Source organism: Meleagris gallopavo, chromosome 3 (assembly GCF_905368555.1).
Source record: "Meleagris gallopavo chromosome 3, MGAL_WU_HG_1.1, whole genome shotgun sequence".
Classification (NCBI taxonomy): Eukaryota; Metazoa; Chordata; class Aves; order Galliformes; family Phasianidae; genus Meleagris; species Meleagris gallopavo.
The window spans coordinates 52,081,480-52,225,658 of record NC_139406.1 but is presented as its reverse complement, the minus strand read 5'-3'; the positions used below and the strand labels follow the sequence as shown (position 1 = coordinate 52,225,658).

The window sequence follows — 144,179 nt, the reverse complement described above, 5'->3', positions numbered from 1 at the left end:
TTTAACAAACAGCTATATTTCAGGTGTGTTGCAATTGAATATGGGAAGAACAATTCAGAACATGTAAGAAAGGAAAGAAAGGGAATGGAATTACCACAGAAAAATTCTTACTGGATAATTTTTGAAAAATCTAAACTAAATTATTTCAGGAGTACATTTTCCCTAATAATATTCACCTTTTCATTAACTTTCTTGAACTCGACTTTTGAACTACTTTAGAAATGTGTGTCAGCTGTTTTTGATTGAATTTATTATTAACAGCTGGCAGCCTTGGATTTAGGAATCCAACTGTGATACGTAAAAATGATATTTCAGGTTTTTCTTTTAACCAAATCCATAATTCGCAGAGTCTTAAATGATTCAATTCCTCTTTTTTTTTTTTTCTTTCTTTATTTCTATTTTTTCTTTTTTTTTTTCCTTTTTTTCCAACTGCTGGGAAACAAACAGCCCAGGCATCAGCAATTTGCAGACAGTATCCAGATTTTTAGCTTCCTTATCTTCTGTCACAGGGAGTGAGACTTCAAACCTGAATTCAGATTAGCCTCTGAATGAGAAACCGAAGCCAAGTAATGCTGAAATAGGCAGAAGTGGAGGTATCAGTAATCTCTGTAACATCTCCTACTATGCCCTCATATGGTTAAAACCACATACAGCCTTGGGATGTTTGGTCAAAAATCATAAGTAGGCACAACAAAAGTGTGGTCACTTCTGTAACGGTGCAGAAAAGATCCCAACTTCTACAAAGCTCATGCTGGTCTGTGAAGCAGTCATAGGAGATTTCCCCACCCCTTCTCTTGAACCTGCTCCTTAAATCCCATGAGCCTCCCTTGAGGCTCTGTTTGTTCATATATGTATTGTATTTCATCTACTGCATATCTCTGTGATCCTCTCTTTAGCACAAGGGCTCAGACTTTTGCTGTATGTCTCTTTTTGCACGTGACAGATGCACTGTGAATTAAAAATTGCAAGAAACATACTGAACAAAACCAAAACCTTGTGAAAGCCATTAAAGCACTGGAGTGGTTTATTAGACACTGACTCCATACCCCAAATGCAATTTTAATGAGAAAGCTTAACCATCATGCTGCAACTGGATTCTTATATTCTAAAATTACCACTTTTAGAAAGTCTAGAGAAAACAAATGGGAAAGAGAAATTCTCCTTTAGTTGAAATCCAAGCTTTGGGGAAATCTTTATGAGGAAAGGCCGTCTGACGGCACTACCCACCTGGAAGGGGTGCGAGGGAAAGCCAAGGTCAGATACTTAGCAAACAGCTTTGAGACATGAGCCATTGTGAAGGGCACACTAAACAGAATGATTCCACTCCTTTGGATGCCATGTACATTGTGAAATTTACTTGGGAATTATGAGAGTTTAATTTTATAAAATCACTTGGTGTAAAAAATTTTCATCTTAAACATATGATGCCTATTTTGTCTCACATATGTGGCAATTTCTTTTAAAGAAAAATGAAAATGTGGAAGTGGAGTTATAACAGCTTCTTTAATTTTTTTCTGTATTCTAAATTATGCTTATTCACCCATACATTCCCTCTCTGAGTATTCATTTAGAAGGAAGGTTTTGCAATAGTCACATTTAATTTATCAGGGTGCAATAATTTGTGTTTCCCAATCATCTTGCAGACTTTGGTTCATTATACTATTGTTTCACATGAGTAAGTTAGCAAAGTTTGGATTGATTGACTCTAATTAACTAAAACTGGTTCCAGGCTGTGCATCTATTGTCATGGTAGCTACCCACAAAGCCCCAAACTGTTCAGTAATGGCAATATAACATACTATCGATATGAAAACTTCAGCAAATGTTTAACATTGGGCTTGTCAGAAAATGAAGAAAAGCAGTAGTGGAGGAGGGAGAAAGGGACATTAGGACAAGCATGTCTCGGAAGGCGCTGGGGAAATGCAGCCTTCCAGAGCTGCTTGTGCCCTGATCTTTCCACTTACTGTCGCCAAGACAAAGATGTGCACTCTGTCCTGTGAGGGAAAATTTCATATATTTTGTTGTCTAAAAAAAGCACTGGAAATGTACCCAGAAATCTAGGTTAAGACATGACCTTCTGGAATAATGTATGGAGCTTCTCCCACTGTATATATAAATTTAATAGATATATTATTTAAAAATTACTTCCTCCTGTTTTTGTGAAGCTCACTTGCATGAAGTCCAAATCTATTCTCTTTATTGCCATGAAGAGAATCCAAACATGAATAAAAGCATCCCCATATACATGGCATTGCAGAAACAGCTGCACTGAAAGCCAGGAACAACAAGCAAATCTTCTATCTCCTTTTTTGCTCTTTAGTGTTCTAATTCTGAAATAAAGCAAAGCCACGAGGATCTCAGAGGACAAGCTTTTTGCTGCACTGTAGCATGTCCAGAATGTGAAAGCCTGAAAGTGTAAGTCTTTATACCATAATACATGTACTCTGTAGAGATGCATGACCTAAATTCTCAGCCTCTGTGTACCTGTGAACATTTACAGTACTCTCCTAATGGCAATGCCAGTGTCAAGCACATGGGCTGGGAAAGGCCAGGACTGCTTTCCTTTGCTTGTCCAACTCATGTGACTGCTGCCATTTCCAGTGCCTGGCTCAGGAGATATTTGCATGACCTGTCAGTATCCTACACCCATTCACCCAGGGGCCAATTCCCTAGGATGACACTTAGTCCTTCTTGTGCTCCATGGGTCTGTCTCCGCTATCTTTAATGAACATGATTAAGATCACAATTCAAATACAGTCATGGCATTCATGTCAGAGCTCTACTCTTCAATATGTAGCAGTCTCTCTTTTTCATATACTTTATGTCCAAACTTCACACTATTTGCAGTGTCAGCACCTGATTGCAGCCAGTTGACCACGTCACCTGGCTGCCCTGGGGCTGTGCAGGAGGATCACCCCATCTTCTCTGACCCCACGAATGGCTCTGCCTCAGCTGGGGCTGTGGTGGCCAGGCATTGCAGCATGGGTAGACTCGCTGCCTTGCATTTTCTGCCTTTATTCATGAGAACTCTTTCTGGGTTTTCCAAAGTGGCATGCCTCATCATGGGCTGTTTCCAAGGAGATCTTTGTAGTTTCATGTTTTCCCCAGGCTGGACAGAGGGATTGAGAGCAGGGCTCACAGGTAGGAGCCACAGGGGCACTCTGGTCCCGCCGGGTGTGTGCGTGCAGTTCCCATCAACTTCAGTGCAATTTACATCCCTGGGAGTGATGGAATTGGGTCCCGGAGCCTGGTGCCAGCCCTGCTCTGACTCGCTGTGCGCCTCTGGGCAAGTCATTTCACACCAGGCTGTGATACCTCTCATTGAACTACACATTACGCCAAAAAGGGTCTTGTGGAAATCAATGGAGCTACTTGTGGAGCACTTGCACTTAGTAAGTGTGTCACAATCTGGCCTTCGCTTAAGTTTCCCCTTTTATAGGAAATTAGAGGCTCATTTTCAAGGTTGTGGGGCTTAATTAGTTTATGTTTGCAAAACACTTCTTATTGCTGTTGAAAGGGAATAACCATTATTATGATGATGATGCGTTCAGTGTATGGCAAGGTCTTGGGTCTGTTTAGGCTTTGCTTCATTTATTCCATAGAAAAAAAAAGTCCTTCCTTTGCAATCATTTGAAAACCTATTTCCACGAATGGTGCACTCATTCTTCTGACAGAAGTATGAGGGGAAAAAAGGAAGCAAACTCTTCTCGGGCAAAGAGCCCACAGTTACCATGCAATAGCTATGGCAGGACAGCGGGGCCTGACCAAACACAGCTACCTGTGACGTGAGCATGGTGTGGATCAACTGTAGGGTAATACACCCCCAAACACAAATGCCATTCTCTTTCCCAGACTCAAGATGTGTTCTTTAACCCTAACGTGTATCGTATCCTTAAAACTCAGCTTTAGGAAACAGGTTTGGTTTTTTTTTTTTCATCAGCTGTAATCAGTCTCTTGAATTCCGCTTTTTGTTGGGGTTTTTTGTTTTTTTAATCCAAGTATGGTTCTCATGGTGTAGTAAATGACATTAGGCTTTTGTAAATTCTCGCAGAATATAACAGATCATTGGTTTTATAACACAGTCACTGCTTTTGCATTCTGATGAGATTATTAGTAGCAGCCTGGAATACAACATCCCTGCATACTGTTAGTTAAAAAAATAAAAGTTTACTAAATGGTCTCTTGTCAACTGTATCTGAAAATCATTATATTTTCTCTGCTTTCCTTTATATTGAGAGGTTCTTCAGTGAGCTGGAGGGTTACGTTGGTCTGAAGTTACAGAATTATTACAGAAATGCTGCTTATTTCTCTCTACCACCGTTAGTTTTTCTACAGAAAACCCATTTTTTAAGTATTTATATATTGATTTTAAAAAATTGTTTCCATTCTCAAGACATGCAGCATGACATCTCAGCTCAGCAAATATATTTTTCCTTTCCTATTTTATCTTAAATTACTTCAGACTTTTTTTAATCTCATGTCAAAGCACATACAAATCAAGCGGTTTTCTGTTCTTTTCACACATCTGTCTTATGGACCCAATGCAGTTTCCCTTGCCAGTGAAGATGTGAACCATGGGATCTTTCCAAGCCAAATTCCTCTCTCCACCCTGTACTGCAGCTCCCACTGTACATCCCAATGCGCAGGGCTGCTGACCCACCCACCGTCTGACCAGGGCCATGCACCAGGCTCTCCTCACAAGGCAGAAGGGAGGGGAGAATTTTTAGCTTTAAGATAGTTTTAAGGACTAAAAATGCTGGAATTAAAAGCTGGCTACTAGCATGCAGCATTTTCTCTGCTTCCCTACTCTTATTAACATACATCTGTGTTAGCGCCATGACAGTCCACTCTACAGATTGATACAATACCAAATAAAGAGCCTGCACTGTGCACCTTAACGACTCTACAGGAACCATTACATCTGATCTAGTCAATATTATACATTTTTTAAAAATGTATAAATGCATATTTAAATGAGAGATCTGATCTGCTCCAGCAATTCTGGTCTATCAGAAACATAATATGCATTTAAAAAAAACTGCTGGCATACATTTTACATTTTTACCTGGAAAGCAGAACACTAGGTCACATACCAACATTTTCTGTTCTCTGCATGCCCATGACGTGTTTGTTTGAAAACAAAGTGAAAATTTGAGCGAAAATGGATGAAGTGCTCACTGTCTTGTCTCACTATGGCATGGTTTCAAACTAAAAGAGGGGAGATTTAGACTGGATATAGAGAAAAAGTTTTTTTACAATAAGACTGGCAAGACACAGGCACAGGCTGCCCAGAGAGGTGGTGGATGTCTCATCCTTGGAGACACTCAAAGTCAGGCTGGATGGGGCTCTGAGCAACCTGATGTGGCTGTAGGTGTCCCTGTTTGTCGCAGGACAGCTGGACCATGTGACCTTTAAAGTTCCCTTTCAACTCAAATGATTCTATGACATCACCAGCTTCCCTGTCACCCTGAAGTCCAAACCAGTGCCCCCAGCTTTGCATATCCCACCTGCAGGTTTTGCTCCATGTCTTCAGCATAGTGAATGGGTATGTTTGCTTCAGGTATAGCTGGGAGGAATGATCCACTTGCATCTTAGCAGAGCATGGTGGGGCCTCTGCTGGTTTACAGCCCTGCTCACAGTCCAGCCACCAGCTGCACATACCCACCCACATGCTAAAGAAGTGCTGAGGGAGTAAGATACCACCTATGCCCATGGGTTACCACAGCTTTGCTGGTAGGGGATGAGAGAGAGAGAGGAATTCAAATGTAAAATATTGGGGGATGTATTTCTCTTTTGAATAAGATCATTCCCTGCAGTTTTCTCAACATGGGGCAGATTGGAGTGGGAGCAGCTCCTTGAGGCAGAGAGAAGGGTTGTGGGGAAATATCACCTACAACACAGGCTACAGTTACATTTTGAAAGTATGTGACCAGATGTATTACAAATCTTCCTCTGGACTTTCCCTTAATGCAGTCATTCCTGGAGGCAGGTGACAGTGTGAGCATCTTGGGTTTTCAAACAAAAGCAGGTTTCTGTTGTGCAGCTTTGTGGTTTGGAAACGTGTAACTTACAGGCTCTAGTCTTACATTATGAGGACTCAGATATACTTAGTTTTGTCTGTATGGCTCTTCTATCAGGCAACATGAAGAGGTGTGCATCTTAATGGGTGCGTAGAGGACACACGTACTGTCAGCAAGGCAGACTGGTTGGTATAAGGCATGCCACATCAGCCCTTCAAACACATAGGAAGGCATATTTCAGAGCAGCCCAGGTGGAAATTGCAGCTGCAGCTGTAGGTAAAAGTGCATTTCAGAGGAGTAAAGACCATGGAGGATTTAGATCTGTGCTTCCTTTATCTTCCTAGGTGAGAGGAGCTGAATGTTAGTGCTACTGGGAAACATTCTCCTCTAACACTGTAATAAATAGGCTACAAATGCAAGAGTTGAGTATTTGCTCAGTGCTGTGTAAGACAAAAGTCCTTCACTGACAGAATCAATTTGGGGGCAGCTTCTAGCTTAAAACAGTGAGCAACGCAGGATGGCACAGAAGAAAACTGTTCCAAAAGCAGTCCCAGGTCTTAAAGCTATCTCCCGTTCTCCTATCAGAAGAGTAATTCAATGTGCAAATATTATTAAAGAAGAAATGTATGAAATAATGAAGAATCATTTCTGTCAAATGGATATAAGATGCTAATTGGTGATGTGCTGAATCCCAGAGATGCTTGACATTCAAAAAGTGAGTGAAGTACGGCAGAGCATTTGTATAGGCCATCTGGAGATGTACACCATCCTCTACAGTTGATGAGAAAGTGGCATTAAACTGAAATTTTTGATTCCAAGATCTAAATATGCATAACTACAGGCTTCAAATTTCATAGATTGCTGGGAAGATCGCAGATAAGCAGCAATCTGGCACATCTCCGACTAGAGGGAGATGTATGCCACCAAGAGAAATGCCTTGCACTCCATTCCCTACAAAATTATTAATGAAGAACTTCCATAAACTTCAGTAAAAACTTCAAAACTCATATTCCCATTTATTTGTACAGTTTTAGCTTCTGGAGTACTCTGACTGTGATATCTCCGTGCAGACTGGGATATCCACATTTCATATCAGCAAACTCTGGTACTGCTACAGAGAGAACAACATGCAAAGCCTGGCCAGAAATGCCATACAAAACTGCCTGATGATGCTGCCCATTCTGGCACGATGCTAGGATTTCTCTGGTAAGAGAATAAAAATGTTGTGAAAGCAGGTACTAGCAGTAGCTGTTCAACACTCTAAGTTTCTAGTAATTCATAATTTATGCCTCTGAACATTTTGCTCTTTGTAAAACATGCCCTGATGAAGAACTTACACGTTTTAAACCTTAGAAAGTCCCAGATGGTAGTTTCAGACATTACATCACAGCTGTACGCATTGCTACTTTCTTCATCAATTCTTTGCAGGTCTGAAGGCCTCACAGGCTACCACGGCATGTCCTGAGCCCACTGTATCAAATGCTGTACAAGCATAAGTGAATCCCAGCCCACACGGCCTACAGACTGAATGTAGCAGAAATGCTAAGTCACAGCTTGACATAGTAATTGAACACCCATTGGGTAGGCAGGACCCACTCATGGGAGCTCAGGTGCATTCAATGTGCCTGAGCAACTGGAAGGGGTAGAGACAGGATTTAGCCCTTCCCAGACCTTATTTATTTGTTGGTAATGGAGGCAAGAGTATCTTGCTGGAGATTCCTGCCTACTTGAGATCTTCTAAAGGTAAGCAAATTTACTTTGTTTCTGCAATTGTTGCTGCTGCATTTGGTCTTGTCCTCATTTGCTGCAGCCTAGGACTTTGCTAACCAGCAATTATTGTTGTGCTTTCCATCGCATTATAGCGTTAACGCTGAAGAACAGAGGGGAAACATCTGGCTGGAGGGTCACTGGGAAGGAGATGGAGGTGGGAAGCAAGGCAGAGATCAGCAGTTGGTGCCATCCAGAGTAAAAAGTTAAAGAAAGCAAAGAAGTGATCTTCCTGTTGTTGTTAAAAGCCTTTTCCTAAGCTTAAAGAACAGCAACAGAGAAAGTAAGGATGTGTTTGCTTTGGTGTAGCAGCTGGGAGTTGTTGACTCTTCCCTCACCCTTCTCATCATCAGTGCTAAAAGCATGAGGGATGCTGCAGGTTGGTTAGGAAGACAGAAATTCTGATGAATTGTGTAGATAGAGGTTTAGGTATGATTCTGGAAGATCCACAAAGAGCAAAGTCACAGCTGAACAAAGGCCTTAGTGACAAACAGAATGATGATGGTGTAGATTAAAACAAAGGAAGCAGGGAAAGATTTGAAGAGGAAAATTAAGATACACCTTGTGACTTACAGTCACTCAACTCAAGCTCCAATTCCAGTTTGTGTAAATTCAAACTGGGAATATCCCATATAATTGAATTTTCTTCCTACCACCCTGGACATAGAATCATAGAATTGCTCAGGTTGGAAAAGACCTTTAAGGTAGTCAAAGTCCAACTGCAACCTAACCATACTATACTAACAACCCTCTGCTAAATTATGTCCCTGAGAACCACATCCAAATGGTTTTTAAACACATCCATGGATGGTGACTCAACCACTTCCCTGGGGAGCCTATTCCAGTGCTTAACAACCCTTTCTGTAAAGAAGTGTTTCCTGAAATCCATCCTAAACTTCCCCTGGTGTAACTCAAGGCAAATGTCTCTAATTTGGTCTGCTTGCACATCATGTTGGACATGAGTTAAGGGTGATGGTGGGCTGACTGCTGGATTAGACAGGGTTTGAGGTCTTATCCAGCCTCTATGATTACTGGTTTAGGCATCTTATTCTTGAACTGACAGCTAAATGTCATTAAAGAGATATCAGATAAAGTGAAGAATAGGGCATAAAGATCTATTCAGAGCTAGAAACCAAAAACAGCCAGGAGAATTGAACTAGATATTAAGTGAAGGACATTGTCTTGTGCTTTCAAACCAAGTTTATGGGAATGCAGTTGTGTGCTTTGCTTGCTTCAATCTAATCTGTGCAGTTTGGGGGTCTGCTCCTAAATGGATCCAAGGTTAATTAATGTGAAACTGTGCACTGGAAGTAAGGCCACCACACTAATAATTCACCAGCATGCCAGGTGAAAGAGCTGCAGGGATCACCTTGTCTGTTCCTCTGCCAGAAGTCAGAGGAGTGAAACTAGAAGGAGAAAAAAAAAAAAATAAAATAAAAGGAAAATATTCCCGACCTCCTCTTAAATGTCTTCATTGATGGCAACTCCAGAACTTTCTTGAACAAATTGTGACAATGCTCACTGCTCCTGTTTTCAGAAGGCTTTCCCAGTATCTGAATGTAGTTTTCATTAATGCCTATTGAATTTATCACTTGCTATTCAACCAATTAGACTATATTCTTTAAAGTTAAGTTTTGATCATTTGTTGTTAACGCAGATTCCAATGGATTTATAGAGTTGTCAAACACAGTTTTTTTGTGATCAGCTTTCAATTGGGTAATTAATCATTGCGTTTGTTTCCTGTTACTGTGATTCTATTTTGCATGTGTATACATGATTGATTTTTAGGCATGCAAATGGTCTTATTAGAGGCAATGACATTAGTGGATTTATAGCTGAGCACATGCTTACAGGTTTGGAGAATCAAGATAATGGCAGTAATTGTGGTGCTGTATAAAAATCCTCTCATCTCAGCCCTGGACTTTTGCTATACCTGATCATAGGTAGTTCATCAAACTAGGAATACTGGGAAGTCATTAATGACATCCAATAATCTCAAAAATCAACTTTACACAGATAAAGGATTATGGCACTGTCACAGCCAAGGATTGCTTCAACAGGCTGGATTGCCATTTCCAGGGTAGTATTTGTAACTATAACTTGCCAAGTATTTGCACCCTTGCGATAACATTCATTAAGACCATCAACCAGTGATTTTCAGCATCCCTCCATAGTAATTGCAAGGTGGAGTTCATGATTTTGGAATATAAACGTGCTGTTAAAGGATTGACTTCTCTAAGACACAACTTAAGAGATGACCTCAAATCAATTATTAGAAGTGGTTGACTTCAGGTTGTATTTTTGAAATATGAATAGCGTTGCTCATATCCATGGGTATTTATTAAAAAGTAGGCTATTTAGGAAAGTTTTTGAGAGACATTATTAAAGGAAAAACCACAAACGTTTTAAGTTGATTTGAATAAAGAATACAATTCAATGTTAAATATACAGTCTGAACAGTCCATTCATAGTGCTTTGTTAAAACCTAATAGTAGATTCTGAATTTCCAGAGAATCCTGAATTCTTAATGCTGGTAAAATTTGTCCACCTAATTTTTAGCAGATATTGAAATGCTTACAAGCTTAGATGAGATGCAGATCCCTTGTTGCCAGCACGAGAATGTCAGAGTTAGACTCTACTGAGAAGTAAAGAAACCCTAGAGAACAGAAGGGATGTGCCTTAGAGCAACTGTGGCTATCACTAGATAGGCTCAGTGACTCTCAGGAAGTGCGTACCCAAGTTTGTGTGGGAAAATTACTAAAAAAGTCAAAAAACAGTGAGTCTAAAGGCAGTGTTATTCAGGGCTTGGGATCCAACTGACAGGCTCAACACATTAGAGGTATCTGTGAATATGTGGAAGGGAAGCTGTGAACATTCATGTGTCTGCTATTTTTTTGCTTCTCCTCTTTCAAAAACACACTGAATCCATATCCATAAAGAAGGACAACACTATGTAGGTAGTAAGAAGCCCAGCCTCTCCTATCCCCCCAACCCCAGTGAAATGTTTGGGAGGGCAGCTCACCTGGTCCGTGTTGCTTTCTCCACATTAAGGAGAGACAGCTGCAAAAGCATTTGGATGTGGTGCTCAGGGACATGATTTAGCAGAGGGTTGTTAGAGTTAGGGTAGTATGGTTATGTTGGGGTGGACTCTATGATCTTTAAGGTCTTCTCCAACCTGAGCAATTCTATGATTCTGTGAAGGGCAAGTACTGCCCTATGCACCCCAATCTCGGCTACCTGCCACCATGCAAGAGAGAACATCCACTTTCCTGAGCTCCAGGATGTGTCTCCATTGGGGAACTGAGATGTTTATGTCTGTGCTTGCAATGAGCTTCAGAGAGTACATTAACAGCCTAGGGTGTGCTCTCGCTGCCATGTCCCAGGCATTATTTTATGCCACTAAAGCACCCTGCTCCTCTCCTTGCAGATCCAAGGCATTCCCATCAGGCAAAAATGCTGCATTCCTGTGCAGTGAATGGGGTGAAGAATATACATTTGAAGCTAAAAAAAATTATCAGAACTGGCTGCTGCCCCCCTTTTCTGGTAGCATTGGTGGTGGCAGCAGACACACTGAAATTGGTGTAACAGAGCTTGGGCTGAGCTCTTTGTTTTCCTGACAATTAGCCTGGAAACCATCCTATCACCTGCTGATCTTCTGCTCCCCTTATTAACTTACTACAGGATAAAGGTGAGGAGAACAAAGATCAAATTACTGCTTACTTGCATCTCTCCCCTGCTACCGCCCCTCGGGAGCCTGGGGCTTTCCTTTTTCAGGCAGAGATTGGCTGCTGGAAGGCAGAGGGGCAAATACTGTGCTGCCAAGTTGATCTGCCTGTGTAAAATACCACTATCATGTGTTGGTTTTTTTTTTTTTGTGTGTGTGTGTAATACTCTTATTCTGCCATGTATGTCTTCACTCTCATTAAGTCTCATCTTTACCTGAGCACTGCAACTTCTCAGGTTTGTCTCTAGGCTTAGCATGGGTTCTTCCTCTTCAGGAGGCTAAAAGAGGAAAACAACCCTCTTTGAGCTGGGAAGAACCCATGTCACTCTCTCAGAATGCTAAGGTGCTGGTGGAAATGGGGTCTGCTGACATTTCTGTGATCCATTCCCCATGAGCAGAGAGGCACACTGCTAGAATCCCTGTGGGAGTTGCAGCTCATGGGCACATGTGCAGCCATGGGCAGCACAGGGCACGTCTTGTCAGGGTAGCCTTGGCTGGTGCTGGAGGTCTCACAGCTCATCAACTGCTCTGCTTCCCCACCAGAATGTCTGCACTAAGACCCACAGGAGACTTGCAGCCCCAAGCTCCATCAGCCACGTGTCTTCTTAATATTCCCTTTGGCTAGGGCAGGGGAATGGTACTAAAGCCGGCCTTTGAAATCATTGCTGGCTTCCCATGGCCAGGACTTTGTTACGTGTCTGTCTGGCACTTTGCAGCTTACTGTCTCCACAGGCAGAATTTGAGTCTGACTGTAAAAGAGAAAAAGCAGTAATGACCCCCTCAGCAATATGCTCTCAGTTTTCCAAAGGCTGTGCCTCACTAGCATTGCCTCTTTGAGGAAAGGGGGGCAAAGGGGCCTACAAGAGGAGAGGAATTCAATGGAGATAGGAAACTGGCATCCTGTTAGAAAAAACAACTTGGAAAAACTATGTAAGTGTGAAGGTGTGAATGCAAAAGGACTAGTAACAGAGAAGTTAGACCTGTACATTGACTTAAGCAATAGGCAGTATATTAAATTACAAAGCAGCAGTACAAAATACTGCCTGATGTGATCTCTATTCATAGGTAACTTTGGAGAAGGCTCTCTTGGAGATTTCTGTCAACTTTTCTTCTCTTGTAGACACTCTTTCTGACTCTTACACTTTTTTCTTTTTTCTTGGCTATAGCAGCACAGTGTCCCTATGAGGTACAGAACCAAGCAGCCTACAGGATTAGAAATCTGAGCTCACTAATGAATGTATAAGTTTTCTAGTGAGTTGCTCAGGGTTGCCCATTCCATTTGGATATTTTGGTTAAAGAGGACAAAATCTTAGCAATTCAGTAAATACCATGTTATTACAAAGAGTGGTGAGGCACTGGCAAGGCTGCCCAGGAAGTTGGTGAAGTCACCATCCTGGAGGAGTTCAAGAAAATAGTGGATGTCGCATGGTTTGTGGATATGATAGTGGTGAGTTGATGGTTGGAGTAGGTGATCTTAGTGGCTTTTTCCATCCTTAACAATTCTGATTCTATCCCTCATACTGCCAGCCTGCCTACAGGACCCCTGTAGTGCATCCTAAGTTATTAGTGCTCCCAGAAGTGCACATGGAGGAGGTGTTAGGAGCACTATTAATGACTTCTGGGTTAGGACATGACTGTGAAGATATTAATGCACCTACTTCACTTGATGTTACAAAAAAAAGTAGCATCATAGCCAGGGTGAGGTAATTACATATGGATTTCCTAATGCTACTCATGGAAAATCTGATGCAGTGATGCCCTTTTCTACAAAGCATTTACATCTCTCTGTATTATATCAGAAACATGCAGAATGAATGCTGTTCAGTTCAATAGGTTAGCTCTTCAGTTCTTCAGAATTTAAGTAATTTTCTAGTAAATCTCATCTGTTATTCAGAGAAATTTCTACTGAATCCCATTGGTTCCGTGCCTGTAATCTACTCTGATCTCTACTGCTCACAGTGAGTCTGCGTGGTCTAAAGGGTTGAGTGTGAAGAGCCAGAAATTAGACATTTTTACAGGAGGAAAAGTACATAAGTAGGATGTCCTTTCCAGATGCTGAGTTGGGGAATTTTATTTTGCTTAGCTAAATTCCCCTTGAAGTTTCTGGTAGGTGCAACACTTTTCTTTATGTTCTGCTATAAACTTGTCTTCTGCTGTTCACTGCTGAATACTTACCTTGAGCTGTAGGCTGCATTTCAATGGCCAGTAGAGTCATATTTGTTTCTGTTTCTATCTGTTTGTAAATGCTCCAAAGGCCTTCTCCATAAAAGGTGCTGTATAAAATGCAAAATGTATTTATGTATTTTGTGCACCCTCACTTGCAGGGGGATCTCTGTATGTAGTTCTCATTGTAGTCCATTGACCTTCAAATCATCTCACCCCAGGCTATAAATTTGAAAAACATATTTCAGATTTCATGTGGTACATAGTGCCTCTAAAACCTACCTTATTCCTCACTTTTCACCTTTTTGAGACAGTTATTTGTGGTTTGTGAATCACAGCTGGATTTCTAGCCAATCCACACTGAACATGTACCAGAATTATTCAGATGAGGAGCAGAGGGTAATGTTGGAGTTACATGAATAACTAGGGCGTGACTTCCTTTAGTTGTACACTGCACCATTATACACATACATGGAATGCATATATGAAGAATGCTCTGAAATTAATGCCTTCTATTTTATTATGTTGATTCATGGTGTCAGTGGCAGATGGTGGTGGTATGGCACTTGAGGTTGAATCTTCTCACCAATATTCCAGTACTCTTCCAGTAAAACAACTGCTGTCCAAATGTGCAGTGAGTTAGTGTGTTACACAAGTGCTCATCATCCTTTAAATACATCAGCTGTTTCATATACTGATGAAAGCATTAACTCTAGTCTGCCTATTCCCTGCAACAGTCACCATGAAAATGAGAGAGAGATCATCAAACTGGAGCAAGTTCAGCCAAAGCCAACAGAATGGTCGGGGTTGGAGTAGTTGTCCTCTGAAAAGATGCTTTGGGACCACAGTTTGCTTGGCCTGGGCATGAGACAGATTCAGGGGACACCAGTGGCCCTCCAGTACCTATGGGGAAGTTACCAAGAAATCAGAGATGGGTTATTTATAACAGCACATGTTGAGAAGGCTACTGACAACGGGCATAAGTCAAAACCGAGCATCTTCATTCTGGATATAAGGACAAAAATTTCTTTGGGCATAGAGTGAGAGAATGGTGCAGCTGCCCATAGAAACTGTGGAGTTACCATTCTTGAAGGTTTGTAGACCAGAAAAATCTCAACTTAACCTGTTTGGGGAAGAAGACTGGACTAGAAACATATTGAGATCCTTTCTGATTTATCCTGTGATCTGGAGGGCTGTGCAGAAAACCTTTTCCTCCTAGAAGCGGTGATACAGCTCTGTTAGTAATTGTGGCTAAACAGACACATTGTATTTATAAAAACTCTTGTCCAAGGTCAGAATAATTTTCTTTCTACAACACCTTCTTGTGACTTCAGCAAACTTTCTAAGGAGAGTTCTCCTATGGGATGAAATGGAAACTGTAAGGAAATTGGTTTGCATAGGAAGAGGGGGGCAGTTTGAAGAAAATCAAGCATCAGATGCTCAGCAGGTACTAATTGGGTGGTTAGTTGTGAAGAAACTGCTTCCCCCAGGTGCTGGGATAACACAGCACAGAAATGACTTGAAATATAGATGTGACCCAATACCTCCCTTCTAATTCAATCTTTTTCCAGACCATCGTTGGAATTTACACAACGTTTTATTGACTACGGTATCAGAAGCTATCAATTTGCTGCAGCCTCATAAAAATAAAATAGTGATACAGAAGAGAAACTGCTGTGTCAGACACACTTCAGCTATTCCCAGCTTTTCTCAACCCCTTCCACCCTTTTCTCATAAACATCACTATTCTTTTTGCCTCTTGCTTCTCCTAATCGTTTAAACTGGGAAACAAAATATATAGCTCAGAAGCTGCTAATACAGGACCCAGAAATGTGCCAAATATTTGACCCCTGAAATATTTGTTTGTATCAATAAATCGGAAAGAACAAAGCAAGCAAGCAGCATCAAAGCAGGTGTCTGCAGGGAAGAGAGATGAAAGCAAGACAATATATTTAAAATGGTGCAAGAGCACTGAATCATACCATGACCACTGTGGTAATTATCAATTTTAATGCATATCAGTGCAAACAACTGTGCAAAATTCATGTGAATGTTGGAATGTAAGTAATACACTTCAATTAAAAAATTACAAGGTTGGTTCTTGGGTTTGTTTGTGTTGGGTTTTTGTTTTTGTTTTTTGTTTTTGGAAGGCTGAGTATATTTTGGTCATCTTGCTTACCTTTTCTGACATAAAGCCTCCCAAGGAACAGTAACAGGGGTATAGAGTAACTGTTTACCTCTTGGTTGAATTACACATGTATTGAAAATACTTTGAGGCAGGTTCAGTAGTGTATAGGAATGATACCTTCCTTTTGGCCCTGGAAATCATAGGTCTTCTGCAAACAATACTCTGTATATTGTACTTTATGCATGATCACCTGTCAAAGTACCCAGCAAAACATAAAATAGTTTGGTTTGGAGGGAACTATGATACTTCTGTTGTGACCAGGAAAAGTCGATCTGCAAGCAGGACAGTAGCAGGATCTGCAGGCATTCAGACAAAGCTATGGCCCTGAGTGACTTGAAGCCATGAAGAACCATGATGTAGCATTTTCAATAAATAGACAAAAATATTTAGGAAAAAACATGATATCAGAACATAAAGGTGTGATCTTGCCCCTCAGGGGAGAAGTCCTGGAGCGTGGATCCTCTGTAACTTCATCACCCAGGCATGGGCTTGCAAACTTTGCCAGGAAGTTGAAAGCATTTTAGTGCATGCTTTTGCTGATGAGAGTTGTTCCCTTAAGTATGCACCCAAAGAGATAAACTTTATGCTGTATGCTAACTTTATGATGTGATAAAAGTTTGTGTTTGAGGTACTTTACTGATTATCTATTAGGTGGAAGAAAAAGAATAAAACAACCAATTAAACAGTAGCTCTCATATCTGTATCTTAGCTAACCTGGTAATTGAAAAATGGCCCCCATTTTTCCCTCCCCCACCCACCACCCACTTCTTTGTAGCATTTCAAGAACTCTGTCCAGGAATATCACTATATGGAAAAAAAAAAACAAAAAACAAAAGAAAAAAACCATCATCTCAAAATTATTAAAATCTCTGTGGGAATTCATGATTAATTTTAAGGCCTGGCAGATTAAAATACATTATTATGTACACTCTAGTGCATCCTTTCAGATATTTTCAGAATCTGATTTTGCTCTCTTGATACACACCAATGATTCTACATGTATCTAGTAGATTGCAAGGAATAGATTAGCATTAAAGAGGCAGCATTGTGTTGTTAGGTTGTTATGTGTAACTTGTGCTCATACATTAAGAAAAATGTAGCTGGCATTCCCTTGGACATGACCAGACCCCTTAAAAAAAGAGAGCATTATTAATAGTTGGTTGTAATGCATTTGTAGAGCGCTTCTGAAATTTTGACCTTTAGTGCATTAACTAGCTGTTTTTATCCAGCTCCCAGGCAGAGTAAGATCTACAGTAGCTTGCCTAGGAAATAGAAATAATGGGCATATTAGTGGGACTTGTTAAGCCTTCCTCTCCTGAGGAAGAAGTGTCTCTTCTACCCTTTATTGCTGGACATAGTTTTGCAATGGCTCTGTTGTGCTAATCAGTAGCATTAACAGCATTCTACATCAAGAAGGTAGGAAAAACACTTTTATTCGGGACAGACTGACCTAACTGATGATTACTGAAAAGCTATCCATTCACAGTTCAACTCTGTAAATGTTAAGGCTCTAGCTACAGTCCCATCATTTGATTCCTCCTGTATTTCTAACTAGAGGATGGGGGACCCATCTACCATCAGTTTTCCATCCTGCACAAACTTCTTATCCCACAGTCTGGCAAGGTAAGTAAATAGACCTCCATAGATGTTTCGGTTTTTTTTTTTTTTTTTTTTTTGCTTGTTTTGTTTTTTTTTAATTAAGCTGTATTTTCTAACATATTTCTGACGCTCTTTTGTGGTCCACGTACAGCTTGATATCAACCTGTCTGAGCCATGGGCACAAAAACAGGGCATGAAATTCTGACGACACTGACAAAACCAAACCTCTCTGTTACTGCACAGCCTCCTGTTCATACACTCAGCAGACCACAGCAGATGTCAGGTCACACTGGAGCTCATGCTCTGCTGACCATTTTTTTAAGTGCCTATTTTATAAAGGAGACATCCTCTCCTTTTCAAGTATTTTTCACCCAAACACTGCACGAACTGAAACTGTGCTATTGTCCTCGTAATCAGACCCTTCTGTTGCAGAGATCTCTCCAGCTCATTATTTAACATGGCCCCAAATGTCACGTTATGTCATCTGCAAACTTTATCATAATTATTTTATGTTTTCTTCCATGTCACTGATAATGTTAAATGATATACAGCCAAGAACCAATCCCTGCAGAACTCTATCAGCAACAAACACAGACAGTGGCAATTGGTATTTATAATTACATTTTGAGGCATATCATTTAAACAGTTTTAATGTATTTGACTTGTGCCACATTGGTTTTATATTGTTCTATTATATTAACTAAAGTGCTTTGAAGTGCCATACCAAATACTTTACAAAAAAACAGAGTACTACATCAATATTATTATCAACCAAACCAATAAATTCATTAAAATGCTAGAAAGTTAGTATTGCAAGATGTATTTTCTGTAAAAATTATGTTAAATGTCACTAATAACGCTATATTCTCTATTAAACCCATGATCCTATTTCAAAACTCTCGTCTGACATCAGAACTGAGAGCAAATGGGATCATCACATTTATTTATTTTTTTTAATACTGGCCTTTCTGTTCTACTCTGCAACATCTGGACTGTTAAAAAATATACTGAAAGGTGATCCCAGTAATCTAACAGGTCATTGGATAGCTCTAATAGAATGTGTATATGATGTAATAGTCTTCAGTATCTAACCTTAGCAATGGCTGCCTACATGCTGTTGGAGAGTTGTGGGAAATATCTCATCAGCAATTTCATATCATCTGGAGGTAACACATTTCTTCTCCATGCATAAGAGACGGATTTAGAATCATAGGATCATCGAATTGCTCAGGCTGGAAAAGACCTTAAAGATCATCAGGTCCAACCACAACCTAACCATACAACCTTAACTCTAACAACTACATCATTTCTTGAATGCTTCCAAGTTTTTGTCATATATTTTCATTCTACTTTATCCATTTTTTTCCTTAAAAACATAATTCAGTCAGACCCCCTTTCAAAGCCTAAAAATAACTTTTTAAAAAAAAATTATTCCTTAAATCTCCTACTGTACATTTCCTCTTCATGTCCACTAGCTTTATAATTCAGTTTTCTGTATTTTCTTGCTTTTAAAGTTTGTTGCTATTGGCATCCCATTCATTTAACTATCTTTTTCCTTTGGTATTTATAACTATTTCTATTTTTATGCTTTCTTAGTTCGTGCAGTCTTTCTTCTGGGTTTATGTGAATTTAATAGCATAACTATTTCTCAAACAGTTTACAGGTATCATTCATATTTTTCTGCTTGCATTACGTGACTCAGATATTTAAGGTTGTGTAAAATAGACTCCTTCTAAAGCACCAGATGTATGTATTGAGAGTTCAGGCTGTGTTCTGTTTTCACATCATAACATATACAGCTAATTTAGAGTCTTGAATGGCTGTCAGGCTTTATTTCAGGCATAATTTTCTCTTTTCTGTTAGATGAGCTCCTGCATAACTTTTTCAGTGTTGAATATGTGTAGGTTTTGTATTTTTTCACTGGAACTTATGAAATCATCATACACACACTTTAAAGAAAACTCAAGAACCTTTTATATCTGCCAGTCAGAGATTTCCTGCTCACATCAATCAGATTGAAACCTGCTTCCCTAACACAGCTGTTTTCCCCTTACATCAAACTGGATATGCTGTTTTCCTCTGTGACTTGTTAGACCAGAGATGTGAATTGTTACTTCATCTTGTTCCTTATCTGCTATATCTTTGGTAATCAGCATTAGTTATCACCTCTTTCAGAGCTGCCAGTTACCTGGAAGCAAGTGCTGGCATAAGTGACATAGACTGCTTTTATTTCTATTCTTTAGCTCATCTGGCTATTCTTTACAAAAAAAAAAAAAAAAAAAAAAAAAAAAGCCAGACATGACATCCAGTCTACTTCGTAATAACCACTATATAAAATAAAAGAGCTATGTGATTTTGAGAGATGACTGTTGCTATTGATTCACAGAATTTTCTCTACAGCTTTACTACTTATGGATTCAAGACATTCCCAAACCAAAGGGGACTGTGCAGTTTGTGTTTTGGTCTCAGTGCACAAAGATCTAAGCAGTAACAACGTGAAAGACAATAGAGATTCATGTTAAGTGAGAGTAAATCATATCATGTTTCCAAAACCATATCCCTCTGTGAGTACTTCAGCTCCTGGCATCTGATTGCAGCATGAAGTATCTGCCCTCTCAGGCACTGTACATCCCGTTCCCACTGTAATTCATTAAAATCTCTAAAGTGAAAACTCTTGGGCTGGATTTCATTACCCCGTCTCTCCATTTTAGACGTCCTCAGCCATATGAACTCTACCTTCATTGCCTACCCATGAACCCAAACTAGAAACCCAAACAGGAGTCTGTTGTTAAGGTGGCTATTTTACTTCCTGTGTTTCAGTGCATCTGTTTCTACGAAGCAGAAATGGGGATAACAACGAGTGTAGGGAGACATCCCCGACAAGTGTTCAGTCATCTGAAGGGGTCAGCGTTATAAAAGTGTGACTATGAGACATGACCTCACAGCTCCAACAATATCATCTGATAAATATATGATTTCATCACCTGCTCTGAAAACTAGGAGAGCCAATAGCACTTAGTACCTTGCAGGAGCTTACTTATTGTTGCCCATTGTATTTACGTATATATATATATATATACGCATATACATATATATATTTCTTTTTTTCCTTCCATTGCCTATGGTTTAAATCATGTCTGTATCTTAACCATTGTAGCTCTGAAGAAAATCTCTCCCTCCTCTGCCTTTTCAGTTGCCTGAATCTTGGAGTTCACTTAGGTAGCTCTGAAATTTCGGAAGATCCTCACATCTAAGCAAATACAAGGGGCAGAGCAGCTTATCTCTTTTTTCCCCCCTCACATATCAAGTTGACTGTACAAGCAAAAGGAAATAGTCTACAGCTCTTCAATAAGCACAATAATTTCTGTATTCCTGAACAGGAGTTGAAAAGGGTAGTCTGTAAGGCATCAAGTTTTGGATTAGAAAAATTCATGACACCTTGCTCACTAAGCAGACCTGAGACTTGCATCCTTACTGTAGTCATTAAATGAAAGACTGAACAGCAGGTAGATGTGCTGATACAGTATCCTGAGCCCATCTCTTCACCAGCAACCACAGGAGAACTAAAGAGCCAGGGAAAAGGCTGAAATGGTAGGGCAGTGATACAAGGTTAGTTTAGGCACAAGTAGGAAAATGGAATAAAATCAATGAGGAGATGTAGTGGTTACTTCTTTGGGATTTGTCTAAAGGTTTGATTTTCAGCTATATTGCAAATTGTAAAACTGCTGGTGTTTTTTTTCTGCTCATGGCTATGTGTGCCGGAAGTGGGTCAGACACGTTAGGAGTACGTGCAAGATTTTAAAATGGACAACAGAATGTAATCAGTAATGAAATGGAAACAAATCTTTGTAAGAGAATCACATGAAGATCTGCCAGTAATGCTTACAATGTCTTTGAAATATATATATAGACATAGATAGAATGTGGCATTTGTTCTTGATATATTTCAAGGAATATTTTTTTATTTTCTTTCAAAAGCAAAACCAGAAATCATATGTTTTTATATGGAGAATCCAAAGAGTATGCAGTCTGGATTCTTTCCTCCACAATTAAAACGGCTGAGATTTTTTTCTTTGTAGGAGAACACTAACAAAAATACTGCATCATCTCTGTGCTGTTTGTTTAGGACTCTCTCAGTTCAAATGGAGCTCCTCTTCCTGACAAAGCTATGAGATATCATCTTCTCCACCAACTTGTCCATGTCATGGTGAGAGGTACCATTGTTTTATACTATTGCTTTGCACACAAACTGAAACTCAGTTTCATCTTCCAGATGAGAAGAAAAAAGTTTAAAAATACAGCATCAGCAGTGACTCAATAGGTACATTTAGTGTTTAGCATTTTAAATATCTCCACAAGGAGTTTCATCCTGGGTTCTCATCTAAAAGTGACCCAAATGGCCTAGAGAGGTGGGATTTGGTATGGAGGAGGTCAGGGGGTGGAAGTTATAGTACTTGTGTCAGGAGGTGATCAGAAAGCTGATGCTGTGCACTTTCCTGCTCCTCAGTGAACTGATTCACTTTGAATGGTTCATTTATTTATGTGACCATCTAGGGGGAAAAAAGCCTTTAATTGCAGGCTCCATAATGTGTTCTTCACATTAAATTCCAAAGTGCTGATTTCAGTTGATTCTGTTTAGAGGTCCATATAGTTTCGGTGGTGAGCTATTCTTATGCTTTCGTTCTTCTGATGTTGGTGGTATTATATTTTTTATAACAACACAAACCACACGTAACTAAATCCTGTTAACCCCTTTGTATAGAAAAGAAATAAGCTATAAAATTAAAAAACTAACATAGATTTGCCCCAGGTATACTGTGATATATTTATTTATTTATTTATTTATTTATTTATTTATTTGTGAATAAGAAGTGAACTCTTTATTATCAAGTAGAGATCACCTTCTTAAGCCCTAGTGCTCATGGAGGAAGATCCATATTTAGGCAAGGAAATATATTTCCTCCTTTTTTCACAAGCACAGCTTGGGCACAGTGCAAAAGCCTTGATTCTCAGAGGAATTCTGAGTTCATTGCTTTGAGATTTCCTCCAATGAGAGCTTGAATATCCAGGAGCCATGCAGCGATGTTTTCTCATCCCTCTTGTCATCTTCTAGCAAATTGTTCATCAGCTCTCCAAAGAAACTGCATTTCCACGTGCTCCTGCAGCTGTTCTTACAATAACCAGAAATGCTTGTGCAAAAAGGCCATCCAAATGTCTGCTTTCTTTCACTGAAGCCAAATATGAATTTCCAGAATGAAGAGAGACCTCCATGAGGAATAACCAGCCAAGATCAGTCCTTTCCCAATGTTAGATGTTAGTTCTTCAGAAACAAAAACCCACAAGGGATTGTTTTGACACAAGACTGTTTACTGATAAGCAGACTCACCCACAAGTCTTTTATAAAAACCCAAATGTTGTATATGACATGGGACTCACTCTTAAATTGCGAATTACATTTAACCCTCTTCCCAAAGTTCTAAACTCAAGGACGAGAAACAGTAAAGTGATTTTGCTGTTCAGCTCAAGATTTTAAAAACATAATAACTGTACTTTTTAGATAGTCAGGACTTAGTGAACCATTGAAAGTGACCCAGTTCATTGAGCAGAGCTGAACAGATGGAATTCCAGCCCCGCCATGCTTGAGCGACTGTCTGAACAATACAAAATCTTCTTTCAAAACCCTCTCCACCAAGCTTCCTGTCTCCTACACATAACATTTTGGGATGTTCTGATCACTTTTCAGTTCATTTCACCACGTCTCGGGTAGAGCAGTCGACAGACTCTTAGCATTGAGCTATTTTGGGAGTTTTTTCATTAGGGCTTTTAATACTGTTCCTGTTCTGTTCCAGATTTTAAAATAAAATCCTGTAGAATGTTCTCTGTTCACTGGAAAAAGTCTCACCATGCTCTAGCCCCAAAAATACGAGTTATTTTCCTTTCTTCTTTCAACTTGCCTGCTACGAAACAGTGACAAAACATATTCGATGTATTTGCCATTTTCAGCAAGCCCTCTCCTTTTCACAGGCTAAACAAATGACAAACTTCCCCTCATGTTTTTGTTAACCTTTTAATTGGCTTTTTGTCTATTATATTAATCAGTTTCTACAAGATTGTTTCTACTTAGGGAAATAACAAAGAAAAAAAATGTCATTTCTAATCTAAAATATTTCATTAAAATATCTGCAGGTATATTCCTCATATTTTAAACAATATTCTTACATGTTTACCAAAATTTGTGAGCAGCTTGGATTGCCCCATAAAACATATGTTCACTGAATTTAATATTTGACCCCATCTCATGTTGTTTTCATTAAAATTTTAATAAATGTTTCTAGAGTTGGAGCAGAGTGTGATGCTTTTTTAAAATGAAGTGATTTTTAAATAAGTTCAATGTTTGCTGAAAAAGTAACTGTTAAGGAGAAACTCAGTCTTTTCATTTTAGAAGGGGTTGAAATTTTAAAAGACTTTTTTTATTTGCTTTAAAAATTTTATTTCATAAATGTAAGATTACAAGAAAAAAATGGAAAAGAATTTTAAAAGGAAATTAAAGAGGTGCAAATAAAGATATTTGGGGTTTATTGTAATTGTTGCTAATAAATTGGAAGCAAGTTTTTCTATTTCATCGGGGAGAAAATAATTTTTCTCATAGTCCTAATTTAGAAACCTGAAACAAAGGTTAAAATGGAAATATGCCTTATACTGTTCCTCTTCTTCTGTGAATGTATAGCAGAAGACCTCTCAGCAGTCAGGGTGATCTGGATCCTCAGATGATACCCACCACTTTAAAGCTGAAAACACAGACATGCTGAGCCTAGGAATAGTTGTTCACACACATGTAGAGAGCAAATAAATTGCCTTATAATTACAGTGCAAGTGAGAGTCAAATTACATTTCTACAATCTTTTATGAGAAATCATAGAAAAGGTCAAAAAAGTTACATTAAGATTCAAACAACTTCGTTGGTTTCCCTATCAAAACGTGCTTTCAGAAAGATAGTTTATCAGAGTTCTCACTCTTCCCTGATAAATTTCCCCATCAAACAATACAAAAGCAGTGGCAGCTTATCAAAAGACTGCAGCCAAAGAAAATCAAAACTTGCTTTGGTCTTAAGCAGCTCAACTGAATTATCATGGCGCTTATATTGCCTTCCTTGACTGCCCATTGAATGGTCATCATGGGATCTCACCCCAGCTCTGCATGGCCTGCCCAGCTCCCTCACTTGACAGTGTTCTCAGATCAGCATCTCCAAGAGACATGGCCACCCCACAGCTGCTAAGCAGAAACCACCAGCACTGGCTGTGGGCTGGCTGCCACAGTGGGAAGATGAGGGGGAAATATGTGGAAGGTATGGATAAATGTGGGTGGAAAGCTGCCATAACATCCTATGAAATCAGAGCAAAGAAGACAAATGGAAAACTTTGTGTAAGGTATTGATTTAATAAGAGAGAGCTAAGCGTGGCAGATAGAGACCTCCTCTGCAAATGCTCCTAACAGCAAACAGTGCAGTGCTCTGGTGTCCATAGGCTGACAAGAATTGAGCTTGGATGAGGCAAGCTTCAAGCTAAGTGCAGGAAGTTGTGCATTGAAAATCTGCAAGGCTTTAATCCTCCTGCATGCCTGAATAGCTTAGAAAACTGGCTCTATTTTAGATTCATTTTTAAATGCCCTTAGCAATCTCTTCAATTCTCTTCGTTAGAAAAGCCTTGCTGTTTGTATCTTTGATAGTAAACTGGGAGTAATTGATTAGATATGATTTCGTAGGAGAAGGATCCTGCATACTCGTACACCAGAGGGTGTTTATGAATAAACAGATTGCTGGTGCCATACAGCTTGGACATACCAGAACTATTAGCTGTGGCACAGACAGAGAAACACTCACACAGCTGTGCAAAGCAAAGGTCTTCTGAAATAATCTGAAATAGTGAGGTAACTGAATCCCAAAAAAGGGAGCAAAGACCAGACAGGTCCAGAACAGGATTGGGTGGCTGGTTAGGAGAATGCAGATCATGTGGTATAGGAGACTAGAAGGTATTCATCTCTGTAAAAACCAAAGCCTCCCTGTATCCACTGTGGAAAAAAAAAAAAAAAAAAAAGATAAACACTGGGATAGAGAAAAGCTGTTTAGCCTAAAGGACAGTATTCAGAAGCACACATGGGTATAGGCTGGTCAGGAGCATTCCTGGCCAACTGGAAGGTCATTCTGACCCACTGGATAAAGGCCACTGCCTTTGTGCTGGAGCAAGCAAGGCCACGCAGAGCTCCATGAGTTTGTCTGGCACAGCTTCACACAAGGAGAGACTGCCTGACCCAGGAGGCCTTCCACCCCAGTCCCTGAATAAAGATGTGTACAGCTGTAGCTGGCATTTGGCATTTCTCCCAGTGGAGAAGTCTAGAAGAAAGACAAAATCTTCTCTCTCTTCCACATTGGCTGGGTGGCTCAGCAGAGGCGATGCAGACCAGGTTTTGATTCTATCCCTGCTATATCCTTGCAGAAGACAAAGGGCTTCTCACCTGCATTGTACTTACTGTTTTTTTATTAGAACAGGTCTCTGAAGTCTGTCAATATGGTAATGAGAGATAGTTTAGATACCTGTAACCTAATTAACCCCAGTACCAATAACAGTTGCTAACAACCATGACTAAGTCCTTGACATATGAGTAAGCTCCTAGCCTCCTGAAAAGGTTTTAATCAGCTTGTGTGAGCATCTCCTTGTCCTGCTCCACATTCTGTGTGCAGGGCGAGGTCACAGCCAACTCTGCTGCATGCAGGTGGCTGCAGCCACATCTGTGCTGCACCATTCACACAACCCGGCCAGCAGCCCCTCCTCAAACAAGCACTTGGTGCTGAGTCAGGAGCACATCTGCCCTTTTTGGGTATTGGTAGGGATACCTACCTCCTGTCTGAACCAAGAAGGGAAATGAAATGTAATGAGCTTATTGACTGTTAAAGCTGGTAACTCATAGGAGAGGAATGCTCCTCTGGTGGCTGTCAGCTCAGACTGCAAACACAGAAGGATGCTCAGGTGGCTGGGTGAGACTTGCATTCACTCCTTGAACCCACCAAGTGCTCCTGTGTGGGGCACTCAGATTTGCAAGCACCAGGGGAGTAACACCACAGCCCGGTGGTAGGTAAGGATCACATTGGTTTGTAACACACACAGCTCTGAGGCAAAGTTGAGAGTGATGTGCCCAGCTGGGATACCCAGAGGCTGGGCTGCTTGACTGCACCCTTGGTGCTTTGTTTTCTCTCCTATCTGAACCAGGATGCTTGATAACAGACTGTCCTCGCTGCAGTGGGACCCTGTGGTCCGGAAGGTGAGGTATCACCTCCGTTATGCTTTACCCGTCAGACAGAAGGAAGGGATGCATTGCAGACCATCCCCATCCAGAGTTCCTACCCACTTTCTTGAGGCGATAACCTTTGCCAAGCCTCTGTCCAAGCCACAGTGGTATCCATTTAACTGATGGAGAGAAGCAAAAAGCAGTTTGCTTGGTCAAGGACAAGGAGAAACCATCCCCAGTATATAAATGCTGGCATGAACCTAGTAAGTGTTATAATTAGGTGGCATTAATTAATGCCGGAAAATACTGTCATGTCTTATAGCAAGCCTTTGGGTAAAAGACAGGAGCAGAATACCTATCCTTAAAAAATTCCATGTCTATTTTCTTGTTTTACTAGTAGGGATTTTTAATCAGTTGAATGAACTTGTATGTACTAGTTAACTTTGCTGGAGTTTAGTGGTTGTATTTAAAGCAGATTTTATCCTAGAATGATATTAATTTGATAGGATCCCTGATCTGTAAAACCATTGGTTATCTTGGTCTCTCCTGATAAGAAAAAAAAGTGCCGAGGGTTTCCAGTTGGTGAGCACATTTGGGCAGAATCTTTCACACGTCACAAATTGCAGATGGGAGGCAGTGATCTCGAACATGCAGTCACATTGCGTGACCATCTGACACCTTCCATTTAGAAAAATAATACTTTCCTCACAGCATACGCTCCCTGCTGCAACCAGCACCAAAAATTATGCCTGGGAGAGCTGTTCCTCCTAGACTAAGGTCTTAAATATTTCTTAGGCTGCTTTTAAAAGATTCATGCAGCAGCACCACCTCACTCACATCCTGCTAAACCACAGAAAATACTGAAATTCTTCCCCAGACGGTGTTAATCACAAAATAGCTGAAAAGAACAAAAGGGGGAAAAAGACAGCAGGAAAATTATATACTCACACTGGCGAGGTGAACAATGGAAGGCTCCTGTTGTATGTGTAATTCAAACATGCCCATGTAAAACACCGCATGGAGATATTTCCTACTGCTACCAGTTCCTCAGCTGCAGAAAATCCCACAGTTGTGGGGAAGTTCAGCTCTCAGGCACCCTGCTTTGTGCATAATTCCTTTTGACAATGTTGTGTATTGACACTCATTCATTTGAAATAGTAATGACCATTTCAGGGTGTCCTTTGCTATATATTGAGGTGTCAGTAGTGATAAAAAAATATTTAATGTGCAAGGACATAGCCATGTGAATTCAAAGGCTGACATCCCGTGTTAGCTTATTGTGTCCTGCTAGTTACCATGTTCCAGGAAATACAGAGAATAAAAATAAACCTACGTGCATTCTTTCTACCCAAAATACAAGACTATCGTGGATGACATTTTTTAACCCGTGAAATTATCAGCAGCAGGCTGATGTGACCCAAAGCAGGAGGCAGCTCCTGCCGTCCTATCTGACCTTACCAAGTATAGCCGTCTTAAAGACCGGTCCATGTTTTCCCATTCACCTGCCAAGGAGTGTCCCAGCAGCCAGACCAGCCCAGCGCTTCATTGTTGCAGTGCACCATCCTCCCCACCCACAGCCTCACCGCTGCGGGTCTGCCAAGTGCAGCACCCTGCACACCCCAGCAGGGTTCAGCCTGCACCCAGCACCCTGGCATACCCCACCATCCCTGAGAGTTTTTTAGTGACAGTATTGTTCCACTGTAACTTTCTGCCTGCCAGGGCTGACCTGAGCCCACTGAGCAGTGTTACAAATGCCTATCATCCACAGATAGCAATTAGTGTTTGTGACTCTGGGCCAAGCTTGAACTCATGAAACAGAAGAAAAAAAGTTCCATCTTCTTCTCTGTTCTCTGGCACAGCCTTTCAACACCCCAGCTCCTGGACTGGCTGCCACCCTCTTTGAAAGCCAAACTGTGTAAAGACTCCATGCTGCTTCCACAAGACACACACAATATCTGGGCACCATGTTACCCCTTCCCTTACCCCAGCTGAGCTCATGGGATGGCAGATGAGAAAGTCTAGTCCTCTCTAGTGGGAGAGCCGTGTGCTGCACCTCTAGTGTTTTGCTGTGCAGGTGGGACATCTGCTGTGAAGGTGGGACAGGTAAAGCTGCGCACAGTGTGCAGATGGGACATATGGACCAGAACCCATGGTCTATAGAAGTCCCTTACATCAGGCAAGGACAACAGAGAAGCACTGGTTCAGAGCAGAGAGCCAAATTTGAAGTGGGGGAGCTGTGCAGGTGCATAACGACTCCTCCATTCCTTGCCAAGGATGTTCACACCACTGGTGAGGTTACTGCCAGAGTATCTCTGTGCTTATTCTGTGTTACTGGCTGCCTCCTAGCCTGACTATTATCTCCCCCACTAACTTGCATGTTCACCGCACTGATTAATCCATCCTTCTCACAGAGCAGGGGATGCAATTTTAGGATGCTGTGGGACTGACCAAAAGGTCTATAAGACAATATTTTTCCCTTGGGGCCGAAAGTGTCAGATGTAATGTATCTCACTCTTGGGACATCTTAATCAAACATTCAATGGTTTGTTTTCAGAGTTTGCGGGTACCTATTGAGATCACCTCAGCCCACGACTGCTGCCTAGTGAGGATTACAAGCCTCAGGTTCAGATCCTAAAAGCGAAAGAGATCAAGAATTCTCCCAGTGATTCTAATGTTTGTCAGAGGAAAAGAAGACCTTATGTCTTCTCAGAATGAGCCTTTCCCAGCCTCATGGCTGATGTCTTCCTTTGCAGGAAGGCTCCGTCTGAACCCTCTTTGTAGGTCAGGGCAGCCTATATTACTCTGGGGCAGGAGGATACCTGAAAACCAGACTTAGCCCTCTTGAACCCTGCATTTTTGACCCATTCCCTTAAAAGCTGTGACTTGCTGCCTGTATCTCATCCTTGTGTCTGCCAGGCGTCATTGCTGTGTCTGGATCAGCAAGACAGAGCCAACTGGTGAACTTGTCTCATTATCTCCTTGCCGAAAACTTACAAACCGTTACTTATTCTTGGATACTTGTAGTATTTATGTTTTTCCTACCCAGAAGATTAGCTCAGGCATAGCAGAGCTCAGAATACAAACCCATCTCTTGGCATTATCTTAACCTGGGCTGGCTGTCATTTTACAGTAGTTGCACAAAAAGAGTAACTAGCAACAACACTTACAAATCACAGATTATATTGTATTGGTTTAGCTCATATTGTTTGCCTTAAATTTATATTGTGCTTTAAATGCTAGCCATTAAAATTATTAGGGCAAGGTTTGCCCTCAGTTTACAGTCTCTCTCCCCAACAGCTCATAAGAGAAGCAGTGGTCCTGGTCTCTCTTTATTTTGTGCTGTAGAAGTCACAGAGAGTATCCAGAGAGTCATAACACAGCCTGGAGCTATTTCACTTTTTCACTTCCAGATGACATTTGTGATTGGAAATCCAGGTACAGAACTAGGGAATGGGCTTTAGAAAGCGCCATTTCATTTGCTCCACCTTCTCACCCCCTCAATCCCCATCCCAAATCCGTGGCATATCTCTGGGTATAGTGATGCAAAAGGGAACAGGGATTAAAAAGACCCAACTTGCCTTTGGCAATAGATTCTTTGGGGTGGCTATCTCAGCCTAAGGAGGACCTTTCCTTTTCTAGGAGACCTCTTCATTAATGTATTCTTTTTGACTGTCATTATTCTCTCTCATGTCTTGCTTTGCATTTTTCTAGACTGTCCTCACATTTCCTGTAAAACATAGTTTTTAAATAGCTTCAGTCATGCATACAGAACTTTCTGTGGATGTTCTTAATCTGTGGAAACAAGATTTGTGGCATAGAAACTAAGACAGTTTTAAGCACCGAGACATGAGTGACACTTCTTCAGGGCCCTTAAAACAATGAATATGATCTTATTTTGACTTGTGACAAATCCTAGTGATGAAATGTGAGCAGAGTTTGCTCAGAAGTCTACCTAATATGGGCAGTGCAAAATTAACCTTTTCCAGCCCCACTGCCAGAACAGAACACAGCTGCTTGGTCCTTTTGTAAGGATCAAACAGGCAGTAGAATCTTAAAAAAAAGCATGATTTATTTGAGAGTTGTACGAGGCAAAGTTCTTTGTACATGTCTGATGAGAGCAATTGCAATTTGTCCAGAATTCCTCAGTGGAAGTTTGAACTAAAATCACAGCTATTTTATAGGCTCAACTACAGCATTACATGTGACCCCAGATATTAATAATAGAATCACAGAATGGCTTGGGTTGGAAGGGACCTGAAAACCCACCCCGCTCCAACTTCCTGCCATGGGCAGGGCTGCCACCCATCAAACCAGGCTGCTCAGGGCTCCATCCATCCTGGCCTTGAGTGCCTCCAGGGATGGGGCACCCACAGCTTCTAGATGTGTGAGACACAATTGGGCAAAGTTTCCTCTGGAAACTTGAAATGTATCTCATGAAGTAGTTCCCCAGGTGTTCATTAGCAGTGCACAGGGTGATCCAAGGCCATAATAGGAAAAAAATTCTTTATTCAGAGGGTGGTGAGGCTTCGAGAAGCTTTGGTTGCCCCATCCCTGGAGGTGCTCAAGGCCAGGTTGGATGGAGCCCTGGGCAACTGAGCTGGTGGGTGGCAGCGCTGCCCATAGCAGGGGGTGGAACTGGGTGGGCTTTGAGGTCCCTTCCAACTAAGCCAGTCTGTGATTCTGTGATTCTGTGCACAGCAAGACACAATTCATCTCAAAGAGCAGTCAGTGGAAGAGAAGACAATACTCCCCTTCTGCTACAGTGTCAGCTTATGTTGAATATTAAACCTGCGATGTATGTTATATCACAGTGATGACAAAAAAGTCCATGAAAGAATAAGAGTCTGCAAGAGCAAGGAGTGGATTGCCAGAGATGCATGGGCTGATGGGTGGTGAGATGGCACAGACACGAGTGGTAGAAAAACATAAGTATGTCCTTTGGGAAGAATACAGCAAAAAGGACTATGGGAAAATGGGATTTGGAGATTCAGTTGAAAGAGAACCATGGAGGATTCTAAATGAGGAGGGCTGATGGTGCGCCTGCAGGAGGCAAAGCAGTAGGTGGCAGGGTGATGGTCCTACCTGAGGTTAAGGTAAAGAGGCAAGTGAGAGAGGGAGAAGGCAGAATGTTGTGTGGAAATGCAGATGGGAACTTTTTATTACTGCAACAGCAGAAATGGCGTATTAAGGAAAGAACTGGATTTTAGGAGTATCCGAAAGGGGAAGGAGTAGAACTGGTGCTTGCATGGGTCTGGGGGAGCAGAGAGAAGATACCACATGCTTCTGCATCAGCCCAGAGATTCCAAAGATTATCTCTCTGTTGTTTCGTGCCCTTTGCAGGGGATGGAGATGGAGCTCTGACAGTAGCTTTGACTGGAAACTCTGCTGGAAAATCACTGAGCTGCTCCCATACTGCAGCAGGAGCAGCTTGCGAAGTGTGTCACCCCGAGGTCAGGCAGCAACAGGAGAAGGGGACGCCTTGCACAGAAGAGGAGAACTTCAGGACGCAGGAAGCCTTCTGCAAAGCTGATGTTTTATTGTTCCTAACTAAATTAGTTATAAAGCTGAATTGTAGGAATAGGCAGCATTGAGCTTATTTAGCAACACCATATATGTGCTTGTAGGTTTTGTTCCTTTTTTATAGGCTCTGTCTGGGGCAATGAGGAGTGCTAGCTGTGCACAGGAAGCTGTGGTGTTCACTGCACTGGTAAGGGAAAGAAGCATTAATCAGGAAAAAACTGCTTAGAAATTCAGTTATTATTCTGGCTTGTTCAGAGACTTCATTACAGCATCACCTTCTTTCTTCTTCCAGATGTGCTGAGCAACTTCTGTTCCTATGGAATTTTAGAGCAGGTTCAGGCATCTAGCTGCTTTGAATATCATGCAGTATCACACTCCTTGTGTGTGCCCTGTCCATCAGTGCAATACAAACACAACTACCCTATGCCTTTTGGCCGAAATGCCTGCTGAATTAAACACAACCATTAAAAGTTGTTTAGATATAGGCTGTGTCTCAGCCCATGCACTAGCAAAATGCAGATATTTGCAAGTAGGATAAGGCATAAAGCTTCATAAATGATGCAAGACAGAATAAAAACTCAAAAAAGTATTGAAAAGAAAAATAGTAGCAGGAGAGCTGTCAAAGAAAGTTAGTAAGAAAAGCAGAATGAGTATATTGGAAAAAAGATTGCCTTAAAGGGAACAGAGGTCAGAAAAGGGGCAATATGGTACTGAAGGTGTCTGCCTAAATGTCTCCCATACCCCTCTTACTCTCTGAACGGTGATGTGGGGTTGAATCATGTGGCTGGCAGGAAGGACAGGAGCAGCAGATCCCAGCATTGCCTGTCAGCTCTTGCACCAGTAGTGCTTCCAACCGGGTTGGGGTCAGGCGATAACTGTCTTATGGGTTTGTTTCATTCTATGGTTCTGTATATCAAAAATGTGCAACCAATACATCCAGCAGTCTTTGTACTCTATGACATCATGGGAAAAAAAATGTTATAAAAATTTTATTAAAAAAATGTTATACTAGGCACAGAAGACATTTGGATGTTTCCTGCCACCACCTTCCCTCTTTCTGGGCTTTGCTTTAGGTTTCAAATGTCCTTTACATAGAGAAAAACCATAGTCCTGTTCCTGAGGCTTTTGAGCATCCAGACCTCTCTCTCCTTGCATTTTGGCCACTGGTTGTTCTCCTCCTTGATCATGTTGTAAGGTAAGACAAGGCTGTGACCCAGATTCCTGTCTCTTGGGTGCCGTGGCTCAGCTGCATATGCTAGTGTTGCTTGGGGTTTCACTGTTTCCACCCTTCCTACTGTTCTTGTAAATTTGATTTCCCACTGCAACACATAAAGAGCAACAATACGTGCTCCAAGGCATCATCTCTCACCTCTTTCTCTTCATTCATGAGCAAACGCCCCTTTTAACAGCACCTTGCTCATATTCCTTTGGCTTCTGCTCCTTTTCATATCATTTAATAATTTCACTGTGTTTTTTTGTAATTCTTTCTGTTAGATTTTAGATAAACCACAGAACACTAAGCAGAGCTGCAGCTGCTTTCCAGTAAAAGCGATGGGTCAAATGAAGAAGAAAACATCTCTGCATGGTGGGCCTATAAAATGTGCATTTCAGGGGCAGTACAGGAATCTGTGGTACACACTTCTGGCTAACAGCTGGTTGCCATGTCCTACAAATGCTTTTCCTGCTGCAAGCACATTGGAAGTTGTTTTAAGGCCAGTGTTGACTAAAAAGGGTTGTCCTGACAGGCAACTGAAGGACCACAGGGCCATTCAATAGCATAACAATATTCTGTGTGCAGAATAATTTCTGGAGAAGGGGCCTATTCTATTCCAGGTATTCCCTGGAGTTTCATAGTGCTCTGTAAGAAATAATAGTACATTATATATCACAGAATCACAGAACTATGGAATGGTTTGGGTTGGAAAGGACCTTAAAGACCATCCACTTCCAACCCCCTGCTCTAGGCATGGTTGCCACCCACTAGATGGTTTATCTTACATTATTCACCAGTTTCTTAGAGGGCCATTTTGTAAGATAGGCTTGAGGAAGGTTCAGAGTCTGCCTCTGTCCCTCTCTACATGTTTCCTTGGAAGCAAGTAGCTGGAATCACACCCCTTGCATCTTTTTGCTGTTTTCTTCCTTACAGCACAAGAGAGGCTTCTGAATGTGTGCATCTCGACTACACTAATACTTCTGAAAGACTTTAATGTTCCTGCCGAACACCTTCTCAGCATGAAATCCTTCATACAACCCAACAATACTTTGCAAATATTTTTATTGAGATTCCAGTGGCCATAGCACTAGGGGCATTCAGAAGGATGCTACTTCCTGTGCTGCAGTGATGGGAGGACTGGGCTCAGCCCCAGGCATGCTCCACAGTCCTGTGCCCTGCCAGGCTTTCTTCTGCTGCTCTCCTTGGAACTGCCCTTTGTCTGCAAGTTGAAAGAAAACTGAGGCCATATTGCGGGGCCAGAAGCAGGAAAATACAGTGTGAGAAGCACTTGTCACCATGAATAAACAATGAAATGCATTTCTTTTTAAGTTGCTAATTCCACTTGGCATTTCTGAATTCAGCACTGCAAACATCCATCTTGTTAAGAAGTGATGTCATTTGCTACACTAGTAGCATTAGAAGAGCCTGCAAACATGTTCTCAACCTGTTTTAATAATGATTTAACAACCAGGAAAGTAGTCAATATTTTAGGGAGAAGTTTTCCACCGTGCCTCTACCAGACTCCATCTGTGCCCATGCAGAGCTGTGTCAGTGGATATGCAGGTGAAACTACCTGAGTGCATGTGTCAAACATGTGCATATGAAATATTACACTGGCAACACTTAATGTTCTGAACTGAATTAAAAATCCCTTATCTTTCTCCAGTCTCTGATAAAATCAATGCTACCTATCTCTCCAGTGAATCTATAAAATAAACCTTCATATCTGTTTTCTATTACATATTTTTGTATTTAAAAGCAACAAAAAAATGGGAAGATTTTGATAAAACACAACGTGTAACACGATGAACCTGAATGTCATTTACCAATGGAACAGGATGAGATTTGCATTACACTCCCTGGTCACAAAATGAGATTATGGTATTCAAAACTGCTTGGATAATTGTTGTGCAGACATTTTTTTTTTAAGTGGCTAAGTCTAAACTAAGGCAAGGCAAGGCAAGGCAAGGCAAGGCAAGGCAAGGGAAGGGAAGGGAAGGGAAGGAAGGGAAGGGAAGGGAAGGGAAGGGAAGGGAAGGGAAGGGAAGGGAAGGGAAGGGAAGGGAAGGGAAGGGAAGGGAAGGGAAGGGAAGGGAAGGGAAGGGAAGGGAAGGGAAGGGAAGGGAAGGGAAGGGAAGGGAAGGGAAGGGAAGAAGATCTCGGGTTTCTTCCTTTTGAATGCTGATTCATCACAGATCTATGTCACTGAAAGTGTAAGCTTTTGAAATGACTTTGGGTTTTCTGTTTGGTTGGTTTCGTCCTGTTCAGCTAATTGTTCTTATTGTTCTCCTATGCAAAAGAAATATTTTTACAAGGCTTTTTAATCATAGGCAATGTTCTTGAAAATGTCACAGGTAACTATGGAATCTATGTCCTCCTTTTTGGGGAGAAATAGAGTAATATTCTCTGAAGTATAATTAGATCATTTGTCTTAAATTGACCTCTTTGTTGTATTATTATTATTTTTTTTTAAATGAATAGGTGCTCTGAAATTTCCAAATCTGAGTCACCTGATTTCACTACTCCTCTCAGAAATCTTGGTTCTGTAGGAAAATTCTATGTACATGTTCATTTCCCTACAGCTATTTTTAATATATCACCTGGCTTAGGATTGGGAATGCTCGTGTTATTATTGACAGTAAGCCTTACTGACATTAACAGTCATATAATGATATTTTATATTTGTTCTCTTTTAAGAAGTTTTAATTAAACAGATTATTTTCAATAAAGGACATCCAAAGGGCGATATTATGAGGGCCTTGTTCTGTGTATGTTCAATTCATTGTTGTTCGATGCAACTTCCATGAGTTACATTTCCACTTTGAAGTTAACAGGAGTCTCTGCCTATACCACTGGAACATTTGGTCCAAGACTGTGGGCACCATGATATAGACGTGGATGAATTACTTTTCCATCTATTTTCTAACAGAAAATTTGGCTGTGATATTTAAAATGACAAGTTTTCTTTTTTTTTTTTTTTCTTTTTTCTTTTAGAGAACACGTGATAACCGCAGTTTAGAAACATGCTTAGCTCACCTGGATCTTACTCAGTGCCTGTTATTAGTGGCAAGGCAATTGCACTTCACCAGATAGAGACTGCCTTGAACTACAGGCATAACTTGATGTTGCATACAATAAAGTGTAAAAAGACCAAAACAACCTTCTGATTCTCTTCTTCTTCAGACCGTGGTTTGGAGGTTGACCAGTTGTTGTAAAATGCAAATGCTAAAGCGAAGATCTCATGGAAAGGCTGCTGGAGTACAGACCTTAGGATATTGGGAAGGAAGCTTGCTACCTTGAGGGCTGCTCTCTGGCCTCGAGCTTCTGGGCGCATGCCCTGCACAGGCAGTATGTGCCCCTCAGTCACTGTGAAGTGGCTGGCTTTGTGAGGAAGTTCAATGGAAGGATAAGTCCTAAAAAACTAAATATTTCCTCATTCCTCTAGTCTATAGCCTGAATTCAGGCTATCACAGATTTCATCTCAAACAGGAACTATATGGAGAAAATCTCCTCTTTTCAAACTGTTCTCCAGCTTTCCTTTCACGGGATGACAGCTGTGACCCTATTAATCTCTCGAGATACCAGGGAACTTGTGTGCCTGCATACATGTGCACATGTGTGAGCAGTGTTGTGAAACAGTCTATACTTCCATCTCTACTATAAAGCACCAGCCTAGTATTTCTAACTCAACTTAAATCTGAGAATCTGTGAAGTAAAGAAAATGTTTTCTTGAGTGTGGTGCAAAGAGAACATTTTGGAAAGTACTTTAGTAGAGCTTTAGGTAGGATGTCAGAGGTATAAAGACAAATGTTTCATTCATTCTTCTGAGCCTGAGTTGTACTGTTGCAAAGAAATGCATTCTAAACCTGAAGCAAGCAGTGACACTTGCTCCTGGCAGACAGGCTGGTGCAGCTGCTAGGAGGTATAGATGGCCTCTGTGCCAGTCTGTCCTACTGCCCTTGGATGAGCAGCCAAGCTGAGGGCCCAGTTCACACTTGGATGGAAGATTACTTGGGAATCCATGTTGTATTGTGATGCTGAGGAAGCTCCAACTTACTCCAGATGGGAGAAGGATGCCAGGTGTTGGGTGTTGTCTTGGTGGGCTATGTAAACCATGCACAAAAAGGAAAGACCAGATCTTGGCTTTCCACACTGGGCTGGAGGGGCTGTCCAGCCAGCTTAACACTGATGTATGATGTGCCAGTCAGCTGGCAATGGTAAAGTCTTATTTGTCTCCCAAGAGCCCTGGAAGAAATTATACTGGAAAGGATCTGACCAAAACCTTCTGCCAGAGCATGTTTCCATGGGAATATATTACTTTCATGAGTTGGCATCCTCCCGTGAAATATAGCCCTGTGGTCTTTACCAGTTTTCCTGCTTTAGTTTCTGAATGTGTGAACTCACAGCCTCCCAAAGTTATCCATTTCCCTATGTTTCCTCAGTCCAGCAGGTGAAACACCTGCAAAGCACTTAGCCAAACAAGGACTTTCAAAAGGTTTATCTTCTGCAAGAAAAAAATTCCACACTCCCATTTGGAATTTTTCATTTTTATTTGAAATAAGAAGTACTTTGAATACATAAGCATTCCTGCATCACTCTATTACCAAGTTGGAGGAAAATAATTATATTTTTGGTGTCTCTATTTTTATAGTCTCTATCATGCATATGTCCTGAAAAAGAGGAGCATCACATCACACAGATCTAGGGATTCACTGAACAGCAAAGAATGCTATGGAGAAAAATATACAAAAATAAGACATTTATAACAGGCTGTAAGATTTAGGATGTGCTCCTTGTGGTCTGATTTTGTTTAATGTGTGCTGGGCCTCTGTAAGCCTGAGAAGTACAGGAGCAGTTACAAACAGCTTAACAATTACAGGATGGTACATCACATCACATGTTCTTGGTCATTGACCCAGCCCAACTCTTGACCTGTTCTATGACTGTAAGCAAATTCTTTTAGTGTTGCAGACCAACCCTGCTGTCTGCATCCAGGCAAAACAGTCACTGCAATAAAATTCTGTCCTGCTGTATATTTTATGACTAACCACAATAATGTTATTCCCTTCCTCTTGCCTACAGCAAGATCTTCTTGTACCATAGCTCCCTGAGGGACAGGGCTAAATGTGGTACGATTTGGCAACAGGCTGTGATCAAAATCAGATGAGAACATCAGTATACAGCAGTAGTGACCCACTTTCACTCTTTACTTCCTCTTCTCATCCATGGTTCTCAAAAATCACTTGCCTCTAGCATTGTCACTGTTTTAACTCCCAGCCTAGAAGATCTGCTGTGCCAGAGCACCCCATGACTCAGAGAGATCCAAAAAGCCTGAGCTTAGCAGCATGCCTACTGAACTGAGACAAATAAGATGAGCAGGTCAGTCTGACGAGCTAATCAGAACTCTCCTCTAGGAAAGATTATGCTTTCAGGACATACTCCACATATTGCAGAAAGCATGTGGAATAGAGCCAAGGCAGAGATACCAACTCCAGCATAACCCACGTTCTCTCAGACTTGTATATCCTCAAGGACAGTTTGTCCTTTGACCTAACATCAAGAGCCCTTAAAAAGTACAAGATCTCTACTCTTCCCTTCCTTCTTAGCAGAGATGTTTCTTATCTAATCACTTTCTCTATTTAATTTTGTCCAAAAAATGGGGATTTTATAGCCTCTGAAAAATTGTCTCCAAGTGCCCAAGACAGAATAGGTATAAGAGTCTATGAGATTCCTCACATCTCCTCCGTGTGAATCCTCATTGCCTGCATTTGTGACCATTGGAAGGCTTCTTAGTCATGGCAATAGGTTTGACAGTTATGTCTCTTCTCTACTTTAGGCAGGGACAGCCCATTTTGTGGCAGAACAGCTGTAGATGGTATCTACCACTTTAGCTTCACAAATGTGTCTTCAAATTCTAGTCCAGAAATATTACAGCTAAATGTCCTCAAGCCTTAAATGCATGGCTCTTCTACATTTTTAGACATCCTACAGCATTTTTCTCCATCTTAAATGCATAACAAAAGATCTCTGTTGAAGAAGTAGGTAAGATACACATGTTTTCTGAACTGAGTTCCTCTTATCTACACAGCCATATCAACACAGTATTTTCCTCTTCCGTCTTGGTCAAGTATCAGAAATACAGCATATTAGCTGAATGGCACCCTGGTAGCGGCCCTCCGTTCAGACATGGCAGTGGTCATATCCATTCCATACACGATTCAGTCTTCAGTGGCTTCAGAAGAATGGCAGATAGCTAATGAACAGCAGCCGCCTCTGCCACAGCGTGTGCTGATCCACAGCTCTAGCTACAGCCAGCACATTCATGAACCCCTTTAAAAAGCAAAAATCTTACAGCTCTTCTAAGAAAAACCATAGTACAAACTCCGAAGGTTGCAATTTTGCTTTGAGGCACAAGTGAAACAGCTTTTTTCATTTCATCATTCTTTGTAATTTTTGCATTGAAGAGGAGTAGTAAGACTTTGCAGATCAATACATACATGTTAAGGGAAGACCTGTAAGAAGAACAATGCAGTTCTTATCTGCAATATGCTGTTCTAATAAGAATTACCCACCACTGTTCTTCACTACTTGTAGCACCAAATTCACGTGCAGGTTTAACACCGAAACTAAATAAGCAGTGACTTACTCTGTGTGCGTGTGCCTGTGTGTAGAATGGCAGATACTGGGGCAGATCGTCAGCTGGTGTAACTCAGCCTAGGTCCATTGACTTTAATGGAAACGTGCCAACTTACCCCAGCTGAGAATCTGATTATTGTTTTGCAAGTTCTTGCATTAAAGATAAGCATTCGCATTCTGCTCTGTTACACTGGTGTAAGTGGGAGTAACTTTGCTGGAGTCTCTGGAGTCCTGCTTCATTTACATTACCAGAAGAGCAGAATTTAGTTCAAAATCTTAATGCCAGTAAAGCAGTTTTTACCTCCACGGTGTTTCACATCTTTCCTTTTCTTTAAAACAAATTAAGAAATAAATAATGGAAAGAGGGAAAACGAAGGAATATCAGGCTGTCATGGAAATTCGCAACTAAATCTTTTTTTTTTCTCTGACTCTCATTTGCAAGCTTTGTGCAAATAGTTTATTTGATTTGACACCTACTGCACAAAAGGCTTCCCCTTCTGTTCTATCAAGGCTAGTATCAAGAAAAGAGAGAGAAAAAATTGCACAGCTGTTAATATAGAGAACCCAAAAATATACAAAGACGTACCAGAGGGAATAGTCATCAACATAAAGTGAACAAGCACCCAGACTATTGATTACATGCTGCTCACAGAACACCAGGCATTTCTGCCAACTTCTTTCCACTCTTACACTGAGCTGCAGACAGCATGTTGTACTTTGCATCATCAGTTTTGATGAATAATGCACTGATAAACACTGCAGCCAATATTCTGGAGGAGCTGAGAAGCCAGATGTCATCTGGACCTCCAATAGTTTTAACCCTGGGTCTCTGACAGACACAGAAATAAATACGAGACATGCGCCGCAGAATGGGCGATTCCTAAATGTGAGGCTAGGTACAATATTAAGCTGGCAGGAACGTAGAAAATTGATGGGCATTGTAATTCTTTCACAAAATACTTCCACAGGTGCTGAGAAAGTGAGAAAGCTCCTGCTTCATCTGCTTCCTGGAAAGAACTTCCAAGTGCAATGTCCAATTTGTGGTGCCTAGACAAAAGAAACAAGGTTACTTTCATCAACTCAGTCCTCAGTGCCAACAAGGCACTGCTAGAATCCATTTTTGGGGTGAGGGGAAGACTCAAAGGACTCACCACCTTGCAGAGTGAGGACCACATTTGGAAGAGTGGATACATCTACAGCCATGATTTCAATGCTACGTGTCTTAGAGATACAGCAGATCTTTTCTTTTCATGGGCAGAAATGTATGGCTATGTTTCTCAATCTTTAAATACCATTTGGTGTTTATCTTGTGTGTTTCCTCATCAGTGAGGCCTGGCTGTTACAAAAGCAATCTGTTGGCCCCCTGGCTCTACCCTGGTTCTGAGGTAGTACACAGGGGACCTCAGGTTCTGGGAGGGTTTCAAAAGTGAGTCTTATTAGCACCAGCTGCCCTTTAAAATCTCATCCAATTTACCAATATCATCAATGAAATTACGCAATTTGTGAAGGAAGCTATTCTATCCACCCTGGTAATGTGAGGTCTCAGCGTGCTATGTAAGAGCAAAATTTACTCTTTTAATGAATGAGAGAAAAGGCTCTTCCTTCCCCAAAATTATACTGTAAAGGGCTCATTGCTAACTTGAAATCCTGTTTAAGGAAAATCTGCTTATATAAAAAGTCAAATTAGGCTCTCAAAGGCTCAGCGTATGCCTAAGCAACGGAAGAGCAGTTTCTCTCTGCTGGCAGTGCAACATTGCTAGGGTCAGGAAGCCCCCTCATGGTTTGCTCACCAGGAGGAGGGATGTATTATTTGAAGCATCCTAAATGTTCTGCTTTATTTTACTGCCAGAACTTCCCAAGAAAAAACTACATGTAGAAAAGAATATATATGACTTAAATATCGAGGAGAATGTTTTCCCTCTATTTACTTTCTCCACTTTCTTTTGCACCTGAGTAATCATTCTTGGCATAGCTAGCAAATGTTCTAAGACATGCCCCTCTCCTGCTTTGAGGGTAAATCCAAAAATAGGTAACACACTCCTTATACATGCTATTTCTTTTCCATTCAGCTTGTCAAATATCTGACAAACGTGAAGCATGAATAAGGACCTCTTAAAGGTATGAAACAGTCCAAGAAGAAAGCTGGGAAGTGCTTAAAACAAAGAAATAGATTGGGAAATGCTTACATAGACAAGGGGTAAGCGGTAAAAAGGCAGATGCAGTGACTACAGTGGAATTTCAATTATACTGACATTGATGGGCATAGCAGTAGTGGAGTCATTAAGGATGGATGCGCGTTTCTAAGTGTGATACCAAACTGTTTTTTCGGTTTGAGGAGCAATCAACAAGACCAGGGGCTATTTTGGACTAAGTCCAAGGAAATGAAACTAGGTGAAATGAATAACATAGAAGATAATAAACCCTTAGGGCCAGGTTATAACATCATCAAATTGGAAACACTTCTGAAAATATTTGTGAATGGTTATAAAAGTACAGTAATTTTCAGGACAGAATGAGTTGAAGAAAGTTGATTGGAATCAACTGTTTGTGGACAATAATGGAAAAGCATGCAGTACTTAAGAAATGGAGAGACTGCTATTTCTGTTCAGTTTATTAGAATCGAAGTCAAAATGATAGCAAAAACAAGCTAATGTGGCCTCAAAAAATGTAATAAAGGTATCAAATGCTTTCCTTATTTAAAAGGCCAGGCATCCTTGAAAAATGGGAAGGTTTGGCAGTTTGAAAACGAATGAGAAAAACATTGTGAGAATACCAACAATGAATAATATCCATTAAATATTTCAATCAAGACTGAAGCCAAGTTGCTCAAGTGTATGCATGCAATGTAAATGGTAAAAAAGAAGAATAAAAAAAAGAAAGAAGATAATGAAACACGGAGCACTTGTTCATATCTATTTCCACACATCAAAGGACAAGTGCTCAGACTACAATTCCTGCAGCTTCAATGGAGGGACAATACAGTGTGGTTCTCTTCAAGGAGTGGGCCATTGATGGAGTTGATGGCTGATGGAGACCTGCATAACAACTCTTGTACAGTGAGAATCTGATCCCACTGTTGTGATGTTGAAAACCACTTAGAAGTGGCCTTGTAAGAGCGCGGGGTCTACACTGGCAACGTGCTGGTTATTATCACCTGCCATGACAACCTGGGAGATGAAAGTGAAATCGTACTTACTGATCCATACAAAAGAATCCAATGGCAAAATCAAGTGATCAGAGAGGTGGATCAAGCACATCCATTTTAATTCCCAAAAAAGAACCTCCTACACACATAGCTGAGGTCTCTGCCTCACCTGGGATGGCCACAGCCTCCAAGTGAGAGGGGCTCTGGAGGACTTGCTTCTGCCAGCAAGCTACCACAGTATCTTGTGTTTTACCTGCATTTTCAGCTGGCACTTCTGGGCAAAATCTTGATATCTTCTCCTGAATGCAAATTAGTGACACCAGAAAGGGTAAGAGTCACCTGGCAGAATCCTACCCTGGGAAGGAAACCAGACATTACTTAGTAAGAGACTCTTCAGGGAGGTGGACAGGCAGCAGGATCTCGAGAAAGCAAGAGGCAGTGCGGTGGGGAAGGAGAATGTGCTGAAGAAGTTCTTTGCCTCATCTTGGGAAGAAGCAGAATGTCCTTGGTGAGCGTGCTGCAGTCAGCAGCGAGCCTGGCCAGCACAGACGGGGCTGGCCACACCTGGCTGAGCAGCAGTTCATCCTCCCGTAGGGACATGTTGTTCATCTGGCAGCATCTCCTGCTGCTGCACTGAGCCCGTTATGGAGACTGCTGCTTTCCCCAGGGAAGTAGGTGACAGAGCCTTCCTCCTTTCCTGCCCACAGCCCCATGCTTCTCAGCCTTGAACACCAGACAGATATGCCACAACATCACCAACAGAGCCAGCCTCCAGACTTCTCCAGACTCCACGAAGGCTGGAATTATTCATTTCCTGTCAACCTTGTAAAGTGGAGAGTTCAAGATCATATATCAAATTTCAAAGCAAGCCTTCTGCTTAACAACTCCAGGAAAACTCTTCCAATTTTTCAACATGTATAAGCTAAAGATTAAATGGTGAATCTTCCTCTGAAGATTCACAGCCTCAGAACCTGGAAAGGGACCAATTTAAATGATTTTTTTCCTTCAGCTACAAATGTTCATTTCACCATTTTCACCAGATACCTTCTGAACACAAGACTGTTGAAAGCAGAGTAAGCATTTTTTGGGAAACACACCAGATCTAACATGGGTGAACCTCTCCCTAAAATGATGAAACTACATGCATATGAGTCTTGAAGACAGCTGATTTCTGGTTTTCATGGTCTGAAGAACTGCCAGTGGTTGAATTTCACAGTAAGCCCTGTACTCAGATTTCTACAGTGAGGGCCAAAGGCAAAAACAGACTGTGGAGGATCAGGGCTGGTTTCTGGACCATGCTGTCATGGTTCTGTGGGAAGTAGAAACAATATTATATTCAACAGTTTTATGCAGGAGTAAGCATGGAATACGTCAGAGAAAGTAGGCAGTTAACCCATGGACTGGCAGAAATTGCAGTTTTGGCTTCAAAGATAAAAACGGAAGGCAGTTGATTTTTTTCCATTTATATGTCGTAGAAATGAACGCAGTTCAAATTAAGCTTAATAAGTGATTCAAATTGTAGATGCAGGCCTTGCACTTATAGGCTGAGGTCCAAACATGAGCAGGATCAATCCTTCGCATGCCACCCTTCACTCATCAGTGAGATTGTTTGGAAGTAGAGGATGGTCCTGAGTGGAACTGAAGTTTACTGTATGAATCCTCTCCCCTCAGGCACTTTGGCACCTACCAAGCACTAAGCATCCCCCAGCTGTCCCCACAGTCTGCCTTTCCCATGCCTGCTGCATCACTGGTTCACATGGCCCTCTGGAGCTCACAGACACCCTACTAGCTTGCACTGCAAGCTGGTCTGGGGAAGATGGTTCATACTGTGCTTGCAAAAATCACAAAACTCCATAGAAATTTCAGCCCTGAAATAGTGGCCCAATTTTCCATGAGTTCATAAAAATTTAGCATGGAGTGTAGAAGATCACACATACCCGTGCAGAATTACTTGTCACTTAGGTAGAGATGCTCCGGAAAGTTCAGAGTGATGGAGTCAAAACCATCTGTTTGTAGAGAAAATGCATACTTCTTGTTTTATAAAGTGAAATTTGTAGAAAATGAGACTGCTTGTGATCCATAAAACCCTGGGAAGCTCAGATCAGGGTGTCCCTCCTTTTGTCTAAGCACTCATAGTAAGTGAGGAACAAAGAAAGGATTGCAGGATTGTAGAAAACAGAGTAAATTTTTTTTGCAAATCCTACTGCACAGTCTGTCTGGGAGGAGGAGAGAGCCCCAGCCTTTGTGATGGGAAAACTTGCCACATATTTGCCCTGGGTAATGAGCTCAGAGGAGGAGATTTGCAAGAAGACTTTGCATTGTTCGTGGAGGCTCTCGAGCAGAGGGAGGGTGGAATTCCATCTGTTCACTCCAGCGCGGTTCAGTGAGCTGCTTCACTTTTAATGGTTCACTAGGCTGTGACACTTAGCAGAAATTACGGTAAATGTTTTTTAAAACCTTTACATTATCATTTAAGAAGGCGCATGACAAGATCACTGAAAAGCTAACCCTTTGATCTCTGTCTCTTGTGAGGTTTTTTGTCTGATAATGGAGACAATGTAGCATGTGCCATTGAGGTTGGGTAATGTCTTGGTGTGCTTATGTTCATTTCACCGCCCATCTTCATGACACTCTCCATCATGTTTTTCACACAATCACACACATAGAAGATAGATTTTTACTCATAAAATGTATAGTCACCTTAGCATTTTCCATACTGCTCTTCACGTGCTAGGAGTGCTGAGATAGGAAGCACCCTATGTTACTGTTCAGGTGGAATTCCACTTTGCCTGCTTGAGTGACTCTTTGAACAATGTAAATCATTAAGTCTTTGCAGTGGTGCAGGAAGGTGGCGGGGGAAGGGAGTTCTCTGAGTGATGCTTGTTCAATGCAGTTTCACAGGAAGTACGTTTATTTTCCATAAACCTTTCAAAAAGAACAAATGGTTCACAACAAAATCAGTGTAACTTGAAAGACACGAATGGGAAGTCACAGTAACTCTTATGCACCTTGGGGTTCAATCAACATTTAAGACATTTTTTTCTCCTTACATTTTGTCCTTAACATCACTGTTTTCAACAGTTTGTAGTATAAATCTGTCTTTGCCATCTGGAAGAAAGTGTATGGAATGTCTGCAAAATTTCTAGAAAAACCATTCAGATGTCTTCACTGTTGTAGGAACTGGCCGTATAAGTAGCAAGAGAAAATCTTTATCTTTTTGCACAGAAGAAGGGAAATAAATATGTGTGAAATCAGAACCCCCACACATCCATGACTTGCAAAGCTCTCTGTCATTTTTTTCCTAATCTAGGAATGGTTAATGGATTTTTGAGATAGATCACCCCTTCTTCAACTGCACTGAACAAGTAGTATATCTCACAAAGAGGCAACCTGAAAAACAAACGGAGGCTGTGGATTCCAGCCATTCTCACCTTCTCCAGCATTCAAGAGTTAATTACTAAAGCCTATCATTTTCTATGATTAAATGATTCTATGATTTTAGCCATAATAAATGAGGACTCTGAAGTAAAACATAGTTAAGCGAGCCCATAGAATTCTTGCTATAGTGCCATTGAGTTGGCCCTTTCACTGAAAAGTATCTGTTTTCCTCCTACAATATGGAATCTACCAGAGGAGCAGAAGGATGCTGAGACAGTTTAGGAGAAGGCTGACAACTACTCAATGAGAAGAGCCAGAGAGGTCATTGGAGAGGGAGAAGAAAAAGTAAGGGCTGCAGCTGAATTCCAACCAGAATAACACAATACTTTGAATAAGTCAGTAGTAATGAAGGGGAAAAAACTAGAAGTGCTGGTTGGGATTTCAGCTGTGAGCAGCTTCATATGGTCCCCTCTAGCAGACAAATAGGATAAAGCATTTCTGGCCATGAGAATTTGCGTGACACCTAAACAAGAATAAATAAACTTAGGAAATGCAAAAAGCTAAATACTAGCACCAAAGACATGCTTTGCCTTGCTCCTTGCATCATCTCCATGCTGTTCCTCTGCCAGTGCTCACAGCTCACCTGCGCAGATGGTGAGGCAAGAGAAGCCCTCACACCGCAGCACTCACACTGGCGCCTCATGTCAAGCAGAAGAGGCAGTGAGAGCCCTGCTCACCCTCCTCAGTTCTGCTAAAATGTAAGTCCAAATATTTCCTCTCAAACAATGCCCAAATCCCTCTTATGGATTTTCAAAAGCTCATTTGAATGCCAGTATCACAGCACTGGTGTAGTGGCCAGTGAATGCTTTATGTTGTAGGAACGTGCTACCACACTGCCTAAAAATTCTTCCTGCAGGAATATCTGTATTTCATGGAGCTGGAAAAGCACAGCCAATATCAAGCAAATAAATCTATTTGCATGTGGACTTTGACTGGTATCAAACTGGCTCATTTATTGCCACAACTCTTTGCTGGGAGATTTTTGTTCTGCTGTAGAGCTGCTAAATTCCCCCTGAGTACTATTAGTGTTGCTGCTTTTTATGTCTCTCTCCATGACACTACTCAATGCAAGTTATAATTAACTCAGAGGAAGTAGAAGGGGATGGTCTCTGACTCTACAGGGGGAGATGGGTACAGAACAGAAAAAATAACCTTCAGGCCTTTTATTTTCTCCTTACCATTCAAACTTTGGGTGTTTTCAGACTTCATCTCTCTTCTCAGAGGCAGCCCAAAGCTTGTTTTCAGCCACAAACAATGGCATCAAGACAAATTTTGGAGGCCAAAGGGGCACAGGTGACTTAACTTGTGAAACCTTGTACTGGCTTTTGCACAAGACTGGTTTTAAGCCTTGGAGAACTGCAGAAGCCATCCCTGACTGATATCCCAATACCAAGGGTGACAGTGTGTATTTCAGCAACACTGGACAATCTAGAGAACAGTGTATTGTTTAACTATTAAAGATTTAAATGTCAAATGCAGGAGCTGCCCTGGTTTCCATAGATTCCCACATTTGTTCATGTAGATACAAGCTGGAGGGCAATTATGGGGCTGAGGCATGCAAAAACAAGCTGCGAGAGGACAACAGAGCATTTCTGAAAGTACATGAAGTGAAGTAGGATACTGGTGAGGCTTCTTGCAAATTTTTGAAGTACTGACTGGTACAGAGTAAAAAGGTAGCATAACCAGCAAACTAACGATCACATGGCACATGCTTTGGATACAGAAATTACTTCTCTAGCAGCAAATAGTGTATGTTAATAAGATCTTATCATCATCTAGCAGGGTTCTTGGAAGTTGACAAGAAAAAGATAGAAAACTGGGAAGCTTACTTGGACATCTCCCCTGCAGATACATAGAACCATAAGTAACTTTATGCAACTGATTGAACCTACAGAGTTCAGCAGGACCACTCATATGCACACATTAGTCACATGGGTTTCCACAATGTCAGCTCACAGCCTAAACAGTTTTTGTTTTTAACTATTAAAAAAGTGAATTTCTGAACCAAGAAGCATTTGAATAGCTAGTATGCTATTTTGATCTACATTCTAATTTGAAAACTCATTATTATTTACATGCTAAACATAAATGGTGCATTTGGAGTTGTTATGGTCCATCATGTAAATCCGTATTTAAGCATTACAAAAAAGAGGATTTGTGACTCAGTAGATCATATTAGCTTTAAAGCAGCTATTCCTGTTGATCAAATCTATTTTCTTACTGCCCAACGTGCATCAAATTCATGTGATAAAACGTCCTTATGACATATTTACTGCTGTGTTAAATGATATGGTCATTTTTAATTTCTTTGTATTTTTTCTATAATATTCTGTGCAGCTTGGCATTCTCGAAGGAGAGTAGCAGTCTTAGCCAAGGTGGACCTACTTCGATCTCAGCCGGGTGACAGGTGGTGATGAACTTCCACAAGTTTAAGAAGGATTCCCAAAAGTATTTTCCCATCACACTTCCTCATCCTAGCCTGGTAGCGTTTACAGTTGATCTCCTCACCCAGTGGACTTTTTTCAAAACTGATTGAGTAGAAGAGAGTTGGGTGATCTCTTGTCCCCATTGCCCCATTGACCACTGTGGCACTGAGTTCTCCAGTGGATGTTGACTCTCCAGCAACTCAGCTCAGATAAGTACCAGCTCTGCTCTGCCATCATGACATGCAGTTAGAGGCAGACTCATTTTTCCTTCTCTTCCTCAGGTTGACAGTTCCACACAGACAGATGAAAGTATCTCCTAAATGCCATAAAGACCTTCTGTTGTGTGCTGAGCAGTACATGTTTTTCTTGCTTCATAATGGATGAAAATGACCACTTCTATTCTCCTTCCTGCAACTTCACCAGTGTGTACTCGGAAAGGGCTGGAAATGTCAACTAGAAAGATGAGCCTTAGAGTTTTGTCACAAGCAGGAACTTTTCCTTCTTGTCTCCACTCCAACTGCAATCAAAAGATATCTGCAATTGTCACAACCTTATTTAGGTGGCACAAAGTTTTTAGGGACTGCTAGCAACCTACACGTTTCAGGCCACCTCTAACTGCCACCATCCTGTATATATCTCTAGGTATATTCAGCAGGGAGAGAGAGGCAGATTTTTGTCCTCCTGCAGCAGCAGCAGCACTTTGTATTCTTTCTGTTCTCTACACTTAGATCATATTTCTAAGGCTTCATTTGCAGAAAAAGGGGAAACATACTTTTGTCCAGATCATCAAAGATTTCTGGAAACTGATCTATTTAAGAAAGCTGACGTTTTGTTATTATTGGTGGAGGTCAGCCTCTTTTCCTGGGTAACTAGTGATAGTGGCAATAGAGCTACTGGCCTTAAGCTGTGTCAGAGGAGGTTCAGGTTGGATATTAGGAAAAAATTATTCTCAGAAAGAGTTGTAAGGCATTGGAATAGGCTGCCTAGGGAGGTGGTGGAGCCACTGTCTCCAGAGGTGTTAAAAAACTTGGAGAAGTGGCACTGAGAGACATGGTTAGTGGATGTGGTGGGGATGGGCTGATGGTTGGACTTAGTGAACTTTGTGGTCTTTTCCAAACTTAATGATTCTATGATTCTAAGATAAAACTGAGGTTATCTTTGAAAGCCCTCATGGTTGTTGCTATTGGACCAACCTGGTGAAAGACACCCACAAATCCTGTTTCTCTCTTTGGTGAGGACACCCAACAGCAGGGTCCCACCTGCAGTGCAGCTGCACTTCATCGACCTACTTGGTGAAATCTGTTGCAGAGTAAAAGTAGAGGATGAGTCAGAGACCTAAAGAGTAAGAAAAAAGTAAGGCAAGTGACAATGTAAAATAAGGGCAACATTCTAGCTAACAGATGTTCTGTACTCCTGCAACTTGTTACCTATGGTTAAATGCTTGAATGGATGCTTTTAGTTTAACAAAGAAAACAGATGCAAAATTTGTTAGGAGTGAGTGTCAGGGCACAGCAAACAATCTGCACATCTCCCATGATTGTGTTTTTCAGTCCAGGGTAGGAAACCTATTGTTCAAATTGTTCCCAGATCATATCCCACTGGCCCTGATTACCTTGATGTTGGAGAAACATCTCGAGGGACATAAATTGCCTAGAAACATTTGAAACAGCTGCCAGGAACTGTGATTCTATGTTATTACAAAAGCAATCTCCCTTTCCAGGAATTTAATTTGCAAAAAATAAAAGAATTTATTAGAAATAGAAAGAAAGGTTTTGAAATAAGATCAATTCCCAGAATCCAGGTGCACTGTGCTGGTCGTGCCTTTCTGACACAATTACCCCTTATGACCTCAAATGGGAATAAATGTGACTGCCACAAGATGGTACCTGCTTGTGAAAAATAAATTTCTCCCTTGAATTTAGGCAGGCTCGAGTCAATACCTCTTGCAGAAGAAATCTCTCCTTTAAGCTCAGTATATTTTCTGGAACAATGGATATTGAAATGTGTCTGTTAATATAATCGCTTGACATCTACCGTTTTGTATATTCTGTGTTCCAGTGAAACCTTCTCTGTATGGCTAATGAAATAATTTTTTTTATGTTCTCAATAATCATTATTCTCTTTAATGAAAAGTTAGGGCAGATCTTTCAGCCCTTACTTGTGGGAATAATTTCTACTCTCACATTACTTTCTTGAGTAAGTTAAGCCGAGTTGAGTGAATTAAAGTTTTGCAGGGATGGATTGTTCATAACTTAAGTGCTAATTGACATCTATTTCAGAACATGACATTCCAGAATAAACCTTACTTTAAAACATTAATGCAATTATGGTTTTTATAACAATTAGTATAATTATATTTTGGGTAATAAGTCATTGTAGTGGAATGTAACTTAATGTTTCCTGACTGCTGCCTTCAAAAATTCCCTGTCCTGAGTCACATAAAGCATCTCCCACAAACACTGTAAAATAAAGGAACAGGAGGCATCATGCTTCTACCTTTTAATTTTGAGGCAAGATAAGTTGTCGTGCTTGGAAATTTTAGAGTCCTTGTATCACACATGAAACAAATTGTCTCATTTCAATGACTTTGCATCAGAAAAAGTGTCAGGTCCAGATACAGAAGTCAGACTAATAAGTGATTAATAGCTAAAGTGAGCCTCTGGTGCTTTATTTCCCATCCCCTACTCTGTCTCCTCTTTAACACTCAGGTAACTGTCAGAAATGGACCTGGCTGTTATAGATGACAAGGGGTAAATGCCTTCGTGTTGTCCTCCAAAGGTTAAGGTTTACCAACCTCAGTTGGAAGCCACAATCTCCAATAACCATTAATCCACTAAACTCCAGTGCGAGTGAACATATTTATGGCTGCAGTCACTAAAGGGTGAAATAAAGATTAGTTTTTAGTTAGGAACGCAAAGCTTTTCAGATCAATACAGACCCACTGCTGAAATCAATCTAAAGTTTGGAATTTTTAAGTAAAGATTTACAGGGCTTCCTTGTACAGTTAATTTTCCATAGGGGGAATAGTCTCAGCAATGTTACATAGTAATCAAATTGAGTAAACACCGTCAGTTCGTAAACTGACCTCAGTTATGCACATAGCAAATGAGTGTACAGCAATAAAAATACCCATAATGTGGACAGTAAATTTGCCAATAAACAGGTAAAGCCAAAAAGCACATATAGATTAACACAATAAAATATTAGTAGCTACATTTGCCTATTTGAAAACATAAATAATCAATAGACATTAATAATGAAGTTGCTCGTGCGTTTCTTTATTACTGTGCATATTAAGTGTTTCAATTATTTCTACTTAGTTTGATAGATAAATGTATATGCACATTTTATGCCTTGAAAAGAATATAGGATTACTCTTCAAAACAAAAGCTACTGTTCAGATGAACGAACAAGTGGACTGGAAATTCTCTGCTTGTTATACCCTTCTGCTGTTCATGTTTGATGCATGTATACAATTTATTATGCAATTTCTTGAGATTTGACAAAGTAATTGTCTGGCAAACCATAGCTTTAATGATGGCTTTTCAGCTTCATACAGAAGGTCTGAAGGTAGTGTAGGGAAATGACTTAATAGATCAGTGTCTATAAATACCGTTAATGTGTATTATATATATATGTGCTACGGTAACCCAAGTTATTTTCTGAGTTACCGCACAATATGTTGTGAGATTCCATGTGGTAAATTTGTTTTTTGTCATCAGAGCCACTGCATGAAATCTTATATGTTGGGCTGTAACTTCCAAAATAACTCGGGTCACTGCTGTTGCTTTAGTCCCGATATCTGTCACTGGCTTTTCCTGACAGTGGACCAAGGGCTGTGAAGGAGTCCAGATGTTATAGTATCACCATGGAAGCTGAAAAAAGCCAGAATTTCCACTGTTAATCCCGTTTTAAAGGGCTTGTCGCTTGGCAGTTAAAAGCAGTTCAGGTCTGAAACCAAAGTCAAGGTGCAATACATAAATTTCCTTCTGATCATATTCGTTTTAAATCATCACCGCTATTCTTGAGATAAGGAGAATAGAAATCCTAAAGTTTTATTATTTTGAACACTTTCACAGCCTTTTGTAACTAAAATACATCTAATTTAAAAAAAAAGAAAGAAAGAAAGAAAGAAATTTCTTAGCAGAGGGATGTTCTTCATTTTGCCTATCTCCCTGTTTTATCATCAGTAAATGACTACTGGCCAGATTCATGGCTTATGGGAGTGAGTGCTGAGTCCACTAGGACCATCCCCTTATATCAGCAATGAACCTTTTCCTGCTGATGAGTGCTACATGAATGAAGTTAAAATGGAATCTCTTTCTCATTTCTCTTCAGGATCACTTCTCAGCCCGAGGATATCCGGGATGTTTATTTATACCTCAGTGTAAATGAATAGGAAGCACTGGGCAGACAGGGAGATGTTATCTCATGAGCAATAGGTACCTGAAAATCACCCAGGCAACTTGAGCCAAAGAAAAAAAATGAGATGAAGTTCTAGTGACTGGGCTCTGACATCAAGCAGCACTTTATTTCACTTTCATTTTTCAGAATTAATGATATCTACCCTAATGCCTACATTTTTACCTCTCATACACAGCTCATGAATTAGTTTGATTGTTGATAACGGGAAAGACTAAAGCTTCCTCTTAATTCTCCAGCAGAACAGAAACAGAGCTCATATCGACTTCATCACATTCTCCATTTGTCATCATGGAAATATCTGAAAAGGTGAGAGAGAACAACTTCTAGCTGTGAGCGGCTGGTATTTCCTTTGCGCCAAAGCAGACCACAGATGATCTGCTTGTATTCCAAGGCATTGTCACTCACGCCAAATGGAGGGATGTTTCTATTATGTGAGATAGATGCTGGACTGACGCAGCTGGCTGGTGACATGCAGGGCTGTGCCAGCCATTCTGTGATGACTTCTTTTGGGTTTCTACTGCCTGGGCCAGATGAGAACCAGGAGGCCAGGCACAACTGCCCACTGTTCTGAGAAGCAGAGAAACTCTCCACCAAAGGAGAGGGATTATTTTTCTGCTCTCATTTTCTCGACAGGTAGAGTATCTGCTACAAAAGTTATATCTTGCCTGATGAGAAAACAGTTCTACACCGACCTTGGATTGCTGTTTCACAGTGGAGAGGAGAAAGAGATCCCTGTGTACCTGGTAGCTGGTTGGGGTAGGCCTGAGCTGCTGCTGGAGTTCACCCAAACCACAGTGCCTAACTAAAGAGGTTCAGCTCCAGTTAGGGGAAGAACATTTGACCTTCACTGGCCATATGAAGTTAAAGATTACCTGGTTTTAATCTCATGTAGTCCTGACTCCAGGTTTTGCTTTGCTTTTTCTCTCAGCAAACTAACTAACTTGAGCAAGCAGTTTCTGACTCTAAAAACACATTTCGGAGTACAGAAGAGGAGTAGAGGGAGAAAACAATATTGACTGTTTCACAATGGTGAATAGCTCTGGTTACTGAGAAAGAGATGATACATCACCTCCATGGAGAGATCTCCTTCTTATGCTGCAGTATAAGACCATTCCATTTAGGCAGAGCCCTGTGGGGTAAAGCAAGGGGAGATTGTAAACCTTAAGTTGCATTTCCTTTGGTTTTTTTTTTTTTTTTTTTTTTGCTTTTTTTTTATGCTTTTATTTATTTTGCTTCTAAAAATCTTGCCAATGAAGAAATATCTTGGTAGTCAAAGTCAAAGCTGCATTTTATTTTAAATCATTACTTCCTCACCACCTTTGTCTATGCCACATCCTAGGAGGATTCAGTCTTGGGCATTGGAAGAGAAGCACTGTGGGAACGATTTCCATCCACAGAGCACTTAGTAGTGGTGGTGAACAAAAGTCTTTGTCAGCAGACTTTCTTGAAAGAGAATTAAAAATTCTTTGCAACTCTTCTCTCCCTTAAAAATGGCTACTGCTCCTCTGGGGCTTGTGAGAGCCACGTCAAACCTATGGATTATGAATTAGATCAGTACAAAAACAAGCTCTAAACCTAGGCACTGCAATCCAGCCGACTTCTGTGACTCTGAAGCTTGCCTTTTCTCACTGTTTCCCAAAAATGCTGCCCCATGAAACCAGCATCTGGGAAGAAAAAATGTCCCACCTCCTTACAAAGCCTGGCCATGACTTTGGAGCAGTCATGGTACCAGTGGCCTCTGGTACCAGCGCATCCTCTTCCCTGTTTGCAGTGAGTCCTGCATGCGTCAGGCTGGGAAATAAGCATCCCCTTTCAAGAGAGCACTTAAGTATATGCTTTGACAAATGCTTAAATGCTTTCCTGAACAGAAATGGACTTAAGCACAAGAGAATATGCTTTAATTTGGACCGTGGTGCAGACACAATCACTAATGCTCATATTATGTGCCTGAATATCAAGTCCCAGAGCGTAAGCTCTTCCGAGTGATGGTTAGAGGGTTCCTACTTGTAGCATGGTTCTGTATAGAAGGATTTGCTTAATCCACCTTGCTTTTAGATTGCAATTTCCCCAAGCTTAGCTGCTTCTTTTAACAGTTGTGAGTTCTGCCTCCCCAAAGTTATTTTAATAACTCTTTCAGAGGCAATACCTTATAGTCTGATTTTTCAGGAGCTACCGGTTTGCTACAAACTTTGTTCATGTCTTTTCAATTGCACAGCATTGCGCTGAATGGCTTTTTGTGTGTGTGTGTGTGTGTGTGTGTGTGTGTGTGGGATTTACTCTGTCACCTATCTGGGGGCGGGGGTAGGAAGAAGAGAATGCTTTGTCCTTCAGTGTTCTTATGATCACTCCTGCTCATCTCCCACTTCTTCCCCAGAACTTTGGACAAGCAGGGCAAAAGCCTGAGTACCTACTGGTGTTATGACAATGCTACAGACAAAATTCTCCGCATACATTCAGACATGGAAACAATACTTCAGGACATGGTTGCATGCATAAATATAAACAGTCAACATCCCTGGAGGAATCTCAAAGCACTGGACAAGCATCGATTAACCAGGGCACAACACAGGTGATCAGAATGCCAGTGACACCTCTGGGGCCAGTTGTGCCAGCCTTCAGAGTCACACAGCCGCTGCAGCCACTGGCATAACGGGTGGAATGGGAAACGCTCCACAGCCCCAGCTGGGGTTGGAGCTGGGCAGATGAGCTCAGTAGGGCAGGCAGACTGCAAGCTGGGGGAGCCTTGGACTGCACTAATGAAAATCCTTATTAGCATTTATTAACTGAAGCACAGAGATACTAAAGGAAGCACCTGGGTCAGGGTTGTTACATGTATATTACCAGACCCAGGATAGCTTCTGATTTTAGGGCACTCTCCCTCCCAGCTCCTTTGTTTTCAGGGAGAAGACCACTCAGGGAGAAACAAGGTACCCATGGGAGTTGGCCCAAACCCTGAAGTGTGTAAATGAGCATATAGGTGAAACCTCTGTGTCAGCGTGAGAATTCAAACATATGGATTTGAGAGCTCTAACATCAGCCCAAGCTTCCCCTCCTGCCCTGTTCCTAAATATGCTATGGATTAAGTGGGTTTGTCTGTAAATAGGAAGTGCTGCTGTAATGTCAGGCCTACATTCAGAAGAGCAGCCTTATAAAACTTCCACATCAGAAACTTCACAGTGTACAACAATTTTTGGCAGGAGCAATGTTATTGATAACACTCAGTACTGCTGTGGCTTGTCTTCTTGTGAAATATTTGCACTAGAGTTGGGACTGCATGCTCAGAGCTCTCCCAACAGCACACACGGCTCATTTCTCAGCAAAGGCAATCCAGTTTATCTCCAGTCTTGACCTCACTTGAAAGTCCCCAAAGGAAGTCTCTTTTCCTGTGGGGAGAGATCCCATCCACATCTGGGTGGTTCCGCAAGCACTGTCAACTGGTCATGTTTTTTCCACCATTTGCAATGTAGTAGTGGTAGAAATGCAAACAGTTGAGAGAGACCAGCAGGCCGGAAACAGCACACAAAAGCAACTTCTGTGCCCTAAAGAGTGAAGCCAGTTGAAGCTCTGTTTCTTGCAGCTGTCTCAATGACAAAGGGCAAGTGTTCAGAACTGACTCTTATTTTTGCACTTACTGATTAAGATCCTATGAAGATAACTTGATAATTTTGGAGCTGTGCTGGAGTATCAATGTCAATGTGTATCACAACCAAAAAATATGCAAAAAATCTCCCAGACCACATCATTTGTAGAGATACACTTCATATTTAAAGCACAGATATTATAGAAGGGTTCAAAACTTCTCTATTTTTTCTTTATAATTACTCTTACTGAAAAGCGTAGCTTGCTTATTTACTGAGTATGTTCCCTTGGATTTTAAAGACAATGCCTTACATTCTCTTGATGAAAGCCTCTGCATGAGGACCTCTTCCTCGAGAACACAGCATGATTCAGTTCCCCTTGTGGGGCTGCCTGCCCTGATACAAGCCTCTACAATGAGACTTCAGCAAACTGAGGCACATGCCTGGAAGGGAGGTGATAAGTGGAGGGAAAACTAAAGCACAACACCTGCTCACAGCTGACTTTCAAAATATGAAAACAAGGGGTACCACCCTCCAGTCTGTGGGAATCCTGCTTAAGAATAGGACCCTATAGCTACAGTAAGGAAGGCTCAGGACTTAGAATGTGTCCATTGCCTCAGGGGAGATGCACTTCACACTTAGTTTCTCTCAAGTCTGGGATGCTCTTAAGCTTATAAGGTAGAAACACAAAGTCTTGTTTAAACCATGTGGCAAGTATATGTAGTTTTGCTTGATAGAAGAAATGGATAATTTTACATGATGTGGGACTGGAGTAATCACAGAAGAAAGAAAACAGTATTTTCTGCTGACAGCTGCTGCGTGTAAGAGGTGAACTTTAATCTTCTCCTTTGCAGCCATAATGTGCAGAACTTTGAAAAGCACCCAAGTGAGCTAGGAGCTTTGAACTCTTACTTCAGAGGAGCTCAAGCCCATTTAGAAAACAACCTACTCAGGAGTTTTGAGAATGTTTGCTCAATGTGATTTAATTCAGAAAGCTTCAGGGTAGAAAGTTAAAAATTTGTAATTCAATAGTGACCACAAATCACATAAATAAGTAGCAATGAACTTTATCCTAACTTCAGTCAGTATACCAAAGTTAAACAAAAATTAATCAAGTATTTTCACTAATGATAAGTACACACTGTTCTCAGATACTTGCCACATGTTGGCACAGACATATCTAGCAGCTTTCAATGGTGTGAGAGTGGGCAACATGCAACATATAACTCAGTGAAAACTGATACAAAATGCCCCGAGGGTTATTTATAGACATCACAGCAGCATAGTTCAGCAGTATAAGCATGATGTAAGAACTGATCTTCCTTTCTACTACAGCTGGGAGATATCTAGCATGGATGGGGTTGGGTTCAGGTAACTGTAACAAGAAGTAATGGCCTCAAGCCGTTATTTTCAGGTTAAACATTAGGAAAAAAAAAATTCCCAGAAAGAGTGGTGAGGCAGTTGCACAGGCGGCCCAGGGAGGTGATGGAGTCACCATACCAGGAGGTGTTCAAGAACTGTGTGGATGTGGCACTGAGAGACATGGTTAGTGGGCATGGTGGGGATGGCTGATGGTTGGACTAGAGAATCTTAGAGCTCTTTTCCAACCTTAATGATTCTGTGATTCTGTGATCACTAGAAACACTAGCTATGATTGGAATAGAAGAATCTTATAATTCACTCACCTGTGTGGGGCCAAATCTGGATGTCCAGCAGTACAGCTGAAAGGAAGGAGAGGCACAGCAAAGACAAAACAACAAAAAATGATTTTAGCAGAAGCATTAAAATAGTCATTCTTTTTGGAAGAATACTATGCCCTAAAACACCAGCTATCTAATTTCCCTTGGAAATGTCTTGCAGAAAGAATTGACATACAAAGGAGGAAGCCAGGAGCTGTCTGGTGAGACAAAAATGGGAAACTGTGGCAGAATTTCTTTTTTAAGGTCACCAGAAAGTAAATAAAAATGAAACCTGTCATGATGCCTTTCAGTTCCATTCCTTTGCATCCCTGCACAATCTGACTCCAACTATGTCAATACACTGGCATCCTTGGCCAACTCAAAGAGGAAGACCATGAAAGCTGGCATTCCAAGTCCCACTCCTGGAGTATATCTCAGTGACAAAAGCGTATTATCTGGGAAATAGAATGGGTCTCATGGATTTCACATCAAGTGAAACTTCCCTTAAGTGCTTATTCCAGCTTCCCTTTATGTGCAATTCTTTCAAGGGCATGCATCCCACCTTTCATTTTTTCCCCTTTTTTGTTTCTCCCTCTTTTTTTTTTTTTTTTTTTTTTTTCTGGACAATTGCAGGTTTGACAACAGAGGAACACAGCTATATATGTGAGGGTGCAATACATCATGAGATAAAGTGTGGAGAACATGCCCTCTACCAAAATGCCCCTTCGTGGAAAGAAAAAGCCCAAGGTGCCTACCACGAGAAATCCCTCTGCTTGTTCCAGCAACAAAGGAGCAAAAAAGCATGGGCTGCACATGTTTCAGGGTATCAGATCTGGCAGAAAGTTGAAAGGTTACATTCGTGAAATAGCAGCTGCTTTCCTGCCATTTGATTCGGGCTTCTGCATTGCAAAGTCTCGAAACTGAAAGACAAATCTGACAATATGCTAATCTTCCAATAAAAAAAGAAGTGACTTCTGAACCCTTATCTGTTGAAGAGCTGACAGTGAAGTTCAGAGACGGTTGTCTAACCAGACAAAACAATAGAGAAAATATGCCTTCAAACAAGATCATAAATCTTGAACAGTGCAGGGAACAAATGGAAAGGGAATGTTTTGCCACTAACACCATGTAGGAGCCTCACTTTCTCTCTCTACCCTCCGCCCCTTCAGGCTCACCCCGGTTGCTAGAAAGGAGAATACATCTCATCAGAGCAATAATATAAATACTGGGGGGTGGAGGAGGCAATATATTGGGTGCTGAAATTAGACATTATTTCCATCACATCCGGGGTGGGGAGGGGGGAGCAGAGAAACGAACCAAACCCTGTGCAACCTGAATACAACAGCCTGCCCCCCCCAGCAGCACACACACACACACACACACACAAAAAGTTTGCATATTGCACAGGGCGCTTGAAGATCATAAATCTATGCATGAGAAAGATGTAGTGGAAATTTTTGGGGGGATTAGAGTTTATTTTTGTCATCTCTGTGAGACAGCTACTCATTCATCCAGATCACAGCTAAGAAAAAAGCTGGTCACAGAAATTAGCAGTTTCAGCTCAGCAGCAAAGTCGCCAGCCTGTGAAGGCAGAGAGAAATTGACTAATTAGCAATGCGCACTAAAACTTGACGGTTCTTTATAGAGAGAGAGAAGAGAGAGGGAGAGCGGGAGGGAGGGAGGCAGCGAGGGGGGGGGGCTCGCTTTTTCCCCTTCTTTCTTCCAAAGATGTTTGAAATCGCAGTCATTTACGCTCGACAATTTTTACAATAGCCTTGAGCCATAATTTTGCGAGTCTCTCCAGCATCCATCCCCCTGTATGGTCTCTCTCCACTGGCCATGCACGACCGTTTCTCTCCCCAACCGTGGATTTCCTATTACTCTCGTTACGACTCACTGAGCCCCAGGCCCAAGGATAATGATGTGTTGTTTCTTGGTAGCATAATTTGTCACACGTACATTTTTTCTTCTTCTTCTCTTGCAGAAAGCTCTGCGCTCTCTCTCTCTCTTTCTCTCTCTCCCCTTCTCTCTCTCTCGTACATTTTCTTGCTGTTGCTAATTCATGGTGATCAAATGATGTACGACAAAATAAATTGTAAAGAGTGACTGCTCCGAGTTGGGAACCAGAAGGTTTTTTTTTCTTTCTTTCTTTCTTTTCTCTCCCCCCCCCCCCTTTTTTTTTTCTTTTCTATTTTATTTTTTTTTTTATTTTTTTTTTTTTTTTGAAGGAGCGAGCAAACCTTTAAAAAGGAAGGACAATTGATTTTTTGGGGGGGAGCTTAAGTGAACCTTTACTTTGGCAGCCGGTCGTGGAGCAGGTAAGTTTCTGGCCTTGTGCCTCCCCGTCTCGGCGCATTTTCTCCCGTCTCCCGATGTGTTTGTTGCCGGGGTGTGTGTGTGTGTGTGTGTGCTGGAAGTGCGCGCGGGGGGGGCAGTTGTGTAACAAACGCGTTGGCAGAATAAACTCCGGTTGCAAGAAATGGGCAAAACGAGGAAGAAAGAAGGGGAGGGAGAAAGAGGAGGAGTGTGTGTATGTGTGTGTGTGTCTCTATGTATGTGCGTGTGTGCATGTATGTCTGTGTGTGTGCGCCGGGGAGGGGGGACTGACCGGGTCCGCTTAAAGGGAGAGGCTCCGGGAGCTTTCCGGAGCCGGCGGAGGGGCTGCGCGGTGCCGGGCAGGGGCAGAGCCGGGGGGAGCCCCGGCTGCGCCGATCGATGGGGCGGGGGGGGCCCGGCGGGCACGGGCAGCCCGGCGCTGGCGGGGAGCGAGCGAGCGCGCTGCAATGGCAGGAACGGGGTTCGGCGGGATCCCGCTGAGGAGGAGGAGGAAGAGGAAGAGCGGGATGCGGCCGGCGCGAGTCGGTGGCTGCGCAGTCCCCGCAGGTGCGGTCACGGCTCGGGGCTGCGGGGAGCGGGGCCCCCCCGTGCTTCCCCCAACTTGAACTTCCCGTAGTTACCGGAGTTACGGCGGCGGCCGGCGGGCAGGACGGGCGGGAGGCCTCGCGCCGGGCCCGGGGCTGCCGTCTTCTCCTCCTCCTCCTCTTTACACGGGGCACGGAGCACCGCAGCTCCCGGCCGGGGCGGAGCGGGGGCTCGGCCGGGGGATGGAGCGGCTCCGGGCGCTGCGGAGTTGCCGGGGCGGGGGGGCGGCTGGGCTGCCCGCCTTCCCGGCGGAGTTCCGGCCACTTGGTAGTTACTCCTGGCACAGCGGGGAGTCGGGGAGAGGAGGACTGTGCTGTGTGTGTGTGTTGCATTTGGGCTTTTGGTGGTGGTGGGTTTTTGTTGCTTTTTTTTTTTTTTTTTTTTTTTTTTTTTGGCTGAGGAAGTGGGGGGGGTTCAGCTTTGAAAACGTTACGCTTCCTCGCTCCTCCCCTGGAGAGCAGCCCGGCGTGCAGGGAAGAGGGAGGAGAAAAGGGTGCTGTGTGTGCGTGTGTGTGTATGGAGCACGGGGGCAGCCCCCAGCCCGACCCCCCTCCAGCCCTCCCAAGTTGCTGCCCGCCCGCCGCGGTGCGTCCCGCAGGCCTCTAAAGCTGTTTGTTGTTGTTCCCCCCGCCCCGACCCCCTTCCCACCCCTCTCCTCCCCACCCTCTGCCCAGGTCGGAGGAGGGTTTAAAGGCAGGTGCGCCCGAGGCCGCTCGCCATGTCCAGATCCGGGGACAGGACCTCCACCTTCGACCCCAGCCACAGCGACAACCTGCTGCACGGCCTCAACCTGCTGTGGAGGAAGCAGCTCTTCTGCGACGTCACCCTGACTGCCCAGGGCCAGCAGTTCCACTGCCACAAGGCTGTGCTGGCCTCCTGCTCCCAGTACTTCCGATCCCTCTTCTCCAGCGGCGGCGGCCACCCCCACGCCCTGGGGCTGGGGCCCGGCGCCCAGGACGGGCTCGGGGGAGCCCCCCCGAAGGAGCCTCCGCCGCCGCCGCAGGAGGAGCCGGGCACGCCGTCCTCCTCCCCCGAGGACAAGCTGCTGGCCAGCCCGCGGGCCATCAACAACCTGGTGCTGCAGGGCTGCTCGTCCATCGGGCTGCGCCTGGTGCTGGAGTACCTCTACACGGCCAACGTCACCCTCTCGCTGGACACGGTGGAGGAGGTGCTGTCGGTCAGCAAGATCCTGCACATCCCGCAGGTCACCAAGCTGTGCGTACAGTTCCTCAACGACCAGATCTCGGTGCAGAACTACAAGCAGGTGTGCAAGATCGCCGCGCTGCACGGCCTGGAGGAGACCAAGAAGCTGGCCAACAAGTACCTGGTGGAAGACGTGCTGCTGCTCAACTTCGAGGAGATGCGCGCCCTGCTCGACTCGCTGCCCCCTCCCGTAGAGTCGGAGCTGGCCCTCTTCCAGATGTCCGTGCTCTGGCTGGAGCACGACCGGGAGACCCGCATGCAGTACGCCCCGGACCTGATGAAGCGCCTCCGCTTCGCCCTCATCCCGGCGCCGGAGCTGGTGGAGCGGGTGCAGTCGGTAGATTTCATGCGCACCGACCCCGTCTGCCAAAAGCTACTGCTGGACGCCATGAACTACCACCTGATGCCCTTCAGGCAGCACTGTCGGCAGAGCCTGGCCAGCAGGTGAGGGGGCCGGGCCCTAGGGGGTCCCCGCGGGGCGCGAGGCGGGGCCGGGCCGGGAGAGGCCTCGCAGCTGCGGGGCTCCCGGCGGGTCGGGGCTGCCACCGTGCGCGGGCCGTGGCGCGACCCCTCCCCGCTGGGGCTCCCGCTGGAGGAGCTGCCGTCGTGCTGAAGCCGTGGGTCCGGAGCGTGAGCGTTGGGTCATACGGTGGCAGCTTGCTGTAATGATCTGCTCTGGGCCGCACGTTGGATTTTGTCCCAGGTTTTTAGTAAGGAGGTGAGTCTTCAAGGCATAACAACACCCAGCCTTAAATCCGGTGAATTACTTTTATAATTAAGTGTTGGTCGTGCGCACCTCGATACTGGTGATGCTAAGGTGATTTCCACGCTGCGCCTGCAAACTTGTGACTTCACCCTCTCTGTAGCTGTGACATGATGGTTATGTTCTTTGAATAATGTGATGAATCACAATGCCAAAGGTTGACAGTGTGAGGTCGGTTTTGGGAACTGGAAGCACAGCACAGAGTTTAATGAAGAATAAATACACCCGAAATGAAGGGCTGTTTTGTTTCTCCTTTTGAAAATGTGTTCAGACCTGATCTCATTTAAAACCAGGAAGATAATGCCGTCCTCCAGGTACAGTGACACAGTAGTGCAGGAATTGGAGCACACTGGTTGTATTATGCAGCCTTCTAGCTAAGAGGCTAGTTAATGACTTAACAGTAGCAAGAAGAAATAATACGTTGCTAAATACTAAAGAAAAAAGTGCAGAGGGTTCTTTTTATCTCTGATGAGAGGTACCCTAGTGATTTAAGTTCAGGAATGCTCTGCCTTCTCTCATTACTCAGCTAGCTGCTCTGCTAGTGTTTGTTGTGCTCATCACCTTGCTGTCTGATCGATCTCACTCCTAAACCCCTACAACTAAAAGCAAACACCAGCGTTTCGCAGGGCAGAGTGTTTCTGAGAGGCTGCTGTTCCAACTGCTGTGTCCCTTCTGCGTTTCAATATTCAGAGCCGCTGACTTTCAGAATGCAAACCCAGCACGGAGTTGTGAGTTAGCCGCTGTGTGCCGCCTGGGGCATGCTGGGGCTCGTGTCCTGGTGGATTGCTGCGATACCAGCTGCTTGGTTCAGTGGAGATACCTTCCAGCTTCACTGGTCCATGTCATTTGAAGGATATGTAGTGGTGTTCTGACCACTGAATGCTTACAAGTGTCATGGATGCTGCAAGCATCTGATACTCCTGGTGCTGGAGGCTGGCTTGTCACGTAAGCGGGAGTGTGCACTAAAGGATCCTACTTTAGACCTAGATTAGATTCAAAGTTGCACTCACTTAATGGTTTATGGGGGGAGCGGGGAGTAGTTTAAACACCACCGTTATTTCTGTAAGAGATCTGCATAGATGTGGAAGTGGTAGAATTTAAGAGTCCGTTAACTGTAATGGGGCAACACACCGTCACCTTCCCAACTTCAGCATGTGCTTAATGGAAGTGCTGTTACTGGCTTCTCTTCGAGTTCTTTGGCGTCGTTGAAATTGGAGTGAAAACACTGAGATTTCTGTTCTTTGTAAACAGGCATCAGAACTCATGCTGAAGATGCTGAAATACTCTGTGTGATAGGGAATACAACAGGTACATTTTAATTTGGGTCTGGGTGATAATCTTGGAAATTTATAAAGGTCACAAAGACCTGTTATTTGAATCTTAATGCTTACATTTCATCAGAGTGTCTAGATGTAGAAGTGTCTTCTCAAACATGAACGAGGAAATAAAAAACATTACCAGGACTGTAGAAATTTCCAAACTTGGGTTTTGTGTTACCCATAGCATCTCCAAAGCTGAAAGGTTGGCATTCAGGAAAATTTTTGTTTCAAGGAAGAAAGTCCTCAAAAAGCCTCTCAAGTTACTAATTTGCTGAAAGAGATCTTAAAAGTAACTGAGCAGTTAAGTATGTGTGCAAATAGATAAAGTCCTTCTCTGTGTAATAATTTTTAGCCCAGATTACCTTTTCTGTGAGCAATGGTGACCTTGGTAATTTAGAATTTAAAGTTTAATGAAAGGTCGTTCACAAAAGGCTAACATGTCTTTAGGAAGAGATTAATTGTTCCTCTTGTGCAGCATAATATATACTGTGCGATATACCACTATGCTAGTGAGAAGCGCAGCAGCACAGAGCCACAGTCACCTGCTTACAGCCCTTGGAAGGAATTTGGAGAAGTCTTGGAATAATCATACTCAGAATCATGATTTGCCAATAACTTTTCCGCTTTTTTAAAAACAGTAATTTTTTTGTAACATGCTGCATTGTAAAAAGTGCATGTACATATACACACAGTACCATTTTGGAATTTAGCCTACTTATATTTCTCAAGCAAAGTAAGCATAATGGAGAGCACACAAGGTTTTGCTGCTGTCATGCAGTTTTGGGTCATGATCCAGCGTGTGCACTATGAGCAGATCTACTGGTAGACGTGGTGTTACCAGTGCAGATCTTGCAGTGCTGGCAATGCCTGGGCTGGGAGGTCCTGGTTTGTCTAATGTGCCACATGGGCAGAGCTCTGCCAAGAAGAGGAAAGGGTATTTACCTGCAGGGAGAGCACTTTCATTTTTTTTGCTGAAGATTCCTGAGAGAAGTTAAATGCTTGAATGTCCCCATGCATTCTTGTAAAATTGTTTTTTGAAACACAGCAGCTAAATGATTGCTGTCTAAAAAGTTGAGAGATAACATTCCCAACTTCTGAACACTCTTGAGTTTAGGCTGTTATCATGGGAGGTGGATATTTCAGCTCACGTTTAGTCAGGCACCTCACTTTGCACAAGTTCTACTTGCTTGTCTGGCTTCCATGCCTTTCACCTAATGTAGGTCTCAGTGTAGGAGCTGCTACCACAGCTTCCCAAGACATGGTCAGCTTTGACATCACCTGAAGACATTCCACGCAGAACAGATTGGGCCTGTTAGGATGACCCCAAACATTAGACTTAAACGATTTTGGCTGTGCCTGAAAGACACCATAACTTTGTGCTGTTATGTTTTCTGGAGGTCCGAGAAGAAAATACATTTAGGTAGAAGAATGTTCATCTTCTGGTTGGTTATTTGACTCTCGGGGCTTCACTGGAGTATTATCACAGATTAAAATGTCTGTGGTTTATTGTGTAATGCAATGTATTTTATATAATATCTGGTAAAGGTCTTCAATTTTTAAAAAGTTCTGGGTTAAAGCATTACTGTGTTGCTGGAAAGAATTTCACTTTTGAAGATGAGTGAGCTAGTGAAAATTACTGCTTCAGTGCTTACTTGCAACAATGAAAACGGTCAAAAACATCTCTCTGCTGTGTAGTGCCAAGTTTTTACCTTTGATTTTGTTTGTGCTAATGCATAACGTAGCTGCAGAGTGAAGATGAAGAAATATAGGATACTTAGATGACAAGGCTTATCATGAAATCTTTCACATAAATATTGTTGCTTTCTTATAGAATGTTGTGATGATGCTATGGTTTTGCTCGCCTTTAACTATTTACAATGATTTCTGTTTAGACAGACATGATAAGGTACAGAGGGTGGGAAGAGGCAGCACAGTACAGCCTCGGAGTTGTTTATCAGTGACAGAGCACACACAACCCTTGTTAAAATCAATAGGAATTTGGGCTGATCAGCTCCTTTCCGGATTTGCAGGCAGAGCAGCAGAGAGAGGTGTGTATGGCTGTATCAGGAAACTGGAGGAGACTGAGGAAAGTAGAGCTGGGCGAGAGAGAAAATGCAAGAAAAGAAAGGCATTAAGATACCCTGAGGGAGAAATGGGACCTAAGTCATGGAAGCAAGAAAGTGCACGTGAGAGAGGAAAAGGGGGAGAGAAGTACAGTTTTGAAGGGAGAAGAGAGAAAGAATAGGAAGAGAGGAAGAACAGGAAAATAGGAAAACAGGCAAGCAGGGGGATGGGGAAAAAAAAAAAAAGCAAATAAAGAGAAGAGAGTGATTGAAACAAAATGAAAAAAACTAATTCTTGGCAGAAACAGCATCTGTTGACAATAACAACTGAGCCTTTCAGTTTCTGGAAAACCTGTTTTAGATGTGCGGGAGGAAAAGAGGATGAGGATAAACCAACTGACCTGAGATGGAGAAAGTCCTAGGCAGGAAATACAGAATTAGAGACTGAAATTAAAAGGAGGAAAATAAAAAGACGAAGAGATAAGAAGGCTAAGCTTGACTGTACTGTCTGTTTTCTGGGTTCAGTGAAGTTCCAGAATGCACAGACCCAGCTGTTTTCCTATACTTTTGTTCCCTGAGTTACTAGACCTTCGAGAGATTAGAAGTGTGAATTCTGGTCCAGCTAAAGCTGATAATAGGGTTTTCTCTTTTTCTTTAGTTTGAGCAGAGAGAGGGTGTAATCCAGACTGTTCTGTATTTTGTAACATTAGTGAAAATGTCAGGAAATTAAAGTGGCGGGGGATTAACACAGGATGACCAGTTTTCACTCAGTAGAAAGGTGGTAACTGTTGATGAAGGGGGGTAAAGTGAAGAGCAGCATGAGACACTAGCATTTATGTGGGAGACGTACATATCCAGTCTGTATTACTTTCTGCAGAGGAGATTAAAAATGTGGAGAAACTGATTGTCTCTTGGCAATTAAATAATTTCCTTCTTGAATGCACTATTTGTCTGCACATTCTTTTTTACTCCAGTTCAACTTCTTTTTCTGCTAAAATTTTTGTAGGGTCTCACTGGAGGTATTTGATAGTTGTTAAAAGAAAAATGTTTTTTGTTTGTTTGGTTTTTTTTTCACTGACATACATTGTCATGTGTGCTAGAAACTAGCCACCTGACTCTGCCTTTGTGATTCTTACACCAATATTTGAATTTTTAACTAACAGCTGTACTTGTTGTTTATTGTGAATGAAAAATATTTCAGGCTCCAAATTAACATCTGAATAAAAAAAATCCATTTTATGATAGACTCGAATTATTAACGTTTGCATTACAGTGTGAACAGAGTGAACACGAGGCTCAGGTTTATTTTGTTGGGCTTTGGATCGGGTCTTATGTGCCTGAATAAATATCAGTAAATTGTTCCTGTGCCAGGACTCTCTCAGCTGAGCTGCAGAACAGAGACTGACACATTAGAGGCTGGAGGGAAGCGAACCACAGAACTGTAGTCAGTTTAATCCTAGTTAGTCTCACCTACTTGCCTTACTTGCCTTATGTGCATTCATTTGCCTTTGTAGACTGGGGCTGAAGTGTAAGCAAAGAGATGGTTGAATATCCAAGAGGAGGAAGAACTGGAGCCCAGGTACAGTCAGAGGCAGCACTGTTGTTGTAAAACCACTGCTGTGAGTCAGGACCATCCCTTGGCACCTTCTTAAAGTTGTGTGTGTCCTGACCATGAAATCCTCAGTGGCTGTGGGAACACTGGGAAGAGCCAGTTTCTTGGCCCAGTTGTAGTACTTGTTAAGAAAAAAAGTGTAACTAATAGAATATTTAATGGTGTCTGTTGTGGGCAATCCTCTTTCTGAAAACCGTAGAAGGGGGTGCCAAGTGCCACGTGCACCAGTGTTCTGGTCAGAGGTACCTGGCTGGAGCAATTGTTGTAAACTGCCAGCCCCTCCTGATTTGCATCCTCTGGAAGCACACAGCCCCATATTTCCAGCTCCTCATTGCCCTCACAACACTGCCAGGTAGGACTCCTTCCAGATCCACCTGCCTCCTCCTGAGTGGTGCAGTCTGCTTTTGTTTCTTGAAGGGAGTGGACATGCAGGCACAGACTGCATTTGTTAAAATTCTTCCAGTAGCATACTGAAGACAGCGTGGTAGAAAATAGAAAACCTGACATGGTGTTGTTTGTACCCTTCTCCTTGTATTTTAGGTAGATGCATGTAATTGTATCTGCCTGTCTAAACTTTTATTCCACTGGAAAAGCCAGGGAAATTTTTCCCAGCCCTCTTGTTTTAGAGGGGAAATGAGGTTAATTAAAAAAAAAAAAAAAAAGGTAATAGTCTTATTAAGCCACTCAAACTGAGGACAAAGTGCTGGGAAAAATGGGAGCTTCCTGTATTTAACAAAAGGTGCCCCTTTCAACCATCTGTGGCAATCTGTGCAGCTCATTTGCAAATGCTGTTGATCCCTGAAGGAATGGAGTTGTCCCTCATGAGATCCTGCACTGATCTTGACCAAGCTTTGCCAAAACAGTTCCAGGGTTGTTGTGTAAGGGGAAACATGAGCCACAAATGGTGCAGGGACTCCTAAATAAGAACGTTGCCTAGCAAACAGTGTCCACTTAGCGAAAGGTACACCTAAATCATACTAATTGAATGCTGTAGGATCAAGGTGAACAACACACACCTGTCTCTCAGCTGTCTGCATGTCCTCTCTTTTCCTGACACACGTTCTCCTCAAATGGAGAGAGGAGATGGAGAGGAGAAGGTCATGCAGACCGTGTCTGCATTTAGTCCTTGAAGGCGTAGGTTCCCCTTAGTGGAAGAATATAGAAGTTCTGAATTTGTGACTACTGACCAGTAAATGAAACAAAGCAGGAATGGTGTAATTATTTCAGTTTATACTCAAAGAGAAATACTTAAATCTTTTTGAGCTTGCACTCAAAGAGAATGTACAGTGAGTCTTGGGGGGTAAGGGGAGTGAGGAGGGCAAGCAGTACAAAATTGAGAGGAAGTGTTTTTGCAAAAAAAAAAAAAAAAAAAACAAAACAACGAACTTTGAGTTCTGATAAACAGATAATAGGAAAAAGTTCTCATAATCTGTAAAGACACCATTTTATCCTTTCAAATTACTCATTTAAAATAACCAAAGCAGTTTCATAATTAGGACAGTTTATTAATATCCTTTTGCAAAGTATGGTCTGAAAAGATCAAACATTCAAGTTAATTGGATTCCTGATTAAAAATTTGGGGCTGGCCTCCACTGCTCTGTAAACATCTCTTTCTGTTGTTGGTTTTGTTGCTATCCTGCCTGGTATTAGAGATGTATCAATCTACCTACCGACTTACCCAGCTACTAAAGAAATTAGCCTGTATGGGAAGAGAAAATCTGTTATTAGATACTTTCTGGCATTGCTTTTCATATTTGTTGGCTTCCTTAAATTTTCTTCAAAGACTGTTGTGCCTAGTACCACTACTAGTCGACTGTTCTTGCCATTTTCTTGGAAAGCAGACAATGAACTTTGAGCAAATGTTATCAGCTGCCAAGTTCAGTGGAAACGGATGGTTTATACTGAAGCTGGAAGCAAACAGAGGTTGATGCCACAGTAGATTCCTCTGATCTTTCCCTGACTGCTGCCTCCTTTCAGAAAAATAAAGTAGGAAAGGTAACCAGTCACGGCTTACATGAGGCAGCAGCAGGTTCTGTTTCTCAACAGCTTCTAACGAAAAGGAAGCTCAGCTGGAGAGAGCACAGCCTCTGGTGCGGAGACCTCCTGTAGTCATAGATGTCTGATACAGAATCAAAAAAAAGAAAGACTTCTGACTTTTCACAGTATGTGTGTCAGTAAGAAGAGCTGATTGAAATTTTTTAAGAGAAAAATGCAGACTTGACCACCCTGCAGCATTCTATAAACATTTCATTTTACTGCTTCTATCTAAGACAAAGAAGAAAAGGAAAGAAAAGGAGGAGATGAGGAAAACAAATTTCAGCAGCATTTAGATTTGACATTTTCTTTGTGTTTATTTTTTTTTTTAGTATCGGGATGAAGGGAGTGTAAGATTATTCAGAACTGCCAGCAATATGGTAAATCGGTTGTTTACAGAGTTTTGCCAATAGGGTTTGTGACACAGGAGATTTTTTGACTGCGAGTATAAGATTTGCTATTAACATTGCTGTGATTCAGATAGATCCCTTACAATGCTTCAGGTATTCACTGAGTTGCTAGGAAAGTTATCTTCAGCATTCAGATCTCAGTAAATGTAAAGTTGTGTTCAGATGATCTGTTTGTATGGGTATCATTGTAATAGGAAGTACACAAAACTATTAGACCTGCAGTTTTGTAATAAGCTTCCACAAAAAGAGATTTGGTTGCAATATAACTGGTGCAAAAGGGATGACACCTTTGATTAAGGAAATCTTCATGGAGATGAGCTCATCACAGAGACAGCACATTTATTAAAGCCTATATCAAGCTATAAGGTACAGCGGTGTTGTATAGGGATAAAGCAACCCTGACAAAACTCCACATAGAAAAGCTGCTGAGAAACTTTGTGAGGAAGTGGTACGAGTCTCTTCTCTATACAAGGAATAGGCTGGACACAGGGAGACAAAGATGAAAGCACATTCCTGTGCATTCTTCCCAAAGAAAAGCTGATGATAGGTGCCACTCTTCCAGGATAGTGGTCCACTCCTAAGACATCCACTCAGAAGGTTTTATCCTCAGAGGAAAAGACATTCATTTTAAATATCCTCCAGCTAAAAATATTCCATAACTCTTTGAGGTTTACTCATTGTAAATGAGTAGCAACAATGGGTTTGGATTCATAAAGAAAAGATGGGGTATTCAGAGCTCCAAACATATTTAAATTATAGAAAGGAAACTAGTTTAGCAACTGTAGGTATAAAGGCATTCAAAGAAAACCCCAACTTGTCAGATGTATGGGAACTGCTGAATCACGGCCTGAACCTCTGATTGATAACCGAGGCGAGCAATGAGTCAGCCATGGAGCACAGGTGAAGGCAATTCACCTGTGCTGCAGGAAGGAATGGAGCCTGGCTCCACCTCTCCTAGAGCCATTTAAGAGCTGACCACCAGTGGGGAAGGATCTCTTTTGGAGATCTACTCCCCTGGAGTTTCATAGAGAGCCGAGGATATGGGTAAGCATTCTATCTATTCTGTTTTGGTATAATAACTGCGTAGCCAAACTCTCTGGTACATTTCATAACTATAACATCTGTACGTTCACTGATTATGCATCAGGTCAATGAGCAACAGTTACATGTAGCCTGTCAGACAAAAAGTTCACCTACTTGTGAGCTTTTGCTTTTTAGATGGAGACAGAAATGAAAAATTGCTGTTGAAGCGACCAGTGACTCTCTTTCTTTCTAGTACCGTTATTTTTTAAAATAAAATACATTGAGGGGAAAAAAAAGAAGAATAAATTTAGAGAGGAAAAAAAATAACAGATCTGTCTGTGTCCCTAGCACAGCCTGTCACTGGTCAGCAGGACTGTGCCTTGACTGCACAGCATGGAGAAAAAGTGAGGGAGCAGCTGTATTTTGGTCACCACTGAAGATATTTAGTGAACGTCACTATGAGCTCTGCTGTAATGAGAGTGTGTACTGTGGGCTTTTTTGTTATGCAGGCTTTATAAAGTGAGTGAGGAGATGAAAATGAGAATCTCTGTGATACTAGTGAATGGTCAGGCTAATTTTTAGGCTTATGATTTCACTGGGAAGTCCTTTGTTCTTTTGGGTGGATCTTCTGCAATATGTGTGAGTAGAACAGCAAGAGAAGTCAATTCATAAAGAAACATGTTCAGTGTATTTGTGAATATCTTCTGAATCTAAGAACTAAACCATCTCTTGGTCACAATTTGCAAAGAGATTGAGAGAGTCCTCAGTATGCTTTGGGTTCTGACAAATCTGAAGTATTCGTTTAGATTTGTACATTGCCCCCAAGATGGATATTCCTGTCAGTTCAGTGTTGTGGCAGAGCTGCTGCCTGCAGGACTTCATATGATGATGGGGAGAGTTTAGGTCCTTCTCCTGGCAGTTGGGAAGAGATTCTGGATACCTGTCACCTACAGGTTGCAGTCTTCATTAGTTTATTGATGTGCCAAATGATGTTTATTGACTTTTCTGTCCAAAGTAAAGCTTGCATTTGTTTGTTATGGCTTTCATCAAGTTCATAGTTAAATTCCTGGTTAATGATATTTTCCCACTATTAACAACCATGTGTTACTAATCATGACTATCTTTGCAGTCAGCTGTGGAAGCCAAACTGTATCAAAATAAGCAGTTTTCTTAAGATGTTGTTGCACTGAAATGCCTATCCAGAGTTGTGAAAGGGAATTGCTAAAGATCTCATAATATATTCTGTGATGGCAAGACAGATTCTTCAGCCGTGGGTAGATGCATGTCTGCATCATCAGTTCAAATTCACAGTCAGCAACTGGATTCTCCCTTTTATTTTTGTTGGACACAAAACTCCTTCTGAGGCCTCTTTGGAAGAAAAATGTTGTGGAGCATCATTCTGGTTTCTGAAGGTTAAATTGAGTCTTTAGTGTTAACAAAAGAAAGGCCTGTATCTGAAATGCTAACTGATACAGATTATTCGCGTATGCTTTTTCTGGGATTCTTGCTACTTTGTTGCTTTGGTGTGATATTACAGTGTATCAGCCTCTATTTTCTCAAATCTGTGGGTGTACCTAAGATTTACCACCCATTCATGTGCTCTCGCTAAATCTGAGTTGGTCTTTTGCCTACTGTGTTTGAGCCTCAGTTCAGTGAGAAGATGTCTGAATTTTAGTTTGCCTCTGCTGCATGTCAGGTCAGAGCTCAAGCAGGAGTGAGGCATCACACATGTACCACAAGTTTCCTGGTCTGAAGAGCCACCTGACTCCTTCCATACTCAAGTAGGAGTGACAGTGACTATAAGAGAATGGTCCAGGGTTTTGGTGCTATTGTAGCTTTGAGTTAATCTGAAAGTGGAGTTGGAACAGCTTTTTTTTCTTTCTTTTTTTTTTTTTTTCCCATGGATTGCCATTATCACCTTTATGTCCAAGATGCAGTTTTCTTTCTGATGTAACACTACACAGAATTTCTGAAGAAACACAGGATCATCATTCTTTGTTTTATTCTCTTGCATTCTATTCTCTCTGCATTCATGAATGCAGAAAGTGAAGCTTTACTGCATTGTTTAAAAACTGAAGGAATCTGGAGCAAACCTGTTGATGGAGCTTATTTTCTTTCCTGTCTTTGTAGAATGAACTTCCATTAAGTGTAAAGTTGGGGAAAACACAGCAGTGCAAGACTGATGGATAAGCTAATTTAAAAAAAAAAAAAAGTACAAGAATAATATTTCCTATTAATGTGTTTTCCGTTAACATGAGGCTATCGTGGTTGCAAAGGAGCTTTGAGTGGATGTGGCTGTAAGGGTTAATGAGATCTCTCACTGTCTTTTCTGCTGATTATTCATAAGGTGATAAATTCTTCTGGGCTCAGTGTTTTGCCCAGTATACTCACAGTTAGTTTAGACTGTTGAATAAGGACCCTGAATTTCAGAGCTGATGCACATCTCCTGCAGCCTTGGAGGTCAGCAGCATTTAAGTATGTAATAGGTATTCAACAGTTCTGACAGTGAAACAATTTGAGTTCTCAAATTCAGAATCTTCAGGTTTTCTGTGCCTAAATGAAACCACACATGTTGACTTCAAAATATACTTTGGTTTACAGTCTTGTAACAAAATAAGTTTCAGGCCACATAGAGTACCCAGAATCTTAATGAAGGTGAATTGTTCTAAAATATTTGCAGAACAGAAACTGCAAAGTGTTTGCAGAATAATAACAGTACATGTATATGTATCAGTCAGAACTAGAGTTCTGCATTGTAGGTATAGGAAATGCTTTTGGGATAAGATATCAATGAGATAAAAATCAGCTTTTTATGTGACATTGGCCTGCTGGTTCATGGTAAGCGTTACTTACTTTAGCTTTCCTGACCAAGGCCTGCTGCTATTTATTGAACACAAGATGCTCGTAATAGCATTGCTAGCGACACTGTGAACCACAGAATGTGACTGAGAAGTATATTAGACTGTGAAATAAGAACTATGAAGAGAGTGTTTCAGACAGAATACCAGGTGTTACTCACGATATTACTGAGTTATCTAAATAGCAAATACATAATAATGCAGGGAGAGGAGAATCTTTGTCTTACGTATATTTTTTAATTTTTCATTCATCTTAGTGTTTCACTGAATTGCATTATTAATATTTAGAAAAGGCTTCTACATATATGCAGTGATTATTTCCAGATGTTTCATATACTAAAATATGTGGTGAGATGTATGAGAATGTTTTAACAGAGCTGCTCAGTGTGATACCAAACACAGATCTAACGTAATATAATATAGCTGAGAACACTTTTTTTTGAACTCTGAATATTGGGATTCACACAAAACTTAAAGAGCAGAATTGGTTTCAAGTAAACAGAATTGACTCTGAGAAAACATCTCTTTAGAAACATACATATCTTCAGTCACTATATTATCTTTACACTAGAAGAGCTCTCAAGGCAGATTAGTTGCATATTGTATGTTCTTGAGTGAGGTAACACATTTCTTGGTAGTCAAGTGAGAATTCACTTTGCTTTTGATGGGGACTATGCTCGCTATTAAATATGTATTAAACTTCAATGAAAGGTTGCTGTTCATACTGCTTCCCATATAAAGTATGTAAGAAAATTAGATGTTTTTAGAAATTCCCAGGTAACTGTGCCACCACTTCTCAGGATATAGCAAATTCTCAGATTGTTTAGCTGGAAAAGTAATGTTAAGGATAGTTGCAGCTGCCAAAGTCTGGAAACTCTGAGTTACATCTGACATTTCATTCTTCACCTTAACTATTGAGCCTTGGCCATTCATTGGTTTTTCACAGTGCTTTGGAGTTAGAAGGGAGTTTCACAGATGAAAGATGAAAATCAAAATAAACTCCTTTATCAAGTAAACCTTGCAAGGGCATTCTGTATTTTAGAATACACAGGGAGTTGATTGTGATATAACATACAACACGAGGGGGTTGGAATAAACAATTTATTCTCTATTGTTAGGGATGGCCATGCATAACTGACTTATGGCTCTGGTTTGCTCCGCCACTTGTTACATGTGTAGTCATCCCTAACTCGTACCAAAAATAGTTTATCACGCTCCTGCATTGCATAGTTTTTATCAAGTGTTCTCTCATTAAAAACCTTACTGGGAGATTGAACATTTCAAGATGCTGGCAAACGTTTATGAAAGCTTTCCCCAGAGCTTGGTCTCACTGAGTTGAGTCTGTGCTGACAGCAATCACGAGATGGCTCCTGATAGACATAGTCTAGTGGGCAGGTAACAGTCATCATCTGACAGTAAATAGCAGGTTTAGTGCCAAGGTCAAAGGCTGGTTGCTCAGAAAGCCTGTAGGCTGTGGGGGCTGTCTGGAGCTGGGAGCATGGTATGGTGTCACTGCCCACACTGTGCAATGCCTGCCCACACCAGGAGAGCGACTTTTTTTTTCCTGCTGGTAATTCAAGACCTTCCATGAGCCCTCAATTCTTTGAAAAACAAACAAGGCCATCTGCCAGAGAATTCCCTGGCCATCACTGTGATAGATGGATCTACATCTGTAGTCATCCTCTTTATAGCTATTTGAAGGCTTTCATTTGTAAGTATCATCTGAATCAGGTATTCATCCTTGTGCTCCCTTCCTGAATGAAGTTCAGGGCTGCGAAGCTGGAGGGTCTGAAGTGTAAGTCTTAGGAGAAGCAAGTGGCAGAGGGAACTTCTGGGGGGATTGGTCAGTCTGGAGAAGAGGAGGTTGAGGGGAGATGTCTCTACTCCCTGAAAGGAGGTTATGGTGAGGTGAGAGCCGGCCTCTTCTCCCAAGTAGCAGCGATAAGATGAGGGAGAATGGCATTATGTTGCACAAGAGGTGGCTCAGGTTGGGTATTAGGAACAATTTCTTCTCAGAAAGAGTGGCAAGGGAGTGGCTGCCCAGGGAGGTGGTGGAGTAACTGTCCCTGGAGGTGCTCAAGAACTGTGTGGATGTGGCACTGAAGGACGTGATTGGGGGTATTGATGGTTGGATTAAGTGGTCTCAGTGGTCTTTTCCAACTTCAGTGATTTTGTGATTTTATTATTTTGGGTGGCTGTACACATCTAAAGCACAGCTCAAGTCATTTCGCACAGTCTCCTGAAGAGGGGTTGCATTCTTGGCACCAATGGGGTAAGGCTTTCCTCACCGTTTATTTTAGGCCGTAACTGGAGGGAGTCCACTTGCATGTCTTTGTGGCAAAGCATCTTGGAGAGCTCTGTAGGGCCTGGAGCACCTGCAGGGTGGTGGAGATGGGCTTTGGTCAGCAGCATTCCCCAGCTTGCTTTGCCGGGAGAGTCTACTACAGACCAACATATTGATTGCTGCAGTGATATTGCTCTGATGGGAAAAACGTTGGTGTTTTGTAAGGATACTTTCCATTAAATGCATGGTCCTCCTGCACATTCGTCCACGTTGGTGCAGATATTCCAGGCTACTTCACCTTCCTCCTTAACAGGAACAGTTTAAGCATAGACCTTATTTCATTGTTATCACTCTCTAGCTTAGTATTACCGATGAAAGTTCAATTGTATGTGAAGTGACTGTTAAAGCACCGAGACTCATCCGGGGGTCTGGGCCTTCCCTCCCCTTTTTGCTTCCAATTGTGCTAAATCCCTTAATGTTGTGAAGAAAGCGTACCATTCATCAGGTAGAGTGTTGGAGGCCAGGGTGCAGATAACCGCTTTTACTGCATATGAGACATTGCAGTCCTGTTCTTAAGAACTGCCAGGCAGATTGGGAATCACGGTCACGGTTAATAGCAGCGAATTGCCAGCAGTTGATGGGTGGGTAGTCACTCCTTTCAGTGGTTGCCCCCTGGGGGAGAAGGTAGAAAAACAGAGGGAGGGAATTAGAGTGACTTTGCACAGTTGAGCAGGTTCATGCCGCTGGATCAGTGGCAAGCATTGGCAGGGCTCCACTCTGGGGAGGCTCACAACAACATCACAGTCTCATTTTTACCAATTGGTGTTGCTATAGCCAGTGGTGCACAGGGGGAGAGCAAGGAGAAGGGGGGAGAGCTGGGGGAGAGGGAAAGCAAGAGCCTGGGCTAAATTAAACAAACAAAAATGCTTGTAAGTAGTGTTTAACCCATAACCGTTTGCCCAGTGCTGCTAATTGTGCTAAACTATATATCTGAAGTTCAGTGTGTGATTAAAGAGTTGGCTCACAAAGTCTCTGCATAACCTTAATTTTTTCAAGGTTCTTTGAGTGTAGAATGGCTTATAATAATGATTTTGACTAATACGATTTTTGACATGCAACTTTAATGCTTAACCTTAGTACAACTCCAGAGCATTTCATGTGTATTCAGCTGTAAAGAGTGATGATTTAAAGGGATAATATAAGAAAAAGGTCGTTCTAGAATGAACCTCTAACAAATTGCATAAAGGAAGCTTATTATTCCATGAGTAGAGAGATATGCAGCTTTTCTGATCATTTTTCTGCTTGGTTCAAAAAATTGTTGAGACATGATTGGGGAAAGAAACACAAAAAATGAAATGGAAAACTGCAAGCAGTGAACATTCTTTTGATGGTTATGATTTTGTTGCCACTAAAAATACTCTTCAGTAATGCGGTTGTTCATCTGTCTTCTTGTTTTGGGTGAAGAATTCGTTCCAATAAGAAAATGCTGTTATTGGTTGGAGGATTGCCTCCTGGACCTGACCGGCTACCCAGCAATTTGGTTCAGTATTATGATGATGAAAAGAAGACGTGGAAAATACTGACAAGTAAGTGGTTTATTTTTGTACAGTTTTCTTGATGGGTTTAAAAACATGGTTAATCAAATTAGACACTTTATTGATTTGTTTCTCTTCAGAGATTTGTTTATGTATCACAAGGGGCTTCACAATGGAGCAATAAATTGAGATTGCAGAAGATGCTAATTTTATAATAGGATAGGCCTAAATTAACATTGGCTTAAAATCATTCCAGTAAGTTTTTTAAGTAAACTTGTAAGTCTTCCATCCTGTGACATGAATGCATGCATATTTATGTAGATGTGAACAAAATCTAGTTTAGGAAAAAAATAAGACAATGTTTAGTCAGTTTTCTCACTCAGTTACCTGGTGAGTCATTTTACTAGAGCACACCTTCAGTTCTCTTCTGCATTTTCATTTCCTTCTTCCAGCTTTATCTGTTGTCTGCAGTCATTAAAGAAAGATTTTCTTTGTACTGTTCTGCATCCACTGCTGGCAGAAACATTGGTGGAATATGTGAGCTGCAGTATACAGTGTATGGTGGCTTCTATCACAGAATTTCTCCCCACCTTCTTTTGAAGGTTGATTGTGTTTTAGAGCATGTATTTTGCCTGGAGCATTGAGGACTTTAGAACTTATTGTTGGTTGCGATTCCCAGTCTAACTTGGTCATGGAATCAAATCATAGCTTCTTGAGTGCAGCAGGCTGTGTGCATTAGTCCCCTTGTGGCTAAACTGGCTGCATTGGTCAATAAAACTAAATTTTAACTGTCAAAATTGCCCAAAGCAGTATAGATAAAATAATAAATGAGCAATTTTGATCCATAAATCAAAGCCATCCTTCTAAAACTGGACAACTGGTAAAACCTGGATTTCCTAATATACATCCTTATTTTGAAATAAAATCACATTTTACAGAATTCTGTTCTTCATCTGTTGTCTAAACCTTTTAATGGGATGCATTCATGTTTAAATTATATGCACAGATTAGGAAGAAATAGAATTAAAAAGACTTATGATGCATTGAAACAATGCCTCTGCAAATTGCCTTATCCTATGAACAATTTAGGAGCTGTTCTCAAAATGCTGCACCATAAAGACTTGCTTAGAATTAGGTGCCCTGGGTTAATAATTGAAGGCATTATTTAAGAATGGAAATTATAAAGGGGAAATATGAACTGTATACTGTGGAAGTCTACAACATTCATGCTAAGGAAGGGATATGCTACGCCTCACGTTTTTTAGAACAGTAGAATAGGGTACTTAGCTCTGAAAGTAAAAGAAAATTCTAAAAATGGTCAGTGAAAAATAATATTATGTAGAACCAACACATTCTGTATTTTTGAATTTGTTGTGTCTAATCCAATGGCTTACCTTGATACGCAAGAGAGATGCAACCCTCGCTTCAAGATCTGAACCCTCCACTGCATTAAATAACTTTATTCTGAATCTCAGATACCTGTAGATATGTAAGATTTTGTAAGAATGAAATTTATTCAGTTCTTGCTTACTAACAGTGTGATGCTATCTTCAAAGCTGTAGGAAAATGCACCTGGAGGCAAGATACCTAAATGTTCTGGTTAAAAATATTGACTTGACTTCACAGCTAGTATTTGAATAGCACAGCCATTTATGGTGGTATAAAAAGATACTTGTGAACTATTTTATGTAATTTTTATCAAAATAATGTAGGCTTTTCTGGTACAAGTAGCACCAGGTAGTAAACAAAAACTATCTTTCCATCCTGTTGGTCTGGGCTTGTGTTTTAGATATGCTGAAGAGAACACTTGTCTTTTCTCACTGAATAAGACTTAACCATAGCAAGCACAGTTCACTAGAGAATATTACTACTTGCCAAATATTAACAATAATTATTTTTGCAAAATTGAAGCAAGCATTTCAAGTAAGCAGATGTTTTATGCCCCTGCATTGTTTTCCAACTTAATATTAAAGAAAGTAAGAAGTGGGAACAGGTTGGAATAGAGCTTTTATCTTGTCCATTGAATGACCCTGGTATAGTATGTGAGTACATGGACTCAATGGTTTTAAAAACTGTTGTTGAGCTGTTTTAGGAAAGACTACAAACTAGTCACAGTATAACATGGTGACAGTACAGTGCACTTATGGTGTTGAATAAACATACTGTGATGTTTAGCTGGCACATGGGAATTTAAGGACGTTGTGCTATCTTTGGTTTTGGTGTATTTTTCGCAATTTAGGAAGTATATTTTTGTCCACTTCTTATCCTTTTACTGCTAGCTCTATTCCAATCAACAGTTTTGGAAAATAATTGATCTGTTTATCTTATTCTAGCTTACAATCAGCAGTGAAGGAGAGGGAGGTTATTTCTGCTTTTTTTTTTTTTTTTTCACTTGTTCAAACAGCATTGTTGGTCCTGAGGTTGCAGATTACCCCCTACTTGGAGGAGCTTGCTCCTGGAGAACAGGGACAGAGAAAAACCTGTGTCCTGCTCTGTGACTTTTTGATGAAAACAGTGTTAGACTTTGTATCTGGTACCTCAGGGTGCTTCTATTTCATTATCACCTGAGGTGTATGTCATTTCCTCCTAATAGTAGCAAACATTTCCTCTTCCATCTGCATTACTCATTTTTTTTTTTTTTTACAGTCCATGCCAGCGACATTTGGAGGTAGGGATACAATCTGGCAAACTTGCTCCTGGGTGCATCCACTGAAGAGGAGATGTAGTCTCCTCTCACCCTCTACTGAGAGGAGCCCCAGAAGTTATTCAGTGGGATCTGCGAACTAATGTGCAGACAGGTGCTTGCTTCTTGTGTTTCTTCCTTTCTTTTCTCTTTGGAGTGGCTGTTGGACCTATTTCTTTACTTAGGGTTCTGTGTCCTGCCTTGTGCAATGTACAGGGAACGCAAAACGCCAGCCGTCAGGAACTGCTGCCTCCATGTAAGCCATAGCTCTGTATTTGGAGCCGTGAAGATGGTTACAGGTGGAACAGCACAAGCTATTGAGTATGACAGCTCAGCAGAGTAGCAATCTCATTTTGTTCCCACTACGAGACTAGATCTATTGGCAGGGGATACTGCCCACCTCTCTCTGCCTGGCTACCCAAAGCACCAAACGCATCAGTACTAATGGGAGTAATTCTAAAGGAATCAGGAAAACAACTTGCCTTGTTCATAGATCCAGAAGAGGAGGGGAAGCGTGCACCCATTTCCAATTTTTTAATGTCATCATCTATAGGCAAGAATGCTATGGCTCAAGGGATAGGTAGATTTTTCACAGTCTAGTATTACTGTGTATATTTCCTGTCTTGTATTTCTCAGAGTTATTTTTTCTATGTTGGCAACAAAGGACAGAGACAGAAAAAGAGAGAACAAGTGGCATTTCACAAACATTTTCTGCCACCTTATTTTATTTGATGGGGTCACAGTCCTAACCTGAGATTCATAAGGTGCAGATTTCTGTATAATTTGAAACATTTCTTATTGTACAGTCATGCTTGAGCAAAGTAGAGGATTTTATAGACTGTATGGCCAAGTACAGCAAACGGATCTTTAGTGTTTTCTTTCCAGCCTTGCTTACACATACGCACCCCTGGTTCGTTTTTTAACCGAGTGCTGCCTATGTCATGTAACAGCACCAGGCTGCTGCTGGCAGTGACACAAACTGAAGCTGATGGGTATTTGATAATCCTTACAAGCAGTGAAGTTCTGCTCTCTGAAAGGTTTTGCATTATTCTATGAGGTTTTACTGTCCTTGTAACTACTTACTGGGTGCATGACAATCAGGGGTCCCCATATCGCAACCTTATGCCTCATTGGCCAGAACCAGTCACCACTACTTCTATTTTAATTATGAGCTACAGCTCTGCCAGGAATCATGGAACTCCTTTGGTTGTTTGCTTTATCTGCAATGTTTAAGATTAATTAAACTTTAAAGATGTGAAATAATGTTTTATTTGTTAGAATTATTCTGTAATCAATGCAAGTTTCAAAAAAATGAAGCCTACAAAGACTTTTTTTTTCATGTTCAGAATTGTATAGCTCTCCCAAAAACCCTATTGCTAAGGCAATGATGTATTACTTTCACTTTCATTATATGTTTTTAATCAGAGCGTGACTTCACACTAGACAAAGCGATGCTTTATGCATGGTCTCACTTGTTTTTTGCTAAAATCTTTTGACATGATTAATTTTACTTTAATGCTTTTGTCTTGTTGTAATGGTAAAGATGATGAGTATAAACCAGGACAAAAAATACATGCTTTTCTGTCATAATGCCTCTGAGCATTTAAAAAATATATTAAATGAAAGAAAAAAATATCACAAGAGACTGATCCAACTGGAATTAAATTTCTTGCTACCTGAACAGAGAATGAAAGAAATAAATAAAAATGATGCAGTCCTTGTTTTATTTTTGGAGAGGTTTTTTGTATTTTTTCATAGCAGTGTATCCATCTGTCTGATTAGAAGTGATAAGTAGGAGAGAAAAGGTGTCTTACGCATTTTGAGGTATACTCTCAACACAGGACTTTTTGTCTGTCTAATGCACAAAGGGGTAAAATATTAGGAAACATTACTAACACTTAAAGGGCACTTCCCATCTGTAGTAAGCTGCTGCAGATCTTTCCTTCATATCAGTACTTTGTTTTTCAAGAAGATGCTAACTATAACATTCCTTACCCTCCCTAGATAACCATGTTGTCTGTCTAAACCATGAAGAGGAATCAAAAATAATCACAAGTACACGCATGGGCAATAGTGCATTTATGCTTAGGTATTGCACTTGTTTGGATTTGAAATCAGTGTAAAAGCCAATGCCATTGGCCAATGATAAGTGTAACATAGGCGATATATTTGGATAGGGAAGACAAGGAAATGCATAAAAGGTCACCAGAGTGAAGAGTTTTACCAGGATAACCAGCACCTCCTTTCTAGTCACCTAGATAGCTTTAACCTGATTTTTAACTCTCGAATTTCTGTGAACTTCCTGCTCTTTTCTAGGTCTACTTCAGTCTGTTGTGTTTGATCAGTCTGGAAGGACAAATAATGAATCGGACACTTTGATATCCTTCTCCATCTCTCTCTTCCATGTCAGCAGCAATTATACAATATCAGGGAGTTGTCAATTGCTTGTCTGCCTCTGTCTGATGGACACAACAAGTGGCCAGTAACCTTTCTGTGCTCCTTTGTGAGTGCATCTTCCTTCCCCTGATTAGCTGTGTTTTCGTTTTCGCATGAGGCAACTTCTACTTTGGGTATCTTGGTTAGCATACAGCATATTTTTATTTCTGTTGTTCTGGCTTCTAAATTTTCCTTCAGTGCTTTTTGTGACAGTGCAGCCTCCTGGGCAGCAGTCCTCCAACTTCAGGAGCAGCGTTCTGAGTGTCAACCTTCACTTAAATGTACTGGTGGTTCTACAAAACCTTTCAGAAGTGCAAGGGCATTATTTATTCATTGTTATCAACAGAGAAGTCACGTGAGAAGAAAAAATGGTTTGCTTCATGTCATTGTCAGCATCAGAAAACCTGGGTCACTCTCTGTCCCAGCCTCATTTTTTTTTTTTTTTTTTTTTTCTGCTGGAATAGTGGGTATTTCTTTTCTGTTTCTGCTGACAGTTCTGTGACACTTAACTGTGTCAGCCTTTCCTGTACAGAACAGTACTCTGTTCTTCCTGGGTAAGTTAATAACAAAGACCTTGCTCCACTGTTTTCTGAAATAGCTTTGGCACTGCAGTTTGTTGGTACTTCGTGTGCCTTAACCAATTTTCCCCCCAAAACAAACAAACAAAAAACTCTGCCATATTTTCTTTTCCAGATAGATTATACTGTCTTTTTTGTAGATAACCAATATGCTTACATCACAAGTTCTTAGAAGAAATTTTCAAAGGCATTAATGTCAGTTTAAATACTGCTGTATGCCTAGCAGATACTGTGCTGTTGGATGTTTTTATTCTTTTAAGTAATTGAATTCAGTGTAGAACTTTTACTTTTCTAGAAGAATGTTAGTGTGTTAGAAGCAAAGCTTTCCTCCTTCAATTTACCTCTAATCAATTGGTAGATTGAATAAAAGAGGTGGTGTTTGCAAGAAGTGAGTAGAGTCAGATGGACAAGTTAAATCTCTTGACATGTGCCAGTTATAATTTCTTTTTCATCACTAGTGAGAATAGTACACACTTATGTTAATCAAAAATGTCCTGATGAACAGCTCTTGGCAGCCCTGATAAATTTCTTCTCTCTTACTTCATTTATCCAGCAGTCTAGAATGCTGCAGTTTCTGCTTTAGTGCTGTATCAAGGATGGTTTCACCACTGCACTGAAAAGCTTGAGCAAGCATTAGTGTATTACTAAGGCAGAAGTCTTGATATTACCTGCTAGGCAAGTTCAGTAATTGTGGTAGGTATATGTAGAAGTTGTGCAAGTATGTATACGCATATCCATATGCCCCTATTTATTCTCTTTCTTAGGCAAGTACTCTGGTCACATTAAAAGCTAATTTTAAACATAAATTCCATTTGTATTTCTTATCCTTACATTTAACCCCTTTTAAGGAGTTATAAAACCGGAAAGTAAGGTCACAGTAGGCAAGGGAGTCATAAAAAGAAATGTTGACTGACTAGTGCAGCTATCCAACACTGGATTCTAGAGACCTATTCAATGCAGTCAGGCTCACTGCCAATAAGCTACATGTTTTCACATGTGGAAAAGTGAGAATATAGTGGTGAGAAACAGCAATATAGTACAGTATTTTTTGTGTGTGTTAGAGGTAGCCACAACTTCTGTTCCAAGGATGATGCATGGGAATTCAATCATGCAAGTGCCATTAATGATGCATGCCTGCATATCTAAGAGCAAGACAGAGCTTTAAGAATGAACGAAAATGTAGCATGTTCTCACAGTGAATACTGTATTTGTTAAATATTATTTTCTTGTGCATTATTATTTGAGATACTCTCAAGAAATGTCAGCCCTCCTTCCATGTATTTTTCTTTTTGATTACAATGTCATTAGCTTCTGCTTTTACACACAAGTGTTAATTGACTTGTATGTTGTGATAACTTCCATTCTCTGTGCCTGGCTTGACCAAGCAGCCTGTTAAGTTCATTTTGCCTTCTTTCAGCTGAAACCCTCAGAAAATGAAGGGCTAATATAAATTATTCACTTTTTTTTAAAACAATTTTAATGGAGGATTTCTACTTACTCATAAAGCAGATTATTCTGCATATTCCCCACTTTAATCATAAGCATGGTGTATCATAGGTAATGGACACCTTTCTCTTCCTATATTCTCAATTCTTTTATGTCTTTCTACACAGTGTCTTTGAAATGACCAGCTGTACTGACATTACTAGGCTTTATTAGAGCCAGTTTCAGTCTATTTGTGCTGAAGCCCTCAAAAGCCTTTCAGGTTTTCTTGACTGCCTTTTGCCATTTGTTACAGACTTCTGAACACCATCTACCTCTCTGAAAACCCGGATGTTTGAAATTTTTCATTTTCTTTTGCATATGCAAAGATAACTTTCAGGGTGTTGATTTTTCTCTTGCATATACAATCCTGCCTGAAAATACTCATCTTCATCCTCAGAAGCTTCACAAGCAGTCACTTTCAAGTCAAAAAGTCTTACCTGAATGTTCTGCTGAGTACTTGTGCTCAGCCAGGGCTGTCTGTGGATACAACCCTGTTCCTAAATGTTCTTAGGCAGAGGCCAAAACAGTGCAGAGGTGAGGTGTGGGCTGAACCAGGTAAGAAGTTGGCAGGTGTAAGACAGGTGAAATATCAGATGCGTCATTTGCACAGTGATTGCTGATTCTGTGCTTCTCTGTAGACATCTTGCAAAGAAAGCTGCTGATTTCTAGAGATGCCGGTCTCTGCTGTATCTTAGCAGGTATATCTAAACCTTTGACTCAAAACTTCTTTCTGTTTCGTAGAACTTACCTTTTTCTATCTCCTGTTTCAACTTCAGTTGCTCATCTTTACAGATCGCTTGAGAATGAGTTTGATTTTTGCAGTAACTTCTACAGCTTTATTCCAAGGCAAAATGAAAATGTTCTCTAAAATGTTTTTGTGAAATCGTGGTTGTGTTAGAATGTCCCTTCTCATATTAACACTTTCCGTAGCACGGAGAAAAGGCAGGCAACTGAAGTTCAAGTTCCTGCGTTACCCTGCTTTTCTCAAGTCAGAGTATAATTACTTTGAGTCCCTTGTATATGTCCTAATGGATGTTTCCACAGCTTTGTCCACAGTTTGTGCAAAGCCAGTTGTGGATCAGAAGCAACATAGCTCCAAAGAAGTTGCCATGCCTTTCCCAGCAAACCCAAGTGAGCAACATAACATATGCACTTAGACTTAATGTAGCCTTAAAGGATCTTCAGCATTTCAAGTTATCTCAGCCTATGACAATCTTGAGTCAGCTGTAAACACACATACTGTTGTCCAAGCAGAGTAGGAACTGAAAGCTATGTTGGCCTGGCATCCATTCAAAGCAGATGCCCCATTTGGCTAGATATAGTTTTCAGTAAAGTCACTGAAGTGATTTCCAGTGAAAAGAAATATCACCAAAAACGTTCTCACCAGCTCTCTAGGTCCCTTAACGCTATTTGGCCAGTGTCTCTAAAAACTGAGCTCTTTGGAATAGGTAGCTTCCATGCAAAATTGCATGGTGTTGGGTGAATTTAGTGCTTACTGTAAACATGGCTTTCTGCTTGTTAGATGATTTCAGGTAAAATGTATGTGTTTATTTTCATCTAGTTGCACTGGGATTTATGTAGCATTAGTGAGAACCAGGTATGTATGGAGACGAAAATGAAATCTGGAGTCTTCCTAGTTGCTTACTTCAGAAAGCAATCTCTTTTCTAGTATCTAATGTGACGTTTTATTTGTGTACAAATGGGATGCAAACAGGATGGCAAAGCACCACTAGCTGGGCAAAATGTATTCATAAACAATTGTCATAGAAATCCTCTGACTTCTTGAGAAATTGATAACACACTTTGTAAATATTCTCCTCTCAAATCTTCCTAAAACAAAAGAGTTTCCTTCCAAGAAGTTTGGTTTCCAATTGCTTGCAATATAGATTTCAGAAACCTACCTTCTTTTTCTCAGTTTCCTACTACTGTTAGTGGGGAGAGATGCACATCTTGTATCCTCAAGTTTATTTTCACTGTTGTATGTTCTGTATTGCACTGTGGTCTCTTAGTGTTTGTAGGAGACTGTTCTCAATTTTTCTCTATTTTCTTACAGCTTCCTTTCTTCCTTTCCTTCCCTATCCCTCCTCCCTTCCCTACCCCTCTACCCTCCCTCTGTTAAGGACAGAAATAAAATTTATTATGGATTTGGGTTTTTTTTTTCCTTAGTTTTCTGTCTCATACCAGGTGTTGTATGAGCTACTGTTTTCATTTAACTGAATGCTGGAGTAAGTACCTGCAGGAACAGACAAATATGTCTTTACAGAGATGGGTTTTGGTATGTTGTTCTATCACATTTATATACTGTGATTCTACTTCCAAATGGAGATCGTGCTTCTATAGGATATGCAACTGCAAAATGACTGTTCATACTGAGGAAAAAAAAAGTGTTAACAAATTGAATAGTAATGAATTAACCTGCAGAAAAAGCATTTTGCCCTAGTACACAGAAACCCTGCATAACTAGAGCATATAATTTTAAATGAAGCAGGCTCTAGGAATGCCTCAATGGGTGTGATGTCGACAGTAGCTCATAATTCATGGATATGAATTATGGCTGAGTATCAGGAAAAAACTTCCTGACATTGAGATCTATTAGGTTGTGGAATAATCCCCCATGGGAAACGATGGTAACTCCATTGCTGCAAGCCAGACTGAGTCCTAGGAAAAGTACAAATCCTGACTTGGCCTTAACCTTTTAGGGAAAATGAATTAATTGTGTGGGTGGGTGCACAGCCTAATAGGTGATGTTGGTCTGGGGCAAGCAGAAAAAGTCCAGCATGGGCTGCTTTTGTCTGCAGTGCAGTGAATGACAGGAGTTGTATTTTCAGCACAGAGGGCAGCTGGTTTCAGGTGCCCAGCATCAGCCAGCATCCGTATGAGACCTGGGAGTGGGGAGCAAGCTGGGCAGCCCAGAGAGACCCTTGGGGAGTGCTGAGAGGGACAGTGAGGGGGAACTGGCTTCCCTTCTGCCTCATGAATGCTACCTCTGACCCCAGGTGAGCCTACCCAGATGTTCTAAGGATTCAGCAAACGCCCATGGCTAACAGCATCTGATGTGAGCCTGTAGCTCTCAGTGACTGAATCTAAAAATTCCTATTTTGTTACAATTAAATACTGTTTTCACTGCACGCAATTTTAACTTTAAATTTTGGGGGAAAAAAGCATTCAACTGTGAGATGGCTACAGCTAAAACTGCTAAGGAAATCAAGCTTGTTTTCTTATGTGTAAAAGCAAAATAAATGTGAGTGAAGTGGTGGCAGTAACCAGCACCTTAATGTATAAAGGTAGGCCAATACTTTGAGGTGTGTTGTTTTTTTTTTTTTTTTTTTTTTTTTTTTAAAGAGAAGGTATGACTCCAAAACATGAAACTAGGAGATGGTAAATGCTCCTTCTTGGGCTAAACAGGAAAGGACAAAGTCAGAAAGACCTATGTGTGTATCACTTTCAGATGAGGAGGCTCAGGACATGACGTTAATAGAAGTCATTAAAATAGATTTTAATGGAATTATCATGATAAATAGTGTAATAGCTGCCTTTGTACTCTTCCTGTCTTTCTCCTCAGAGAAAAGTAGAGCAGAATGTATGGGTGTGATCTTGACTGACCATCTTCCCGGTGGTCAGGAATTACAGCCATTCTATGTGCACAGCTTAACTAGCATATACACCTTATGTAGAAGATACTTTTCTGATTGGAGTGACGTGAAAAGGATGTCAGTTACCAGATGAGAAAGAAACAGATATTTTTTTTCTAGATGAATCATTAAAGAGTAACAGACAAGAAGTCCAATTAAAGGTCATGGAGTGGTTTTCTGCCCTCATGCATGTGTAAGGCATTGTGTGGGCATAACTAACACAGAATTTGACTCCCAAATTTACTCATTTGCTGAATGCAAAACTGAAAGGAAATCTTTATGGCCAACTTATAAGGCTATATAATGAAAAATTACAACAGCAGAAAAATGTATGCGTATCATATCTCTAATTCAGCAAAGTATTAATCACACTGATGTTCAGCAGTGTGTTTAAATACATGCTTAAGTACTTTATAAAGTACTGACTGTAAACATCTCTATATGACTGCATTATCATAGGACAGAGATTCTGTATGCTATCTCCAGAAAAGTGAAGTCATGTTAGGAGCTATGGCAGGCAGTACAGAGCTGGGTGACACATGGTGTTCACAGTCCAGTGTTCTGGCTAGCCCCCCATGCAGCCCTCATCTCCCAGAAGGAAAGCTGATGTCTGCACAGGCTCATTTACACTTAGTTTTATTCAGCAGAATCACAACTGCTGTAATCAACTGTGCATTTAGTGGCTCCCATTAACTTCTGCTCCAAGGAAGCTATGTCCAGGGCAGAGTCTTGTATAAGGGCTTATGTGCATTGCTTGAGCCTCCATCCTAGGTCTTGTTAAGACATTTCAGGGGCTTTCTGTACCAGGTTCAGTTTCCCCCAACAAAGTTGGAGCCACTATTCTCTTGTTAGCTCATGGGTACTCTCCTGCACGACCATAAGGAAAGGATCATTTGAACACTCAGAAGTTTGATTTTTCTTAACTGCAAAGATTTACAACAGCAGTAAAACCCTTCTCCTGGAGCAATGATTTGGCCTCAGCTGCTTCATTTTAACAGCCTGGCTTCTCCTAGCAGAGGATGATCGCCATGGAAAGGGTTTGCCCCCAGGAAAAATACCACCAGTGCACTCCTGAAGCAGCCTCAACCACTAATTTTAATATTGGGGAAAAAAATTGTTGTCCTCAGAGAAAATAACCAGTTCTTTAAAGTCCTCTAGTTTCACACAGACATGAAACAACAGTGTTCTACAGATGTGAAGATATGTCTTTAAATAACAAAATAATTTGTTTAAATAATGCTAAGCTTGCTGTTTCAGGAGAAAATGTTTTTATACAGAAAACTCCTATTGATCTACTGACATCTATTGATTTTCACAAAAAAAAAAAAAAAAGAAATCCTTCAGAGCTGGCCATTTAACCATATAACATCAGTTATTTGCCTCTGCTTCTGAAGTCACTAATTAATTTTTGCAGCCCACGAAGTTTGATCCCCAGAGCCCTGAGTTCATCCCTGGCATTTGGGAGAAGGCTCCAGCGGGCAGAATGTTCAGCAGGGTGCTGGAGCTGCCCATGGATGCTTGTGGGCTGGGATCCCACTTCTGGTTTAGCAAAGGACTGGAAAGTCTTTTCTTCATCATGGAAACATAGCTGTAGATGTGGCTCCAAACTACTGCAAGATTCATGAGTGCACATGCTCTGGGTACAGGGAATCTCCATTAAGAGTGCAAGTGTGATGAACTAGTCATTGACTGGTTGGTTTTCTGCTGCCCAAGGAAGGCGGACACCAGAGCCATCTTCTGAGTCCCCAGCTGGAACTGTTCTGGGTAGGCAGCAGGGACTGGTGCAAAATTACCAGGAACAAGCACAAGCTCAGGATAGTCTGAGCTTTTAGAGATAAGAAAAGTGAACTGCATGCATCAAATTGTGAAACCTGTGGATGAAATGTACTTAAAAATTATTTGGAGTGGCTCACAAACAGATACTAAAAATCTGGAGATGAGGATTTGATTTGACCATGTTGATTGTTCCTATGTGCCTTCATAGCATGTGGATACAGCACCTATTAATTAAACTCAGGCCCTGGACCCACTGGGACCTTTGAAACAAAGGAAAACCTGAGAGTACACTAGTTTGAGCTAAGTCACTGAATTTCTTCAGGTATCACTGACCTGTACTGCAGCAATCTCAGAACTCACAGTTCTACCCTGGGAGTGTTTCCACTCAGAGCAGCAATAATGCTGCCCTTTGTTATGAGCCTAAAGAAAGCCTGAATGCCTGATTCCGATTCTTTCAGGGAAGTTCCTGCTGAGTAAAATTAGCAGCATTGCCAAGAGTTTTATCTCTGATCTTGCACATTTATGTATTAAGACAAAGCTTTGTGATTTGGCTGATTGTTTTTGAAATGGGAGGGTTGGATCTCACGGTTGAAAATTAAAAGTAAATTGAAAGTAAATTGAAGGAGCGTCAAGCATCTGTAGTATCCTGCAGTTAGTGGTATGGACTGCAGTTTTTAGAATTGTTTTGGGTTCTCAGCAACTTCTACCATGAATACATGTTCATGAGTACAGTGAAGTACGTTCCTTGAAATTGTGTGTATGAACCCTATGTATTGCAATAGAATTGAATGTCTTTTTGTAATTACTCGCAGGCTTCACCTATTACAGAGTACCAAAAAGTTATTATGTTTGAAAATAAAGCAAATAGAAGAACTTATGATTTGAAAGCCTACATATAGCTGATTATATGTACTGTCTTATCAGACTCGAAGTCTGAAGTTCAACTTTAAGAACTTTAGTAAAGGTATTTCTTTAGTAGAAACACAGCTCTGTTTCATGGGGTCTCTACAGTCAGTGCAAAATTTCAGTCGTACGGTGTGCAAATTAAGTATGCTGGCATGAAAAATAGGCTGATTTCAGCAGTTCATTTTGTAGGTATTTGCTATTACTGCTTGTTTGTTATCAGTGGATTTTTTGTTTGTTTTTTTGAGTCTAAAACCTTTGTAATTTGTTATAATCAAGGGATTGCAGGAGATCCAATTCACCTATTTTTCTTCAAGGCAGCAGCCACTAGCTGAGCCACAGCACATGCTAGTGCTCGTGTTCCTAGGTGGTTACAAATGTGATGTAAAAGGTGCTCTTCTGAACAATTCTAACCAGTGTTTGAGCCAGTGGCTTTTTTAATTCTTAGAGGCTACAAGCAGAAGCTACTGCCCAGCTGATATGTGGATGAAAATTTTTTGCATCATTTTTGTAAAAACACATTTATTTTAACCAGATGTGGACCAACAACGTCCATATGAATGCATATGAGCAGATGCACTGTATTTGGGATTATATTCTATCTTTCGTAATTTTATGCAAACTGTGAACACATCAAACCGAATCGGTCTGCGTTAATGTCCAATAATGATGCATGGAAGAAGAATTGGGAGTGTGGTTACTCTAGTCTGTGGTGCAGCTCTGTGGTGGGAATCCCCTCTGGTACGAGTGGCCTTTCATTGCAGAATGGGAGGAGAATGAAAAAGAAAAGACCAGCTTCAAAACGATCCTGTTTTTTTGCTCCTCTTCTCTTGACCGCTTAGAAAAGGATGAGGAGTTTGCAGGAGCTTGAAGGGCAGGTCTGGGACAGAGTACTACAGAAGTGATCTGAAATACCTGCCTATCATGGGAGGCTGGAAGAAAGCTGGATGTTGGGAAGGAGTGCTCAGTTATATTTGACTTGCAGCTTTGATAATAATTAGTTTTACTGGGATGGAGGATGCCATATACCTCTGTACATCACCTCTTTAGGAAGCTGAGATGATAGCTGTAATTATGGTTTACCTTGATGCAATCCAGTTTGGGATTAGCCTTGAAGACAGCCCCCTGTTTCCTCTGGAATAGAAGAAAGAACTATCTTGGGGAGGTTCTGTAGGTTAATTTTTTGTCTCTCAGAGCCTTTTTCCCCTTCCTACTCCTATAATGAGAAAGCACTCTTTGTCAAAAGCAAGCATGTTGCTTCCAGATCATTATTAGAAGAGAGAGAGGGTGAGAGATTTGGCAGTGTATTGGCAGGGAAGGGAACTGTGCCTGCTGTATTTCACTGGGACTGGTGTGTGGAGGAGAAAAGCAGATGTGAGTGGACTGCCAGCAAAATCACTGAGTGATTCTCACTGCATTCTGGGTTTGGGGAGCTAAATCAAGACAAGGCAAAGCAGGTATGACTGAAAGCAGAACCTGAGCACTCCCAGACCCATCATAGCTAGTGGAGATGGAGGGGCTCAGCATCCAGCAGGATCAATGCACAAAGCATTTTTGTTTTTTTGTCTGTACTGCGTGTGATTTCCTCCTTTTCACACTGAATGTGAGGAACAAACAGAAGTTAACTGCCTGGGAGGAAGCTGACTATGTCTTCTTTTGTGCTGCATTTCATCTCTTTGTTTTTGGTTGGCTGTGAAACGCAAAGCCAAAATATGATGGAAATGGTTTTCCAGGGGGAGGGGGAAGGCGAGAACAGCGCACACCATCTAGTGGCTTAGCATACAACTACCGGCTGGAAGGGAGAAGGGCAAGGAAGAAATGCGACAGGATGAGGAGGACTCCTGCAACTCTTGCCATGAACTCGATGTGCTTTGGACTCTGCAGCCCCGAGATGGGTGATCCAGAAATGCTGGAGCATCTGTGGGGTAAAAAACCACTCAGCTATTTGTCAAACCAAGAGTGTATCATACACAGATGAGTTGCGCTGAGCACAGGTCACTTGAAACGAACATTACAAAGCTGGTGACATCAAGCCCTCTGAATCAGGAAATATGAGAATTAAGCTGCTTCTGCAACCTTAATTTGGCCTCTGTTTGCTTAAGCATTAAGATACAATCTCTACTGATAACACGTGCTATTCTTTGTCATGTCAGTGCACAGAAGGGACTGTGCTGAATTTCTGCTCACAGTATTCTTTCTCTGTTGTTCAGCAAGTAGATCCAGCCTATCATACATGACTAAAATCTTTTTCCGAAGATGGAATTTTTCCCCAAAGCTTCCTTCCCAGTGTTCACAACAACAGGGTCTGACTGCTTCATTGGCATTTGTTAGTGTGTTATGCCGCATTCCCTTTGTGAAGAGCATAGTCACTGTTAGAATTTTGCAGTTAAGGAAGAGAGGTGCAATGAGATCCAAGACAGAGGTATCCTTTACTTTGAGGGGCCCATTTCAGGACCCTTTCAGACTTTGCTTTCCTGAATGCCTCTCCAGTCTGCTTCAGTTACAACAGCACACACAGACTGCTCAGGCATGACTGACACAGGGATCAGACACACACAGTGACTGTTCTCAGAGTAGGTGAAGTGGATAGCTATGGACAGTTAGCTTTAGGGACTTGCCTAGCACTGCAGTAAGAGTGTGGCACAGGCAGGGATGAAGTCCTATTTCTTCAGAAGTGAAGCAGCCTATTGTAATCTGAAGTCTTTTTCAGCATTGTGTTTCATAGGGCAGCCCCATCCCCTCCATGGGGGCTGTGGTTACATGGTGTGTTAAGCTGTTGCTGTTTTTTGAAGTTCCTTTGGACCCAAACCCCATCCCATGTTCCTGTCTCCTTCATATCAGTGCTGAAACTTGTTCAACTCCCAAGTGAGCTGGCTTAGGGCATTAAATCAAAATGAAACTATCCTCTCTTGTTTTCTGTGTTATTTTTCTAACAGATTATTGCTTTGAAAGGGCTCACTGAGGAGTGCCAAGGAGTGTGCCAAGTGCTGGCATGAAGGGGGCCCTGGATTCCCTGGTCTGTGAGAGGGACAGGACCACAGCATTGAATGGTGTCCAATCAAATGGTTTTGTACCATGTGTGCTGGGACTGTGGTTAATGCAAGCCTGCACTGTTGCTGTTACATCAGTCCCTCCCTCATGGCCTCACGTTTTGCTCCATCACCCTTTGGTGTATAGGTCTCTGGTGTTATGACTGAGTCCTCAGCAAGATAGGCAACTGGAAAGTATCAGGGTTAGGCTGTATCAGCATAAATACAGAGGTACTGGAGGATCTGTGCACTGCCGCCTTTCATACTGGTAGTCCATAACCTAAGTGCCCCGCATCTGCTCATTGTTTATGTAGATATGAATGTAATCTTGCTTTTTCAAGGTGTGCTGAAAAACAGGCACATTGCTTAGGCTTTTTTTTTAGATATGCTGTAGACATCTCTGATTTTTGATTTAAGGCAGTTACTAAAGACAGTGGAGGCTGGCTGCTCTGGGAACCAGGGAGTGCAGAGAACACAAGCTTTCACCAAGATTTGCTGACAGCAAAGGGGTGTCAAAAGTCCAGGATTTGGGGCTGTGGGTCAGTATATGTTACTATATTTGTAGACGTGCCACCTCTTCTTCCAGTCCTGGTCCCTTTTGTCACATCTCCTTTGACATGACCCAACCTATCTCTGTTCTTTTGAATTTCATTCTCTTCTTGAATTTCATCCAGGCTCCACGAAGACCTTGTCCAAGCCATGGTTGCCAGCACAGTGGGTACTGGTTATATTTTTGTCTCATCCTCACTTTCCTTCACCAGACTAAGTTAAAGTCATGAACAATAGCTTGCAAATGAGCATCTTCAACAAAGATTACAAAACACTTGAGGATACTTAGCTATGTATTTTTTAGGTATTTGTGATTAATTATAACAATTATTTCTAATTTACTATAATGTACATGTCCAATCCCGAACAACGTAGTCAGTATTTAAATTAACCTGACCTTTGATCCTATTCATCAACAGTCCACAACCATATATGCATATGATTTGTGAATTATTGATGGTTTTGTGTGAACGTGGTTCACTCTGTGAATTTTGACACCGCTTGATTTGAATAGCAGTTGCTTGTGCTATTTAGCTCAGTATTTAACTTTAAGATATATTGTTTTGCTTCTGTTTCCTGTCTGGAAAATTTCAAAATTCACAAAGAGTTTTTTAAGGTGACAGAACAAAATATCTGGTATGAATGCGCATATTTAGTGAATTGTCCCTATCTTCATGATTAGGCATTAAAACACATTTTTAACAGCATTTTTTTTTTTCCTGAAAATATAAAGCAGTGCTGTTATTATAGAAAGAAAAAGAAATCTAACATTAATTTAGTCCAGATTTATTCCTGGATATTTTTTTAGTATACGTTCTCATTTCATTTTCTCTGTACAGATCTACAAAATAAGTGGTCTCAACCAATTTTATATAATTCGCTACACACACCAAATTTCTTTCTCTGAATTACTCATGGGTCTGCTATTTGCCTTCCTTGGAACTCCATCTGTGGGGAGGGGTCTAGGAAAACATTTTAAATCTAATTCTTTTTGGAGAAAACACTCCTCAGTTTGTATGCACTTATTCCATTGTGTCCTTCTGTGCTTAGTACATTTTACAGTAGGCTCTTTTGTCCGCCCTGAGCAAGATGAATGTTATTAATTATATTAATTTCTGTTGGACATGAAAATGAGTCAACACTAAAACATTTGATTTCCTGACATCCTGATTTTGATGATGATGATGAGAGCATTCATTTTTTCCAGGACAACTCTTAAGTACTGTTTTTCTTATGCTATTAGTAGGGATTTGTAGAAAAGGGAAAGTCTGGACTGCAGTCCTTGCTCAGACTGCAAGGGAACATTTTTGCCTACAGGTGTGTGTTAGAGTTCAACAAGGGCTGCTGGCCCCAAGAGGACAGGCCATAACAAATTCCATCCAGGAGATGAGGCCATAGGACTTGAGACAAGCTACCATGTACCTACATAGCATCCATCCAAGACACTGACTACCTGCAGCATAGATCTGAGATCAATCCAGGACTCAGGGCAAGAGGTGGGGTTGGAAGCAAGCACACCTACTGTATAACACAGTCCAGAACTGGGTGCCCAGGCTGAAATGGGGCTCCTTGGCCACGGGCAGCTGTACTGGCAGAGACCTCAAGCTGGTCAGTGCCAGTAAGTCCAACTGCGGCCCTCAGCACCAATTATCTGAGTGGCTTGTCCATTGAAGGTGAACTAGGAGCGTTCCTGTGACAATTGGCAAGGATTCCTGAATGGAATGTTTGTGGTTATTCTGGAATAATAGCTGCAGAGGGAACTAGGAGAATGTGCATGTTTTAGGGTCAGACAGAATCTGACTCTCAAATGGATGCATCTGGACACAAGCAGTTGGGCCTTAACCCACCACTCCTGGTGAAATACTTTTTTCCCGTAGTACTGCTGGAAGAAGGAGTGCATGTCCTTGAGCAGCTATCTTAGAGGATCTGAAAGTCTCCTTTGGGGCAAAATAGTATTTCTTTCTGGAGCTTTCTGGCAACTCTGCTGTGGTTTTATCCCATCAGGGACTGTTCATCATTTCCTCTATGAGGAGATTTTGTTGTGTGAAGTGTCACATATGAATGTTTCATCCTGAAACTATTATGATGTGACGAGATGTCATTCCCCAGTAATATATGTCGGGCTCTACTTTAGAGACCATAAATCCAGGCCCGAGTAGGTATACAGCACATTCTGTTGGGAAACAGCCGTCACTGAGGTAACAATGCATAACTCACCATGGTGGACAAAAAGTGTTGCATGATAATCTGTCTGACACCAGGCTAGGAGAGTCCTAGAGAGGACCTGGGTGGGCTTGGGCAGTGGGTTGGCACATGAGTAGGGGATAACAAAGCAATAGGAGCTGTTCATGGCTCCTAAAACTGTCATTTCTAATGTTCCCATGGGATCAAATATTAGATCCCACTGCTCTGCTTCATGACAAGTTGGGTGTATTCATTTAGATGGGCTTCTCAGGCACTGCATCAACAGCTCAGCTGAAAGGAGTTATTTTTATTAGGGAAGAGAATGGGGAAGCACTGCAGAGTGTGCATAGGTTTGCCATGCACAGTGAGGATTGTGCCAGGACTTTGGTACTGGTGCTGATGTGCAAATGCAGGATTTTCCTACTTGATCAAGACACTGTTGATCCAAATGGGCAGCCTTATTTTTATTATCCAAATGAAATACAAATATGCGTTTGCAGCTTTCAAAATATATGGGTAAAACTTTTGCAAATACTCAAATATGTGTGCTCCTGAAAACTCAGTTAAGCTTTCTGCCATAGGGTGAATTTTACTCATGGAAGTAGACAGGTCTATACTTAGAACTTGCATCTCAGTAACTTTAAAACAATTTATTTTGAGGAGAGCTGTGCATGCCAGCTGTTCCTGATGCTACATTTGCCTAGTCTGGTGCTTCAACATGGGTTTAAATGTCTTATTGTAGATGCTCACATAAGAAAAAATTTGTCTATCAAAACAATTAAAGTGAGAACCCTGCTGAAGAAGCCTGTCTCATGCTATTCCAAAGAATGTATCAAAATAATAACTCCTGACATTTAAATGAAAAATATTTTCATTAATGTGGAATACATTCAGAACATGAAATATCTTCATTAGTATGAAATATCTTCTGCTATGTTGTGAATTGTTCCAGGAATATGCATCTGCTCAGATCACTTTTTCTTTAGTACTTATATGAATACTTCCAATTGAAGGTAGATTTTAAATTTAGGTTTTCATTTTACCTTCGTTCCCTTGCAATCTCAGTTAAGTAGAGGCTGTCCTGAATGAACTCTGCTGGCCTCTGCCCATTGTATCTGTAATGGTTTGAATGGAGTTAATGCAGAACTAGTGTGGATATGAAGAGGTTGGGAAATGTCTAGCAGAGCTGGTGGTGTAGCTGGACCATAGCTATTCTAGGTGGTTGCCCTAGGAGGTGACTGAGGCACAGTGCTTTAGCCTCACATCTTAGGATTTCTGCTCTTAATGACTGCTGTTGGATTGTCCCAAGCTGACTATACTGAGTTAAGCTCAGGCTCCAGACTGGCACTGACATGTTACTGGGAAAAATACATAACAACTATTTGCTTGAATTTGAGATGACAAAGTACAGTTTGACTGCAGAGACGTTAACAGAGGTATTTGCCTTTTACTCTTCATTGTTCTCCTCTTTTAACATTTTTTTCATTATTTTTTGAGCTGAAGATACCAGTGGGTGAGAACCTGATGCCTTCAAAAGTCAGTTCAATGAGGCTAGAATTTCATGCTTATTGTGGTCAGTCTTTCCCCACAGTTATTAAATAGCTAACAGTTGAAGTGAACAATTCACAGAGGAATTCTAGCATTTATTTATATAACCTCTTGGTGAGTAATAACAAGTAACATGCAGTAGAAATGTATAGTCTTCATGCAAATGATTTATGAACCAAAGAAAAGGCAAACAGTAATACTTGCTCTCCTTACAGCAAGTAATTGAACCAACTGTCCTCTGGCTAACATTTCTGGGAGCGGATTGGAAACAAAATGTTATCTTTCTGCTATAAGCAAATCACATTCTCCTACAGTGAGTTTGCAGGTGCCTTCTGTATGGGAATGGAACATCTTCTCACATTACTCTGCCCTCTGGAGAGACGTGGAAAGACTCAGTTTTCAAGCAGCATTTGTTGAATATTATGCATCCAACAAGTTAGGCAGCTAATATTGTGGAAGGTCATTATTGCCTCCTTATATTTTCTGGTAATGATATCCTGGTCCTGGAAGCACTCTCTTCTCTTGCATCATCTGCACAGTTCATTAGAGATGATAACCATGACTTTTCAGTGTGTGCTGAGTCTTGAAAGGGCTATGCTTAAGCTATGCAGCATCTTAGGAAGAGATTTCTTGGCTTTCATCACAGTACCTCCTATATCCCAAGCAGCTGAACATTTCAGGGTTGTGAAAAATCTATGGATTTTTTTTTTGTTAATCTTTGAATAGAAGAATCCAATGCAGTTTCTGAGAGTTTTTAGCAGAGCAGGGGCATGGCTGTAGGCTGTATCACAACTTTCAGATCACCTGGGACCAGAGCTTGTCTCTCTTTCTGTCTTTAGACATGGCATTCCTGTTCTCCCTTTTTTTTTTTCTGCTGGTTAGTATCGAAGTGAGGAATCAGTGTCCCTTGGATAATGTATTGAGAACAACCAAATATCATTTCCTAAATGTAGAAGGGCTGCTCTGAAAGTAATGCCTCCTCTTTTATTGTGCTGACCCGTAACACTAGAGGTTGGTAGTATGGCAATAGAGATTGAACCTTCCCACCAATATTCTGTTACACGTTGCTGTTGCCATGTGACAGATGACAGCAGAGGGGCAATCTGACAGAACAGCATCAGACATGGAAGTGCTTGTGAAGAAAGGATGTGTCATTGAATTGGCAAAAAATGTCATCCTTTGACAATCATCAATGCATATTGAAAGTTTATGGAGGCCAACAAGTGGATGTGAGCACAATGAAGAGTGGGAGGTGCATTTCAGCAGTGGCGACAGCACTGTGGAAGACAAGCCTCGTTCCAGACGGCTATGCATGTCACAAAATGAAGAGTGTCTCAGTCAGCTCATACATGTGAATCAGCAGACTGCAGTCAAGGAAATGCGTACAGAGCTGAATACTAGCTTCAGTGCATTGAAAACAATTGTGTCGATGTTAGAATATTGCAGAGTTTGTGCCAGGTAGATCCTATGACTGCTCATAAAGGAACAGAAAGAACACCATATGCAAGTTTTTCAGGACCTCTTGAACCAATCCAAGGCTGAAATTGGCAGTTTCCTGGACCACATTGTTACTGATTAAGAGATGTCATGTCATCACTGTGAGCTGGAGTCAAAACAGCAGCCCATGAAGTGGTGACATGTGAATTCACTATTCAAGACACAGCCCTCAGCGGGTAAAGTGATGTGCATGGTCTTTGGGGATAGGAAAGAGGTGATCCTTCTGGATTTCCTGAAGCCCAGACCAATCATCAGCTCTGATGACTACACTGTGATGCTGACTAAGCTGAAGGCTCGAACTTCCAGAGTCCATGCAGAGAAGAAGGCAACCTTTCTCTTGAATGCAGTAATGCTAGGGTCCATACCAGTTTGAAGATCACGAAGCACATGAATGGCGTGGGCAGCAATTTCATAGCAACAATACTGTCATAGCAGCTATAAAACAGTGGGTCACCTCCACTGGTGCAGATTTGTATGAGCTGGCATGCAGACTCTTGTTCATTGCTGGCAAAAATGCATAGCTTGTGATGGTGACAATGTTGAAAAATAGTGTTTTTATAGCTGAATATTTGCTCTGTCAAGTACAGTTACTGTACTCCTTGTATATGCTGTAGTTTCCATGGAAATAAACAGGAGGCACTACTTTTGGAGCAACCTACGTACAATTTTTGGCAGAAATGAAATAAAACTGGATAAGGCAAACAGCACACATTATTGTTTGTGGGCTACGTGAGAGATATCATTCAAATTCTCACCATTCAAAAGTTGGAGGTGCCTTTGGAGCATGATGGCATCTGGCTGACCATAGCTGATTGAGGGGGTTTTGATTAATGAGCATTATCTTCGTCTCTTCTGTCTTCTGGATCATTCTCAAGTGTAGATCTGTGGTTTAGTTTCAACCTGGAAAGTGTTTCCTTTGCATATATGTATATGAAAAATTCTTCTCACCTTAGGAAGGGTCTAAATTGCATGAGAAAAGGGCTGGTTGGGACATTGTCTTATCTACGACTGTTTGAACTTGTTTCTTCTCTTGGTCTGAGAATGCACAAAACTGCCAGAGTTTTGGAAAGTGTGAGGGGCAAGGGCTTAGGAGATATGTGTTCTGCTTGCTACTTCTAATCCACATATACTTGTCTCAAGTCATTCCCTGGCACCTATCACCTTGCTAGCTGAGCATGTTTCTCAGGTGACCATGGCTTTTTTTTTTTCATCTTTTCATCTGTTTAATAGCCTTATCTTCTTCTTTTAAAATCTTACTTTAATAAAGTTGAGAATTCTCACACAGGATTATAAACATGTGTTATTAAATTTTAAATCTGTTTTGAAAGTGCCTCTATCCTACTCCCTCCTAGTAAAGTGACCTTTTTAAATGGAGGGAAGTGGGTTTAGATGACAGTCATGATAAATGCGGTCATGTTCACTCAATAAAATAAGGCCCAGTGCATTTGAGGATAAATCAGTGAAATGTACAGCCCCACCTGTCTGTCTCCATCATTCATTTCCACTGTCACTTTCACAGTGGCTGATGGATCACAGTTGCTGTAAAATTAGACAGCCTTTAATCTCATTTCATCCTGATTAGCTTCTCCTTACCCTTTCCCTCTAACTCACTGACTGACACGCTAAAAACTCACACTGGGCTCTGTTTGAGCATGGCATACAAACTTCTCTTCAAATACCCTTTTTTGCGGGGCAGGCAGGTGTTCCACTGGCTGGAAATGGAAAAAAGGAGAGGATGTGATTTTCACACGATTAAAGCAAAACAGCAGACAAAGGCTTATGTAGAAGTAATGGAAGCAGCAGTATGGGCAGTGTGTGTGATGGGCCAAATTCTTCCTGTTACATCCTGGCAAGCTCAGGGAGTTTGTGAAGATCTGTCACTACCAGAAACTGAATTAGCAAGATCACTAGCGTGTAATTTTGACTGTATCTATGAAAGTTAGCTCCTGTACAGATGTGTGTTCATAAGGAATTATAGCTTATGACAGAAGTTTTCAGGTGCTTTCCTTTTATAGCAGTCTTGTTAATTGCCCTAGTTTTAATTTCTGTGTGTAATTCATGATTGTGAGGGACTCTGAAAAAGATCAAGGAGAAAGGCTGTGACGTTGATGATTTCCCCATTTCAGTGCAAAAACTCTCTCAGGTGCTGACAGCGTTGCCCAAATACCACTCTCCTGTCCTGAGAAAGCTTCCCTGGGGCTTTCCTGTGAGCTGCAGATGCTAGTTCAGGTCATTTGGGCCCAATCCCCCAACAATGGGAACATTGCCATTGAGTAAAGTGGGAGCTGGGATTAAGCCCTTAGTTTTTGAGGTTTAATTATCATCATAAGTGTGGAAGTCTTATTGCATAGTTTATATGCATGGAAACAGCAGAAAAGCTTAAAATATAATTTCTTCCTCTGCTGGCCCTGTTTGTGTCAATATGGAGGATAAATAAAGTATTTTCAAAAAATGGAAATACACTACATGAAAAATATGCACGTGTGCTGTCTGTACACAAGTCCTTGATAAATACCACATCTCTTCAAATTGACTGAAAGAAGAGCCTGACTCAACCTCTGTCTTGGACATGATTTGAAAATACTGTAGCTCACTGGGATAGGTGAGAACTAAAGACCCTGCAGACTGATCTTGGGAACCTCTTCTTGAGAGGAATGATCCCAGAGGCATCAAAGGGACACAGCTGACTTCTTGTGGGAAGTCAGATTCATTCTTTAGTACAAGTTTCCACAAAATCCAGGGAAGTTCAGTGGGTATGAGAGATTTTAAGATGGGAAAATGTTTGAGATTAATGAGTGGGAAACGCATGGTGTTGATACTAAGAAAATAAAAATCTCTGTCATTCTTTCATCCCACTGTGGGGATCTGTAGGTAGTGTAAATTCTTAGGCATTGCCTAGTATAGGATTACATTCCAGTTTTGTTAAGTTTGCATGTAACAAATAACAACAGTTAGTGATCTTCCATGTATTTAGCTGCCCAATTTAAGAATTGCTTCACTTACATGACTTTTAAGAGCGCAGTCTATGAAAATGATATTTGACCTTTACTAAAAACGAACCTTACTTATTCATCATCGCCATGGCAAAAACTTCAGGAAGAAGCTTAAATGAGCCCACTTGATCTTTAAGAACGTGTGTCCTAAATAACAAAGCTGTGCGCATTTCTTATTATTTTTATTTGCATATGCTGTACTGCACAACCGCATTCTGAGAAAAATAAAAGATAATAAAACAAATGAAATGAGAGATATATCAACCAAAATAATCCAAGTGTGAGATAGGCTGCCTTTTTTTTTTTTTTTTGGCATTGGCAAAAGAGCACAAAGTAAGAGCTGGCCCTGAGTCATATTGATTTCCCACTGCACTGGTTTCCTAAGTGCTCTGTTGATCCGTGTCAAGCAATAAGTTCCCTGCCTGTACATGCACATCACCTCCCCATTTGTCCTCACCTAGATTTAAGGTACCCATATGATGAGCTGAACAAGGACATCATTTTTCCTACTGGTGTCACTGGGCCAAAACTACTGTATGTGGTATGATAACTAATGCTGCCTAAGTTTTCATTTACCATATAATATCAATGGTGCTGTATGCCACAGCACAATAATATATGCATATGGTGTATAGATGAGCCTTATTTTTGTGTTTTAATACTTACGATTGAAAATGTAAGTTGAAAAAAATAGAATATTGTGACTGTGTTTGGTCTATAGTAATTCCAGTGTCTCCAAAAAGAAAGGATACTGCAAACCTAATGCCACAGTTTTGATCTTTGTTAACAAAGGGCTTCCTGATTAGATGAATAGAAAATGTGTGATTGTGCTGCTAATGACATTGTACAGGAAATTAAGCGTATACATTTGGAAAAGGCATTAAATCAGCAGGACCTTAATTTAAAAACTTAAAACTGTATGGAAATGCAGCTTGTTCATTGCTGTGTAATAGAAAGCTACTGAACACACTGACTCTTCTTGTGGAAACATTACCAACAGAACAAAGCTGGGCTGAGGTTTTTATAATGTTTCCTAGCATACCAGGATCCCTAGCATCTGCTTATTCCAGGAAAATATCAGACAACTTCACTCATTTTAACATTCATTTTAGAGCAGCATATATATGTGGCGAAGGGGGGTGAGGGTGGGGAACCAAGGAGCCAGCATTCCTGCTTTATTCAATTATCTACGAGATCAAATAATGTGAAATTAATAATAAGCATCTGTTTCTGCTGTTAATTCATCAGACATACATGCTTGGGGTGGATGCTTTCTATTATTTTGTACAAATTCCATCACGGTGTTGCATTTTGTACCTTTGGAAGTTTTTATGGAACCCATGCCCTGAGCTGATAAAGAAATCTCTCTTTGCTTGCAGTTATGCCATATAACAGTGCGCATCATTGTGTAGTGGAAGTGGAAAACTTCTTGTTTGTACTCGGAGGAGAAGACCAATGGAACCCTAATGGTATGTACACAATATTAAAAGACACAGGCAGCATCTGCCTTCCTGTGTCTGTCTGTCTGTCAGGTCAGCTGATGTGGTCATTAGTAAGTTATTTTGAGGACTTGTAGCCAAATTGTTGAGCTACTAAAGGCTACTTTCAGATATTGATGTAATAAATATCTGGTACTTCAGCATTAGCATCTCTGTCATTCATCAGCTCCCACGTCCCTCGAGAAATGCCACAGGCAGCAGAACAGACTCTTTCAAGTGCATGCACCAGGCAGCAGCTGTTAAGAATTTTAACCTTCATTTCCAGTCTCCTTCCAGTCATAATATAATAATGCAATTGCAGTAGATGAATGCTTCCTTTCTATTGTCAAACCAGATACTCGCAGCTAAAGTTGTTAATGTGTTAATTATCTAGACTGAGATTCTTAAACTGGTCCCTTTTTTAGTCTTGTGCAAGAGCTTCTCATATAGATTATCTGCTGCTACCTTCTTTGATTTGATTACTTCATAAATTTACTGCAAAGAGAAATTAAACAATTTAACAGGCTTCTGAGCAATGCAAAAGGAGAGTACCATGCCTTGCAAAATTCACAAAATAGTCAAGACATTGTTAAAAAGCTTGCACATGAAGAAAGACTTGTAGTTGTAGCAGCCTGTGTAACAGAGATAATTATGACTGAGAAACCATAAAACAGCTTGCAGGTACACATTTTTACTTTAAAACACCAGAGGATCCAGCTGAAATTACATATACTGCATATATTTTATTGTGAATGCCCCATTTCAGCATCTGCACTAAACCAAATTATAGAAAATTGTTACATCTGTTCACTTCCTAAAACCTGAGACAAACAATCCAGACCACCCTAGAAACATATTTCCGGTGTAGTTAAAATATCACTAAGTGTTTTGGGAGAAGAGCCCTTCAGTTCTGCTGTTTGAATCTCCTTTATGTTATGCTATATTACGCAGGAAGTACAGGAGCATTATAAATGGTAATTATTATTAGGAGTATCAGCCATAGTCAACAACTGAGGGCCCCTGTTGTGCTTGGTGGTAAGCAGATAACATAAGGCAGACCTTGTACCAGGCAGTTTCTAATTAAATAGCCATGTCATATGAAGGACGAAAGAAAAGACGAATAATTATACAGAATTTAAAGATGTGGAAACTGAGTCACAAGCTAATAGAGAGTTCTAAGAAGGAGTGCGCGCCCTGTGACTGAGATAGGACTTGAACACATGGTTTGTGACATAGATAACACTCAAATTCTAAGACTGCCTCGATCATTTCTGAGCTGAAGACACGTGTAGCAGACATCCAACAGCTTCTTTGATCTGTGAGAATCAGAGAGCTGTGATTTGTCCGTAGTGAAGTTACAGTGAAGGAAGTGGGAACTTTATTGATACTGATCTCTTTACGAACTTACCCCAAGCAAAATGGATCCTATTTGTCTCAAAAAGTAGACCTAAAAATCATAAACTACATTCAGAGATATTTTTGGACTAGTTCTTTTTTGAAACTGATTTGCTCGAAGTATGCAGCTACATGGGAACTGCTCACACATACTCACTTTTGTGTAAAGACCTTTGCCTATTCTCATAGAACAGAAGGGTCTTCAAATGAACCTAACTTGAGCGTTCCTGCCAGTGCATTTCAAGGATTCCAATACAAATGGAAAGATGCCAAGTGTTGTTTCAGTGACTAGTGGCAATGGAAGGAGCATTATGCTTTTCTTTAGGCTTTGTGCCAATTCTTGGGAAGCAAGGTGTACCCCAAGGAGTGACCATGCACATTCTGTGCTGCTCCTCTGACTTCCTGACAACCTAGGAAGCGTGGTGATATTTATTCTCATTTTTTACATCCTCCTATGGCATCACCTTTCCAATCACAAGGGATCCTTGCATGAGTAAACGTTGATGAGAGCAGGTTGCAGAGCAATGGCATGGATTTAGGATAAACATTCATAATCTTCAGAGCCCTTCACCTTTTGGCATGGGTGCAGAAAGCTTGCTGTACAGAGCAGAGCAGCATCTGCCTCCTTTTCTCTCATTACCCCAATTTACTAGTCCTGATTTCTGTTTACTTCTCACAGTTTCTGCATTCTGACAAGTGCTTCATGGCATGTGCAACCCTACTGACTGATGAGCAAGACAAAAATAATAGATATAGTTGTCTTTCAAACTGAATTCCAAAATTAAATTGGAATGAAACCATTTATACCAGGCAGCTTAAGGAGGTTATCAAATCCTTTTCTTGCCATCACAGGCATCATATAGTCCCATTTTGTAAATTTTCTAAGCTCCATTTGAAAAGCAGTTGGATTTTTAGCTTGCTCTACTCCTGTTGGAAAGCTGTTACAAAATCCAATTGCTCTCAATGACTAGGAGCCTTATTCTAATTTCCAGTAAAATGTATTCTTTGACTGTCTAAATCACCTTGTTCTCGTGCCAGAGTTGGCCTTTAGCTTAATAGCTTTTCCCCTCCTGGAGATTTGTTCCTCTGATGTATTACAGGCAGCATTCCTCTTCCCTTTCAGCTTTTGTTTTGCTGGGTACAACAAGCCAAGTTCTGCTGGAGTTTATCTCCTGCCATAAGATAAATGTCTTGTTCTTCTTGTCATCCTTGTGGCTCTTCTTTGTGCCCCTTCCAGTTTGATTTCATCTTCTTTCCTATCAAGTGACCAGATCTGTATCCTGTATCCCACTCTGTTCCCAATAAAATCTCATTCTACTTCATGCTGCACAATCTTCTACATATGTGGTATTTGTACCAAATATGTGCATGACACACTATGTTAAGAGGCCAAGGTCTCCAGATCAGAACTTTGTGAGACACGAGTGAAAAAGCTGCCATATAGCCAATGACTTCTGAAGTCCCAAGCAACTCTGAAAGATGCAGTAAGAGCAGAAACCTCCTCACAGGACTTGAAACTTGTGATCAGTACTTACCTTGTATTGTAGTCTCACTTTTGTAGTAGAAATAGACGAATGCATGTCCTAAACAGTGAGACCTAGCTGGTCAGGTCCTGCTATTTTACTCTTGAATTGAATTTATAACTCTCAATATACTGTTCTTCTAAATTGTCATTGTAGACTAAAGGAATTCAGATAGGGACCAAGAGCAAAGTCTACCTTCTCTAAACCCAGTGGAAAAATGCCCATTTTCCTTTAGCATATTGGGCTCTCACCCTATACTCTGAGATGCATTTGAGCAGTGCTCAGCATGCAGCAAGTTTGGTCCTCAGTAGGCGCCATGCTGGATTTGGAACACGATTATATATGGCGAGAGGATGAGTTTGCTTCCAGATAGAGTAGTCAGTGCTTTCTTTCTCTGTAATCTGGTAGAACATGATCTTAAATGATTATGAATACAGATTCTAGCTGTATAATTTTTCTTCTCAACAGTCTCCTGATGGTCTATTTGCACATGCTGAACTAAGTGTAGAATGCAGCAAGTAAAGTGAACCAGTCCTACAGAGGCTTTTCAGATGCAAAAATATTCACCTTGTAGAATACCCAGTGACCATTTATAGAACTGTGACATACGCAGTTGGGTTATTCTGCTGTCCTTTGAAGCCTCTAATTCAATTTTTTAGTCACACTTACATAAACAAAGGTTTCTTTTTCAAAGGTCCTCATCTGTTGAAGTCTCAGGTGTTACAAGAAATTGCCGTACACTCTCTTGCTTCAGTTTTCTCGCTGTGATGTCAATCTGCATGTAAAATAAAATGAAATCTTAGTATCGTGAAGACATGCATACAGTTCTTGGGTTTGACAGCAAGGATAAGCTAGTTAGCCGGCGTATGTTGCTCATGTTTCACATTTTAGCTAACACATCTGGAGTAAGACTCTAAGAGTATATTCCCCCTTCGATGCACATGTGTAACTCCTCCTAACTTACACTGAAAGTACATGGTAGAATAAGCCATTTAGTGCAAATACTGCATGCTGATGGCTTATGTGACTTGTAGTTATTTGCTCGCTGTTTTTTACTGTTCCACATAGAGGTGAAGTGAAGAGAAAGAAATGCACGTGTTCTCCCTATGATACCTGACACAAAACACTCTAACCATAAAATACTATAAAATACTATAGGGATATTCTCTTTTGGGCAGTAATTTTGTTTAGTGCTGTGATTTACTGTGGCTTTGAAACTACCACAGCATCTATAAGTAAATTTAAATCCACGTTTTCAAGATCTTATTACAGAGTGCAAGAATAATCTCTATCCACTTTTACTGCTAACAATTGCTAATTCAAACCTTGTAGTGCCCCATTTGTTGAATTATTACTGTACACATCGTGTAATCATACACTGTTGTAAACGGGGTAACCCTTCATAAAAGCTGGCAACTTGTGAAATATATGTAATTTATAATACAATCATGATGTTAAATACATGAAACAAACAGCTGAGTGTCAAAATAATCTATCTTCACAGGGAAGCACAGCACAAACTTTGTTAGCCGATACGATCCCAGGTTTAACAGCTGGATACAACTTCCACCCATGCAAGAGAGGTAAAAACCTACATGTTTTTCAATATATGTTTTATCATCCTAAGAGCAGTAGAAGTTTGGCTTAGTATGGGGAATAAGGATGCCTATTTTGCAAATTCAGAGATAAAACTGCAGCGTGCAGTTCCTTCCCATTTGTCTCCTAATTTTTTTTTTAAACATTTCCAGATTCAAAACTCCACATGCCAAACCCTGCAGTGCTAACTCGTGCAAAATAACCATGGACTTTGTGCAATTACTGGTTGTCCGAGTGCAGTCTGAAGGATTTTTCTGAAGTCTCTGTAGTATCCTGTCATGTTACCTGACTGAAGTGTTATGATGAGTTTGCAGTAAACAAGCAGTAATTATAGACAGATATCGTACAGAGAGCTGAAACCTTCATATGTTGACCCCATCCCGTCTCACCACACCAGCCATGGAGATCTCTCCTCAACATGACTTACCTTGTCAGAAGACTCAGAATCCTGGGTGGTCTTTGAACGAAGTTGCTGTCAGCCAATGCATATTAGAGTAGCATACATTTTAATCCTGCTGTGTACCAAAGAGCAGAGCTGCATGTGGACTTGAGCAAGGGTGTGTAAAAATGGCATAGACTTAATTCTGGATCCCAAATCCCAACCTAACAGGAAAAAAGTCCCCTAAACCTGATCTGAATCATGTGTGTTTCGTAGGAAGAGTATCAAAGGCAGAAGATCCGAATAATGCTTTTATGAAAAACTATTCCAAAGATGATCCATCTTTTAGATGAACACTCGTCTTTTCATAGAACTACTGTACAAGATATCTCACACCAGTCTCCTGGGACGCTCTCCGTATTCCCTGTGCCATCAGTATTACCATTTTTCAGTTGTCCACAGTGTTCAGGTGTCTGGCTCTCTGAGTGTCTGCAAACAAACTCCCAAGGGGCTCATGTGGCCGACTGAAGGGTTGGGTTTGTTTGTCTGACAAAGCTCAGAAAGCAGGTAGGTGATTGAAGGTTGGAGAGCAAAGAGAGGAGTTCTTTCACCTCCACAGTAGGCAGTTGTGTGCTACTGGTAAATGTGGTTGGTAATTCCAGGTGCTGAATACAACTTGTCTCATATTCTGCAGGGTGTTGCCACCTTCATCCAAGAGTTAGAAAGTCTGCTGAGCTTTATGATTGCTTAGCAGCTGCCTAGCAATCAATTGCAACATGTTAGTATCTTAGAATCTTATGATCCTATAATGGTTTAGGTTGGGAGGGACCTTAAAGACCATCCAGTTCCAGCCCCTCTGCCAGAGCCAGGAGCACCTCTCACTACATCAGGCTTCCCAGAGCCCCATCCAGCCTGTCCCTGAACACTTCCAGAGATAGGGCTTAGCACATTACAGTTTTAATTAAATGTAACGGTCTACTCATACATAGTTCCTTCAGCTAGGGACTATATTATGTCATCTCTTCTATTCAGGATATATAGCACGTAGGCTTGTCCATTATTTTTCTATAAAGTCTCCTTGGTGTAGGGGCTGTTGTTGGAAAACAGTGATTTTCGAGTTTCTGAAATGTTTTTAAAAGTTAATTTGGTTATCCCTAATGACTTTCTCAGAGTTGTTTAGCCTTTAGAAGTAGGGCCTGGCCCAGACAGTTTTTAGGTCATATAAACTACAGGGATCTTTTCTGCAGTCTCTTTCCCAGCTTCTTAGTCAGATAAAGTTCTCATTAAAGTCAATAGGCTACTTTTCTCCCTCTAGGAGTACAGGGTCACGCCCTGTATCTGCTGTTATAATGCAGGCACCGTTGACAAGACAGACTGTTTAATGGGTTCTTCTGAGTCATTATGGTCCATCAAGTCAAAACCCACTTAGGAATTTTAGTCTGAGAATAATTGGCTGGATAGACTGTAATAGCTCCTTTGAAATGATTGCCAGGTAAATGTGGGTCTCATTCACAGGCAGTATATTCTCAAGTTGAAAATCTGTATGAAATATTTGATGAGTAAACTTTTATCTCATATACTAAAATCCATATCTGATTGATTTTACTGTTTGAGCTATAAAGAAAAATCTAATCCCTGTATGGATTCAGAGCCTTCAGCATGTTTTGCTTTAACACCAAGTCTGGCTTCTTTTCATTTGTAGCATATCTCAAAAATAGTTGCCTTTGAAAAGTGGGCAGTGTTTTCAGGTGTGTGTTGCTGAGAAAAGCAGCAAATGACTCATCAGTTATTGAAATACTGATTGGCCCAACCATACAATGAGAGTGGGATACTGTTTGGAGAGCAGTCCAGTTACACTAACAAGTTTAATTGAGAACCAACTCTCTGAACTTGTAGAGTGAGTTGCAACTGAACACCTCTGTCCAGTGCTGTTCCAACCTACCAAATCAGCCCAGAGCAGGATAAGGGGTGGAGAACATCTATAACTTCCTGTTCTTCTTACATTCCAATTAGAAGATTTTATTTAAATAAAAAAGACTGTATTCTGCCAGGGCATGGAGAAGCAAGCACAAGTGGATCTGATCCAGGCTGCCTTCTCTAATTAAGCTGAGTGGAGTGATAGAAGAAGCTGCAAAAACAAAACAAAACAAAACAAAAAAAAACAACCAACCAAACAAAAAAAAGACAGAAAATAATTTTATGTTTTATTTTAGTCTCTGACTTTAATAATAGCATTAACCTTTGTTAAAATGGCTTTTGCTTTTTAAAAGCAAAAGCAAACACTCTAACAGTGACCATGTAGTAAGATCCAGATTCTGTTGTGATCACTCACAGTTTTACACCTCAGACTGGTATTTTGTGTTCCAGAGCATGAATTCATTTTTGGAAGTGTTAGAAATGTTTTCCTTTTTGTGTATTATGAGAAAAGTTAGTTAGGTTGCTTATTGAGGGAGAGGGTTGGAAGGAAAAGCATTTCATAGACCAGAAAATATCAGACACTTGCAAGCTCTGAAGAAAATCCCCAAATAATTGTCTTACTGTCCATATTCACATCCTAAGGTGCATTCCAGCTATTTAATTAGAGTGGGTAGTCTCTTCCCAGTTTTGTAGGAAAAGTTGTCTTGTGAAGACTGCTGCATTATGTTTTAATCTGAATTTACAGCAATTTAAAAAGCCTTCCCTTAACAGCACATCCCTCGTGTGCTCTATCACTGAGAAGTTAAAAACCAAAAACCTTAACATATTAGTGGCAGGAGCTACTGGGTAAATAAATATTCACCTCTAAGCAGAAGAGGGAAGGATGCTGACGCTCTCATTTTTGCTCCTTATAGTGACACTGTGTGGATGAAACCAGGAGTACACCTCCAGAGTGATGTTCACAAAATCTCAGTTAAAACAGTAGTGCCTACCAGTAATACCTACCTCTTTGTTGAATTTGAACTAAAAAAAAAAAAAAGAGAGAGAGAGAGAGAGAACCCACTATTCATATATAATAGTATATACCTACTAATTGCAGTAGAGTTTGGTTTTGAAAATTCATTCTGTTGCACATTTTATTAGGTTTGTTACTGAAAATCTGACTAAAGTATGTCAACAACTGTGAGAGCAGTTTGTGCATGGTTTGTCAAAGGAGATGGCTAAGGACAGAGAAATGGGCACAAGAGCACCCCGAGTATGGATGCTGGTAGCGCTGCAGCTTTTTGCCAACTACAGCAGGGCCAGAGGAGATGTGAGCTCTGGCTGAGCATTTCTCAGCACATGCTTGCCTGTGTAGGATGTCTAACTGGATGTGACCTCTGCAGCTTTTCCTGCTCCCAGGGGAGGAATGTGGGCTGTCTTGCCTGTCATATGCTCTCAGGAAGCATATAGGCACTCGGTTTCCTCTAATGCTTTTACCCGCTGTCAAATTAGAGTGAAATCAGCCAGCAGGTTTTTGGTGAGGAGACAACATTCAGACAGACATGGATACACGTACAGTGTAATCAAATAAGCTTTGTTTCCATAGAAAATCAGGCTAAAAACATAGATGCACAATTTGCTGCCCGACCATGCAGAGCAATACATGCCATCAGCTTCTATCTACCCATTGACAGATAAATTAAATGGTCTTATTTAATTCGTCAGTGTAGTTGAAGGCACTTAGTGACATTCATTTCCTCCTGTTTGCATCATTCCTTTCTCTAGGCACTTTCCTGAGGAAGTGCTTAGAAGCCAGAGAGCACCATGTTAGCTACAGAGGTAGGCTTGTGACCCAGCCTGGCCTGCCTGCAAGGTGCTGGGCTCACACACAGTGAAAGGGTGGTGAAGCACTGACCCGAGCTGCCTAGAGAAGTTGTGGGTTCTCCATCTCTGGAGGTGCTCAAGGTCAGGTTGAATGGGGCCTAGGGCGCTCTAAGCTGGTGGGATGCGTCCACCTATGGCAAAGTTGGAACTGGCTTGCTTTAAGGTCCCTTCCAACCCAAGCCATTCTATGACTCTATGACTTGTTTAGTCCAGGAAATAATTTCAGGTTTGGAACCAACAATTTTGCTCAAATTCTGTGTTCAGTCTGGGGCTCCTCACTACGAGAAGGATGCAGAGTTGCTTGAGCGTGTGCAGAGAAGAACAAAGCTCCTGAGAAGACAAGAAAACAAGAATTATGAGGAGGGGCTGAGGGATTTGGGTTTGTGTAGTCTGGAGAAGAGGAGGCTGAAGTGAGACCTCATTACTCCCACAGCTGTCTGAAATGAGGCTGCAGCATGGAGGATGTCCATCTCTTTTCTCAGGTGACAAGTGATAGCAAGGAAACATCCTCAAGTTGCACTACAAGGTGGTCGTTACATTGCATATCAGGAAGAATTTCTTCATGGAAAGGGTGGATAGGCATTGGAATAGGTTGACCAGGGAAGTGATGGGGTCTCCATCCCTGCAATTGTTTAAGAAATAGGTAGATGAAGTGCTAAGTGATGTGGTTTAGAGATGGACTTAGTAATGTTAGGTTATGGTTGGATTTGGTGATTTTAAGGATTGTTTTCAATCTTAATGCTTCTATTATTCAAATCTAGTTTTTGTGCTGTGCTTTTTCTTTTGTTCTTTTTTTTTCTTTTTTTTTTTGCCATTTTTTCTCATATCATTGTAACTTAGAATTAGAGACCTCTACCCTGGCAAAACTTCCTACCACTGAATAATCAGGGGAGCGTTCCCTGACCGTTGCTTACACCAAGTAAGGTCTCTCAAAATCATCTTCTGCACTATTTTTACTTCAGTAACAGACACAATTAACTTTAGAGTCACAAGAAAGACAAGCTAATATATGTCTAGTAGTCATAACCAGAAAAAAATAATGATTTCCCTGCATACCTGAGTTGCAAAACCAAACAGGTGGCTAAAACTTTTCTCAGAGTTAGGTGGATGGAGCCAGACCTTTTTTGGGTTAAAGGGTAGAAATGTAACACTGTGCCCAGCTTAAGGAAAGTTGTTCTATTTGCAGTACTGCAGAAAGAAGAAAAAAATGATAATTGAAGAAAAATTTTGATGATGTGGTTCTCTTAGTAAATTGGGAACAATGACCCTTGAAGGACCATAAAGAAAGTGAATGTCAAGATAATTTATTATTGTTACATTATCTACCTCATTTTTCACTGTGTCTTACTGAGTTGTTATATCCCTTACAAGGTAATGCCCCAAACATTAATGAGCACCTTTTTATCTTTCACGGGTGTGAAAAAGCAACAAACAGCTTTGAAAAAAATGTATTTTCTGTCAGACTTATGTGTGCTTGATTGTTTTGACACCAAAAATAAGGTGTAAGGTATTCATTTGACGTAGAACGTGTATTTGATTAGCAAAGCAGACAAAGTCTTTAGGATAAATGCAAGAATGCAAAGCTTCTGGGCACTTCATAAAGTACCATTTGGAATAGCAGCTATCTTAGTTGAGGGTGGCAGCTGGATTTTAAAAAATGATGGGAGTGGCTCATTGGTTGTTGGCTCGTGTTGTTTTCTTTTGTCCCATCCTTCAGGAGAGCCAGCTTCTATGCCTGCCGCCTGGACAAGAACTTATATGTAATTGGTGGAAGAAATGAAACTGGCTATTTGTCCAGCGTGGAGTGCTACAACCTGGAGACAAATGAGTGGCGTTACGTGTCTTCCTTACCACAACCTTTGGCAGCCCATGCAGGAGCCGTTCACAATGGCAAGATATATATTTCAGGCCAGTATCTTTTACAATTCCCATTATAGAAGTATTTTATGTATGTGTGTATATATATATACATATAAGTTGAGATACATACATATACATATACATACATATACACATATACATATATACATATATACATAAGAAGATATAAAAAAACAAAACCCAGTGCTAAATTCCTGCTGCAGAACAGCGTCTTTATTTACAATAATCAACAGAGGTGCATTTATTTTGCAGGAGGTGTTCACAATGGAGAATATGTCCCCTGGCTGTACTGCTATGACCCTGTGATGGACGTCTGGGCCCGAAAACAGGACATGAACACAAAACGAGCGATCCACACTTTGGCTGTAATGAATGACCGACTGTATGCCATTGGAGGAAACCATTTGAAAGGTCACATTTCTAATAGCGAAAAAGCGTTTCAGTGTCACCCATCTCCTGATAAAGAGTATTTTTGTTAGATAGTCATTGTTAAATACATTAAAATACAGGCAACACAATTTAACAGGACACTTGAGCCAGCAATTTTAAAAACATTTTATGCAAATTATTTTAAAATTATAACAGTACATTAAATATATGAGTAATGAATGCTTTAGATAATAAAAATGGGAGCTTCCATTATTCAAAGGCATGGACAATTTGTCATTACCAAGAATTCAATGAAACAAACAGATTATTCTTTGACCCGAAAGTACCAGCAATATTTTCCTCTGTAAATCATTTTCCAAATTGTGCAGTTAGAGAAAGCTTTATTCAGAGCAACATACAAAAACAAGTTCCTGATTTAATGAGAGAAAAAAAACCCAGCTATTAAATATGAGGACTAAGCTCTTTAGATCCCTTTTTAGTATTAAATATGGCTTGTTAATTATGATTCTTTTTAGAGATCTCTTGCTTTCATCTTCTGAAAAGGTCTCATGTTAAGCTAACTACTGCTTGGGCACCTCGTACTTTTGTCTTAATACTCACATGCCATAACTATTACTGTTGAAGTAGAGAGATTCTGTTATTCTGTTTAATCCAACCATTCAGACAAAAAACACAGCTCCTGTTCCTTGTTCTCTGAAAATATTTAACAGAGTATAATGGCTTTTCTTTTTTTCTTTTGCTTTCTTACTTAAGGAAAAGAAACAACTAGGAAAAAAAAAAAAAGAAAAAAAAAACACAACAGCAAAAGAGAAAATTGTAATGCAAAAGGAATAGTAGGAATGGTGATGTTAACTGACAATTATACCATGCCATGTGCCTGAATGACTCTGGCACCCAAGTCCCAATGAGACTGTGAAATCTCATGCTGTTTTTCAAGATCTGAATGTCCATGGTGCATACAGGGGACAAAGTCTACATAGTTTCCAGTTAAGAGTACTGGGGCATAAACCCTTGCAACTGGGCTGATGTGCCTCTGTTCACCACACTCAGTTACAATGGGTCTTTCTGGGCTGAACTTCAAAAAGTAACAGGGGTAAAATCTGCCAACATCTGCAAAACTTGTAGAGGTTGCAGAGCTCCACAGTGTTGGCTTTGTTTCCTACTCAGTTAACCTATTTAACACATCCCAGTCCTTGTGCAAACCAAAGGAAGGTATAACACTTCCTTTGGTTTGCACAAGATTGAATTGTTTCCATTTCCCTTCTTTCTTCACCCAGTTTCACCTCTGGGAAAACAAGCATTGCATTTTTGCCTCTTTAGCTGCTGCCCTGCATTGCTGCCCTTTGAATTGCTTGCTGTTTGCTGTGAGAGGCAGTTACCATCTAGACTTCTGGAAAAGTTGGTCTCTGGAAGGAGGGCTGTTAGGGAATATATCTTCTTCTCTAAAGTGAAGCAAAGAGGAGGAAGGGGGCTGAAGTGCAGATGAAATGTAGTAAGTTCTCCACTGGGTCAGAACTGCAGGGCTCTGATAGCTCCATGGCCAAGCACTTCTTTGTAAAGCTAGATTGGTATGCCTCTGTCAGCAGTGCATTTGCTGCAACACAGCTAGACGTGTGTATGCTGCAGTTTATTACAGAGCTCTTTGACAGATTCTGGCACACAGCTGTGGCCTTTCTATGGCTCCTTGAAAACACTGACAGAAAAATCATTTCATTACAGCTATTCATTCCCTCCTACAAGAAACTTCATTTTGAAGTACCAATAACATCAGATGCCCTTTTCCAGAAAATCAGACTTCTCTTTTCTACTTTGCCTTGATGGAGAACATAGCAATGTCAAGTAAAGCATCCTAACAGGTTGAGAAGACCATAATCTTCTTGCAATGCTCTGATTAAAAAAAAAAAAAAGGAAGTTTGAGCTAGGGAAATATCTAAGTACTACAGCAGGAACCAGGACACTTGGGTTCTATGTCTGCATTCTGCTCACTTATTTGTTACTGAGCATCACAGCTTGAGAGTCTTGAGATGTATCTGCCCTTTGGTGATTACAAGCAGCTGTTGCTTGGAGCCATTTTCTCTGTCAGACATGGAAGAGTGACACCACAGTTCTTTTGGTGACGTCTCTGTTGCCTTGAAGATGTTGTCACGTCACACATACGTGCTTAGGCTACACCTTAAAACAACTTGCAACTGATTCTGAATACTACGTCCTTCTGGGACCAAGTGGCATCAACTGTCTAAGCTCCACCTTCACTTGGGAGACACTGATTCTTGAGCAAAACTTAACCTGTTGATTTTTTAATAGTTTACATCTGCTGACCTTTGGGAAAGACTGCCAGGATAGCCTTTTCCTACATGCTCAAATGTGCATTAGCACTGATAGATGAGGAGGAATATTGCTTGAATTTGCTTTGTTCATTTTTATTGAGTGTACTTGTGATTTGTAGAAGACTGTGGAATAATGGTAAAAGCTTTTAACAGATTCATTTGAACTGAAGTAATGGGATATTATCATTATAGAAGATGGCTTAGGTGTATATGGTAACATTTTCTAGAAGAAAATTTAATAGTGGTGTTGTGATAATGCAATTGCAACTATAAGTTAATACATTTAACAGTAAAAATATATATATCTAAAATAGTGTGCCATAATTCATGTTCTTCTTTCTCAATGCTGCTACCCAGGTTTCTCCCACCTCGACGTAATGCTTGTGGAATGCTATGACCCTAAAGGTGACCAGTGGAATATCCTCCAGACTCCTATCCTGGAGGGCCGCAGCGGTCCTGGCTGTGCAGTCCTTGATGACAGTATTTACCTTGTAGGAGGATACAGCTGGAGCATGGTGCGTACTTGCTTTCTGCAGTAATCCTTTCATTCCTGCTGAGCTCTTGCACCCAGAGGATATATTTGTCAGAGGGGACATAGAGGAAGAAAGGGATGAAGAACAGGCTGCCTAGAGAAATTGTAGATTCCCCATCCCTGGAGGTGTTGAAGGCGAGGTTCAATGGGGCCCTGAGCAGCCTGGTCTGGTTCCTGACTAGTGGTTGGCAACCCTACCTGCAGAAGGGGGGTTGGAAGTAGATGTTCTTTTAGGTCCCTTCCAGCCCAAGGCATTCTATAATTCTACAAAAGTAGCTGCAGAGACAAGTTTTGGTTTGGTTTTCAACTTGTGGAGAACATGTAGTGCTTTTTTACCTGTGTGCTTTTCTATTTCAATGAGTTATTATCAGATTATACTCACTAATAAGTAGTAATGTAAAAATAAGATGTAATTTGGTAGGGATTGCATGCATCTAGCTCTGCTTATAAGGAGCTTTGTAAAGGAGCCTTGTTTTCAGAAGCTGGATGCTCTGCTTGTAGGAAAACCAAACCTTCCTAAGGGTTCTTAAGTTAAGGCCCAAAATTGTGAGTCACTTTTGAAAAAAGAAGTAGCTTTTAATCTTTAATGCTTACAGGTAACTTAGACTTCACCTGGGACACTTTCAATACAACTTCTGGTTCTGTTACAGGGGGCCTACAAATCTTCTACTATTTGCTATAGCCCTGAGAAGGGGACTTGGACAGAGCTAGAAGGAGATGTTGCTGAGCCACTTGCAGGACCTGCTTGTTCAACTGTCATATTGCCAGCCTGTGTACCGTACAACAAGTGATAGTGGAGGAGCACTGACACGGACACTGATTGCATTTGGGAAAATTATGACGGGTGACGTAAATATTTTCTTAGAACAGGATTCCTGGTAAACAAATCTACTGTAATTGACCCTTTATTCCATACTTAAGCTTTAGGAGCAAACTAAAAGAGAACAAAAAGAAAGCGTTGTCCCATCTCAGATAGAAGCCAGTGTCTTATGAAGCAAGTAGCTAAAACACACCGAACATTACATGCTGACAGACTGCCATTTCAGACTGATTTTAACTTTTTCCTGCTGCAGAAAGATTCCTCACGTCAAATCTAACTTTAAAAGTATGAAGGCTAAATGTTCAGACACAGCCTGAAGAGAAAAGATCAGTATTGTGCATTGTATCTACCTGCATGTGATCTGTGTTGAAGTCATGAGGATGTTGTTTTCATGAATGCTTCAGAATTCAGATAGTGAAAAGCTCACTCTGCATTGCAGAATTGTCTCCTCCTGTAATCCTAACCTAGAGCTACTACACATGCTCTGCAAGCAACACAGGATCAGAAGATTATAGAAGGTAAAGAAATGTCATTCAGTTTTTGCACAGCTTGTCATCAAATACACTCTGCCTTCAACGTCCCCACATGTAAGTGTAGTGGAAACCAAGACTACACTGAAACCCATGCTTTACTGAGCACTTCTTTCAGTAGCCAGTCTGAGGATTAGGGTCAAATTCTCCTTGTCACATTTGTGTAAAGTCAGAGTCATTTCACTGAAATCACATGGAATGACTACTTTCATGTTAGAATAGCAGAAATTCGGTCCTATACCTTAAATTCTGGGTTCATAAAGTAAGTTATTTCTATAACCAAGTAATGAAGCACCAGAACCCTTCCTTAGCTTTTCTCACCCACCCATTAGGAGCATATGTGCTAGTTGCTTCCAAAGACAACAAGACTGCATTTAACTGTAAATGTATTACTTTGGACTATTAAATGATTGCACACAATTTTAGAAGGGGACTGCTGAGTAGTTAAAATACTCCCATGTGACTGGTCTTAAACGTAGCCAGAAAGATTTGTATTATTGACCCAAAGTAACATGAGGCTGGACTTTCCACTGCCTTGTAGCTCATGTAATTATTTACACAATGCAAAGCAAGTTCAGAGTGCTTTATTTCAGACTTGCTTTATGAACTCTTAGTTGCTTACACAAATCAGACTGTCCATGTTTTAAGCTTATATCTTTCTATCCTGGCATTGCAGAAGCAGTGACAAAATCTGAAGTCTGGTATTTAACATAATCGTCTGCACCTCAGCAAAATATATGCAGAATTCTTCTATTGTGGTTTACTGATGCTACATCCATTACTCTCAAGACCATCTTCCTCATTGATATAAAGTGATATTGCTCCATTGAAGCCAGTGTGCTTTGATGTGCTTCTGGCTTGTGTCAGATAAGAATCTGGCCTTTAATTTGCTTAGTTTTAACTGGCTGCACCACGTAAGAGGCAAAACAATCTCACATCTCGCATTTTCAAGCTTGTGCATATCTTTCATGATAGGTTGTAATGCTAATGCGTTAAGCAAGGAGCAGATGACTGCTGGAGGTTGGTTTCTACTGCAGAGGCAATAGACATGAGGAGGAACTCATTATTTGCTTTGCAAAATAGAAAGAGGACGAATGTATTCAGAAATTACACCATATATTGAAGCTTGAGAGCAATATAAATAATGGAGAGCAAATACTGCGGGACTGTTTCTTTCTGGCATCAGTCCAGTTTTATTGCAGTACAACTCCTGCAGAATTACGCAGATGTAAAATTGGAGTAATGCAGTGAAGACTGATAAGCATACAAATGCAATAAACCAATTGATGAAGTAGCTGCATGCCTGGAAAAAGAAAATGTTTAAACAAAATAATTATCTGAAGATGCTAATATTTGAATGTGTCGTTGGGGAATTTTCCAGTGAGCATCACTAAGGAACTCGTAAAGGTGGAGTGTATATCCTGAAATCTCAATCCATTTCTACTATATAGTGCAATCTTAGTTGGTTTTGTATTTATTTATATTGTTCAGATCCAAGGGATCCCTTGTAAAATATATTTGGTGCAATCATGACTTTTTTTTTTTTCCTGTTGAAAGTATATAAATATAAATATATATTAAAAGGAAACTGTCAAGATACTAAACGAGGAAACTTAGAACAACATTTAAGATCACGATAAGGTCTGCCACTAAACACTGACTGTCACTTGTCTTTACTGAAATGTACCATCTTAAAGGACATTTGTTGTCCTTTTAAGTGGTTCTTTTTTTTTACCAAGATAATTTAAAGATTTAAGAGGTCTCTATATAAATCTTTCTATCTTTCAGGAAGGCATGACCAAGGAAAGTGCTAACTGAATAAGTCACAAAGAGAATGTAAATTTTGTACAGTATTAGACTGTGTAAATGAAGCTTGCTCGTAGGGGGAAAACTTTAAATAAAACTTTATGTACTAATTCAACTGTCTGCCATATTCCTACTTATAAAGTGTATGTATAAATAATAACTACATTAAATTCTTTGGAACTTTTTTATCATGTAGATGTGTAAACTTCCTTTATTTTGTGGCCATACGTAACAGCCTTGTTGTCTCCAAGCGCGGTTGCTCAGTGTTTGTAAATGGCATAGTGACAATACAGTGAAGCAGCACCTTCCCCCGAGCGCAGTGCTTGGCCTCAACACTGAGCAGATGCAAGGCAGACTTGACCCCTTGGTTTCGAGCAAGTGAGAGCTGTGCTGGGGCATGGCTGAGGGTGTAATGGAGGAGTTACAATCACAGAGTCTTAGCATCATTATCATTGGAGAAGACCTCTAAGATGTCCAACCATCAGCCCATCCCCACCATGCCCACTAAGCATGTCCCTCAGTGCTACACCTCCATGTTTCTTGAACATTTCCAAGGACGGTGACTGCACCACCTCCCTGGGCAGCCTGTGCACCGCTGCCTCACTGCTCTTTCTGAGAATAAATTTTTCCTAATATCCAACCTTGGTGCAACTTAAGGCCATCACCTCTCATCCTATTACTGAATGAGATGACAGGAGGATCTGCACTGGTTTTCTGCCTGCCGTCTGCTCCTTCCGGGCACTCTTCTTGCCTCTCTAAGCAGGCGTTATTTGGATCGCAAAAGGTTAGGTTAGGAGAATACTTGGGTGCTACAGTGCTCAGGTTTACAATGAATGAGTGCCCTGCATTTCTGTGGTGCGTGGGCTGAGATGAGTGTCAAGCTGAAGCCCGCCTCTGTGACAATGGAGGAGAACTCTCACTGGCATTAAGGCACAAACAGAGCAGATGTGTCTCAGGTTCCGGCCCCGGCTGGGCCAAAGGGAATATCTTTTCCATTGCTGGTTCATAAATGAGCATCTTCTCCAGGAATTCCACACTGAGCCTGCTCCTCTGTTCTCCTCTTGCCCTGCCGCCCTTCCTGCCAAGCATGAACCTCCTCTTGCCCCTCAGGACAACACTCTTGCCTAAGCACTTCTGTGGAGCTGGGCATACATAACCCACAGAGCAGTGAATGGAGACATCCCTTCACTCCCAGCCTTGAACCCCATCCGTGACCCAAGCGGTGTGAGATGGCCAGATAGCTGCTGACATGCAACTCGTATGCCTGCCCTTAGGGAGGGCAGAAATTTAGAAATAGCTTTTCACTGATTATAGCATTGTCTTCAAAGGAGCTGTACCCCTTTCTCCCTGAAGCTGCCATTGTTTTCTGTCATATTTTTTCTCCTTCCTGCTTTTAATACAGTGATTTAGTAAGCTTAACTGCATTTGGGAGCCAGTTTATGAGAAAAATCCATACCAAGCCTCTTTATATGTCCTTCTTTATATTGTAATCAGTCACCAGTAAAGTACCGTAGTTGCTTTGTTTTAAGGAACAGACCATGTTTCAGCTCCCTATTTACATGGAGCTTTCCAGGTACAGACAAAGGCAGAAATCACAATAAGGTGATTGCTGGTGAGGGCAAGATAGTAATGCCCAGCAGGACTTAAAGATACACATTCTCATTTCTGTTGTTAATGCAGCAGCAGGAAGACATCAGAGCTTCAGTCTCTTGTGTTGAAGGCAGGGATGGAGTGACAGCAGTGCTGGAGGTCAGAGCAGGAAGGAAAAGTACACTAATGAATTCTGGTAGGTTTGTAATGCCATAAAAGATTCAGTTAATCTGCAGCATAGATGTTGATCAGCAAAACTGAACCTAACTCTCTGGACCTTGTCAGATGTATTCTGTGCATGTCAGTGTTCCACACCAATTACAGATTTTAGAAGATGCTCTCATGCAAAACTATATGCCCTAATATATAAGTCAGCTCATATGTAACTAAAATTAAAATCTGACTGTGGCAAATCTCTGTGATCCTGATATATGAAAATCCAAATAAATGATTTGTTCCCAGAAATGAAAAATAACTTCAGCAGGAAATTTCAAAATTACTTATGCAGGATTAATCCAGTTCAATGAATGCATCTTGCGTTGATTAATAAAGCATTCCTGAATTGCAAAGTAAAAAACGAGAGGAGACTTCTGGTGCTGCTATATTTGTGTATTTCTGAAGCTAGAGAGAAATCTGCTTTTACAAGAGATGTGGTCAACCAGTGTAAACAGAAATTAAATACAAATAGTGATTTTCTAATTGTCTGTTTTCTCCCTGCAGCAGAAAACTACCTTTGTGTCATTGATCCTTTTCTTGAAGAACACAGGTACTGTGTTACCTGCCACAATATTGGATGAGCATCTAACACGGTTCTACAATGACTCCAATTAGCATCCAAATGACGTCTGTGGGTTTATCTGGAAAAGAAAGGCAGAACTGGAGCTATTTTCCCCCAATTTCTTGCCACACAGAGTGTGGTCCCTCTGCCCAGAGCCCTGGTCAAGTAGCATTTGATTTTGTGACACGTTGCACTTGAATTTAGTTGTCCTTACAAGTGAACAGATAAGAGGGAATCTATTTAGAAATTTAAAACAAGGGAAGGAGATTTAAAAATGCAGCATTTTCCCAAGTATTTCTTTTCCGTCGGCATCTGCACACACACATAGAAAATCAGTTGGATTCATTTAAAGTGGTATCAGCACTTCATCTAAAAGACTCTTCTTCGATTTGGAAAATCTTTCAATCATTGCAGTGTTTTCTAAAGGCATTCATTGCAATTTGTGGTTTCAAAAGTTGTACTATGAAAAACTCCTTCAAAATCCTTCTGATTCCCTCTTTAACAAATGGTTCCTCATGGTTCTCCTAAACATCTTCCAGAAAAACACACTGGAGGAATTGGATTTGTGAATCTGCCTTTGTATCTCAGTCTCTTGTGTGGCATTCACTTTCTGTTTCTTTGCATTCTGCATTCCAGTTTTGAAAACTCTGTTTTCAAAACCCTTTGGCTGATGAAGAGCATTTTGTATGAATGGAGTAAGTCTACTTGAAGCACATTTCACTGTGAATACCTAAGCTGATGATCCATGGCATAGACAGTGACTAAAGATCTGTGCCTTCTCATGTATTCTAGGAGTCTGTAAGTCTTGAAAAAGGTGTGTAAATACACACGTGACCATTTGCACCCTGAAAGCATCCAATTCTTAGGCCGTAGTTAGGACTGCTGTGCCACTGTTTTCACTAAAGCTGTAAACATGGTAACAGCACTGAAACTTGGATTTTTTTTTTCAGAAGTTGTGTCCCATTAGTGACAGCAAGGAGTGTAACCAGGAGGACAGCTGGAACTATAGTGATGGAGTATATTGAACTCCAGGTCAGAACCACAACTGAATGGTTACTCAGGGTGGAAGTAAATCCCCAGACTGGCCAAAGCAATGGCAGGACAGCGGGGGCTTGCCAAGGTCGCCCCATGGCATGGCATGACCAGTGGTACCCCAGTCTCTTTTTTTTTCCCCAAAAATTCAAGTCTGCATCATTAAAACTTGCACAAATGGCACAACCTTCAAAGCTACTTTTTCTTCAGCTTCCAGTGAATGAGGAATCTGTCTATTCCAACTCCTTTCCAACTTTCTTCTCTGCCAGTACAGAGAAGATCAGGAGATTTCTGTCAGATGTACAGAACTGCAGCCTAGAGCTGCAATAGGTTGAAGCTTTGCAGTGGGGTCTTCCCTTCACCAACAAGCCTTACCCCAGTCAGGAACTGATGGAACTGATATTCTGGCACTGCTCAGGATGGAACGTACTCTTCTTAACAGTATTTAGAGGGTGAAAACCATCATCTGGTTATGCAGGATTTAGGTGTAAAGAGTACAGCATGATAAGCTTTACTGAATGGTTTTTACTTACAAGCTGCACAAAGATTCATCAACTCACTCAGGAAAGTAATAGAATCACAGAATCATTAAGGTTGGAAGAGACCACTGAGATCACATAGTCCAACCATCAGCCCATTCCCACCATGCTCACTATCCATGTCCCTCAGTGCCACATCTACAAAGTTCTTGAATACCTCCAGTGCAGTGCTTTTATCAGTGGCTGGGCACTTAGCAAAAAAAATCCTGTTGTCTTTTAAGCTCTTTTGCTTCTTTTAGTGGAAAGACATTAAATGCGTTTGTGAAAAACACATTTGGCTGGCACACTACTTCTTCCATGTCTTGTGAATTATTCTACAACAGTACACTTTTGCCACAATACATTTTCCATCAGTTTTATAAGCAACTGAGCACCGTCAGTAGCCAAAATGAAAAGACAGAAGATATTCCAGCTACGCTCTATTTTGGCTAGAACAAAGGTGTCATTCTCTGGACTCCCTCTTTTTATTTTCAGAATAGGCCTCAAGTGAGAATAAATCTGGGAGCTATCGGAATTTGTCCTTCTGATCATGAAAACACCAGCTCTTCCCTTTGCCCTGTGAGGACTGCAATCAGAGATGAGCCTTGGTTGATTCCAGCGTGGTTGTTTATTCTGATAGTGTTTACCATGTCTGTGCCCATCCCAAATTCATCCTATGAAATGTATAATGGGCAGCCTGGTCTAATGGTTGGCAACCCTGCCCATGGCAGGGGGTTTGAAACTAGATAATCTTTGAGGTCCTTTTCAGCCCAGGCCATTCTATGATTGATTGGTTGATAATACTGCCACGGTGCAAACAATGCCCCCAGCATAGCCCCTGCCAACACCTCATTTCACCAGGCCTGCTTCCCCTTCTCTGTTCCTCCCTTTTCTTAACATTGCCACTTCTTGATCTGGCAATGGCAAGACCAGATACTTCTGCCTCATTGCATGTTTTATGTTGGCAAATGTCAAACACTGGATCTATAGTTCAGAGTATAAATAGAGTGTTTTCAGACAGCTCAGTACCGTGTGGCTTCCCACTCTCTTCCCTCCTCCACTGCCTGCAGCTCACTCCCAGTGTTCCTGGGCCACAGGGCAGGTACTGACAGAGAGGACTCCGAGAATCATTTTTTAGATATGATGACACTCGATAGATGAAAAAGTCTTCATCCTCTACTCACTGGTTCCAATTAGAGGATGAACTGTCCTCTATTTTCCAAAGCATGTTATAATTTTGAATGGGTTTCTCATGGGCAGTGGGCTACCATAAGCAAATCTCATTTTGACAAGTACTAATTATGGACAAGCCAGTGGCAGACTGTAATCTCTGTCATGAGAGCTATCAACAGGGATGCAGCGAAGGCTTTAACAGTGGGTGGCAGTACTTTGGGTCAAATTAATCACTACCATAATGACAATGAAATCAGTAGAGCTTTGGGATGTTAAGTTTGATAAAAGAAGCCATTCTGTTCTCTGTCTGGCTATTTACATCACAGCCTGAGCTAATCTTTTGTTAGGCTTTTCAAGGCTGGGGCTTCTGGGGGGAGATGGAGGAGAGAACAAAGAACAGCCCCGCTTGCAAGAGCAATGCTTTCATGTCCAGATCTGAGCTGCTGCATGTGGATTAAGGAAATGTGAAGCAGACAGCCCCAGATTTGCACAGGCAATTATTCTAAGGCACACAAAAAAGACACAAAAATGTAAGTGGCACTTTTGGGGATGCAATCTCGGATGTGCTGATGTGCACGGTCAGCTCCATTTGGCCTCAGCTTTTGCCAGAGAGATTTAAGAACATCTCTTTCACCGCATTTGCATCCTTCAGCCATGCCGTAGGGCCTGAGGTCTGAACAAGAACCTCACTAGCACAGGGTATAGGCAACTGCCAGACACAGTGTGCAGATGCAGTGAGGGGCAGAGGTGTTGGGGAGCAGCCAGGTGAGCAGATTCTGTACGTAATGGTGCTACAATAAACTGTGTCATATTTTAACACGAATACAGCTATGAGCTCACTTGCTGGGAATGATTCATTCTGCTTTACTCTGCTTCAGACACACCTTTCATGCTCTGTTGCTAATGGCTTTTTCTGTAAAGCCAAGCCTTGGAACTTTCCTCAGTTCCCTGCATTCACGAGGATGCTCTATCAAGACCCTGGGGGACCCCAGGAAGGGCCCGTGCAGGGGCTGGGCAGGAGCTGCCAGCTCCAGCATCACCCAGTGCATCCCACCATATCTATGAGGACACAGACACAACAAGAGGCATTGCAGCTTGTGTGGGTCACAAGCACAAAACACGTCTGCTTCTTTCCACACAGGACTCCTCCATCCCCTCCCCTACTCCATTAGGGGATATCTCCCCATGTCCTCCGCATCTTCTGGCAAACTATCAAATACTGCCGTTGAAGACAGCAGCCCAGCCTTCTGTTCAGGGCTACAATGGATAGTTTTCATTTCTACATCTGTAGTCCCACTTAATAGGAAGAATCAAATGTAAAGCAATGTCGTTCCATCCACCTGCTTAAAACAAGAGCGGCCACAAAAACACCAAACAGTCCTAAAATCCATATAAATTGCTAGCCAGTGTTTGGGATCTATTTTGTAACTGTGCAGAATGATCTACTCTTTTATTAGAATGGTTAAAGGAGATTTAGAGGGAGGAAAGAGCATGGTGACTTCCAAGGGAAGAGTGAGTGATTCAGTGCAAAAAGGGTAAATTTCATCTGCACATTCTTAACGGCGAGGACATTCTGCACATCTCAGGAGTGCACTAAGTGGTGCAGTAAACCAGTAAATTAGAAGAATGTAAATTCTTTAGTAGGAATTGCACGCAAGGGAAAAATGCTTCCTCATGCTCATATTTGTTTTCATGAAAATAATGTACACTCTTCCTAAAATCAAACTGGTACAGCGCTGAGTAAGACATCAAAACCAGTAATAGATATTACACTGGACTAAGAAATGGCAATGACACAATTATCTTTCGTGTTTCTGATAATCACTGTGATAAAGCGAGGAGCTGGCATATTCAGAGCCTGGCACCGAGCAAGGAGCATTGTGGTTCCCTTCCCCTCTCACTCTGTCTGTCTTATTTATCTCTCATTAAACTAAATTGTATTCTTATTGGCTGACTGACCTCTGATATTGTTATTAATTGATTTATATAGTGCCTTTTGCAAGCCTCGAGGCACTTCAGAGAATTGCAAATATATACGGGGATCACTTCACCAGTCACCTAAGTGCAGCCACCTTTAGGGTGGAAACTGCAGACACTGCAATGGCACTGGAAATCTTTTGGGTTAGCAGGGAAGGAAGACTGATGGAGTCGACATTTCTGCAATCCTACTACCCAGGAGCTGCCTTGGAATCAGACTGGAGGTGAAGGAAATCGTTAAGAAAAATTACCAGTTCAAGCAAAGTTAACAGAGTGGATTTGAAAACAAGTGTGAGACATACAAAACCAGCCTGGTGAATTCAGTACCCAAAGGAGCTGTGGTGAGGCCTGTATTTTCTTCTCAGAGTCCTGACGGCCACATACACCTCACAAGTATCATTCCCTTAGAGTCTTTTGCATGCAGGTGCTGCCTCCTGTCTCCATGTCAGACACTTGGAAAGCTGGCACAGATTTCAGTCTGGACACCATGGACACCATGTTCAGTATAGGACCAAAGCATTACTAACAGAAAGTTGAGCATCCAACCTTTTGGCTTTCCTGGGCCACACTGAATGAAGAGGAACTGTCTTATGCCTCATGTAAAATACATAATATAGTTAATGTACATAATTAATAAAACTTATTTTATTTTCATTTTTTATTAAAACAAAAGAGAGCGACACAACATAAAACTAGTGAGATAGGTGACTGTTTTTGTGAAATTAACACATCATCCAGGTTCAGTGGTGGTGCCTGCAGTTCTTAGTGAGTCCTAAAGATGTTTGCCAGAGATTTTTGGTGAAATCTTACTTTTCCTGTGCTTCGTCTTTGAAAATAGTTTCAGACAGGAACCCCAAAGGCTTCAGTGAGGGGAAGGGCAAATTTCTTCATCTGAGGAGGAACAACCCGAGGCACCATGACATACTGGGGCTACTGAGCTGGAAAGGATCTAGCAGTCCTACTGGACACCAAGTTGAACTGAGCCAGCAATGAGTTCTGGAAACTAAGGCAAATGGTGTCTTGGGCTGCATGAGGCCAAGTGCTGATAGCATGTCTGGGACAGATCCTGTCCCTCTGCTCAGATCTGAGGAAACCACATCTAAAGTGCTGGGTCCAGGGCTGGGCTTTCCTGTGCAAGACTGACCTGGAGAGTGTCCAGAGGGCCACTAAGATGCTAAAGGGCCTGGAATACTTCTGTGCAGAGAGGCTGAGAGCTGGGACTGCTCAGCTTGAGATGAGGAGGCTGAAGGGGATACCATCCATACCCCTGAATACCAGAAGGGAGGAACAGAGAGGTTGGAGCCAGGATCTTGTCAGAGCACTGTGCTCTGGCTGGGGCTGCCTGAGCAGGCCATTTGGACGAAATGGACTCCAGATAAGACAAAGAATTTTGTCTCTGTACCTGTAGCTATAGGGGGGGGCTGGTACACAACCTGGCCCTGGGCTACCTGTGGAGTTGATAGAGACTTTGACCACTTATCACTGTAATAGTGAGGGTAGGGCACTGTGAAGAGGAAGCTTACAGAATCCTGCTTCACTGGAACAAGTTGCCCAGAGGCTATGCATTCTCTTTCTTGGAGATCTTCAGATCCTCCTGGATGCGGACCTAGGCACTATGTTTCCCTGACTGAGCAGGGGCTGGGCTTAATGGCCCCCTGCTGAGCTCACCATTCTGTGGTTCCTCGAGTGATGAAGAGAGAAACACTATAGTAGCTAACACACACATAGAAGGTGGCCACCAATTATGGCTGTATCTCACACAAAAAGCAGCACCAACCTCCATAAAAGGGCACTTTGTCCCATGGCAGTACCACATCTATGGTCCCTTCATACATCAGTGCTATATTTTCAAATGTAGGAGATGACAATCATGTAGTGTAAGTTCTTGAGCATTTGCAATAAACATTTCTAAGATTTTTTTCTTCAATTATAGATGAAAGGCTTTGAGGGTGTTTTGTTGTTTTTTTTTTTTTTTAATATTACAATTTTGCCTTCATTTGAAACATTTGAATGCCTCTAATTAAAAAAAATAAAAAAATAAAAAATAAAAGAATTCTCCCCAAAGGTGCAAAGAAAATCAGAAATCAGAAATACCCAGCAAAGAATATCAGAAATACCTTGAAATGCTAGGTCATTCGAGATACATAGACCAGAGTGAAATGTACTGTATGTATCTGAAGGTTTCCTACCCTTTCTGTTAAAATGAACCCTGAATGAGAAAAAGTGCACCCCGCTTCAGAACAGCATTAATTTTACTGGCTACATTAACAAGCAGGTCTGCACTCGTCTTATCTTTCAAGAATTGTATGCCTGATTGCATTTATGTTCTCATTTAGCATCTCAAAATGGGCACTTTCTTTCAAGAAGGGTTAGTGCATGACTCACCCGCTTAGTTAATCTGACTAATTAGCATACTGTCGCCCATTAACAGCATTAGAACAACAACTGTAGCTCTCACTACCTCGCAGGCTGGAAAACAGATCTCTCCTACTTCGCAAGGACATTTGTTGCTCCCTGTCTTTTGTTAACCATGAGGTTATTTATCACACCAACGCAGGATTTGCAGATAACGTTGGAAAGGGCAATATAATTCTTAATACCCTGCAAAACCTCACAGCCCATAATCTTTTCCAGTGACTTACTGGAAATTATTCTAAAATTAAGTCCTTAACTCTGCAAGAAAGCTCTCTGGAATCCAAGCTGCTCTCATGCATCTCTTCAAACTTCATTGAATTAAAAAATGATGTTGGAAATCAAAGAAGTTATTCTTATGTAGGGTGATTTCCAGTAAGAGTATTGCTATTAAAAACTTCTGCATTTCAACCAGCCACTGTGGTCTTCAACTTACTTCCCACTGATATTCCTTGCTCAGAAGCATTCATGCTTGGATGGAAGTTAGTGGGATGGTGGTGATGGGTTGGCAGTTGGACTACATGATCTGAGAGGTCTTTTCCAACCTTAATGGTTCTGTAATTCTATGACTCTAAGATCTGTGTGTCTTTAGATGAGCAGCTCTTGAGGAAGCCGCACTGCATGCCAGCAATGGTTTTATTTCCAGAAGTGATGCTGAGAACAGCAATTTAAAAGACTGAGCTAGGGAAGCCAAGGTAGCAACTTCCAGAGCTCCTGAAGGCAATTGGCAATTGCTCAAAGCACTCAAGGAGATTTACACACCTAATTTCCCACTCTCACATTAAGCCTGCCTCCAAATAGGCTGAAAAAAAAACTGCAGGAGCAAGATTGGTGTAAATTTCTATTATTTATCTTCAAGGTCTGTTCTCAGAAAGCCTAATTATGACCACCTAAATGCCAGGACATTTAATCATTCCATTGCAGTACCCCAAGAGTGCCTAACTAGCACATATCCCCAGCGTCACCAGCAGGCAAGAGAAAGGCGCAGGTACCACATGGGAAATACTTAACCTCCCTTGATCTAAGTATGAAACTGTTGGATGCTCATATTTGGATACATTCTGCTTCGCATTACTCAGGAATTGCACAGAGCCAAAAGGATGGGCTGATGCTAGCCCTACTCAGTGCCTTGGAGCCAGTGCTGGAGGGGTGAGCTCCAGAGGTTTCCCAAGTACCCCACCTCCTCCTTACCAGCTCAGATACAATACATGAAAACATGGATGTAGGTAATGATGCAGGCTTTAGCGACCTGAAATGTTAAGGAGATCTGCAGGTTTTTCCTGAGACACTCCACTACTTAGGGAGGCCTTTGTTCATAGAATCACAGAGTAGCTCAGGTTGCAAGGGACCTCAAAGATCACCTAGCTGGACAATGATGGAGCTCACACTGAGCAAAGCTTCCTCCTGCTCTGGGCAGAAGCTAAGCAATAAATTCACTGACCAAATGCCTCCTGCAGAGTACAGGTTTCTGCAGCACATGGCTGGGTCTCAGCTCACTCCCCTGCCATGGCCCTGCCATAGGTGCTGCTGGGCAGTGAGAGCTCCTAGCAGAGACAGAAGCACCTGTTCAACTCAGGATCTCCAGCCTGGCTTCCAGAGTGTCCCTGTGAGACTGACAATGATTTTACATTAGCAGCTAAACTAGTTTCAGGACCAGCGGAGGGCAATATTACTTTGGCGTCCTATAATAGGAGGGCCCAGGCAACAGCTCTGGTGCAAGGCAAAGTCCTTGCTTTGGGCACAGACTGACACTTTTCGCTCTAAAAAAAGCAGCCCCCAAGGGGTACAGCCTTCTGAGCACCATCACCATCTTGGAAAATGCCTGGCTCCTCTGAAACCAGCTTGCTGTACAAACTGATGCTTTTGTGCTATGACCCAGAACAGCGCACAGGGAACAAACATCAGGGGTGGAAGCAGCTCCAGAATGAAATAGTTCTGTATGCACCAGCTGCAGTCCACATACAGACTCACCACAGAACAGCAGTGCCGCGTCCGCTTTACAATTTACCCCCTGTCCTTACTGTAAGGGGTCTTACCACAAAAGGAACCATAGGGAGGACTCTTCCTCTTACGGCTTTTGTTATTTTCCTCATTATGAATTTGACTCAGCAATGAAAATTTTCCCACTTCTGCATTTAGCACAAGTTCAAGTCTGACTAAATTTAGAAAAGAGGTCAAAAAAGGGACATGTAGACTGTATTTTTGTGGAAATAAAGTCTGCTTAATGCAGGACCTGAAGTGCTTCTTCTGGCCAGAGTGAAGGATAAAGAAGGAAAAGTATAAGCAGTGGAAGCAGGAACAGGTGGCCTAGGAAGAATATAGAGATATTGTTGGGGTGTGCAGGGATGGGATCAGTAAAGCCAAGGTGCAGATGGAATTAAATTTGACAAGAAATGTGAAAAGCACCAAGAAGGGTTTCTTTAGATACATTGTGCAGAAGAGACAGGCAAAGGAGAGTGCACCCCCTCTGATAAATAAAAAGTGAGACCTGATCTCCTCAGACATGGAGAAGGCTGAGATTCCTAATGAGTTCGTTTTTCCTCAGTCTTCATCACACATCTTGTGCCCCTGAAGCAGGTGAAAATCGTTCCTAGTGTAAGAGTGGAACAAGTTTGAGACGATGTCATGAGTCTGAATGCATACAGGTCTATGGGTCCAAATGGCATGCATTCCCAGGTTCTGAAGGAACTGGCTGATGCAGTTGCCTAGCTATTGTCCATCATATTTGAAGAATCGTGTCTATCAGCTGAAGTCCCTGGTGACTGAAAAAGAGAAACATAATTCCCATATTCAAGAAAGGGAGAAATGAAGACCCGGAGAACTAAAGGCTGGTGATCCTCACCTCTGTGCCTGGGAAGATCATGGAGCAGAACCTCCTGGAAGAGGTATCAAGGCACGTGTAAGATTAGGAGGTGATCCAAGACAGCCAGCACAGCTTCAACAAGGGCAGATCATGTCTGACAGATCTGGTGCACTTCTACATTTGAGTGTTGGGCTTGTTTAGCTTAGAGAAAAGAAGGATCCAGAGAGACCTTCCAGTACCTGAGGGGAGGTACTGCAGGATGGAGAGCAATTTTTTACACGGTCTGATAGTGATAAGACAAGAGAGAATGGCTTTAAATTAAAAGAGGGGAGATTTAGGCTAGATGTTAGGAAGAAATTCCTTACTCAGAAAATGGTGAAGCACTGGAACACTTTGCCCAGAGAGGTTGTGGATGCCCCACCTCTGAAGATATTCAAGGCCAGGTTGGATGGGATCCTGGACAATCTGATCTACTGACTGGCAACATTGCCCATGGCAGAGGGGTTGGAACTAGATGATCTGTAAGATCTCCTCCAACCTAAGCCATTCTATGATTCTATGATTCTATGACTTGAGCTATATGTTCAGAAGGTGGAAGCACAGAACACTCAAAGGTAGCAGGGAACTTAAAACCAACTGCAAGATTAGTTCAAAATTACAAAGTAACATAAAATTTGAAATTGTGCCTGAAAACTGGGCTATTTTTCCAGATTTCTCAGTAATTATTATCATTTTTTTTCCAAAAAGGTATTACTTCTTCCAGAAGCCTGTGTCTGTGTGGTTTAACCCTGCAGGTGACTAAGGACCACACAATTGTTCGCTCATTCCCCATCTTCCAGGGGGTGGGGGAAGAAGATAAAAAAAAAAATCCAAAGTAGAACTCATGGGATAAAACTAGGATATAGAAAAGAAAAAGGATAATAGTTATAACTGTATATATATATATATGTATATAAACATACATAACAAGTGGTGCACAAGCAATTGCTCACCCCTCCCTGACTGATGCCACCTAGCCCCCGGTGAGCAGAAGAGAGCCATGAGAACTCCCACCCCCTTCAAAACTCTTCTTGCACGATAGTATAAGGCATGGAACGTCCCTTTGTAAGTCAGCTGTCCTAATTCAGTACCCCTCCCAGCCTTTTGTTAGTATGAACTGAGAAACTGGAACTGCCTTGGCTCAGTACAACACTACTTAGCAGTAACTACAAACATCAGTATGTTATCAGCATACTGTTATCAGTTTTTCTCCTATAAACAAAACATAGCAACATAACAGACACTCTGAAGAAAACAATTCCATCCTAGCCAAAATTTAGTCTGTCATATCTGTAGACCATCACAGCTTCAGCACTGCTACTATTTAGCACATGTCCTTAACGTGGCAGACCTGTGTCTACTGTAGGGAATATTCTTCAAGAGTCCAAAAGTTGGGTATGAAGGATGCACCTCAGATCATTTTTGAATTGTGGCCTGTATGTGTTCAACTTTGTATTTTGGTGAGTAGAATCTGTTTATACGGCACAGAAAAAGACAGAAGATGGGAACTGAATACTGGGGAGCCTTAACATGCATTTGGGGTACTTTTTGCATGAGAGAAGCATCTATGTTATTTATATTTAATTATTAATGATAGGACAGCAGCAAAGTGACTCGGTGAAGGCCAAGTAGTTTCTCAAAAGAAATGTTTTGATAGAAGATATCTCCACTTCATCTTTAACATGTGACTGCAAAGCTCATTCCTCTTATAGATCCATAACAAATCAGTCTTTCTCAGAGAGTTTTGATGTTAGAAATATTATCCAAAATTTTAGTAAAGACCTAAAATCTTTAATCACCAGATAAGTCCCTCAGAAACCTAAAATCAATCCGGCCTTTCAACTTTTTGTTTGTGCACCAGGGACACACAAGAACCATAAGGCTTCAGCAGTTTTTCAGTCCCTCACTGCAATATCTGGCACAAGGAGTACTGTATGATTGCATTACAAACATGAACCATGTTTGTGGCTACGAGACAAGAAAGAAGTCTGTTGAAAAGTCTTCACCTTATTTAGAGATGAGAGGTGCTAGGGTGACTGCTTAGTGGTACCAGCCTTCAAGCAAGTTTATTGTATGCATGAGGACTGGCATCTCTGATCAAAATGGGGAGTGCAAAGGGGCTATACAGTTATATTACTGTTGGAACACTACAGGTCATGAGCATGTGTTTTTCTTGCTGTACTGAAACCTGACAGTAACTCCATGCCTGTCCATCCACCTAAGCTCACATACTTGCCAACAGCCTGGCAGAAGTCAGGTTGAGCATACATAGGTATGAGTTTGCAGGGCTAGTTTAACTCTGTGAAAAGCTAAGAAGGAAGATATTATTCTCTTCTATTACATTTACTGTAACATTACCAAAAATATTGAATTAGGACTTTATTTAGATAGAATTATTAATTGTCATATGGGTTTTCAACTCATTATATCAGTGCATCCAATTATCTTCAATTCACAATCCAGTTGGCTTATAACAGATGATCACAAGGACTTCATTATACATCCTCAAATTCTCTCTTGAGATGTCTGTATTCCCTAGACAAAGGTGACTAGCCAAAGAATTGCTGAATTTGTACTGCTGAGATAATCACGGAAGGTTTACTAAGAACAGTATCTCTCATTTCTATAAGGATGGCACAGGCTTCTCAACAGTGAGCATAATACAAGCACATTTCTAATCCTGGCTCAGGAATAGGAAAGAAAAGGACAGTGCTGGATTGGAGCCAAGGTTCTGTTACTCCTTCTTCTTCCAGAAGACAGAGATGGTGGTTCTGGGAAGGGTCCTTCAACAACACAAGCTGGCTAGCTATCTTGCCCTCTCCAAACTTACTTTCCAGGAGTAAGCAGCAGAGAACAGGACTGGGCTGTTTTGCTGGGCTTGGTGTCCTAGAGCTATTATAAACAGGAAGGGATTTGGAAAGGCCATCAATTCACTCACCAGCTATACCTAATCATTCCTGAGAAATCTTTTCCAACCAGATCCTAACCCCAACAGTGAAGAAGTCAGTATCTTCCTAGATGACCTATGATACTGTCTCAAAGCTGTTGCTTTCAGATATTTCTCAATATTAAAACTGTATCTCCCATAATGCAGGTAGACAACTTACTGCTTGTTGACTTTTTTTTTGCCCTGTTTTAGGTTTTTTCCTGCCGTCTTTGCCAGTTATAATGGTTTATGTACTTTTAAAGATGATTTATGTGCTTGCTTCAGTTCCTCTCTTCTTTAGACAGAACAAACCAAGTTCCTTTAACCATGCCGTAGAGTCGAGACAAAAAACAAGAAAAAGGCTGGACCTAGCTCACTTCACCTGCATGGGCTCAAAGTGTTCAAAACCAGACACTGTTCTCCAGTTGACACCACATCTGCATTGAGCAGAGGGAGAAAACATTATATATATTGCAAACAAAGAGCTCTTTTTTATATACAGACCGGTACAGTGTTTACCTTTTTGCTGTAACATGTATCTTTAACTTCAAGATCTTCTCCATAGCTTTTGTGTTTTATCAGTAATTCCCAGTTTTGTGGGTTCTGGAGGGCAGATTTTCCTTGAAAAGTGTGGAGATTTTCCTTACGACCCTGCAGAATATTTTGTTCTCATCCCCTTCTCCAAGACACCAGTATAGTCTGGGTCCTAATTCTGACTTTCAGAGTGTTTGAGTTCTCTCAGCTTGTGGTCTTCTGCAAGTTTAATAAGAGCTCTTTATTTCATCAGCAATGTGGTTGTTGAAATTTATTCTACACAAATATTCAACACTCAATATTACCAGGTTTGTGACAGACCACTGGGTCATTCCTCCCTGAAACAGGCTCCAGTTTGGCAGTGAACCACTATCAACCACTCTTGCTGGTTTTCAGAATGGTTTTGAACTCTCTTATCTAGACTATATTTTCCTTATTTACTCAAGGGGATTCAGTATGTAGCAATGACAAAAGTCCCCAGTGCTGTGATTTATGGACTCAATTCCTTCTTCCCTAATCCCCAAGTCCTGTTATCCTGTCATAGAAGGAAATTAGGCTGGTTTAATGCAATTTGTACTTGACAAATCCAATTTGACCTTGCAGCTAGTTTGATTATTTGTTCTATAAGTCTTTTCCTTTCCCTGCTTTCCAAAGAGAAGCATTATATTTATCATTTTCCAGGCTTATCCCATGTTACTTATCTATCACACATTTCCATACTTGTTTTCATCCCTGGCTCATTATGAAGGTGAGATTTGGTTAACATCTCCTCAGCACTCTTTTAAATTGGAACTCTCTTATATGCTTTGAAATGCAGGTGATCAATAGCTCCATAAGAGCTTTGGAGGTCTCTCTCCAATAGTTAGTGTTAACTACAATTATTTCAGAGAAAATACTGCGGATAAGCAGCTCATTTGCCTCAGTCTCCACAAACCACATCTCCACCATCAGCTTGTCAGCACTGCTTTGGTTAGCCACAACCAGCAGTAATCTGAGGTACTTCTGTTTCTCAACCTAAAGAGCCACAATTTTGAAGTCATCTTTGTCTCAGATCTCGATTTAATTCGTGAAAATCATGCACTCAGCACAGTGCAAATGCCCAGTCCTACCTCAGCCTTGCGTAGCACGATGTGGAGAGACAAGCAGGGTAGATGTTCCAGGAGGGGTGTGAAAGATGACAGATGAGGCAGCTGTGAAAACAGCGTAAGCAGAGTTGCATAGAGCGGCAAAGAGAGGAAATGCATGCAACTGAGCAGCACTACATCAGCTCCCTTGTCCATTCTCCTTTAAACAGTGACTCTGAAATTCCTAATCACCAAAGGCATGAAAAATTGAATGGTTTTCCCTCCGAAAGCATCAGTTTGATACTTTTGGAATATTCTGTGGCAATATTAAAAATGTCCAGGTGAATTGCAAGTGGAAATATTTTTGAAATGTAAACTTAATTATTTGCTTTATGTTGGAAAGGGAAGTGAGTATGTCACACAGTTGCACAATCTGTGTGACCCACTGTAGGATTCTGTTTTGCAGAATAATCCACACAGGCCTTTGTCAACATTTTTTTTTTTTTTGCCTTCTCTCCAAACAGCATTCAATTGTTTGTTCAATATTTCAAATGATGTGCCAAATCACTCTTCTACTTCTTTTTTTTTTTTTTGTGGGTGTGTGTAGACCTGGATGGTATTTTGATTTGTTTTGACTGTAAATCAAAGCAAACGTTCTTGATTTAAAACAGAGCTTCTACTTGTGAGAGGCATGTCTTCAAGATGATGAAGTTGAGTTAGAACTGAGCATTGATCACTTCATACCTTTGTGACACAAATGCATCCCTGTTATGTCTGTCTCTTCAATGGGTACTAAATGTTCAAGTTCATATAATTTTCTTCCCCTCTGCACTTTCCCCCAAGGTTTTTTTTACTTTTTTTTTTAGAGGGGAAGGGGAAGATAACAACTGTGTTTCTTAAGAAGCTGTAGAAACCAAAAGACTGTATATTTATTCCTGCTTGTTCTACAGTTACAGTTCAAATAGCTCATCAGAGGGTGTGAGATCCTTAATTACATTTCACCTTCACAAAGTCATTTTATTTCAAAGAACAGTATGAGAATGTTGATACCCAAAGTAAGGCTAACCAGCCTGTGAATCAATGTTACAAAAAAATACGACATGAGATGAACATCTTCATCTTCCACCTGCTCCCAAAGAATATTTCAGGCACTCTTACTCCAGATTCCCAAGAAAAGGTAACCAGACTCCCAGAATTTGAGACTTTGGAACTGAGGAAATCTGGGAGACTATGGAAGTCTGGATACTAGAACTGCCTAGCCAAATTTCCACATTGTTCAGTTCCAAAGTTTCCTGTAGTCCTTTCCTGGCTATTTGAACAATCATCAAAAAGTCATCTACAGCAAATCCTGGCTTGAAAATCTTTTTGTGGAAGAGGTCTGCCCCAACCCACCTGGGGTTCAGCCCTTTTCTGTAAGGCTGCACTTAACACAGTTGGTGCAATCCAGCTCCTTGCCTCCAGTTGGTTGTCTACCCACCTCCTGTGCTCCCTCTGACAGCATGCCATTGATCAAACCCCTCAGAACACTGTGTCATACAGGAATGCTCCCTCAATTTGCCCTGCCTACTGCAACAGTCCCTGCAGCAGTAACACCACATCATGACTGAGAGCTGCCTTTCTGTGGGGTTGTATTTCATGACCTGAAGAACATTGAGGATTCTGCACAGTCCCCAAAATCAGGTCATGGCAGCTCAATTCCCTTCGCTGACAGAACCCTGCAGTTACTGCCATAGTCTTGCTCTTAACTCTGGCAGCGTTACCATGTACATTCTGCTCACTCCCATTTGGCAACCTGATGAGGTATCCAAATGGTCTTGGGAACAGAATCAGAATGCAGATATTTGACATGGATGCATGTGAGCAACATTATTGTATTTCACCAGGGCAAGATGGAGGCAATCCTCTATCCCAGGCACTGGCTCTAGCAAACCTACAACTGCATAAAGGACAGCAAGAACAAAAGATGCTGGGACCTGTGACCCTCCCAACTGTTATTGGAGCACCACAGTAGCTCAGCAACCTGCATAGGAACCAGAGCCCGAGGCCTGTAACCCCGACAGAATTCCAAACACAAGGAGATCCCTGCACTTGCATTGCTGATTGCAAGCAACATATTGTTATGTGACATACAGAAAGCTACATCCATTTTTTAAAAATGCTCAGCATACCTACATTATTTTTTTTAAACTTGCAATTTTATGTCATTCTGTAAATTAAAAAAAAAAAAATCTAAGACAATAGATTAACATTTAGAAATTATCAATAGATATTTTACAGTTTTGCGAAGCTTAGTAATTTGTTCTATCTGCTTCTACAGGTAGCTTTAAATAAAAATTACCTAGGAACTGAATAATGACTTTAAAATCAATAATGGCTCCCTGGGAAATACTTGTGACTCAAAGTTGTTTCAATGGAAATATTATCATACATGAAATAAAGAGATTGCATTTGTTCTCACTAACAAGGCACTGTCTCAGAAATACCAATTGTCCAAATGGTGCAAGTGGTGATTACAGAGGAAAAAAGAATCTCAAACAGCCAAACCTAACTAGAAAAGAAGGGAGATAATACCAGAACAAAAACAAAAGAGGTGAGGAATTAAATATGTTCAACACAAATCCTGTATTTCAAAGGCGGAAGTTCTCACACCTAGGACCTCTGTTTCAGACCAGTGAGGAATGACTGAGGGATATAACTGGGGGGTTCCAGAAGAGTTAATTTCTATCTTTCTATCAGATTATAATTTCATTTTTACAGAACTGTCAATTTTTTCAAATTCTTCTGTGATGACAAAATGCATTTCTGTTTAGCTGAATCATGCAGAACAATCCCAATACGTCTTCTTTCCAGGGCTGGTTTTTGCAGCCAGTGCTTTTATGGGACTTAGATGAGTTTTTGGTGATTCATAGTACTTAAACTGCTCAAGAGCACTTTTTCAATTGGAAAATTCACTTGAAGTAAATGCATCATCAGCATGATTGTCCATGCGTGAAAGAACTACAAGCAAAACAATGAGCATCATTTTTTAAAACCTACACTTAAACCAAGAAAAACAGTTATCATGAACTATTAAAAGACCTTATTTTTCAGTTTTCATGAATCTCTCATGGAAAACGTGGGTTATCCTTGTCTTTGCATCTCTTATGCTGAGAATTCTAAATTGCAAATGAAAAAAAATATAATGTGCACATTGTTTTAGAGTCATTAACATGATACATAGCAACATAAATTATATTATCTACAACAGATTTAGCTGCTACTGATTCAGCCTTATTTTTACAGAAGCCTTTTCTAGGAAGAACCTTACACTGTTCTTTTTAGAATGCTAAATAAACTGCTATTTTATTTTTTAAGGATTAATGGAAGATGCTTTGGTGTCTGCCAAGCGCACTGTGGATTTGAAGAACATGTCATATACTTATGTGAAAGCAGACTTCTGCATTCTTGACATTTATCTGAAGAAAAAAACTGCGAGAGTACTGTGTGTGCATGTGCCTATATGGCATTTTCACAGATGACTGGGTAGTGGTACTTCCAAAACATTTTTACTTCAAATACCATCAGTGCAATCTTTCACTCTTAATCCATTGTGGCAGTGTTTATTTATTTATTCACTTAAATAGATTTATATGGTATGTTAAAAAAGTCTAACCACAAATGTGTGCTTTTGATATATAGGAAAATACAGTCCGACTGGTGAACACAGGCGTAAAAACAGCAGCCCATATTAAATCAGAGAACAGTCACCTCAAAATAAAATGAAAACTACTCCATGCTCCAGACAGCCATTCAGACAGCCTGCACTGATCAAGACCACTATAACAATTTGAGAAGGTGACTTCAAATCGCACAAGCTTTTGAAAAAGAAGCCCAGAAAATGCCAGCTTTGAATGCACTCTGTCCAATCCCCACTTTCCTCCTTCCCTCTCCACAACTGTCAAGGACTGGAGATGGGTGCAGCTGCTCAGACAGTTGGTGGAACCTGTCCATTTCACCTTTGTGTGGTGCAGACCTAATGTGAGGGCTCTTTGACAGCATCATTTCTTTCTGGCCAAAAGTGAAGGGATGCGTGTTTATGTTGCACTCTGGGTAAAGTCTGGGGGCGGCTGTATGCTCTCAGACCCAGAAAGATTACCTTCTTGCCACATGCTGACCTGCTTGTTACATGAGGGCCAGAGAAAGGCATCTCCAGCAGATACAGGCATCACTGTTAGAAAAATGCTGCTCCACAACTGACAACAAAGCTGCGGCCTGCCACAGCAAAAGAGTCACCTTGAGACTGGAGTGACGATCCATCTCAAGCATCACACTGAGAGGACAAGGACCTGGTTGGCCTTTCACGCAGCCTCGGTTTAGAAGTTGGCTCATCCTGACCATGGCTTACCCATCTCAGCTAGGCATCTCACCAGTAGCTGCCACTTGGCAGCACTATTGGGAGGGGACCTGGGCAGAGTATATGCTGCTGAGGAAGGGGACCACCAGACATGGCAGCTGGCAGGACTGGTCACAGCAGGGCATACATACTATAGCAAGCTGGTGAGTTTGGTTTCACTCCTGCCAAAATCCAAGTGACAGAAACTGAAGGTTAGGTAACACTGATGGGTTAGATGAGAATCTGTAAAGATTCATTTGTCAAAGCAGCTTGCTTGGTGAACCTGAACAGAAATATGGGTGTTTCCACTACAGGTGGCTCAGATGGACGATGCTGTGTGTCTCACAGTCTGCTTGTCTACAAGCAGACTGCCTGCATTATTTTCCCCCTATTTTTTTC

The 144,179-nt window shown here is 41.2% G+C and overlaps 2 protein-coding genes and 1 long non-coding RNA gene across 30 annotated transcripts; 2 read left to right on the top strand and 1 right to left on the bottom strand.

Moving 5' to 3' along the window:
- The first annotated feature begins 5,503 nt into the window (after positions 1-5,503).
- On the top strand, positions 5,504-21,605 carry LOC146544711 (uncharacterized). The gene is made up of 3 exons (XR_014882213.1): positions 5,504-5,545; positions 7,049-7,226; positions 21,588-21,605. It is a non-coding gene; the product is annotated as an uncharacterized LOC146544711 (long non-coding RNA).
- Positions 21,606-46,150: 24,545 nt separating this feature from the next.
- LOC146544710 (uncharacterized) lies at positions 46,151-62,402 on the bottom strand. 28 transcript variants are annotated; one of them, XM_085220994.1, is made up of 10 exons: positions 61,099-62,402; positions 59,559-59,635; positions 58,810-58,845; positions 54,616-54,675; positions 53,709-53,844; positions 52,793-52,996; positions 51,916-51,995; positions 51,008-51,102; positions 50,315-50,420; positions 46,151-49,638 (listed from the first exon to the last, which is right to left on the bottom strand). In XM_085220994.1, exons 1-5 carry the CDS (start codon positions 62,055-62,057, stop codon positions 53,771-53,773), a joined length of 1,206 nt encoding a protein of 401 aa, XP_085077120.1. In that variant the 5' UTR covers positions 62,058-62,402; the 3' UTR covers positions 46,151-49,638; positions 50,315-50,420; positions 51,008-51,102; positions 51,916-51,995; positions 52,793-52,996; positions 53,709-53,770. The 28 variants fall into 28 exon arrangements, with proteins under 28 accessions (XP_085077120.1, XP_085077116.1, XP_085077118.1 ...); XM_085220990.1 differs by lacking the exon at positions 51,008-51,102 and having other exon boundaries at positions 50,315-50,456; XM_085220992.1 differs by lacking the exon at positions 51,008-51,102.
- Positions 62,403-62,443: 41 nt separating this feature from the next.
- Positions 62,444-122,753, top strand: KLHL14 (kelch like family member 14). The gene is made up of 8 exons (XM_085220987.1): positions 62,444-63,372; positions 78,759-78,880; positions 105,502-105,591; positions 110,023-110,101; positions 115,994-116,184; positions 116,410-116,568; positions 119,232-119,389; positions 120,057-122,753. Exons 1-8 carry the CDS (start codon positions 62,444-62,446, stop codon positions 120,195-120,197), a joined length of 1,869 nt encoding a protein of 622 aa, XP_085077113.1. The 3' UTR covers positions 120,198-122,753.
- The last annotated feature ends 21,426 nt before the right edge of the window (positions 122,754-144,179 follow it).

Bases quoted from the DNA above. Each gene is read 5' to 3' on its own strand.
- LOC146544710 (XM_085220988.1), bottom strand. From the start codon at position 62,057: ATGCAACACACACACACAGCACAGTCCTCCTCTCCCCGACTCCCCGCT. The intron at 59,636-61,098 runs GTAAAGGTTCAC...ACTTTCTGCCAG, and splicing joins CTCCACGACCGGCTGCCAAA to ATCTGATACCCTGAAACATG.
- KLHL14 (XM_085220987.1), top strand. From the start codon at position 62,444: ATGTCCAGATCCGGGGACAGGACCTCCACCTTCGACCCCAGCCACAGC. The intron at 116,185-116,409 runs GCCAGTATCTTT...TTTATTTTGCAG, and splicing joins TGGCAAGATATATATTTCAG to GAGGTGTTCACAATGGAGAA. The intron at 119,390-120,056 runs GTGCGTACTTGC...GTTCTGTTACAG, and splicing joins GAGGATACAGCTGGAGCATG to GGGGCCTACAAATCTTCTAC.